This window comes from Astyanax mexicanus, chromosome 15 (genome assembly GCF_023375975.1).
Source record: "Astyanax mexicanus isolate ESR-SI-001 chromosome 15, AstMex3_surface, whole genome shotgun sequence".
NCBI classification, from domain to species: Eukaryota; Metazoa; Chordata; class Actinopteri; order Characiformes; family Acestrorhamphidae; genus Astyanax; species Astyanax mexicanus.
The window spans coordinates 27,969,214-28,113,392 of record NC_064422.1 but is presented as its reverse complement, the minus strand read 5'-3'; the positions used below and the strand labels follow the sequence as shown (position 1 = coordinate 28,113,392).

At 38.3% G+C, this 144,179-nt stretch overlaps 3 protein-coding genes and 2 long non-coding RNA genes across 7 annotated transcripts in view; 1 reads left to right on the top strand and 4 right to left on the bottom strand.

Moving 5' to 3' along the window:
* Positions 1–40,370, bottom strand: part of LOC107197833 (uncharacterized) — a 137,100-nt gene extending 96,730 nt beyond the window's left edge. Inside the window, exons 1-3 of the long non-coding RNA XR_007424548.1 lie at positions 40,083–40,370; positions 39,190–39,242; positions 11,827–11,876 (exon numbers count right to left, since the gene is read on the bottom strand). This is a non-coding gene — a long non-coding RNA (uncharacterized LOC107197833). The remainder of the gene's footprint in view (positions 1–11,826; positions 11,877–39,189; positions 39,243–40,082) is intronic.
* An 8,719-nt stretch (positions 40,371–49,089) lies between these two features.
* LOC111191825 (uncharacterized) lies at positions 49,090–51,502 on the top strand. The gene is made up of 2 exons (XR_002649699.2): positions 49,090–49,449; positions 50,432–51,502. It is a non-coding gene; the product is annotated as an uncharacterized LOC111191825 (long non-coding RNA).
* A 957-nt stretch (positions 51,503–52,459) lies between these two features.
* wfikkn2b (WAP, follistatin/kazal, immunoglobulin, kunitz and netrin domain containing 2b) lies at positions 52,460–56,944 on the bottom strand. The gene is made up of 2 exons (XM_007257241.4): positions 55,893–56,944; positions 52,460–54,558 (listed from the first exon to the last, which is right to left on the bottom strand). The coding sequence occupies exons 1-2, from the start codon at positions 56,079–56,081 to the stop codon at positions 53,062–53,064; spliced, it is 1,686 nt and encodes a 561-aa protein (XP_007257303.3). The 5' UTR covers positions 56,082–56,944; the 3' UTR covers positions 52,460–53,061.
* An 11,978-nt stretch (positions 56,945–68,922) lies between these two features.
* On the bottom strand, positions 68,923–72,573 carry LOC125781314 (uncharacterized). Its single transcript, XM_049465061.1, has 2 exons — positions 71,203–72,573; positions 68,923–71,150 (listed from the first exon to the last, which is right to left on the bottom strand). The coding sequence occupies exons 1-2, from the start codon at positions 72,571–72,573 to the stop codon at positions 69,192–69,194; spliced, it is 3,330 nt and encodes a 1,109-aa protein (XP_049321018.1). The 3' UTR covers positions 68,923–69,191.
* Positions 72,574–73,981: 1,408 nt separating this feature from the next.
* Positions 73,982–143,967, bottom strand: abcc3 (ATP-binding cassette, sub-family C (CFTR/MRP), member 3). 3 transcript variants are annotated; one of them, XM_007257238.4, is made up of 31 exons: positions 143,596–143,963; positions 118,227–118,403; positions 118,022–118,144; positions 116,773–116,907; positions 115,537–115,662; positions 113,354–113,415; positions 111,825–111,956; positions 108,911–109,141; positions 104,733–104,910; positions 101,845–102,006; positions 99,641–99,733; positions 99,062–99,265; positions 97,441–97,587; positions 97,049–97,136; positions 96,743–96,809; positions 95,196–95,322; positions 94,861–95,037; positions 92,870–93,037; positions 90,786–90,969; positions 90,490–90,598; positions 89,965–90,121; positions 87,392–87,602; positions 85,773–86,083; positions 78,830–79,029; positions 78,440–78,566; positions 77,598–77,699; positions 77,343–77,489; positions 76,536–76,694; positions 75,103–75,269; positions 74,780–74,974; positions 73,982–74,479 (listed from the first exon to the last, which is right to left on the bottom strand). In XM_007257238.4, exons 1-31 carry the CDS (start codon positions 143,626–143,628, stop codon positions 74,371–74,373), a joined length of 4,608 nt encoding a protein of 1,535 aa, XP_007257300.3. In that variant the 5' UTR covers positions 143,629–143,963; the 3' UTR covers positions 73,982–74,370. The 3 variants fall into 3 exon arrangements, with proteins under 3 accessions (XP_007257300.3, XP_007257299.3, XP_007257301.3); XM_007257237.4 differs by lacking the exon at positions 85,773–86,083 and adding an exon at positions 83,681–83,994; XM_007257239.4 differs by lacking the exons at positions 73,982–74,479; positions 74,780–74,974; positions 75,103–75,269; ... (3 more) ...; positions 78,440–78,566; positions 85,773–86,083 and having other exon boundaries at positions 78,837–79,029; positions 143,596–143,967.
* Positions 143,968–144,179: the final 212 nt, after the last annotated feature.

Sequence of the window (144,179 nt, the reverse complement as noted above, 5' to 3'; positions counted from 1 at the left end):
CTTCTTTGAGGTATAAGTTTGTTTAATCCACCCATTTGTCTGTTTAAGTCGCGTTTAAAAGTAGAAGTTGTTTTACTTTTTGAGCTGCAATTTGGTAGGGCAACCCAACGCTCCCCCTAAACCTTTACTCGGCAGATTAAGATATCCTAATTAAACACTACACTGAGAAATCTTAATCAAATTTTAAAACTTTGCTATGCATACAGTAGTACACATTAGTTTTTTTCACCTGCCAAAAATACAAGTACAAGCATTTTATCTTGATTTAAATATGAGGAGCTAAAATAAATGATGATAAAGGCTAATTAAAAGTTAACATAAATGAAAAATATTTTTTATTTTTTACAATGGTTTAATCGATTGATGCCACTAATATACAGCTCTGAAAACAATTAAGAGACCACTTTAATTTCTGAATCAGTTTCTCTGATTTTGCTATTTATAGGTATATGTTTGAGTAAAATGAACATTGCTGTTTTATTCTATAAGCTACGGACAATTCCAAATAAAAATATTGTCATTTAGAGCATTTATTTGCAGAAAATGAGAAATGGCTAAAATAACAAAAAAAGATGCAGAGATTTCAGAACTCAAATAATGCAAAGAAAAACAAGTTCATATTCAAAGAGTTCAGAAATCAATATTAGGTGGAATAACCCTGGTTTTTAATCACACATTTCATGCATCATGGCGTGTTCCCCTCCACCAGTCTTACACACTGCTTTTGGATAACTTTATGAAACTTATGAAACATAAGATTCAAGCAGTTCAGCTTGGTTTGATGGCTTGTGATCATCCATCTTCCTCTTGATTATATTCCAGAGGTTTTCAGTTTGGTAAAATCAAAGAAACTCATAATTTTTAAGTGGTCTCTTATTTCTTTTCCAGAGCTGCATATTATACACTTATCATCTCTGGATTGGATGCTGAAAGTATGGCTAAAGGAAGGGCGGCCAAATATCTGTCAACAGCTGTCTTTGAGTTAATCACAAATAAAGACCTGGTTTCCTATGTAGAAATGTTCCAGTCTCAGCATGTTATACAATATTCTTTGCGGGACTTTATGGGGCACAGTACTATATTTTGATGTAATAGGTTTTCCGATGTGTTACAGGCAGTTTTACGTAACTGTGATTATAGCAGGTTATTTTTAATTCTGTGGCGTGATTCCAGGTTTTGGCCTCACAGGAGATTTGCAGTAATATTCGAATGAGTAGTTGGCATTTCTGCTTGTGTATTGCTTTTGCGAGCTGAAAACAATTATTATAGTTCTTCTAAAAGAATAAGAACAAAGGCAAACCAAGCACATGCCTGGGGCTTTGCTTTATATATGCAAAGTTGGTTTATGAACAAACATTTTAGCGTTCTTTTGAAGAGAAGGGAAAGGGAGCGTCAGGACATCCTAGTGCATACTATTTATGCTTTTTTTATTTACCAGTGATACTGAGCCTGTTTGATCCTATATTGGTCAGTAAAAAGAGGACCTAGAGTAGACCTATGGCACTGACCATCTGATCTGGTCATTGAATTTAATACTTGCTTGTAATTTTGAAGCATGTTTTTTCTATTCATTCTAAAAAAAATTGACGTAAAGAATAACTGCCAGATTCACTATAAGATTTTACAAAATTTGACAAAATATTTTCCAGACAGGTATTATGTCTTGTATTATGTCTTGTATGTGTATTATGACAGGTATTATGTCTTGGACTGGACAGTGTTGTGAAGAGAGATTTTCCTTTAGGTTAATTAAAAATACCTTATAATAATATAATTGTTTCAGATTTCATGAATTAATATAAAGGACACAAAATAAACTGGGGTTTTGATTCGATTTAAAATATATATACAAAAAAAAGAAATAAATTATGGTTAAATAGTTATATATAATGGCTTTAACGCCAAAAAATCAGAACAGACAATTAAAAATACATTTAATGAAGCAATATCTGAAAATATAAGAGAAATAATATGGTTAATTGCAAACGGACGACTTCCAGTAAGAAACAATATAAAATGGAATTACAAAATATAAATTCCGACATGCCCTATACCATACTGTACCCAAGTAGAATCCTTGGATTACTTTCTTTTTGATTGCTATAAATCAAAGGACGTATGAAATAAATTACATAAAGTAAACGATACAATAAAAAAATACTTAGAATCTAAAAGTAATTAAAATATCGATTTTTTATCTGCATAGTAAAATATAAACCATTTCTTCATGTTGCATGTGTATGTGTCACAGCCTGTTTAAATAAATGATACATACTGTAAAACCACACAAGCATCATAACTGGACCTGAACGGGAAAAAACTAACATACAAGCTAGGATACAGGCCCTGTAGGATACAGGCCCTTTAAAAACAACACACTAAGCAACCAATACAGTGTGTTTAACTACTTCACACAAACAAAGCCTCCAGGAAACAGCTGTAAAAAATAATCACATAATCCACAAGAGTCATCCATCACACTAACAGTCTGCAATATTTTGGTAATTTCTCTCATTCCAACAATTTCTCTCATCCTCAGACATATTGCAAGTGATGTAATCCCCAGTAATCTTGGCCTGTGCATTATATTATGTATGTACGTCTGCAATAGATGCCCTTTGGCTGTTCAATGAACATCAGAGAAGAAGCAGTTTAAGGGGAGTTTAACATTTTTTTGGCTCTTCTCAGATACTTGAGCTACCTGTCTTTCACAGGCGTTTCTTTCATACAGATGATTCAGAAAAAAAAAAACTTTTTAGACTGTTGAAAGTTTATTCTAGTAATGGAAGCATGAAACATCCCTCAGAGACCTTTTTTCTCACTTGTGGAAACTGATCTGCAGTTCCTCTTAAGAACAGCCCTCGGGCTTTCAGGGGGGTGGAGGTCAGAAGAGTGTAGAGGATTCACAGACAGTCTGAATTTGGATGAATGGTGCAGATCACTGTCATGCTGGAAGAATAAACATGCCCATATTAGCCTCCAGGCTCAGACAGACAGACAGATATTTTTCTAAAATGTCCTGAAGCTTGACAGAGTTTATGATGCCAAGTATGGTTGTCATAATTTCAGAATATCAAATTTAGAACTAACACCAAGCATAGTATCAGCATGCTCTGTTTCACAACAGCAATAGTGAACCGTCTGTTAGTGTCTGTTAGAGCTAGGCCTTCGTTTCAGGTCATAAATGTCAAATCTCCTGGTTAGACTTGTTAGATTTGCACAAAAGCTTATCTGTGCTGCATCTGTTCTGTGGTGAACATGTGATAAAGAGACTGGTATAATTAATGCAAACACTGGGGCAGGATGTGCTTAGTAAGAAAACAAAAAGACAACCACTCGCATTCTCAGTTAATGACATATCTAGGACTTGCAGACAGCACAGAGTGACGTTTTACGGCCTAAACTGGTCCCACCCACTTGAAAGCCGAATAAGATTAGATAATTGCCTGGAACAGGAGCAGTTGATTGTCAGTTCTTAACTGTTTTAGTGGTTTTATTCTGACGCATTACGCCTTCAGTTACCAGCGAGGTCCTAACCAATGAGAGAGCCAATGAGATAATTCAGCTAATCTACCTAGACACCACTGAAAAAACAAAACAAAAAAAAACCAAGCACAACAAAATTGCTTCTACAATTTTCCCTTTTTTCCACAAATTTTACATTTTTGTTGCCAACATACGTAGAAGGAAGGTGGATTTTTTAATGGGTTTCTGAATTTTGTTATTATTTTATGATTTTGATTTTAATATTATTTAAACAAATATTTGTTAAAATGGCAGGCTTGACAGACTCTATTAAGGCTTTTATGAAATAGAACTGTGAGACTTATATTTAGTTGAGGAAAATAAGGCTATTTATTTTTTGAACATTTTGATTTTAGCTTTATAAGGCTACTTTAAATACTGCTAATAACTGACAACTCGGTTTGTAAAGAAGCCTATTTGAAAAGGGTGGATGGGTTTAATGTTTATCCTCTTAGTTATACTGTATGTGATATATATATATATATATATATATATATATATATATATATATATATATATATATATATAGTTTATTTGGTTTTACCAAATTGAAAACCTCTGGAATATAATCAAGAGGAAGATGGATGATCACAAGCCATCAAATCAAGCTGAACTGCTTGAATTTCTGCATCAGGAGTGGCATAAAGTTATTCAAAAGCAGGGTGTAAGACTGTTGGAGGAGAACATCCCAAGATGCATGAAAACCAAAATAAAAAAAAAATAATAAAGAATTTTGATTTATAAACATGAACTTTTTCATATATATATTTTTTTTTTGCATTATTTGAAAGATCTGCATCTTTTTTGTTATTTTAGCCATTTCTCATTTTCTGCAAATAAATGCTCTAAATGACAATACTTGTATTTGGATTTTGGAGAAATTGTGTCAGTAGTTTATAGAATAAAACAACAGTGTTCATTTTACTCAAACATATACCTATAAATAGCAAAATCAGAGAAACTGATTCAGAAACTAAAGTATTCTCATAATGATTTCTAGAGCTGTTTATCCTTACACACCTAACCAACTTACAATATTACATTGTTTACTATACTGTAGAACTGTTTACTACATGTAAGGCATTTCTACCTTTTTCTGGGTTTCCCAGGTTTGTAGTACCAGCACTAGTCTTTCTGATGTGTTCAGGCATGTTTATAGCCAGTGCCTGATTTATGAAGCTTTATTTTTTGTTCTTTAACCTTCCCCATGTTGATAAGTGAGTAATAGAGTCTGGTATGTGTGTCACCTCATATTTATACCCCAGTGAAATAGGAAGTCACATATGAACGCTCAAGAGTTGCACGGACAAAGCGTAATATATACAGTACATGTCAGATAAACTGCTTAGATTGGGTTTTAAATGTCTAGATGTATTATTAACTGTGACAGATTTACTTTACCATTTTTACTTTGATTGAAAGTTAATTTCCCCCAACAATCAGAACATAACCAAGTTAGTTAATAGCCATCTAGTATCTTGACCCTTTTTTTCCTATTATCTGAGGCAAGTTTAAGAGACAGCTGTATCTGTGACGAAGGAAGTCACAGTCCAGTAAGGGCTGACGAATACAAAGGGAAGAGAAGAGAATCAGGCCAGACAGGCGAGGCTGAGAGATGTTCAGTTTAGTTATTGTGTTGACAGAGCTGGACATCAGTTACATGCTTTTGTGCTGCCATAAGAAGTGCTGAGATTTCAGCTTGTTCTAGTCCTGGTTGACAACTTTGCCTTTCATTGCCTCAAATGAAATATTTAGCTTACCTTGAATCCTAGAAATTATTTAATGCATTATTATGAATGCATTATCCTTCTTGCTGGCTTCATATATATGTAAGGGCTCAACCTCCACTGCCGTAGATAGACAAATTCAAGAAAACCACCATACTTTTTAAGGTCACATGCCATTTTTTTCTTAAGGTGTGCTTTGGGGACTCATTCATTTAACACAGTATAATCTCTATCTCTATACCTAAGAAGCACCCAGTTGAGGCTTATAAACAGCCTCCACATTGAGGGGTTAGCTAAGCACAGCGTTAAACTAAGACCTGTTTATCTAAAAAAGACCAAACCAAATCAAACAATACAAGTAAAAAAACGGCCACATATGCATTTAAACCAGATATGAATCCAGTCACTCAAATCACTTCAGGAGGAGGTCTGAGATTCATTTGAGCCACGTTATGGCACTGTGCATCTACGTATCTCTCTACTAGTCCACATTTCCTTTAAATAATATGTATAGAAATACAAGGATATATCTGTTACAAATAATAAAATATATTTTAGTGAATTCAATTTTGCCAGTTTAATCATTATGCCATATTATTTAATATACCAAAGTTAGTGCCGACCCGGCAATGTGATTGGCTGAGAGTGCCGTTCCATGAGCTCCATTATCAGCCGGTAATGCACTGTAACTGAAGCTCTCCATTTATTACTCTGCCACATTCAGGTAAATTATTTTAACTCACAGAGTTGTTTGTAACCAAATAGATCGTATTTTCTTGTTCTCTTTAACTCAAAATCAAAACAGCGATAATGGAACTGTGGTTTAATCGCAATAGAACACTTGAGGTTTGTGCTATAATGTGTATTATTAGCACTCCTGTGCTGATCAATATTACACGTTATAGAACTTCCTCTCGTGTATTTTGGCTGGAAAGTGTATCTGTAGCAAAAATGTTCTATAAAACGGTTCTGAGTGTTGTCAATGAAACCAAGTTTTGGTTCCATAATTAAAGACACTTGAGAAGGAGATTGGAAAGATTGTAAAATGTACAGAATAAAAAAAAGTATTAAATTAGTTAATTAGTTAATTAAGCATTTAAAAGATCATTGTCGCACTCTTCTTTTACAAACATCATTCTTTATGGAACGAGAAACTGGTGGACTGGTGTGCCTGCATGCCGTAAAGTGCCTTTTATAGTGGCAAAGAACGGACAAAGTGCTCTGTTGGCTGCCTTTTTTGTGGGTAAAAAGTGATTCTGTGATTCTAGCATGGCCCATCGTGCACAAAAAGTATCTAGATCATGAAGAATTTGATAATGTGTCTTAATAAGTGCCCATCTACAAGGGCCCTTCTGCTCTTTAAACAGAAAACAGTGCCATTATTAAGTGCCTTCTGTGCCACGCTCTATGAGACACAAAGGGTGCCCCTTCCAGTAAAGAAAATTAACTGGAATACAGATCTGTATAAGGATCTCATACAGGTGAAAAAACATGATAAATTGCTTGGTTAGATAACCATCTTATAGAGAAGAGCTCACCAGTAAAAGGTGTAGTCACACATGCAGAATGAGCTGACTTTAGGATAAACTGCTTTTGGTGGAAAAAAGACAAAGTAAGTTAAAGATGTAAGTGATGAAAAAAAAAGAAAACAAAATGTAGGAATCTTTATCTAGGACAATGTCTATTTTATTATATAAGGCACATCATAGCTTTTACACACTGATTAGACTCCATGTTGTGCAGTATAGGTACCTTTTAATTTTTTTCTCCCCTGCACTCCAAGCAATTAGGACATAACATTAAAGCAGCAGTCCTTAAGATTTCAGTAGTGCTCTTAAGTGGGCTGGGGACAAATATTAAAAGAAATACTATAAATGATTCTGCTACAAGTCCTGAAAAGCCAGATATATTGATTCTAAAAACAGGTTTTTGAGCTATAATAGCTTTTTCTAGGTACCTGAGCAACCCAAGTGCTGCTAAAGGCACTTACACAACAGCTGCTTTGAACATGGAAATATCAGTATGGCAAATTCAGTCTTTATCTGCTCAGCCAGACAATGTTAAATCAAAGAAACACAGATTTAAAACTGAAAAGAGCTGGTGAGAATAAAAAAAACACAATTGAGTCTTCGCTCCAAACAGCCTGAAAATAATTTTTTTTTCTTCTATGGAATCACTCAGAGCTTCTTAACAGGATAGAACTGCACTGAATTAATGGTGTTTACATGAGGTTAACAGTTGTTTAATTTTTTCCCAGTGTTCCAACAACCCCATTCATCTGTTATAATTACCACCAGCAATGGGGCACTTTACTTATACTTAAAGAACTAAATTTCTCATAAACTGTAAGTTGTTTTTTTACATTTTTATTCATAGCAAATATGTGTGAGTTGCTTGTACTGAAATACTAATTCACTTTCCTCAACAGTATGAGCCTACAGGCACTTTTCAGCTTGTGTCAGAATGTCTTGGCCAGAAGGAAAGGTTTTTCTGGCTTTTAGCTTTTTTTCTTTACATTAGTCTTGGTGATTAATCATGTTCAGATTCATGGTGACATGTGCTGCTCTGCTGTTTGGCTCTAATTCAAGTATTGGTGCTGCCCTGACTATCAAGATATGTTCTGTATTCCTTGTTGTTTTCACTGTGCGGAACACTGGACAGAGCCTTAAAACACAATAAGATATGAAAGGAAAAATCCTTACATATTTAAAGCTAATGAGATTTGGATACCAATTTAAACTGTTAGATTCTAAATAACATTATTTTTGGATCATGTTTATTTTATACTCAGTTTATAATAGTGATGATAGTAAGATCAGTTTTTAAAGTCTGTTCATGGGTTGGGTTGAATTGGGTTGAAACCGAGATCTTTTAGTGAGTGTGTGTGTCTGCTGGTTGCCTCCCCCCGTGGTTAGAATGAGAAACACTTGTGTTTTGGGCTGAGTGTTTTTCCTGTACTGCTCCCTGTGTCCCAGGGTGTGTGAGAAAGCTAGCTGAGTACCTGGCAGCGACTCAAGCAGGATGAATTACAGGCTAAGCTGCACTATTCAACACCCTCTTCTTTCCTGTTTGGGTCACGACTGCCTGGCTTCACTGGGGAATCAGAGAATACTAACCATCACCACCATTGCCGTGGTGTAACAATACACACCCCGTGTGACCGGTGATTAAGCAGTCAGGCGCGCTACCAGAGACACCAGGCTTTTTGTGCATGGACTCTGCACATAAGTTAGCACGCTAAAAACTGTCTGCAGGATCCGGGCCATTACAGCGTGGGATCCACTCCAGGCCCAGATTAATGATCACTTTCCCTTAACCACAAGGGCGAGTAGGGCGCATTAGCATTATGTGGGATAGGAAAATACATTAGGGGTGCAAATATGGGGTAGATGCTTAATGGATGCCTGTAGACTCTTAGTAACAGAAGGTTCGGGGATAAGTAGACTTGGTACTAAAATGTTATTTACTCAAACTCAACAGATTTCTGTAGTTTTCACAGCATTACTACTGTCTGATAAATACATTCTTACTATGAAACATCTATAGAGCATGTTACTGCAAAGCATTATGGTCATATGGTCAACACATTTAGTAGTAAATATGATAAAATAAAAATAAATAGCAAATAAATGCTCTAAATGACAATGTTTTTATTTGGAATCTGGGAGAAATGTTGTCCGTAGTTTATAGAATAAACAACAATGTTTATTTTACTCAAACATATACCTATAAATAGCAAAATTAGATAAACTGATTCAGAAACTGAAGTGTATATATTTACAGTTTTATAATAAAAGCATATTATAATAATTACAGTAGTGATTATTACTATAATACAAAGTGCAGCACATTATTTGAATTGTTATTAAATGTACAACATGAATACTATAACATTTACTAGAGCACCTTACTAACTAATTGCTGTACATTACTGTACATTTCACATTGTTCTTTTTACAGTATAATTGGGTAAGGTAAGTATGCCATGAACAAAAATCACCACTTAAAGATCTCATTTTATTGTCTTATCATACTCCACATGTACTCTACAGTTTGCTCCTTGTAAAAAGGTGGCATTTGGCCAGATCAAATTTCTGAGAGGTGTGATGGTGTTAGCATTTTTGGCTTCTTGATAGTGAAATTATAAACCTATAAACACTTAGATCTTGGCAAGTAACAGGTAATTACCATAGAATTACTCAAGTGTATTCTGATTAATACCTCTTTGTAAGGAGATAACATGAATTTATCAGTCAGTATCTGTGTTTAACTGATAGCATGGTTATCAATTGCTGTTGACTAGCAGTACACATATTTCTCAAAACAAGGATTATCCAAAGCCAAAAACTTAGCTCTTTAAGTGATAACGCATTTTTATTCCTTTACGGTTGGAAAATTTCTAATTCTGCATTCAACTGTAATAATGTTGAATGCATAATAATTCTGTCCATTTTTGGAAAACACTTCCAGTGTTGACTCTTGTTAAAAACATTTTTTCTTGTGTTTTCTGGCAGAACAGCATATTTGGATAGGCCCTACCGATACAGGGTGCTAAACAGCTTTGGTTATGTTTTTGGTCAAACTGATGGAGATTAAAATGTACTTCATACAGACATACAAATACACATTGGATCCATTAAAAATGATTCTGTTAGGCACCTGATAAATGTGTGCTCATGCCATTGCTAATATATATCTGTATCATGTTCTATATAATTATAAATTTTAATTAGAAAAAAAAGTAGAAAAAAATCTAATAACCCATATTACATGTTTAAACAAGAGGATAGACAAAGTGCACAAATACTAGTCGTTGTACTTTAATAGTCCTGTCTACTACAGAGGACATCAAGAGGTTATCATCCATCTTACTAATTGTACATGGCTTGTGTTTGTTAGTCTGTTACAGTGAGCAGCATGGTAGACAGTAACAGTGAGAGGTGACCCGGAGGCCTTACGCTAATGCACTGACCAAAGATTGTCATGTCCAATTACAGAACCCCAGCCCTGATCTAATCCCTCCCAAGCTACTAGTGAAGAGTACATCTGAAAGACAGCAGAGTTAAAAGCCCAGAGACTCAGACAGTACTCAAAAGCCTTAATGGAATAAAGCATCTCAGTCATTTTAAACAAATAAAAGCAAATTTCTTCTTATTACATAATTTGATTTGTGCTCTTATACCAACAGTATTAAATAAGTGAATTCCATTCAAACGGTGGAAATGGAAGAGACAAGGTTACTTTGGTTTTATTGATGTCTAGACTTTAAAAGTTTGAGCTTGTGGATAAAAGCAGATGGAAAATATAAGACTGCATTTGACTACCCGTCTAAACATAGGCTTAGATTCCAGGTGATCCTCGTTACAGGGAATCCTGCGGCTCCTTTGAAGTATAATTACCATATCTCCACCTTGTATCTAATTCGGTCAGACATTAATGTGTGTGATCAGGTTTCAGGCAATCAGGATTCAGTCTCATATTGCCTGAGATGACTGCAATGCTGTGAACAGGCAGTGGAACAGCTGCGGATAAGAGCTGAAGAGTCTGGTAGCTTCTGGTAGATTAGTTTCTCTAAAGTGCACACCAGTCACTGTGTATATAATGTAACAACTGTATGGACTATATGAATAAATATAATGTAAAGATTTAAGAAAAAATTGCATATTAATTGAGTATAATCACTTTCTATGTGAGCATACATTTTGTATGAATATATATATATATATATATATATATATATATATATTAATGACTGTATATGTGAGCATAAACAGCATGAATATGTACAGTGTAAAGACTAGATATACAGTATGTGTTATACATTGTACGGCAGACAGGAGTATGTATAATATATGTAAATACAATGTAATAACTGTAGATATGAGTACATAAAGTATATATACAGTGAAGGAAATAATTATTTGATTATTTGATTTTGTCAAAAACATGAACAGTCTATAATTTTAAGGGCAGGTTATAATATAAAAAATAATAATAGAAAATAATATTGTATACATTTATTTGCATTTTGCAGAGAGAAAGTAAGAGTTCTGCCCCAGGACATTAAAAATGGGCCATGGCTGGATCTTCCAGCATGACAATGACCCAAAACTTACAGCAAAGGCAACAAAGGAGTGGCTCAAAAAGAAGCACATTAAGGTCATGGAGTGGCCTAGCCTAGTCTCCAAACCTAAATCCCATAGAAAACATATGGAGGGATATGAAGCTTTAAGTTGCCAAATAACTGCCTTAAATCTTAAAGATCTAAAAAGAGGAGTGGACCAAAATATAAGAGTAAATAATGTAATAATCCTAGACATGAGTGTATATAATTTGACAGTTGCTATAAGTATAAATTGTAATACCTGTAGACATGAGATTATATGACATAATAACTGTGAACAAGTGTATAATGATCAATTGCAATTGTTTTGCAGGCAAGCTAATGTTAGCTGAAGGCAAACAGCTGACAATTATGGATCTGCCTAGCTTTGTTCAGCTACAACAACAACCTAAAGCTTGCCCAAAACCGTGCATTAGAACACTGAGACTATAGAATTAAAAGCTATTGTACTTAGCTGAACCTCCAGCTTGTCCACTGTCCTGTCCAGCCCTTGTAGGTATCTGTGGAGATAAACAAATGGGAATGAAACAATGGGTGGCTTGGTGAAGGCTGATGCTTACAGGCAGAGAGAGAGAAAAGGGCCAGAGAAAAAGGAAGACCTTTTTTCAGCTGCAAACCGAATCAATAAACAATCAGCAGGATGTCATTTCTGAAGGACAGGTGCATCAGCCTGAAAAGCTTATTTTTAGTGAGGACTTGCAATTAAGCTCTTTAATCATTAGGCTAAAAAAACATCTCCATTATGAATGGAGGGCACATAGTGTATGCACTGGAACAAAATGGCATATTTTTAGAGTCTAATTGTTTTGGGTTTGTGGGACACTGCTGTAATAATATGTTTCCAATACAAGTAAATCTTTTCCCTCAGTGGCAGAAAATAAACACAAGCTTTCCTAGCAGGACTTTCCTTTTACTATCTTGTCTTTCCCCCCCCCCCCCACAGTGCATCCTAGTTCTTATCGGTCCATCTGATCGTCACCTGGTCATTGAAGCCGGTGACCCTCTATTGTTCTGCGGTCTAGTTCTGATGCTGCATGCTCTTTGTAGGTGCTTTTGATGGTGGACAGGGTTAGCATAACACTTTGACTGGTCTGTGGCCTATTGGTTAGACCGTATAAGATAGCCTTTTTGATAGATGTTGCTCTTGCACATCTGTGAACCCTGCCTCCAGATCGTGGTTTGTCCACCTTTAGACTAATGTCAGTACGATCATCCCACAAGTTTTCTGTTTTGGCCTGTCCATTTCTCAGCCACTAAGTTAAGTTCTGGTACCATCTAACACATGACCCAGACATTCACATGCAGAGTTGTTATTAGATAGATCCCAAGATAGGTCCCATCCCATTTCACCTATTGGCCCTACCACTTAGCCCTACCCCTTTGTTTTGCACAAGGCATGCCTAAGGTGTCCCTATTCTTGTTAGGCTGGAGGGGTATGGGGGGAAAGTATTAGGGCTATATATCCCTTGAAACATAGATTTTTTAGAGGCACACTCCAAACAGAGGGCTTTTAGAAATCACTGGCAAGATGGACCACCTGCCCCCTTTTTGAAGACATACGATGCCCTAAAGTAGTTAAAACTAGTTAACCAGAAGCTAGGTTGCTAATATAGGATCTACTGATATAGAGGATATAGTGCAGTGCTCCACTGCTATAGCTATATCTGTATCAGGTGCTTGAAGGCTGGTCCCAATTCTTCACCCCTAACTTGTTCCAAGGGGAAGGGTTACACCAGAAAATAAAGGGTAGGGGTACAAAAGAAAAATGGGATTGGGTTATTTTGTAACTATTTTGTGTATTTACACCGAAAGAGAGTCAAAAGATTCGTTTTTCAGGGGCTCCTGGAGTAATTTTCTCTTTTATGGGGGGTTCTCTGTGGTTTTATTACCGTCCGGAACGACCATGTATGTGTTTTTCTCAGACATCCTCTGAGAAAATTACCGGCTGAATTATCTACTGTTTTTCTGTTTTTCTCTGAACTTTCGCTAATTTTATTCCAGTCCGGACCCACATCTCTGAGTCTCCTTTAATAAACGGTGCAGTGAACAAATAGCTATTTTAATAAACTTCACGTTTAATAAAATAGCTATTTGTCCACTGCTACGCACCGTAATTACACTTTGGGCACACGTTTCCACGGAGATCCATGTATACACAACAGCGAGGGGAAATGAAGGAGCTACTGAACGCAATGTCATGTGACCGAGAAAGCCTAAAAACTCACTTGTCCTCCTGTTTTTTTCAATTGCAGTCTGGGTGCAAGAGGTTTATTACTAAGTAGAAGTGTGAAATATTTTTCACAGACGTCCCCCTGAGAAACTAATCCCATCCTGATAGGGCTAAACATGACAAAACAAAGCATAAAATCAGCCTCCAAATACCAAAAAATGTTAAATGCTTTGTGAAAATCCAACCTGAACTTTGAAGTTAGTTTACTCTGGATTGTGTTAACAGAGTGGACGCTGGCCGCAGGCGTCCGGTTTCTTACCTCATCACTGATAGTAACCAGAGAGTGAGATGGAATGTTCCATCCATTCACCCCTTAGTACCCAGTGTACAGCTCAGACAGAGGATGCCCTTACCCACAAAGCTGCTTTACTGGCCATTATAATCCTAGAAGCATGAACTGAACTGGGAAGATATTTCCCCTGAGGAAATGTGATAAATCAGTTGCATGATGTGCAATTATCAATACAGCGATGGAGCATAACAGTTTGTTTTTCAGATGGTGGCTTTTTGTGTGTGTGTGTGTGTGTGTGTGTGTGTTTGTCTCTTTTGCTTTTCTAATTTTTCTAATGAACAGTTGGCGTACACAAGATCGTCTCAGTATGACTAAACTGCTGTAGGATAATTTTAACCACACTGCAGACTTAACACTTCAAACGTTAATTAGATTCATTGCGTTATAGCTTACAGCGATGGGAGGTTATAGATTGTGTCCTGGTTTGTGCCCCCTTTTCTCTCACACCCACACACAATAAATATCAGGCAATCAGGCAATGTAAATAATGGATACTAGGAGTGGGCAATATTATATCGTATACAATATATCGTGACACAGAAATATCATGATATTAAAAATCCATATGGTGATAATAGGGCTGTTCTGCCTTAAAAGTAGTCTATTATTATTTACTGTGAAGCTTTAGGTGTATTTATTGTATAATTGTTTTAGTTTGCAGTTTATATGCATGCACTAAATATTCTGCAATATTATTTGCTGCATTATATTATTTTATGCTGTATTATTTATTTTGCCGCATTATGAATATACTGTTATACTGTTTTCCTATATCGCCAAGTATATCGTTATCGCAAAAATACCCTGAAATATCGTGATATATTTTTAGAGCCATATCGCCCACTCCTAATGGATACGTCAGTACAATGTATGCAGCCATGTTAACACTGTGTTCATATGCTCCTTGGGTGTGTGTGTGTGTGTGTTTTAATGGGGTTATTTATCTGAACAGATGTATACTGTAAAGTTTGGTTCTGTATGTTTACAACCCTAAAAACTTCACATTTTAATTAGCAGGCTAATTGTAAAAAGCTACAAAAAATACAGCTAACTTTAAATAGCAGGCTACTAAAAGTCTCATGTCAACTGACTAACAGGCTAATTAATTAATAATAAAAAGCTACACAGCCAACAGAGAATGTTATAAGAAAGATTGGCAACAGATTAAAAAGGTTCCAAAAAGGTTAGCCTGTAACGTTTAAGAAATAATGTTCCACTAACATTCTGAAAATGTGTGATTTGCATCACAGTGTTAGTAAAACATTTCTCACATTTCCATGTTCCCACTCACTTGTTCCCAGCGAGACAAATATTAATGCTTTATTGGAATGTTAAAAGTAACATTCCCACAACTAAAAATTAAAACAATGATGTTGCAGTGATGTTACTGAAACATTTAAACATAACATTAAATTAAATAAAAAGGCTATAAAAAACATCCAGAAAACTTGACAGATTCAATGTTCTAAGAACATTAACTGTCTAAACTAACACTCTAAAATTATTTTTAAAACACTACCTCAAACTAATTTTATTTTAAATAGAAGTTAAAGAGCTAACATGCTAAAATAAAACAGGTAACATCAACTTTTAAAAGCTAACCTCAAATAACAGGCTTGTAAACACAGCTATTAAATAAATAAGTAAAAACTAATTAAATGCAGTCTGACAAGATTAAAACATGCCTGTGTGATACTGAAGTGCATGTACACCAGCTTAGCTTGTATTTCCAAAAGAAATTACCACAGCATTGCTGTACCTTTGGTAAAACATACAAAGGTACAAAATCCTTTTCGAATTAATTGCTCAGCTATCATGATTAAACATATTTTGTTTTATTTACATTGGTTCAGATTGGCTAGGCACATTGTTAGATAGCAAGCTAAGCTACAACAGATACCCTGGTTCAGAGGTATTAATACATCTTAGCTGGGCTTAACAATAAAATAATGGAAAACTGAAGAAAAAAGGGCCTTTGCTGTTATATGTCTGGCATTTAATTTTACAGTAAAGCTGACATATTGTATACTGTATATTTTGAATTAATTATTACAGTTTTGTAATGATAATATTACAGTAGCTGCAAAGAAAGTCTTTGCTGCAGTTTTAGCTGGATATAAGACATTCATACTATCAAACATATGTCAATGGAAATATCCCACAAAGTCAGGAATACAAATGTGTGTGTGTGTGTGTGTGTATATAGCTCTCAGGAAGGACACTGTACTGAGCCTCTTGAGTCCTTTGCCTGTTCCTGTATGATTTTATACCTAAAAATAACAGGCCGATGTTCTGCTGTCACTGTGATTTTTCATTATCTTGAGCCGCAAACTAATACAGCACCTTTCTTCTCTTCACCTCATGCCCCCTCTGTTTCTCTCTCTCTCTCTCTCGATCCCTCCATCCCTCTTCAACCGGCTCTGTCTCCTCCCCTAGCGCTCGTGCACAGGTTCAGTCGTGCTGCCTGGCCGCCTTTAATTTCCAGCAGTAATGTTCACAGCGCTGTGATTAATTAAAGCAGGCTGCCTCTGTAATAAAGAGATGTTCCACTAACTCCTGTTTGTTTTCCAGGGGAGAGGCCGGGCACGCATACTAAGCAGAGGGCATGCGGCTGAATGCTAAAGTGCAAACATCAGACAGTGCTTTCGGGGTAACAGATGCGGTGCAGCGCTGAATAAAAACACAGCATTAACAGCAGCCGCAGTTTAAAATAACAGAAGCCTGAAAGGAGCACAACAGCCTTTTTTACAATTCCATCCAACAATGCACATTCAAGCACACACACCGTCCACTTTTTACAGGCTTCTACATGGTATCACCACGCTACAACATGCTAATATTATACAAAGAATACTTTAACTTACATTTTTAGAAAAACTGCAATAAATCCACTGACAAAGGCCAAAGGGTTAAAAATAAAATAAAATAAGCAATCTCAAAGTCTCAAAATGAGTGATGTAAGACTTAAATCAAACTTGCATTTGGAACCATAGATCAGTATGACTTGACCAGTAAAGTTTTGTGCTAATTAGGGGTGTGCCATATTATATCGTACGCGATAATATCGCCAAAAACTTTGAATATCGTGAACGATATTATACCCTGAAATAACGTGACATATCACCCACCCCTAATTATCACATTTGGGTGCTACTTTTTGTGCTGTTTTTAACTAAAGAAAAAATCACACTGTTCTCATTTCCTATTATATATCTACTAGAGACAGATTATATCTGTCCAGTATAACTTATTTTACTTTAATCCTGAATATATGGAGACATTTGGAGTGCATTACTAGTATCATGACATTCTGGATAATTGACTTCTGTTACAAATCTGATAAAATAATTAATTTTTAATATCTGAGCCATATCATATTGCATGCAAAAATAAAATTCTAAATATCTTTTCTAATTTAGTGTTTTATCATATCGCCAAAGTATCGTTATCGTAAAAATACCATGAAATATCATGATATTATTTTAGAGCCATATCGCCCACCCCTAGTGCTAATCTTAAGTTCAAGTTATTTAAAATAAGGTTTAAATTCAAAGTAAGACTGATTAATCCTAAATTAATAAAGAAAAATTATCTTACACTTACTCAATGCTTAGTAAGACAAAAAAATTGATTTATTACCTTGAAGTTAGATAATTAGATAATTGCACGTACTTGAGCAAGTCTCATACTTTATATTATACACATATTTATCATACATATTCAGCTCCAGAAAAAAAATTAAAAAACACTTTAGTTTCTGAATCAGTTTCTCCGATTTTGCTATTTATAGGTGTATATTTGAGTAAAATGAACATTATTGTTTTAATTCTATAAACTACGAACAACCTTTCTCCCAAATTCCAAATAAAAATATTGTAATTTAGAGCATTAATTTGCAGAAAATGAGAAATGGCTGAAATAAAAAATACGTTTAAGAGCTTTCAGACCTCAAAAATGCAAAGAAAACAAGTTCATATTCATAAAGTTTAAGAATTCAGAAATTAATTAATATTTGGTGGAATAACCCTGATTTTTATTTACAGATTTACTGATTTTTTCATGTATCTTGGTATGTTCTCCTCCACCAGTCTTACACGCTGCTTTTGGATAACCTTATGTCACTACTGATTATATTCCAGAGGTCAATTTGGTAAAACTCATACTTTTTAAGTGGTCTCTTATTTTTTCCAGAGCTGTATATACATATATATGAATTGAATAATTAAAAAGAGCTCCACCTCACATGCAACTTAATGTCATGATGAGCACAGAATTGCAGACACGTGCAGATACTGATAAAAATATATGTTTATTATAAAAATAAACAGATGTAAGACGTGGTTGATACAGAAAACAGTTAATCACCAGAAACCAGAGCAATGTAGACAAAACCATACCATAAACGAGAGACAGTCCAGAGTTCATACACGAGAGATCCAATGTCAGAGGTAATCCAAGAGGCAGTAGTGAAAACACAGTCCAGGTAATACACAAGTAATCCAATATCAGAGGCAAAGGCAATAATCGGCGTCGAGAAAACAAAGGCAAGGTCATACACAAGATAAACTAAGACAAGAGATAAAGTAACGCTTTGTAATGAGGAGAACCTACAATACGCGGCATGGTAGTCTGTTTGGCGTGCACCTTTATAGTGCCAGTAATCAGTATTCGGGACTTCCTGGAGGAAGCAGGTGAGGTGTCACGTGATCAGGTGAGTGAGTGATGTCAGCGGGTGGTGCATTCTGGGTAGTGTAGTTGTTGACCTGAGAACCTCCGTTAGAGCTTGGTGTGGAAGGGACAGAGGAGCTAACAGCACCAGACGTGACACTTAATAATATAAGAAAAAGATGAAGAAGGCCAACAGCAATAAAAACAACAAGAATTATTATTATTATTATTATTATTATACCATGAAAATCTCATACTGCTGCAATCCTAACTGAAATATAACCAAAATATATGTTACTATAATTAACCATGATGATACGCGAGTCAGGGAGAAAAGCTCAGTACGTTAAAGATTTTTTTTTTTTTCTTCCAATATTAGGCAAGTGAATTCCACGGTTCATTCAAATGTGAGGTTTTGTTGCACTGGGGACTGAAGTGTGTGGGGCCTGTGACCTCTGACCTTTTGTACTGTGAGCACACTCTGTCAGTATTTTGTACTGTCAGTATCACTGCAGTGTTTAAATAAAGAAATAAGAAGTACGTTGACCAAGAGAATAATAAGAAGCCCCTTTGTATACATTTTACTGAATTGATTTTATTAATAAATGCTCAGAAAGGTGAGCACTTTTACTACATATGGCAAAGACAGACCTGGCTATTACAGACTGTGCTTGGTTGGTAACAGATGGGCTATTGTCTCTGATTGTACATCACTACAGAGGACCTACTTGGTAGAAGATTCCAATAAGGTGGACAGTGTGTGTACAAGAGCGAGTTAGGAATGAGAGATGTGAAACGAATGGTGCAGAGCGAGGCTCTGCTGGTTTTCACTGTTGCTGAGTAATGAGGCTTGATCACTGAGCCTTGAGCAATATGTGTGAGCGCTCTGTCCAAATGGGAAACGCTCCAAACCAGAAAAAGGTCATGCTCTTCAACTGCCACAGCAAAGCACAGCTGTGTCAATACTAGCATGAAGCACTTTACTTTAAAGAGCCTTGATATTATTGGTAATGCTATCACGGTTGAAGCGCCCTCTAAAAGGATTTGTCATAGATATGAAAGTGTGTGTCTTTCTGTGTGTGTGTGTGTGTGAAGAGGCCTGAGAGGAGATGGGGGAGATATGAGAGGCGAGTGTTTCTCACATCTCGAATACGTCTGTTCCATTTCGCCCCAGATTATTTTAAGATGCTTCCCCCCTGTGTAGCTCTTTTACCCCCTCTCTCTCTGTCTCACGCTCACAGCCTCGTGTGCAGTGTGTGTGTGTGTGTGTGTGTGTGCTAGAGCTGGCATGAAGGATGCCAGCATGAGTCAGGACACCAGATCCGCACTGGCATTCACACTGCATCCCCAAATTAAGAGATGAGAGAGAAAAACATAGATAGACGACTAAATGGCTAGATGGATAGATCAATGCAAGGATGGAAAGAGGGAGTAGGGAGGGAGGGAGGTGGAAATAGAGTACTTATTCCCAATATACACATCAGCTTCCCTTACAAACCCCACTTTACTGTGATATGTGTATGTGCAGGGGGAGAGGTCTGTGACTAAAAGAAAACACAGGACAGAAATAGATGCAGGCAGCTGTTTGTGAGAGATGTTGCCCAAAAGAGTGAAGCAGGAGGAGCTAAATCATGAGACCTAAGACCTACGAGCTAAATTAGCTTCACCTGGCAAGGTTACTGTATTTTAAACAACAGGCAAGAGAAAAGGGTAATAAAGTTGCCCACAATGAGCATCAGTCTGAGCTCTATAAATATTTAAACTCTATTTATTATTGTGTTTAGACCCACAGAAAACAGTTATGATCTGAACATAGACCTAATCTAATAGAACTGTAGGATTTTTAAGCTATTTCATTTACAGAATCAGTCAGTAAGCACCACTGGTTTACGGAAGTGCAGTGGTAATCCAGGTTTAGGCCTTGGGCTTGACTGAAACTTTCCTTTACAAGGATTTTGTGTCCTTGTCATGCAAAGCCTTGTGTCTACAAATGCCAACTTTACAGGAGAAGAAGAAAAAAACCTTTCAATGAAACCTGGTCATTTTGGTTAATTTCTCTTGGTCTGTTTCTAAGACATTTTAAGAAAAGAACATCTGCCAAATTCAAATGCTGTGAAGAAGTACAATTGGGATTGCTTTTGATCAGATCATGCAGAATGCACATTAATACTGAAAAAAATAATTATTTGACTTGTGACAAAAAATGTTTTTGGTGCTTTAGAAAAACATTTTATAAATATTTGAAGGATCATTTAAACAAATAACAATAAAATACATTAAAGCTTTCAAATGGTCCTTTGAGATGTCATTGTTCTAAAAATAATGCTCTTTCTTAAAACCCTTGGAAAGCTACTTATTAAGAATGTAATCTAGTTTTCTTTCCTTAGTTCACAAGCTACCTTAAGATGTTCATTTGAAAACATAAAAAAATGCTATAATCACACAATCATTTAATTTGCTGTCAAACAAGGCTTTAGATTTACCTTGAAAACAGTTCTACAGATTTTTTCTTGGTATTTCAGGCTTTAACTTGTCCTTTCCAGTTCCTGTTGACCTGTCCTGTATAACCCAGTATCATTATATTTATAATAGAGGTAAAATTATTTGAATAATAGGCTTGTCCTGCTTTGTGCGCATCAATTCTTTCTCATTGTTAGGTGTTAAGCAGCTGCTTTGAGGAGTCCATGAGAGAGACATTTCACAATATACAGTGTTTAATCTACAGTTATAAAGTGTGGTGAGTGAAAAATGTGGTTAAGGAAATTAATAAATGTGGTATAAAATATTTATGAGAATTCTGCAGCACTGTTTAGCAGCGTGGCAGGGTGCCAGACATTTCTTTTTGAACGCCTCTGCTCCCCCTACGTCTCTTTTGTTGCTGCTGCTGAGTGTGTGGAGCTGTGCGTAACCTGGCTTTTCTCATCCTGCTCCCCCAGGGCCCCAAACATGGAAAGAGCTACATCACGAACACATCAGCCGCTATTTATAGAGACAGCCGTTTCCCCAAGGACCAGCATGCCATCCGCGACCCCTTCTTCGGAAAACACGACCCATTGTGCTAGTCCTTAGTGTGTGTGTGTGTATATAAGTATGTCTGAGCATTTGTTTGTATGTGTTAGAGGAAAGGGTTACGCAGTTATTTCCACTGAGGCGAGGAATGAGGAATGACGAGCAGGTGTTGTGCCTGACTGCAGTGGATGTGAGGAACACTCTGCGCAGAGTCAACCCACGAAAAGCTGCAGGACCAGACAACATCCCCGGCAGAGTGCTCAGGGAGTGCGCAGACCAGCTGACAGATGTTCTCACGGACATCTTCAACATCTCCCTGTGCAGCGCCACTGTCCCAACGTGCCTCAAGTCCACCACCATCGTCCCCGTGCCGAAGAAGTCCACAGTGTCCTGCCTCAATGACTACCGTCCCGTTGCACTTACACCCATCATCATGAAGTGCTTCGAGAGGCTAGTCATGAGGAACATCAAGACACAACTGCCCTCTTCACTGGACCCCCTGCAGTTTGCGTATTGTCCCAATCGCTCCACGGACGATGCCATCACCACCACCCTTCATCTCTCCCTCACCCACCTGGAGAAGAAGGACACTTACGTCAGAATGCTGTTTATAGACTTCAGTTCAGCATTCAACACCATCATCCCACAGAACCTCACCAGGAAGCTAAGCTCGCTCGGCCTCAACACCCCCCTCTGCAACTGGATCCTGGACTTTCTGACGGGGAGACCCCAGTCAGTCCGGTTCGGGGGCAGCACCTCAAGCACCATCACACTGAACACGGGGGCCCCCCCAGGGCAGTGTCCTGAGTCCTCTGCTGTTCACCCTGCTGACTCATGACTGTGCTGCAAAACACAGTTCTAACAGCTTTATCAAGTTCGCCGATGATACAACCGTGCTGGGTCTCATCACCAAAGGCGACGAGTCAGCATACAGAGAGGAGGTGCAGCGGCTGACAGACTGGTGTACAGTCAACAACCTTCACCTGAATGTGGACAAGACAAAGGAAATGGTTGTTGACTTCAGGAGAGCACAACACACCCACTCTCCACTCAACATCGACGGGTCCTCTGTGGAGATTGTTAAGAGCACCAAATTCCTTGGTGTCCACTTAGCAGATAACCTCACCTGGACCCTGAACACCAGCTCTACAGCCAAGAAAGCCCAGCAGCGTCTCTACTTCCTCCGGAAGCTGAGAAAGGCCCGTCTCCCTCCACCCATCCTCACACTCTTCTATAGAGGGACCATTGGAGCATCCTGAGCAGCTGCATCACTGCCTGGTTTGGGACCTGCACAGTCTCTGACCGCAAGACCCTCCAGCATATTGTGAGGACAGCTGAGAGGACCATCGGCGTCTCTCTCCCCTCCATCACGGACATTTACACCACCCGCAGCATCCGCAAAGCAACCAGCATTGTGAATGACCCCACTCATCCCTCACACGAACTGTTCTCCCTCCTGCCTTCGGGAAGAAGGTACCGCAGCATCCGGTCCAGCACGACCAGATTCTGAACTGATGGTTTTTCTGTACATGCACACACACTCTTACCCCACTTACCCCAGAAAATGGAAAGCACTAAAAACCCTACTACCTCACTGGACTCTATTGCACACTGTGTAATAGAGTAATTACTACCTCACCTGGTCCTTTTTGCACACTGCAAAATTTGCACACTGTCTTGTTATTTATTATTCTTATAATGATATAATACTGATAGACCACTTAAAAATAATGAGTTTCTTTGATGTTACCAAATTGAAAACCTCTGGAATAAAATCAAGAGGAAGATGAATGATCACAAGACATTAAACAAAGCTGAACTGCTTAAATTTCTGCACCAGGAGTGGCATGAAGTTATTCGAAAGCAGTGTGTAAGACTGGTGGAGTAGAACATGCCAAAATGCATAAACAGGGTTATTCCACCAAATATTGATTTCTGAACTCTTAAAACTTTATTAACATGAACTTGTTTTCTTTGCATTATTTGAGGTTTGAAAGCTCTGCATCTTTTTTTGAAACAACAATGTTCATTTTACTCAAACATATATCTATAAATAGCAAAATCAGAGAAACTGATTTAGAAACTTTTGCAGAGCTGTGTGTACCGGTATATTTTTATGTGTAAAGTTTTTTTCTCTTTAATTTACCTGAATTTAATTAGATTTTTTACATTGTATAAATAGCCTGAGTCTACCACTGGTATAGTGTTATGTAGTCATTTTTATAATTTCCTATAGTTATAACCGCAATTCCAATAAAAGTAAGGACACAGTGTTAAATGTAAATAAATGTTAATTCCAACATAATGCAATTTAGCTAAACATGGCACAAAAAGTAAGAACACTTTCTTTGTTGTAACAATGTTTCTTGACAATCAATCTTATATCATTGGATTATATCACCTGTTTATTTTCTTTTTAAAATGTTGCAACTTTTGCAAGAAACATCTATTTGTGGGATAAGCGTAAGAGCTAATTCTGTGGGTTGCGCTGTTGACTTGTTTGTCTCCTTGGGGGTGTCCTTTTTTTGGAAAGCCCACTTCATTCCCTTCAATTTGGAGATAGTACTGGGGCTCAATCCAAATAATTCTGCCACAACTTAGTTTTGCGGAACACCAGCTTGAAGCCCCCCTATCTGACACACCCCATCCAGATCAGTCAAATGTGACATGTTAATTCTTGGAGCGGACACCTACTGATCACTGTAGCAGAGCCCATGCCCACAGGTGCTGCCAATCAGGTGCCAATCAGCACCCGGGGGTACCAGAAGCTCAAAACATGTGTCAATAGCAACAGCAAAATAAACTGTTAGGCACTGACAGGGAAGATTATACAAATTTTTCACGAGGGCAACCCACATACTCAGCTCTGCTGCTCATGCCACACATGCATGTTTCTTACAAACGTGGCTCCATTTTTTTCAAAAAGTGTTAATTTAACCTTGTCTAATTTACTTGTTAACACATGAGGTCATTTGTTAAGGTTGTACTGTATATGTGTTAATTATAGAAGCCAATGTGCAAGACGCTGAAGATGCTTCTATTGCACTCTAAGTCTATAGTAAGTATAAATCCCATAGCGTTGAGCTGTGGAGCAGTGGAACTGGGATCTCTTGAATTATGGTGCTTTACCATTTTTTTTTTTTGGGATGAGGTGATTTTGGGATCATCCAGCGCTCTGACCTCACTAACACACTTGTGGAGAAAGTTACTCCAACAAAACAGGATTCACTCTTTTTTAAGAAACAGTAAGTGAGCAGGTCACAAAAAGGATTTCCATCCAGCATGTGGTTAACGTGAGGTGGTTGCCAAGTTGACTTTTGCTTAGAAGCCTAGGGCCAGCACTTGTTTGAGTCAATGGGTTTACTGTTCTTTTACTGAGTACAGAAAAACACTTCTCCATTGTTCTCAGATGTGTCAGATTAGGTTAGAAAATGCAAGAAGATTTTTTTAACCCCTAGATTTGTTATTTAGTTATTAATCCTAATGCAGAAAAAAGTCTGAATGATTTGGTGACCCCTTCGGGCCTACACTCTAAGAAATATAAGTACAGATTTGTACTTAAAAGAGTACAAAGCTTGTCGCTGGGGCTGTACCTTATATTGAGGCACAAAAAAGTACCTTTCAGTGAAAGTCCTTTTTTGTACCCATGGTTTTTGTGGCAGTAAAGATCATAAAGATTATAAACATTATCATCAACTGAATATGGCTCAAAAACTTGATGATACAAAATTGTCTGGCTTTCAAATAAAAAATGTGCAATTTAAATATATATTGTTCATTAGTACAGTGATGCAGAATACTGAATGTACCCTTTGGCTGGTTAAATGGTACAAATTTGTACTTATTGCTGTTAGAAATGACTTTGTACTTCAGAGGGAACAAATCTGACCCCGTAAAGACCAATATTGTACCTTTGAGGGTACAATTATAAAGAGTGTACCTTCGAGTACAAAAAAGTACTCATATCGTACCTCTGTTTTTTAGAGTGTATGAAACGGATGGTAAATACAACAGCAGTGTCATTTTAGGTAATGTGGGTTTACATACAGGAGTTAAACCAGTGCAAAACTGCAGCTGAGAGAACCTGGCTTGAGCAAATGTAAAACTACATTACATTAGTTGCATTAGCCAGTTTGAGTCCTAAATCATTTATGAAATGCTGAAACTCTCTGTAGACAAGAGAGTGTTCTCCTTGGAACCTGAGTTATGACTACATTCATTTGCATCTTTTTCCAGAAAAAAAAACAAGCTGATTGATGGATGTCTACGCTACCAGCATGCAGGCTTTTGAAGAGTTTATCATAATGAGCTGCTTCCAGGAAAGGGACGTGTGCAGGAGATATAAAGAGTGGGTTTTGAGTGGAATATGTTGTTTCGTTCTGACAGTGTGAGGTGGATAGGTAAACATCTACATTTCAAGATGCTCTGTAACTGATGTTTGCTCCAACTCAGCACAAATATGTGACGGCAGTGTTTTATGTGCCTTACTTATCAAACCCATTAAATAAAATTCACATTTACCCCTTTCAGAAACACATTTGAATATATAGGAGAATTAAAGTGATAAATAATGTATATTCCTAGAGTGCAGTGAAGTTTCCTCTCGAGCTGAGCCATTATAGTGATGAATAAAGAAGGCATTTCAGGCCTTTGTGAGCTCTACTGAAGCTATTCACTCTCAGCACAGACCTGCGAGCTCCCCGCACACTCCATGTCATAAAGCTATGGCAGTCATAATTTGTGCTTCACATGACATTTCTCTCTGTCTCAAAGCAGGAGAGTGGGGCTTTTATCACTGTCAGGGCAGAAGATGAACAAGAATAAATTATCCATGGTAATAGAATCTGTTCAGTGATGATATATGATTTGTATGTATAAATAAACAAATACATTTTTTAATTAAATTAAAGGAGTATGCTATTTGATTATTTGAGTATTAGATTTTTTTTATATATGATATAAAATTGTATACCAGTAGATAACTGATACCTTTTACCATGTCTGATCAAAGCTTAAGAATGCTGCAGCTCTGGGGAAAAAAAAGAGACCACTTAAAAACCATGAGTTTCTTTGAATTTACCAAATTGAAAACCTCTGGAATATAATTAAGAGGAAGCTAAATGATCAAATCAGTGTGTAAGACTGGTGGAGGAGGTATTAAAAAACAGGGTTATTAGACCAAATTTTGGTTTCTGAACTCTTAAAACTTTATGAATATGAACTTGTTTGCATTATTTGAGGTCTGAAAGCTCTGCATCTTTTTTGTTATGTCAGCCATTTCTCATTTTCTGCAAATAAATGCTCTAAATTACAGTATGTTTATTTGGAATTTGGGAGTAATGTCCATAGTTTATAGAATAAAACAATATTCATTTTACTCAAACACATTCCTATAAATAGCAAAATATGTATAATCCTTAGGTTGTCATCCTCCTTCATTATTGCATCTATTTTGTGCGTTGTACCAGGTTGTAGCACTGTCAGACCTTGATTATACCACCACCATGCTTAACAGTACAGTACAGTGTTTTTTAGGATTAAATGCATCTAGTCATTGTGCCCAATGTGCCAAATTCAATGTCTGTCCCATTTGACCATAAAACGTCTGTCACAAAAGGTTTTAAATGTCCATGCATTTAGCTGCAAGCTTGATTTGAGCCTAAAGGTGTAACTTTTGTATTGCAAGCCAATTTTTCAGTTTCTAATGGTGATGTAAAACTCACTTGTATTACACTGGTGTTGCAGCAGCTTTCAGTTCATGGCAGGCTGGTGGTTTGGCATGTTGCTGCCCATCTGAACCAATTTCCTCTTAGCGAGTGACAGCTTGGGTAATTTTACAAATCTTGGTAAAGTGGTTGCACTGCTTCTATACCAACTAACATATCTTTAGGTAGACTTGTTTGAACAGACAATCTTAAAAACGCATCCAGGAGACATTTCTGATTTGTCTTCACTCTGTCACCTACGCTTAGCAAAAATATGTAGTATATTTATTTATCAAGAGTTTGAGGCATATTTTTTACTTTTTAGTTGTGTTTTTGTAAGTTTCATACTTCATCAGAGCGTTTGTCAATGTCCATTATTCACATCTGTAATAAGGTGCACTTTCTCTGCCCGTTTCCATGCACCATATGTCCGAGTTGCTCTCAGGTCAATGAAAGGTCACAGCCTGCAGGCCGAGGTTAAATAACCTACCCTCCGCCCTCTCTTTTGTCCAGGCTCCATAAATCCTCAGCTTGGGATGCATTACTGGGATTGCCTTATGTAATATCTCCCCACACTGGGTGATAAAGCTCAGAAAGCATGGCCTGTAATGGAGCGGCTTTGACGTGAAATGCCGCCTTGGACGAGAATCCAATCTAAATGCAAAACTGGCTATTAATCACTCCACCTCTCGCGAACCACACGCCAAGCCAGCATCCACAGCACACACACATACGTTTGTCCATACAGACATATTTGTAATGTGCTTTAGTGATATGTCATTGAGGCCTGGCAGGACATGAGAGTTATAGTCATGTAATGTCCAGTTCATATATAGCATATCTTTTTGATTTATATATTGACAGTAAAAAGAGACTGAATCACAGCAGGGAAACCTACAGCAACCATTTCAGCACAACTGAATTTGTTTTTTTTGTTGTAGTTTTTTTTAACCAAAACTCACTTTACAGTAATAAAGTGTACCACAAATAGCTGCCGCTCTGGTTCAGACAGTTGTGATTAAGTGCAGCCGACTTGCATTCCTTGAAACTTGCAATATCACAAAAATTCAATTACGGTACACTGTACGTGGCTTTGTGCAAGATTAATTCTTCTTGCCTGAGCTCAGGAAAAACAGGCCGGTCCCCTCAGGTCTCTCTTTCTGAATCCCAGTTTGAGGAACAGATTGGCTAACAGTCCTACTAGCAGTCCTAGGCAAGCAATAGGATTGCCCGTTTTTCAGAATAGCCCATTGTGCAGCAGGAGAGCACGTCCTGAAACGACCCTCTGAGAAATGAATCCATTACATAATGTTTTTTGTCAGATCTGTACATGCACTCCCTCTGAAAAAAAAACAAAAACTAAACTGGACCGCTCAAGGTTTCCTGCAAGGTCACTAGGGTGGTACCCTCATATTGACCCAGTGAAAGTGTTTTGTGTTCAAATGAGACACTTTGGAAACATTAGGGCCAAAATGAACACTCTGCCATTCTATTTTACAATAAACCATTTAAATCCAACAGTGGCCTCTTTTCTAAAGCTGTGCTGTTCCATGCTGGTGTAAACCCTTTGGATCAGTCATGTTTTCTTTTTTACTGGCTGTGTTGCTAAATCAGGAACAGAAAGCATATATATGGCTTTGCTTAATAATTACACCTACCTCTTCAAAAACTATCTTTTTTTTTCAAGCTAGAAAAGAGTAACATTAGGCAAGCTAACATCCGTTTGTTTTATGAATGGAATGGCACTGCTGAAATAAATGTATGATTAAACTAGTACTGTTGAGGTAAATGTGTTAGGCTTTGTTAGTTTGTCTGCTGGGATATTAAAAAATTAAGTGTTCAATAAATATTTTACATTTCTTTGAAAAGCTAACCATTTAGACTACTAATGTATATATTAGTAAAAAAGTGGCACAAAAAGACTATATGTATCACTCAGTTTGGTTTTGGTCTTAGCCAAAAAAATCTCCTTTCAGTGCATTTCTATTGAAAATCAATCAATCTGGAGCCAATTAAGACCTAATGCAAGTACCTGTAAGTATAATTAGCTATCTAGAAGACAATGATACCAAGAACAATGTCAAAGCAACACAGGAGGGGGTAATCAACAAAAAGCTGAACTTTCTACAAAGAGTGAATCTTAAATAAGAATCTTTAACACTGTTTGAAACCTGAGATCCATCAGATGCTTCATACAGCCAACCTGAACAACCTGGGTACAAATCTGGGTGGAAATCATAATCTCAAAACGTGGTATAAACTTATCCTAACAAACTTGCAGCAAAGAGTGTTTTTTTAAGCCTGAAGGGGTTAACTAGTTATGCCAGAAGATTTTTTGAGTATTTTTTAAGATCTGCTGATGAATAAAGAATAAAAAAAAAAAAACTGTTTTTATTCCAGTTTTAATCTATGAATCTAAATATTTTACATGCAAGCACATTCCTCCCATCTTAAGTAAAAAAAAAATCCAGCACATATTTTGTTCCTCATTATTAAGTAAATTGCTCTCTCATTATTTTGAGATACTAGGTCATTATTTGGAGATGCTAAGTCATTATTTTGAGATACTACTATTTTGATCTAATTGGTTATTTGAAGATGTTTTTGCTGTCTTAAACTTAGTATCTCAGAATCATTTTGTAACTCAAAATAATGTCAGTGTCTTAAAATAACAATTTAGTTGCTCAAGTAGGTTAAAATAATAAGATAGCACCTCAAAACAATGACTTAGTATGTCAAAATAAAGACTTATTATCTCAAAATAACAATTAAGTATCTCAAAATAACAATTTAGTATCTCAAAATAACTACTAAGTATGGTAAAATAATAAGATTGCACCTCAAAATAATGACTTAGTATGTCAAAATAAAGACTTATTATCTCGAAATAACAATTTAGTATCTCAAAATAATGACTTAGCATCATTAAACAATGAGAAAATATAGGCTGGAATGGGCTTAAATAATTTTAAGAGGGTCTAACTCATTAAGAGTATTTCACATACATACACGCACCATGTACTATAGAGCTATAGAGCTGTGCACTGACTTGTAGAATATGCATGTGGGGCCTCCTGCATTAATGTGGGTGTAATTTCTGCCAGTCAATTGTTGAATTGCATAAACAATTTTTGCCGTTAAAATATTACAAATCATTACCACATACTGCGCTGGCCACTGTGGGTGATAATGGCTTCTGTGACACTGTAGATCAAGGAATGTTAAACTTCACAAGATAACACCTCACACATGACTTTTGGCCTGTCACTGTTTATATGTACACATACAGGTAGTACCTACAGGATCATCAGGGTGTTTTCTACTCTACTGTCAGTGTGCTGGAGTAGAGCTGTATAGCTGAAACCTCATTACCTTGATCCTCAATGTTAAAGAGGCTTTGGCATGCGGCACTCCCCCCTCTGCCTCCACTGACATTAGCTTGGGCTGCTCTATTTTCTGCAGGCACATGCACACAGGCCGTATCACGTTCTACTCAATAAACATTGGCTAAGAAAGATAATGCGAGGGGGGGAGGGAGCTTTATCTGCTAAGCTTGGTTAACAATACGATCTAACTTCTACTTATAGTCCAGCAGTGTGCCACAGCGGCGGGCAGCACCCCTGCTCCCTGAAAGGAAAGCCAAAGACGTGTGAAGGTCAGTGGCTAACTGAGTCTGTGAAATTAGCCCTCTCTCTCTCTCTCTCTCTCTCTCTCTCTCTCTTTCACTCGCCTCAGACCTGTTGCCCTCGGGCTAACTGCCAGTCATACAACCATGTGACGTGCCTGAGGAGGAGATAGAAAGGTAGAGAGCCTGTGGGAGAAAGGAGAGCAAGAGTAAGTGTGTGTGTGTGTGTGTGTGTGTGCATGGATGGGGAGGGAGGGAAGAGAGTAATAAAAAAAAAAAAAAAAAAAAAAAAAAAAAAAGGGGGAAAAATCCATGTTTGTTTTTGGTTTCTACAGTTACTTTTTGCCCTCCGAGTTTCGTCACCTCACATTTAATAAAATAGCTATTTGTCCACTGCTACGCACCGTAATTATACTTTGAGTGTGCATTTCTATGGAGTTCCACGTAAACACAACAGCGAGTGGAAATTTAGGAGCTCCTGAACGCGAGGTCATGTGACCGAGAAAGCTAAAAAAAAAAACTCATTGGTCCTCCTGTTTTTAAATTGTTTTCAAGAGTTTTAGCACTGAGTAGAAGTGTGAAATAATTTTTACAGACATCCCCCTAAGAAATTAAGAATCTTTTTTTGAATTTGTTTTGGTATTTAAACACATAAAACAATAATTTAATCTACAACCAGGTAAAAAGACAACCCTCACACCAAAGTCAATTGTACTAAATGTACAAAACGTACTATACATGAAAAGTTAAATATTGATATTAAATGTACGCACATATGCTAGCCCTTATCCTTACAGTGTTATCAGCATTGTGCATGACAGGGAAGAACTCATTAAATAATTTGTACATTTAGAGTAAAAAAAATATTGTTTCACTATGTTTGTTTAAAATTTACACAACTTTGCTGCAACTTTGCAACAAAAGGCATCTTACATTAATTTTGTCTCTTACACAATGTTTCTGTATATGATCCTACATTCTAACTTCTGTGTATGTAAATAAACTCTGCAGATGTGTGTGTGTGTGTGTGTGTGTGTGGGCTGTTAGGGTTGTAGGGGAAGTCAGAGTAAGAGTCAGCACTGTCACTGTAAGTCAATGCGTTAACTGTCTTAAGTTGATTATCTGGACTATCACTTTACTATCAGTTAATTGTGCTCAATTCCTCCGCCCTCCTGCCCGCCAGCACTGCACTGTGATAATGCACTACTTCAGGATTGGTCGGGGCAAGAGACTCTAGATCTCTTTCAAGGTCAGTGAGAGTGTATAAAGTGTCGCCCTGAGCCGTGAGCACTGTCTCGCTAAGATAAGGCCAAAAACTCATGCAAAGTTCAGAGTAACTGCAGGGCTAGAGGCATTAAATGCCAGGCAAACTGTTACTTATCATTTCTGTCGTAAAATCTGGATTCTCTGGAATGATACAAATAGAAAAGATATCTGCAGAATTGAAGTGTGAGATGTAAACAAGGTCATTCAGAGTGGTTTGGTGTGACATTTAGTTGCAGAGGACTTGGATTTCAGTGACAGTGATAGGACCCAGGGGACGCAGTGTCCAACAACACAAATATAGTCATTTTAACTACAGTCCAAACAGACTGCTCAACCTACACCTATATTTTATTTATAGTTGATGGTGCAAAATTGTTTGCATCACTAAAATCCTGAAATACTGATATATTACTCATACTGAGTAATTGTATAAGGACAGAAGCTTAATGTAATGCATTATTAAAGTGAAATTTGTCTAGGTATTTTTATACCTTACTTAGAAATACTTTAACTTCAAAAGCACCAAATTGTTCATGAATTACATAATCTTTTAATTTAATTTAAATTTAATATTTTATATAATGTATAATTTGAAAATCTAACAAAATATGTAGATATACTGGAAATGCAAATCTTATTTACTTAAACTCAGTGTAAAACAATGTCTTAAATCAAATAATTAGTCAGGAATTATAACAAAAAAATACCATGAAAATGAACAGTGGAAATTTTTAATTAATGTAAAACATGAAAATAAAATACAGATTCATAAAGTTTTCATATGAAAGTTATGTAATGCTAAAACATATTTTCACTTCCTTGTTTATCATTTCCCTCATCTTGGACTGATATGCCTTTTGATAAAATGAGAAAAAATATAGAATGCATTTCCATTCGATAAGCTTCTTCTATAAGCCCTGACCTTATATGTCTATTAGAAATGTAGAGGTCCGATTGGAGAGGGTGATATAACTTTCACAACAAATCCATAAATGGAGCTCTGTGATAAGCAGCGCGCTCTCTGGGATCTCCCATCACCCCTGGTGACACTGCAGGCTAAGTGCACTACAGCCCTCCTCCTCCTATCTGTACAGGTAGACTTTAATCAGCTGCTTACATTACTGAGGCTGTTATTGATTAAGCTAAAGTGCATATCCATGTACCACAGCGTACATTTATCTGTTAATAACTTATATATACAATAAATAATCCAGGCTTAAATCAGGAGCCATGCAGCGAATCTCACTGGTTTCCAAAGGAATCACATGACATGTGAGTCACTGCTTCATAATACAAAAAGTAGTTCAGACATGCAGTGTGAATAACGTACAGTTTGGTGGCAGTGGGCAGTTTCCTATATCACGCCAATATGTGACATCACCGCCGCATAAATGTGTGACGTTGAGCCTTTTGTAATGCTAAGAGAAAACTAACCATGCCTTGCTCTGCGCCTCGCTCCTTTTTTGCTGTTTGTTTAAAAGCCTGGAGATAAACTCCAAAAATAGAGGAGTGTGGCAACAGAGGGAGAGTGAGTCATCCATATCAGCTGTACTCTTCCCTGGGTGCATGGTAGCCTAATGCAATCACAGCACACACACACACACACAAAAAGCACACAAACACACAAATTTAGAATGTAACAGAAAGGTTTACAAAAAGGAGTGATAATTGAGGCAGCTTGTGTTTCTTAAAAATAAAATACCAGTAAAATCTAAAAGTGTAGTGAAATAGAACAGTTTAGCCAAGAAAGCTGACCACGCTAACAATAAAGGAACATGTGAACCTAATAACTAGCACAATGCACTTATACAAATTTTCTTCTTTAAAATTCCACTGTTTGCTAACCATGTTAGCATGTTTGGTTAGATTATTCATGGCTTTAGCATTATTTACATTTGATTACAGATGCTGAAGTAATAAAACTGTTGCATTGAGTCACCAATTATATTACCAAAATATTTCTAGTGTAATTTAATTAACCTGAATGCTTTACTAGCTAGCTAGGTCTTTCCCTATGATACACAATGATACTACCCCTGTGAGGATAAAGGCTTGCATATGTGCGTATATTTATACGCAAAAGTGTCGCTGCATTTTAATATCATTGCATAGCTTAACGCCTTTAGAAGAGAGCGCTAAGCGCTAATTCTGTTAGCTACTGGAGGAAACAGTACAGAACGTACATAAAAGTGCACAGTACATCCCTGGTCACTCCCACTGTGACACAGAAAACAGGCTAAAAGCAGTTGAGGACAATTGCTGAACACCACACTCACTGCATAGCAACTCCCAAAGCATAGGACCATACCATAGCAACCATTTAGCAAAAGAGTTAAACCCAAATAGATATTTATGGTAGGGGAATGACATTCAAAAAAACTTTAAAAAACAAAATGCATATTTGGGCAGGGCACAAATTATCAGCACATCACTGAGTTCTGTGAAAAGCCTGTAAATTATGCCGCAATTGTTTTAGGTAATTGTTTAACTTGTAATTGTTTTTTGTTCTTAGGAAGAAGAAAAACATTACTGTGCTCAATCCATACTAAATCCAGAAACATTTGGATTAATAGATTTCTAATAGACATATAAGGTAAAAGACAGAAGCCTGTTTCATGACTTAGAGCCTATATAGATATGTTGATATGATATGCTTTTTTTCTTTTCTTTTTTTTTACTATATATACATGACCACACCAGTCAGTAATGAACAGACCTACATTTTACATTAGTATGATTATTAATGCGATAAAGCCTCTGTCTCCTGCGGATGCCATAGTGGATGATGCATTTGTTGCTTAAGTCTGTCAGCAGAATGAACAGCTCAGCAGCATAAGAAACAGTGAGAGTGAAGGAATGTGACAGACAGCCGGCGGCTTCGTCTGGGGCAAAGTTGAAAAGAGATCCAGCTGCTATTTGGGAGGGGATGATACATACACAGTCGTGACTATCTGAACCTCAACTTCTTATACATAGAACACCAATTATCTACCTGTAACGGTGATGAGAAGTGTTAAACTGTACATCTCCAGAGATGGGCAGAGTAGACTAAACCCATATAGTTTGTTTAACTGAATTACTTCAATCTATATACGTCTCAACATGAATAAAAATCAGCTTCCGATAACCAACTTAAGCACAAGTACAAAAGTTGGAAAAGTTTAAAAGAGAATGACTAAAAGAACTGCAAGTGAATCTAACTATATTGAGCAGCTGTCAGCACTGAAGGTGAAGTTTGTTGGACTCTGTTCTTCCCTTTCCTGGGTGTTTTTGGATTAGAATAAAATGACAAAATGAAAAGAGGTGTAAAAAAAAAAGCAGGACAGATATTAAGCAGATCAATCTAATACAGTAAATTAATTAGTAACTTAATGTGAATAGCTTAAATGCAAGTGAGTACGAAGTAGATTTATTTCCAGACAAATATGCTTTAGTAAAATTTAAACTATTATTTGAATATATGAAAAAAACTAAAATAAAAATATATTAAGCAATGCATCACTAGAACATCCAATTTATATTTTTCCTATTATTTTTACTGACATTCTTCCATTTTCAGATTGATCTAACTGTTTTATTATTTTGTTTGACTGTAATGTTTCCACATAACAATGGATTTTTTTTTACACAACTGCCTTTCAGTAAAAATAAATTGGGTGCTTCATGTAGCATAGTAGCTACCACCAAGAATCACATTAGCAACACCATAGCGCCCACCTAGCAACACCTTAAAAACCACCTGAAACACCACACTAACTACGTAGCAACTTCCTGAGTACCATACCATAACAACCACTTAGCAAAATTAGCACAATTACCCCCAAAGAGGACAGTTTATCAAAGATTATTATAATATGGCAATAATACAAAAAGGGGGTGCTATAACATGATAACCCTGGCAGTGGGGTCAAAGATCTGTATAACAGTGCCAATATCTCACTTTACAGCACAAACCTTGAGTGTATTGCGATTATACAACAGCTTTGTTATTATTATTTGATGCAGACAAAAAAATATATAAACAGCAAAAAATATTTCCACCTATTTTTGCTTGTAAGCACCGGATCTGTTTCAAGAGTCTGTGTATATGTGGCGGAGTGATACTCGAAGAGCTTTAGTCTGAGTACTATTAGTACTGCTAGCACTGGCCTGTAGTAGGCAGGACAGCACTTTACACACTGTACTGAAGACTTCACTCCCCACCAGCAGTACTGTAGTCCTGTACTGTTCCTGTAGTTCTCATCCAGTGGAGCCACATGGTTGAGTAGGGCAGAGCAGAGTTCAGCGCCAAACTGCTAATGGCTTCACAGCCTTTTGTGTTGTGACTGTAGGCTGCAGACAGTGGCTGCAGTAGCTGGTGAGTCTGTGGGAGTTGAGGTGAGCTCCAGTGTGTCCTGCTCTCTGACAGCTGAGCTGCATGCTCTTTGTATCCTGCTGAAGGCCTGGATTGTACACAATGTACTAAGGCACATTTTTCCTGGCCTGGGTTCAGCTGCACTGTTTGCTGCAGTGGATCAGGGCAACACGACTCATGTTCCAGCCTTTCAGCTTTTTAGAACTGCAGTCTCTCTCTCTCTCTCTCTGCCACTTTTTCTCTCTCTCTCTCTCTCTCTCTCTCTCTCTCTCTCTCTCTCATCTGAATCTGTTTCATTGATTTATTGCAATATTCTGCATTATAATTAGCAGCTGACACAATGCTATTGTTATTATGTAATTGTTATTGCAAATACTTATCATGGATATGAAATATCACAACAAGTACAAATATTAAAACAGTCAGGTATTTATTGTATTTTTTCAACATGTCGAATGTCCAAACGTTAGGTCAATCTGTGCTTAAATAGTTAAACTAGATAGTTTGCTGCTGGGGCCCAAATCAAACAAATCTATGTGCTGGTTGCTGGCATTGAGGAGAAGATTACATTTATTGTATTGGTTATTTATTTTTACAAGGAAATATATATGTTTTAACTTTTAAAGGCTTCTGTGATTAGGGACAGGTTGGTGCACAGACTGAAGGAAAAATAACCAACTAGAGCTCAGCACCTCTAGGAATTCCTTTAAGACAGTTGGAGAATCATTTCAGGTTCTAGCTCATAAAGCCGACTGGGATAATAATGCCAATAGTTAGCAAAATTGTCATCAAAGCAAAAGGTGCTGCTTTAATTTAGAAGAATCTAAAGTATAAACACATTTTGGTTTGTTTAACACTTTTTGTTTACTTTATAATCACATGTGTTCTTTCATAGTTTTGATGTCTTCAAATGTAAAGAAACACTAAATGGTACTGTAAATATATGTGCAAAGTCCTGACCCTGTATTGAATACATATATATTATGCAATAAATGAATACAGTATGTGAGTGAAATTAAGAGAAAGCTAAAACATTTTGAGTTTGTTGAAGGTTTTTTTTTTAACAGTATCTGACAAACTGCCTATTAACCACAACTCCATTCAGTGTTGTTGATGTTTAGCTGGGCCTGCGACCTTGTCTTATGAAATTCTGATGTTCTAAACAGCAGTTTGAAATGGGTATGTGAAACTTCATTGATGTTTTATGCTGAAACCACCACAGAGATCCGAGTTTTACCTCTGATGAGTCAATCAGCTCTGTTCAAAAGGCAAAGTGAGCCCAGCAGAATGCCAATAGCAGCAGAATGCCATTATGTCTGCCACACCATCAACAGACGGTGTCCTTGGCACAAAGGGCATTCTGCTCGCATTACAGCATTTGCAACATGAGTAATGCTTTAGACACATCCATCTTTCTTTTGAGCACAGCTGAACAATGTGTGCATGAGGATCATTTTCATTTACAAGATCAAATAAATGGAATTTGTGAAACTAGGATGTCTAAGACAGCTACCACAGCCTGGGCTACTCACAAACATCCACTGACAGTGTGAGACAGCACGTCTACATTGCTTCCCCATCAAAGTTTGCCTTTTCCACCTTCCAAATGTGCTCATGAGGAGCCATAACTTCAAAGCAATTTTGTGAAGAAGCACCTCCCCTGCAGCTGCTGCCAGTTGCCTCCCCTGGGCCTGAGGCAGGAAGACATGGGCCATCTCCAGTGTGTCAGTGGATGAACAGGGGAAATCAGGGTTTAACAGGCTTTGCCATGCTGTAAATGAGTAATTTATTTCTTCAAGCTAGCAAACAATGGAGTGAGACAAATGATTGCTCAGCAAAGATCCTCTCCAAGTAGCATTAACCAGCAACTCAAAAAGCTGAGGTTGGGGCTGGTAACAGAAACTAAGCTGACTGTACCATTTCTTAGAAATGAAATGATAAACATGCATGTTGTTTTATGTCATTGTTGTGTGTTTTTATTATTTCCTGTGTGACTGTAGCTAAATGTTGCTGAGCTAGTATAAAAAAGACACTATCTATGTAGCATGTAATAGTAGTGCGTTTCAGAAAGCTTATTAAACTTGGGCTAGTTAAAGAGGCTAAGCTAATAGTGTTCCTGATAGAAAACTTACTCTGGTCCTAATTTGGCCCAGGAAAGTCACAACATCTGTAACAAATCTGGCAGACGAATTTGCCTTATTTTTGCACAACAGGCCCAAACCGGCACAGATGTGTTTTGCACATCTGATTTGAATTTGGGCCAAAACTGGCACAGCTCTACACTGAATTTCATTACATTTGGCCCAGCTTTGGCTCAGATCTATGACTTATTTTTATATCTGATCCAAATACAGCACAGACTCCTTTACAGGTAGACCAACACTGACTCAGCTGTATCTTGTGTGACACCCTCACTTGTTGGGGGAATGTCAATAAAAACATGCTAATTTTACAGTCTGCAGAATGCAGACTATTTTTAATTGTTTACTCTTATCCACAAATATATATATATATATTGTCGCTGTCCAAAGAAAAACAAGTATCTTCAAAACAACTTTGCAGGAGAGAGAAAAATCGACAAAAATTGAGATACTTGTTTTTCATTGGACAGCGACGGTATGTACCTGTTACAGATTATTATACTAAATAAAAAATAACACTTACCTAATGCACATACTTTGGTCTTTGTTTGCTGTAATTGTAGATATAGTTGATCTCTGTTGGCAACAGAAAAACACAAGTAAATGAAAGAGCATTTTCCCAGTGCGTTTGTGTTTTTCCCCACCAAAACCACTTGAACATACATGGTGCTATGTTCGCAAACAAAATACACTCTTGAAGCCTGTAGCAGTGTTATCAGCTGAGGCTTTGGCTAGCTGGGAGCTAGACCAGCTGTTCTATTTTAATGGATATGAAATAATCTATACACAGGTTGCTTTCCTGTCTTTGTCGCTATGTTGGTTATTTTCTTCTACGTCACTAAATGCTACTGTGATAGCAAAAAAAATAATAATACACTGTCCATGTAGCATATAACAGCAGTGCTTTTAGAAAGCTAACGAAGACTTGGGCTAGTTAAGGGCCCAGCTAACTGTGTTATTTTATTGGAAATTAGCTATAATACTTACACAAATATATTTTTCCCATGGCCCCTAAATATGTTGTGCTTGTAGGGAAAAACAAATTCTGTGTAGCATGTAACAGTGGTCTATTAAAAAGTAAACAAGTTGTGGCTTGGGTTGTTAATGGGCTTAGGTTACTGTGCTATTTTTATTGGAACACACAATGTACACAAACATGTTCCTTGCCTGTCTTTGAATTGTGCTTTTTGCTGTCTCCTGTGTGACTATAGCTAGTTAAAAGATGCTGGGCTAGTATAATAAATACACAATGTAGCTTAGCATGCAGCTGCAGTGACATTAAAAATATTTAAAACAGCCTTAAGCTGATGTAAGTTAGAGTCCTTTACACAGAATTAGACTAAAAAGACTGAATAACTGGAGAGCAGAGTATTGTAAGAACATCAAACACATATCATATCAAACAGCAGAACTTACCATATCTAACCAGCACAGTGACGCCCTACTGATATCAAACACCAGTGATTAATTCAGCTCGGAAATAGTTAGCATCCAAGCTAACAAGCTCCAATCCTGCTGAGTTCTGCTGTTACCTAGCATTAAGCCGCTAGCTGCATTCCGTGTTCTGAGGTCAATAACTAAATATAAGACTGGAGTAAATTAAAGCAATAATCCACATATTATATAAAACCAGAGAACGTCTTAATCGTTCACATAGCCGTCCAGCTGTTATCAAACAGCAGCCATTAATTTAGCTCGAAAAAAAAAACAGCTAGCCTCGCTAGTTAGCCGTTAGCAACGCCAGTTAGCCGTTAGCATTGCAAGTTAGCCGTTAGCATCGCCAGTTAGCTGTTAGGCTAATTGGCCACTTTTTGTTTCATAATAAAAGCCTCAGGGCAGAAAATATAAATAAAAAGATAAAAATAATAAAGGACATCTATTTTTATTTTATCTGGACTATTTTTGGCTGGTATATTATATTATTATAAAGCAACATATTTCTTAATATTTCTATTAATGTAAAAAAAATGTCTGAGAGTGTAGTTACTCCTAAAAGACATATTTGAGTAGCATCGTCTATAATTGTTTAGTAATTTTTAGGTGAATAAAGGTAAAGCTTTAATTAATCCTAAATGTGACAATGAATAAAATAATTTGCCAAAACATTAAATGGATTTCATAGGGCCCTACTGATGCTGCTTTCAATTTGAACTGGGAGTTCATGTTTTCTAGGAGGACATTTAACTGGATTCTGAAAGAGATTCTGGAAATTGTATTAAAATTTAAAATACCTCCATCATATTAAATTAAAAACTGAATTTGTACTTGTATATCAATGTCAAAAATGCAGCTTTGGGTATGTGGCAATACCAATATCAAACAGATACCATTTTTTCTCTTTAAAGTAAGCTTTTAATAATATAAATACATTTGTCTAAATGCATTTGTTTAACATCGCCATCTAAATCATATCATGCTCAAACACTGAAACTAATACTCTGCTTTTTTATGAAGCATAGAATACTGGTATGTAGGCTTGGGTTAAGCATTTATGTGACAGTGCCGGGCTAATGGATCATATCAGATTATACTTTATTTTCGTACTATTTTGATCCAATCATTTTGGTCAGTATTGAATTACTACTGATAATGTGTTTCAAAATAACACACCACTAATTGTTGCACCCTAGCATTTCAACATGTTGAAAGGTTTCATAATGTTTTTAGTGCCAATAATTCATTATTATTAAAGCACTTCTTGTCAATATCCTCAGTGTATGAGACGCAAATCAAAGGCAGTTTCTCTAAGGTAAAAGCATGTAAGGCTTTCCTTTTAACATGTACGGCAAAGCAAAAGATTCATGCAGCGAAACTGTGTGTTCAACATTAAGCCAAAGAGCTTTTGAATAATCTCCCCAGCTAAAGATGTGGTAGCCATAAATCCGATGTTTGAGAAGCATAGCCATTAAAGCATGCTGAGGTATCACAGAGGACACTCTCTCCGCCTAGCTGCAAGACTGCTCCAAATTTAGCTCCTGATCATCCACCACAGTACACGAGACATCTACGAACAGCAGTTTCCTCGTTCCTCTGCAACACGCTCCCAAAATTATTTACAGACGTCATTCGAAAAAGCTGCTGAATAAAACATTACAGAAAGAAGTGGAGAGATAGTTCTAGAAGATAGACTTGGTAGTGGGTTGAGATCAAAACAGTGCTACAAATGTAACTGTGGTGCGAGAAAATAACATCTCATTGAATGTGATGGTTAAATACAGTATATAGGACTGTGCTAGTAAATAATACAGAACAGCTGCAAAGGAAATCAATAAAACTGCCAACAGAAGACTGAAAAACCTAAAAGAGTTTTGTTACTTAAATTTTAAGAATGACTTGAAAACAGAAAATTGTCTATTCTGTGTTTTGCTGAGTTGTGCTACCTTGCAAGAAATTGCTACCATAGTGTATATTTATAGGTAAAGCTGCCTAAATAAAATAGTAGGTAGGATATTTCAGAAAATGCTCCTAGCAGAATTTAAGCAGGATATTTGGACCAGTCTATATAAGCCTAGGCTATATAATAATGCACTTTAGGAAAACATTCAAACTTGTTTTTTACATGTGTAGAGCTTCTAAGTAGCACATATAATCTGGCAAAAACTCAAATCATTTAGCTTTCTACAGTTGAATATTTATGGACATCTACAGTAACTCTAATATATATGTTTGATGTTCATGTTTTGAAGTTATTTTATTTTAAAAAGGAAATAGTACAAAGTCACAGACGTCTTGTCTCTCCCACGAATCTCGGGATTCACCCACAAATTGATAGTGGCTCCCTGATGCTTGGGACGTCCTTCTAAATCGTCAGAGAAGATCAAATAATTTATACATGTATAATTTTAAGTTAAAGGTATATAAAGGTAAGTATCTATAAAGCATATAAAGTGTACTATCCCAATAAAATGTTACCAAATACATAAAACCAATACACACAATAACTGCCTCGTGTGTGTAAGCTAAAAGATAAAACTGCTTTAATATTTAATTATAAAAAAAACATTTAATATATGATATTTGAATTAAAGTGATTCAGTGCAGCACTCATTATAAATCATTATAAAATCATTATTATCATCATTATAAAAAAAAATCCACACTGAAAATAGTATTAGACTTATACTGGTTTCCCATTGGACTATATTTATTATCGTTACGGTGTGATGTCAACTCGATCTGTCTCCAGCTCAAGTGCGTAAACCTCAAAGCTGATTGCATAAACTCCAGAACAGGGGCAGTGGATATTTGGAGCACCTTTGCTGCTGCCACAGTGTGTCCCTTTACACACAGAGAGAGGAATTACATAAGACTCCAGCAGAGACGAATTCAGGTCGAGGCAGAGTTGCAGCCAAAGAGAAAAGAAAGGACGGGTGTGAGAGTGTGGGGGGGTGAGTCTGTGTGTGTGTTCCTGTGTTTGCATGTGTGCGTGTGTGATAACATGAGCTAGACACAAACAGAGGGTCTCCTTCACTACTCCGGCCCTTGCCGTGGAGTAGTGAAGGATTAACCTCGGCCTGCCCCCACTTCAGCACTGTTACACAAGTAAAGCCACCGTTGCGTTCTGACCCACTCTATTCCTGACCACTGTGTGCACTAATCTAAAAATAAGACACAGTAGAAGGGTTCACACAACACACTCTGAATACGCAGTATTTGGTTGACGTCAAGGTAATAACCCCCTCTGCCTAAAGATAATGGCTTTGTGGGGCCTAAATGAAGAGAACACCAGCTCCACTCACTGGTGGAAGGAAGATAAATATTGTGCACTGCTAAAAAGCTTCCAGTACACCTATAAAGTCATGAGTTGGACAAAAATGTTGGACATTTTCTTTCCTCTTTATAAAACAGGGCTTTCCAATAGTTCTTAACTGAAGGTCCTGGTCCTGGTCCTGGTCCTGGTCCTAAAGGCCCACTGCCCTGCCCCTGCACCTTTTTAGTGTTTTCCTCACTCCCAACAAACCTGATTTACCTAATCAGCTCATTAACAACTTACTATTTATTGAAGTGTGTTCAATGTTAAAGCAGGAAAAGTGCTAAAATCTACACTCAAATTCAATGACAACTTAATAGCCCTTTAGATCTGAGGTAGGAACAGTTTTCTGATATCCCTGATTTAACAGACTTACTAAATCTGTAATCTTAAGCAGAAGAAGCACACATATTTTGCAGTCATTTAGTTTAGCAAATTTTAATGAAAGGCTGTTTACTTAATTAAACATACTGGAAACAATGAACATAAAATGTGACATACATAAAATTTAGAATTTTGATGTATTGTTACTATATTAATTTATTATTACTTTATTTATTAAAACCTCCTAGCTTCCTGTAAAGAATTTGTTTACTTATTTACAGTGTAAACGAAACATGTCCATATGAAACCATAGGTCGCAGTGCCACTTACCATCCACAAAGGAGGTCAACTAAAAAAATTCAACTTAAAACACTGTCAAAGACTAAAAAGAATTAAAAAGAACAGTGGGATTAGGGAATATATTTTATTTTAGCAAATTTACAAAATGCAGCTTTCCATTATATGGGGCCTGTAATTTCTTAAATTATAAGATCCACTGGTCTTCTTCGCAAAATGTAAAATTTTCCGACCTTTAAAGTTTATAGTATACACACATAATCCAATGAACTATGCCGGTGGCTTGCTATAGAGTTACTTAACAGCACTTAAGTACGCTTTGACCTCAAACTTAATTTGATACTTTATTATGCATATTTAAGCTGCTTTAATTATTTTCTTTTCTTTTTAGTATTTTGTCATATACTACATACCTGCAGTAAGGTATCTCAAATAATTTTGTATTAGATATCTTCCTTATATTCAAAATGATGTAATTTGTTATTTTAAATATCTAAGAAGCAGTTTATTGTATGACACGAGCCACTATTGTTTGTATGTCAGATAAAAGACTGATCTTTTACTGGATGACATGCGTGTTATTATGTGCCATTATGCAATAAAAACAAGCCTTAATGACTAAAGTTCTCACCTTTATACCAGTAGTTCTGTTTTACAGTGGTCAAAGCTCACTAAAGCCTTTTAAGAATGCCTTTACGAGCACTAAAGATGGAGAGATAATTCTTTTTTCATTTTTCTTTAAGCATATAAACAATAAAACATAAATATCATGTTGTTCAATACTTTCATTACCATTATAAGTCACATGCCAGAGGGATTGTGTTTTGAAGGGGTCTATGTGGTGAGTTAGTAGACTGCTGATCATAGGACCTCAGCTCACTGTTTACACAATGCTACCACCTTGTGGCCGAATCACTGTTATTGCTACTGTCTCTCAAAGCTGGACAGCTCATACGTGGGACTGCTACTGCCCTTCATCAAATCAAAGATTGCTGTAATCTACATGCTATAAAAATGCCTTCTTTAAAGGCTGTGTTTAGGGTTGTCACCTTTCAGAAATGAAAATAAAGGATGCCCACTAAGTGTGTGTCTATATATACATATATATATATGGACAGTTATGGAAATAAAGAAAAAATTGCTTTGCATATTGGTTCAACAAAAGACGCAACATTTAATTGTATTTTACAGGATGGGTGGCAGCAGCAAAACACACTGGATTCAAAACACTTTTGGAGGCGTTTTCAAATGTTATTTGTACAGATATGTCTCAGTTTCGGTGTGTTTTTCACTAAACAATTAACCAATAGAAAATTAGGCTGTTAGGAAGTGACTTCTATGCCACCCTTACTAGACAGTTCCCTACAATCTATTATATTCTAGAATATAAGATGTCTTAACAAATCTGAACTGTAGCCCTGAAATCCTTTGTTTGTCATGAGAAACAAAAACAAAATCAAATCAGTAGGGTTGCCACCTTTCAGAAATGAAAATAAGGTGCGCCTACCTTATATATATGCATATTTTGGATGGAATATTTAATTGGCAAATAAAGGACGTTCTGTATTTTACAGGACGGGTGGCTACCCTTTCATTGAACAGAAAAGCATAGCTAGTTCAGAGGCCTCATATATTATATCATATATTTCAATTAGAGTTACATACATCATGCTATAGTAGAAAATTGCCTGTTATGGAAAACTTTAATCTGTAACTAATGCTGACATTTAGTGACATACTAAATTACACCATTTACACAATGTAATTGTGAGCCTATACTGAGCCTAGCCTCTTCAGGGCTCTACAGACAAAACTTGACTTGACACAAAAAAGCACCATCCTGTCATGTCTGTTTGGGGACATATAACCAAAGGGGCAATTTAGTATATAGAGGAAATCAGAGCACCCAGAGATCACATGTTCTTATGTTCTTATGTTCTTTAGAACCCTATAATAGCCTAAAAAGTGCAATAATTAAAGAGCTAAAAATAAATGTCAGCAACTGATGGTGACCAGGTGGTCACTATGATCTCAGGATCGCTGATTTAAATCCAGGATCATGCTCCTTGACTTGACTAGCAGCCAGATTCTGAAACTTAACAATTGACTATGCTTTCTCAGGGTGGGTAGATGGCACTATCTCCCCACATGATGGTCAGTGCAGGCACTTATTAGGTGTTGTATCAGAGCTGAGTTGCTGTGCTTTCCTCCAACGTGCTGGTTAACCAGTAATGAATCAGCAACAGTGGCCGTGGCTGGCTTCACATGTATAGAAGGAGGCGTGTGCTTGTTTTTACCCTCCTAATATTGGGGGCATTACTAGTGGAAGGAGGAGTTCATAAGAAAAAGGATTGGGTAATTAATATTTAAAAAAAAAATAGTTAGGGTAAAATTAGAAACACAATTTAAAATGGAAGAAATTGTTCTTGGCATTGGCTGCCTGGAAAGAACAAGTGTTCTCTTATATCTATCTTGATCATTAGCTGGATAAGTATAAAGCCAAACAGCATTAGGCTATGGAGCAGTGGGTCCAAGATTTCTTTGAAGTTCTAAAGCTGTATTTTATTTCTGTATTTTATTAGCCTCATTAACACATTTTGTAAAAAAAAAAATCCAATTGTAAATAGATATGAGCACCTAAAAACTAAAGATTCAGGGTTTGTTAGGAAGCTGATCCTGCAAAAAAGACGTAATTGGAGAAGCAGAGAAAGGCATGGCACAAGTTCACAGTAAAAACAGTGGCAAAGATAAAGACACAAATTAAACACTAGGTTGTTCTGAACGTAATTATTATAAATAAATTCATTAAGAATGTTTCAAGTGATCTGTGCTCTATATTTGTGTGAACTTACAATTTGTTAAGTATTACTAGAAATGTTTAATTTTAGTTTGTACTCCTGCCTTGAAATGTTACTTGGTACTATGTAATTTGCTCAAGTTTTATAGAATATGGTTCCAATATTTGGTTCTAATATAATAGTTCTAGTATATTTGAAACTTTATTGTGCACCTACATTTTGGAGTTTTGCACAATGACCTGTGTGGTAGTTTATAATACAAACAAGCCTTTCATTAATGAAAGTGCTGAACATATTTTTGGTAAATAAAAAAAGGAAAATGTTGTTAAAACACAATGCTATATATGGCGGAATAAATTATATAAAGAGCCACTGTAATTGTGTTTTACTGTAACTGTCTTTTTCCTTTAAAAATCCTTTGAAAGGAAATGTTTAAGCTTTGCAACTAGTGAATGTTTAGCACTGAAGAAATGTACTAACTTGTACCTCTACTTATTTTTTGTTTGCAGATAACATTGTGTTTGTACCTTTTTATTTATTTGAAATGCAGTGTCCCAATAGATGACTTCAGGGTCTTTCATGCCCCTATGGAGCTCACAATAGGAGATCACAAAATTCAAGATTTACTGATCTTTATTTCTCAAGTCATTTTTTTTTTACATTTATATAATATTCATTAGAACAATACTCAAACATGTCTATTTATTGTATACCAAATCTACCTCTTTACAACACAACTGATGCTCTTAAACTCATTAAGAGGGCAAGAAATACAAGTAATTAACTCTTGATAAGGCACAGCTGTTAACTGAAAACCATTCCAGGAGACCCCCTCATAAAGTTGGCTGAGAAAATCCAGTCAAGATGTGCAAAGCTGTCATCTAAGCAAAATGTAAAATATTTTAAATATTTGTTTATTAAATAATTCCATATGTTTTCATGGTTTGGATGACTGTAGTACTAATCTACAATACACAAAAATATTGTATATCTCATGTGAATCAGAGTACAGTCCTTTTTAGGCCGGATTTATTTTTCAACAGTTTTTAAACAATAATCTACCTTTGCTAATAGTACATTTTCCATTATTTCCAACTCTGTTTTATTATCATGCAGACATGTGACCAACTTTATATTCTCTGTATTTTAAACACAGAAAGCTACAGCAGGTTAGAGTATATGCAGCTGATAGGCAGCCAGTCGTTTAGCTTAGCAGACATATACTTGCTAACATTAAACAAAGCTTTGTAACTGTGAAGAGGTGGTAACTGATTTAACAGTTTTTTGAGTATTTTAATAAACATTAATATGCAATTTATTGGCTCCCTGTTGCCATTGGTAACTGCTCTGCTAGCTAGCTAGCTAGCTAACTGACTACATAGCTAACGCTAGCTATACTGCACTGAGAGAGAAAAACATTGGAGAGGCTCACTTTTCTCAGCCGATAAATATAATATCATTACCAAAAACAGTTTATAAATAATGTTTTAATCTATTTTGTTATCTGGCAGCATTTACTTTAGTTAAGGAGCAACATTTCTGGAAGAAAATTGTGTGTGCCCATGTATATCACTGAACTAGCTAACTAGCTAAGCTAACCTAGCTAGTGTTAGCTCCATTTGGTATTTAACCTAACACATGCCTTTTTCTCTTGTCGTCTTTCATAATTTAATAAAAATAATAAAATGTTTCTGTTCATGATTTTCTTTTATATGCTCAGAGCAGCAGTGTTTTTGTTTAAAAAATATAAAAGGTTTATGAAATGAAACCACAAAATAAAATACATTTAGGAACTAATATTTTTAATGTGATAAAAATACTGCCTTTATTTTAAAGTACCTTATTTTTCACAATGGTGCGCCTTAAAAGTTACTAGACAGGTTGTAAAAAGCAGCAAAGCCACTTCATTAGCCTCAGTGCTAGCTCTTTCGCCGTTCAGAGGTGAGTATATCGGACTGCAGTGTGCATGTTTACCGTATTAAAACAAGCTACATGGGACGAACCGCTACCCAAATAAACTAATTTTTTTAGACTTAACTTTTGAAGGGAAACACTGCACACCCTTGTTTCTTACAATTGTACCTTATAATGCGCCTTATAATGCGATGCACCTCATGTATGAAAATAGACCAGAAAATAGACGTTCACTCATAGTGCGCCTTATAATAAAGCATGCCTTATAGTCTGTAAAATAGTCCAACAATATACAGTAATTTTACTGTTCATAATTTTTAAATGTTAAGATAAGATAATCCTTTATTAGTCCCACAGCAAAGAGGTTTATAGTGTTACAAGTGCAAAGTGATAGCAAAGCACACAGAAGCAGAGAAAAGTATTAACAAATAATATATAAACAAAAAATAAATCTGGAGAATATTTACATTACTTGCACATGAAAAAACCTGTACAACACATTAGAGGTGTGTGTGTGTGTGTCTGTGTGTGTGAGTGTGTGTGTGTGTGTGTCTGTGTGTGTGGTCTACTAGGAGCAGCGCTGGTTATGAAGTTTGACAAGCGGCAGGAAGGAAGGACTTGTGATGCCTGTCCTTCAGACACTTTGGATTAAGCAGTGACTGAAGGAGCTCTCCAGTGGTGTCAGAGTGTCCTTCATGGGGTTCGTGTTATTGTCAATCATGGATGACAGTTTAGCCATCATCCTCTTCTCTACTACCACCTCTACTGTGTGCAGCATGCGGCGTGGTATATTAAAGAAGTCTAAATATACAGCAGCCTGTTACTGTGATAACATCTACATCACTGTGATTATAACTAAAATAAATACAGTATTTCATAGGTTTACAACTTACTAGGTAAGTACTGCCAGCAACTTACTGCACATTTCACAGTGTTCTTTTTACAGTATTTATCTGCAACAAAGATGGCCAAACTAGAAACAAATTCTGACCATTATCCCTCACAGGTCACAGGTAGCATTCAGGCAAGTAGCTACCACTTCCCTACTATCTTTTACATTTAGATTAATCCGTCAGGCTGAAAGAGAGGGATAGTAAAGTAAGCTCTGACTAATCACTTCAGGGAACACTTTTCTCTGCTTTAGTGTAAGGTGCGTTTGGTAATATTGGGCTTGTTTGTAGCTGTCCAGCCATGCTCAGATGTTTATACATCAAAAGTCACTGATCAATTCAGTATAACCGATTCTATTGCCAACGTCTGTCTATTGAGACTGCATACATCTATGATGTAATATGTAGCTGTTAACAAAAGGTGTAGCTGAATAAATATGCCATAGAATATAATGCTTGTAAACCACTTATAAACCAGGAAAGTGCACTTAAAATGTAAAAGATGAGCAAGAAAGCCAATCAAAGAACAACACACTATTCTAAAAGAGATACTGTTCAGATATCCCATGTGTTCCTATACCATGAAGTGCACAGTTAAAGTTGAGGCAACTAAAAATGTTGCATATGTTTTCATTTTTAATAAAACATTGCCTGATATGACTGTAAGAAAATGCATAATTTGAGATGTTAAATGATGAAACATTTTTGTTTAAGCATATTCTAGTCTCAGACTGGAAATCTTACTTCTTGATTTATGTGATTTTGTATTCTCTCTCTGTTACTCACTCGCAGCTCACCGGGTTTATTCTTTCATGTGAGTGAGGGGTCCCAGCTCCAGACTCCCTGCATTGCCCTGCGTCTGTGTGGCCTAGATGGGAGGACCAGAAACTGCTGAACAGGAACTGCCAAGCTAAATCCATAGAACAAGGTTTACATAACCTTACATGCACTCGGCAGATCATAAGAGGAGTACTTGAGGCCCTCATAAAGCAGAGTTGGAAAGGCACACAAATGGCAATAAATTTTCTTTTATGATGCCAGGAGGATTTGTTGGTATAATGAAGCATTGCAGCTGTACGATATTTAGGATTGGAGAATTTCAAATAGAGCAGGAAGCCAACATGTTTTCTTTCGTTGGATGGAGGTATTCCCTGATCCCTCTTTATTCCATTACAGACACAGCCTGGGATAGACATGAGAAAATATCATCCCTCTTTTTGCCAGGCGGCTAGATGGAATATGAGTAACACTGTTGCTGTAGCAGACTGAAGAATTATTTCCCAGTACTTTTCCATTGTTCAGTCTGCTAAGAATTGAGTAAAAGAATGAAGGTCGTACTTTGCTGTGTTTTTTCTCTCTGCCACTCCCTGCCTCTAAGGTCACGGATTCGCTTTCCACCACCTGCAGTAGCTGTCTTTTGAAGCCCACCCTGGAAAACTATACGGAAAGCAGCTGGTGGGTCGTTCGATCTCCGGCTGTGGAAGTCCCAAATGTTCAAACCTCATATCCAAACATGCTTCTGCTTCCAGCTCCCCCCTCCTCAACACTCCCCTACCCAGCCTACCCAGCATGACCCCGTGTTTGAGGTGTGTGTGTTTGAATGTGGTCTGCAGAAATAAGACAAGGGGCCCCACTCTGGCCTTGGACCATTCTCTGGAGAGATGTCTAAGACTCTATCAACTAAAGTCAAGTTCTCCTTTTTAGACTTTGCCTTTGGTGGTCAGGAAAAGGTCAGGGTGCTACTATGGAAGGGGTCACTTGAAGCTAGTAGTTTAAGGTGAGGACCTATACAGCATTATTTCACAATATGAGGAATAAATCCGATTAAATCTCTATAAATAAATCTAATTGAGAATAATTGCCTGAGGATGTACAAAATTAATGCATTGTAAAGCAATGATCTAAAAGTGAAAATTATTAAATATTTTCAAATGGTTTCAAGAAATTATATATTTTTATTCAACCCAATAAAATAAATACTTAAGGAAGCATTTAATTTAAAGTGTTTACTGACTCAAATATATATGACAACTATATACAATTATGATTGGAGTAAATAAAAAAAAATAAATGTGCTATTTTTAGCCAAAATAAATACTTGAATGCTTGAATCATTTACACAATAGTTAATAACTGAGTATGATTAAATCACTATACAATAAAATGTCATGAGGACATAAATTGTCCTCTACCATTTATATATGGTGGGAATAAGAATAATGGTGGAAACAAATAAGAATATCATTGCTCCCCAAAATGTGAGATTTTCCAAGTAATTGTGGAGCATTCCTATTGGAGTGTTCATTCTGAACTGTCTACATTTTGTACAGAGCACATGCAGGATTGAAATGATGATGAACAGCATAAGCAAGAGGCAGACAAAATAAATAACAATAGTGACAACATGTTTTTAAACTTTTATTTTGTCAGTGACACTTTGTGTAATCTTGACAAATATAAAACATAAAAAATGAAAATATGCAAGTGCTTACAGAAAAGGATAACATTAGTGTTTTATACTTGGGGACAAAATACAGTAAAATAAATAGAGGAAAAAACTATGAAGATTGTCTTTGCTTTGCTACCTGTACAATCAATTATCACCTTAACAGAAAAGGTGCAATTTATAGGACAAAATCAATGTATTTGCTTTCAAAAGCTGCAACAGACTTCACACTGAATATAATACAACTTATCCAAGTGCACAGAACAAACCTAACTCTACAGTATATTACAACAGTTTTACTGTGACACAACATAAAACATTAAAAAAAGTTTATTTTTTATCAAAGACAAAGAAAAAAATGCAGAGCAGCAGATGAGAAGTAACTCACTGGATTCCTCAGATGACTCTGAGCTTGCGAAAGCACGAACAAAATGTATTTCCAGTAAGAACCTACTTGAATTTATAGGGCAGGCATGGGGTTCCTTTTGAAGCAGAGGGAGCGGGAGCGTTGGGGATTTGGCCTACCACATGGATTTGATTAATGCTTCCTATGTCCACAAATGTGTTCTTTCGCTTTAACCTGAGAGATACTTTAACATGTTTCTTGTGTAAACTTCATAAGTTGATGTTGTCCAACCGGTGGACATTATCTAACAAGCTGCAGAAACAGAGCTGCGTCTCATGCTGGATGTTCTACCTTATCAAAGCAAACATTTAACTGGAATGGAATTTCAGAGATATTACAGGAGCACTGTATATAAGAAGCAAAGGACAAACAGAACTTTGGAGCAACAGCTTTTAGTAAAGGTACAGGCAGGAAATGGAGAAGCAGGTGAAATACAGGTAGACTGAAAACAAACTGAGAACAAGAAAAAATGAATGTCAGCTCCTCAGAATGATAGATGACATTGGACATCTTCCCAAAGGAATTTATTAAAGGAATAACAGTCAGTTGTGAGCTCAATAGGGCAGTGCCCTATTGGACAAACTCTTTCAGAATGTCACAAGTGTTCTTGTTAATGACCTCACGTAATCTGCGAACTCGCCGGTCACTGAACGGGCTCACAAAGCTGTCTGGCTGCAGGACAGCCATGCCATTGTGCACGTCACCCATGACTATGATTTGGCCATCTGAAGTGGTGATGTTAGGACATGGGCAGTTCCAGTCCATGTTCTGCAGCGTCACCTCCAGGGGTTCTTTCTGGAAGAACTTCAGCCCCATCTTCTCATCTTTCAGGATCTCTTCCACAGTGATCTGTGCCCGACCCGAATCTTCCTCCTCTGTTAGCTCTGTCACACGGCCCAGGATCACAAAGTCACTCTTGCAGAAGCTGGCCACCATCTTAAACCGCGGCTTACATGGCTTGCAGCGATGGTTCTTGCGAAACGGACATGAGTCCTCGCACGTTTCCCTGGTCTCAAAGTTGTTCTCGTTCCCCTCACAGCCACCATATATGAAGGGCTGGCACTGGCCCAGGGTAATGCGGTAGGACCAGCGTGGCTCATATGCCTTGCAGGGACCCTGCAGGCTGGGAAGACTGCAAGGTACAGCCAGCTCACCCTGGCAGGACAGCAAGCACGACTCAAAAGTATCAAAGTGGTTTCGGTTCCCATCACAGTTGCCATAGGTGAAGGGGAAGCAGCTGTTCCTTTTGCTGTCGTAGTACCAACTTAGCTTCGCACCTCCGCAGTCTCCACTGTCAGGTACCTTCAGGCACTCCTCGGCAGGGAAGCGGGTGGAGTTCTTCAGCTTCTCTCTTTCAACTTCAACTTCTTTCTGGACCACAAAAAGGGTGAAGTTTGCTTGAATTGAACCACCTGAGTTTGTGGCAGTGCAAGTGTAATCACCTGCATCTTCCAGCTGGGCATTGTAAACCACCAGCTGTCCAATATTAGTTACCACTACATTCCCCAACACATGATTGGGCTTTAGAATGACATTCTCTTTTTTCTCCAGTTGCTTCTGCCAGGTTATCTCAGGCTTCGGCCAGCCAGACACTTCACACAGGAAGCTGGCTGTCTCATCCACAAAAACAGACTGTTGCATCTGGCTTCCCGCTATGACAGGGGCTTGCACGTCCAAGGGGGTGGTGTGCAGCAAGGTGGTTGTCGGTAAGGCTGTGGTCCCTGGAGGCAAAGGGCTGGTGTTTGTAGAATGGGACCTGCAGGTCACTACAGACAATGAAATACCCTTTGTGCAAGCTTCTGCATCCATGTAGCACTTGTTGTAGTACGTCATACCATCAGAGGCACAGGTGAAGTGGGGCTCTTTCTCGCAGCGATCCCGGCACTTGCACACTGGCTGCCCGTTCCACATGTGGCACTCGGAGCCCTGCTGAGTGCACACATACTTGTCGCAGGTTGCCTCCATGGCCATAGGACCCTTTTTCCCTGTTGCATCTATGTAGCGGGCGGCCACACAGCTTTGGCTCCCGCAGACGTTTGAGCAGCACTTTTCTGAGGCTTCACATTCCTAAACAACAGAGACAATAATGCAAACATTTGCTCAGACACATTTAACCTCCCAAACATTCTATAACAAAAAAAAGCTTATCATCTCTACAGTAAGGAACATATTCTCCGTTTTTCTCTTATAAGCTATTTTTATGCCCTTGATCCACTTTCCCATTTAGTTTTTTTTAATCCATCTATACATTTAGTTCATCCACCTTCCCATTTACACTCACTTTATTCTTTCAGATTTCCCATTTACTTTCTTCAGTCCCTCATTCATTCCATCGCTTGTTTCATTCACTTAAATCACTTTCTCATTCACGCTTGCTTTATCCTTCATCCACTTTCCTACTCACTTTATTTAATTTCCCAATTAACAGTTTATCCCTCCATCCATTGTCTTCCTTTAACTGTCTTGCCATTTAAACACACTTTTTTCCTTTGTCCAATTTTCCACAAACTTTATTTAACTTCTCCTAAATACATCCCTAATTCAGTTCACTTTATTAATATTTTGATTCATAATCACTTAATCCATTCACCCACTTTTCAATTTACTTTATCTTTCACCTCATTTTATTCATGCTCCCTTTGTCTTACACACTTTACCCACCTTTACATCCACTTTCATACAATTTTTTCCCTTTTTCTTTAATTTCATCCACATTCCCATTTACTTTATCCAATTTTTAAACTTTCCACCTCACTTTATTTTATATGTTTCTTCTAATGCTCTTGTCCATATGCCCTCCTTTGCCTTATCATTTCTTTCTTGGACACCTGACTACCCCACATTATTCATTTTTTATTGTGTACTTTTATTACTTTCATTCCATTTGCATTCGCTCACTTTTCCCACCATTCCATTCACAACTACTTCATACTTTCATTCAATGTTCACCTTACTTTATCAGTCTTTCCATTTACATTTATGGTATCCCTCCATCCACTTCATCCATCTTACACACTTCACCCACCTTCCCACTCAAATATGCTTATCCTTTCATCCACTTTTCACATCACTTTATTCTCTTTATTTCCCATTCATTTTCCTTCATCCCTCCATCCACTGTCTTACTCAATTCACCCACCTTCTCATTCACAATTCTGCACCTTATACCTGTATCTATTATCCCCACATTTTGGATCACCAAGTTCTTGATACATATTCAGATGATGATAATATTTATAATGTTTATAATCTTTACTGGTAAAAAAAAACATGGGTACAAAAAAAGGACTTTCACTGAAAGGTACTTTTTTACCTCAGTATTTACGAAAATAAATTAACGTAAAAATCTTTACTTATTTTTCTTAGTGTGTATGCACGCGGGTTAAGGTCAGAAGTCTTACCTGGTCAGTCTGGCACTCCCGCGTGCAGGTGCTCATAGCGTCCACCCAGAGGTTGGGGTTGACCTCGTTGGGGCAGAGCCCTGAGTGAGCGCGCGCCGCGCCATGCAGAGACATGCCTTTTACGCAGCTGTGCGCGCAGAGAATCAGCAGCTGCCCGGCGAGGAGCCACATCCAGCGAGGCGAGAGCATCTTATGGCGGGAGTTCCTAAACTGCTGTACTGAAGCGCGAGCTGCTCTGTGCGGTTTGGAGAGCGCGCGGAGGGACAGGGCGCGCGTAACGCTGTGCCACCTGGTCTCGGTCTCTGCGCAGTGAGCTCAGTGATGAAGCTGCAGTCAGTCCGGTGCGCGTGAGTGAAGTTGCTGCTGCAGGAGTAAGATAAGGTGCTGTATTTATACCCGAGTCCTTTAACCGGGCTACCGGTTCCTGACCACAGGGCTCGCTCTCACGCGCTCATGACATTAATGGATTGCTGTGGAGTTCATGACTGACTGCGGCTTAAAAAGCAGCTGGGCTACCTGCCCCGCTCCAGCACCAGCAGCCCGCCTTAACCCTTCAGCTGCCGGGAGCACAGAGTCAATGACACAGTGGGAGGTGAGAGGAGGAATAATACTGTGCCAAAAAGAGCAGTGAACAGCGAATGCAATGGAGAACCAAACACATATATTATTTAATCTAATAAATACTTTTAGTTTGATTAAAATATAACAATCATATAAATATTTATTAAAAATAGTATATACAGCTCTGTAAAAAATAAGAGACCAATTAAAAATGATGAGTTTCTTTAATTTTTTACAAACTTCTGGAATATAATTAAGGGGTAGATGGTTGATCACGAGCCATCAAACAAAGCTGAACTGCTTGTTATTTTTGCACCATAAAGTTATTCAAAAGCAGTGTGTAAGACTGGTGAAGGAGAACATGCCAAGATGCATAAAAATGTGATTAAAAACCAGGATTATTCCAACAAATATTGATTTCTGAACTCTTACAACTTTATGAATATTAACTTGCTTTCTTTGCATTATTTGAGGTCTGAAAGCTCTGCATTTGTTTTGTTATATCAGCCATTTCTCATTTTCTGCAAATAAATGTTCTAAATGACAATATTTTTATTTGGAATTTGGGAGAAATGTTGTCAGTAGTTAATAAAATAAAACAACAATGTGCATTTTACTCAAACAAATACCTATAAATAGAAAATCAGAGAAACTGATTCAGAAACTGAAGTGGTCTCTTATTTTTTTCTAGAGCTAAATAAAATGTAGCTTATTGCAAAAAAGTTTTGAACAATCTATCAACATTTGCATGCATTACTGACTTTATATCCAGTGGTGAACCCAAACCCAAAAAGTACCCAAACCATGTACTTACTTGATTTAACGAAAAGATACCCAAGATAATTTTATAAAAAGTCTTACTTTCATTCAAATGTACTTAAGCATCAAATAAAAAAATCCATCATTTATTATGAGGCTATAATGTCCTTATTATTATTTATGTAAATGACTTTTGCTTAATCCTCTCATTTTAGATTAAAAGACTCATATCACTCTTGCTACACGACCCAATAACACTCTTAATAGAATATAATTAATTGTGCTCTCCCACTGAATAACCATATATCAACCATATGTCCTCCTTTTGGGAGAAATCAGTTATGTTTTCTTTATTTCAGTCTTTCTTTTTTTCTCTAGTTGGACAGCTTTTTTTAGATAAAAAAAAAAAATTAAGACTTAATATTGTTATATTTTTAAATGAATGGATTCACCTAAAATAAATTAAATTACAATAGTAAAGATTTTTTTTTTCCAACAGACCGAAATAAGACACTGATGTCTATAAAAATGATCATAAATACAAAACACTAAAGCCAAACAATTTCCATTAGATAGAACAGAGTTTGTTTAAACATGACAAGTTTATGCCTGCTTTATCAGAATATTCTACATCTTCCATAATTTATTTATGCTTAAGCACTCCGACAGTTTTGCACGTGAGCCGTATACTTGTACTGAATAGCTCCTGTATGTTCAAAAAGTTCATGCTGTATCCTGACTGGTAAGGGATTTTTTTAGATTTCGCGTGATGTTTGAGAATAAAAAGTAAGATTTTAAACTTTGTAATGTAGTGGAGTTAAAGGTCTCTTAAAATGTATATACTTTAGCACAGACACATAAACAAAACTACCCAAATACAGTGATAAATAATATTTACTGTCCTCTAATGGGTTTCATAAAAGCAACATAAAAGCAAACAAACAAATCTATTCTGAACCGGGAAATACATCAGTTAAAAATGTACATTATAAATGAAATAGGTTATTGTGCACGTAGCAAATACAGTTCAAGGTCAATTTCAATGTAAAAATGCTCAAATACATGTTTTAAGGTCTACTATGTATTGCTGATAAGGGTTTTATATCTTGTTAAGAGGTGCTGGAATTTTATAATATGTGCATAGTTGAAAAAAACAAAGAGAAAACATTTTTCCGTTGACAGAAAACTGACAACAAAAAGGGCATTCTAATGCTTATAAATCAATAGAAGCTCTTGGTTTCAGAATAAGATATAATGGTAGTTCATAGTGGTAACCTCAGTAATAAATCTGCAATAAAACTGCCTGAGTAATCATGTCCTGACTTTGCAGATGTCATTAAAAGATCTGTATCCCACATTTTTTCTTGTTCTAAACAGTCGTTATTCAGCCTGTATCTCTGTATCTCTTCCTGTGCCTTTAAGGCTGATTTATGTAATTGATTTATTGAACTTTCGTGTGGATGGATCAGACTGAATCGCTGTAGGCTAAACAAGAGGATATATGTAAATACGTTGGATTTCATGACACACAATCAGAAAAATACACTTTTAACTATATTACAATAGTGTTCATATAGTGCTTCTAACTCAGGAGTAATTATATCTGCAGAGGGCAAGCGTGGATTCAGGTTTTAAATACATACAACAGAAGCCCATGTCATCAGTTGTTTTGAGACCAGTTGATTATACAAGTGGAAAACTGCAACCCCACTTGCCCTTTGCAGAGAAGAGCGGATTCCCCGGTTCTGTTTGTTTTACTTAAAAAGTCAAAAACAAAATCACTTTTTTCACAATATAAAACAATTTAACACAATAGTATGTAGTATTTAAAATAACACTACACTGATGGGTAATGAGGAGTCAGTGGATGTGCGGAAACACAGGAAATGCCTTGTTCCCTATGCTGTCTCAATGGGAAGGCAGTGCATTGATAATGGTCTCTGTATCCGTATAAAAAGCGAACAACATGTCCTCACCAAGCTATAGACAGTTCATTGCTACATATGAGTATGTAGCTGTGGTGTCATTTGCAGAAGAAGACTAAGAGAAGACTAGATTACTGTTAAACTTTGAGTTAGACATTATTGGGTGCCTTCCTGCCTTAGAATCCTGTCTACATCTCTTCTGGAAACTTTGGTGGCACTTGCTCCACAGGATGCATAAAACATGTTTTTTTGCATTAAACACAAGTTTTTCCTTTAAGTTTAAACCTTAAAGCAACCTAATGCCAGGTTCACACTACATGATTTTAGCCCAGTTTTTCAGAGGCAAATCAGGAATTACTTGACACTCGCAGAGTCGCGTAGTGTGAACTACCGAAAGACGCTCGCAGGGCCGTTGCCAAAGAGTCGCAGACATCTGGCAAATATTTGACATGCTAAAGAGAAAACCACAGATTCAAAATACATCCCCTGCATTACCAGAATCTTCTCTATAGAAATTCTCTGGCATGGCATTGCTAGTTTTTGTGAGTTCAGGTGTGTTCTCATGATAAAACATGTTTCTGGAGTGCAGCCAGGTGAGTTGGCGATTTCCCACACAGAAAAAATTGTGTAATTTGTGACTCTGTGTCGCCGATCAGTCATGTAGTATGAAAGTCTCAACAACTGATGGTTTCGCAATTACAGCACAACCAGCCATGTAGTGTGAACACCACAATGCCTGACAACTCAAAAAGTTGTGGGGTGTGGCGCCGAGTGGTCTAAAGCGCTGCCACTATGAGCAGGAGATCGCAGGTTCGAACCCCAACTCATGCAGCTTTGCCATCAAGCTGCCGGCGCTCAGAGGTAGCAAAATTGGCCCTGCTCCCTCTGGGTGGGTAGATGGTGCTCTCTCTCCCCACATCACTCCTACAGTGATATCTGCAGCACTGGGCGTCTGTGAGCTGATGTATCGGAACCGAGCTTCTGCGCTTTCCTTCGAGCGCGCCGGCTGCTCGGCAATGCAACATCAGCAGCTGTTCGAAAAGAAGCGGTGGCTGACTTCACATGTATCGGATGAAGCGTGTGTTAGTCTTCACTCTCCTGGTGTGTTGGGGCATTGCTAGTGATAGGGGGAGTCCTAATGAGTGTGTTGGGTAATTGGCCGTGTAAATTGGGGAGAAAATGGGAAAAAAAAAAAAAAAGTTGTGTGGTGTGAACCTGACATAAGGGAATTTCTTAAACTCGACACTTTACTTTGGTAAAAATAAACCTGCTGTTAAGTTACATTTAGAGTTTTTACAGAACATATTATTTATATATATTATTTTACTTATTTTCTCATTTTTATTGTCTCTATAAATACCCACACTCATGTAAAACTGGCAGTACTGAAGTGCCACTAACAGTTTAAGGAGAACACTAACGGCAAGTTTCATCAACTAACAGACACTAGCACTAGCTAGCATCAAACATAAGTAATGGAGAGAGAACAAGGCCATTTATGCTTTCTGAGGCTTACCTATTGTATGGAGATTTACATTTACAAGATTTGCATTAAGACAAATGGTTTAGTTTAGATTAGTATTTAATCTGAGAGCAGCACATAAACACAGTTAATCACTTTCACAGGACTGAAGCCTAATTAACATCGTGAGAGGCCGTGTACAAGAACACCTTCATGTATGATGAAATACACATTCCTGGAATGTCATTTTTCTTACATTAGCCTTTCTAATGAACTCCAGGAAACCGGTTCATTCTTGTGGGGTTTCACTTGATGTTCCCCCTCCTCAACACAGTATAGCTCTGATTCTCCAGTGCCTGTTTTTGTGCCATGGATTAACTTTCCAGTTAATGAATCGAGGAGGAGATTTATATAATTCTTGGAAACTCTTTGTCCTCACATACCCTCTCAGAGAAAAACAACTCGCCGTCTACACATCTGTCAACAGTGTCAAATGAGGACAAGGAACGGTTCTAGATTACTCCAAATCGTAAGCTCATTATATCGCCTGTTTTCGAGCAAAGTACTTGACATTCATATTGATTGTAAATTCTTCTCATTGACTGCTCTGGAACAGACTATTATACGCATGCAAGTAAAGAAGGAAGCAGCTTATTAAGGAACAAGATTAAAAGATCAGACGTTAGCACACAAACAGATATTTAACTTCTAACTTTAAAGTTCTTTGCTAATTTAATATTTTGTAATGAAATAACAGAACTCATATAAATAAATAAATTCTCAATTCTCCTTTGACCAGCTGGTAGCATCTTTTATTTTTTATATATATATATACAGTCATATGAAAAAGTTTGGGCACCCCTATTAATCTTAATCATTTTTAGTTCTAAATATTTGGGTGTTCTCAACAGCCATTTCAGTTTGATATCTCTAAAAAACTGATGGACACAGTAATATTTCAGGATTGAAATGAGGTTTATTGTACTAACAGAAAATGTGCAATATGCATTAAACCAGAATCTGACCAGTGCAAAAGTATGGGCACCCTTATCATTTTATAAACTGTTTACTGTTAAAAATCAGTTTAACATGAAGTTAGATAATGCTTGTAAACTAGTGGTTACTGTGTACTCAAATCAAATGATCTACTACAAAAAGGCTCAGTAGAAAACTAGAAACCAAGTTGGCAGAACTAATAGCTGATACCCCGCTTTTAAATGCATATAAAATTCTTCAAGATGTGTAAAATTAAAGTTTCAGGACTTGTTCCAAGCAGCTTGTGGGCATTCTCCCTTTTTTTCTACAAGACAACCACCCAGCATTAAATCCCAGGGGCCTCCTCAGATGACTGAAGGAGCTGTAGTTAGCCTTCATGAGCTTTAATCATCTCCTGAATATCATAACATGACTTTTGCCTCTGCCACCAACCACTTTAACGCTCCAACAGCCAATCAGTGTCTACTCTGAGAGACTTCAGACAAAGCTGGATGTTTGCAGTCAACCCTTTTAGGCTGGAGAGGGTCCAAGTTGAGGACAGCACAGCTCCAGGCAGGGATAAAACTCCTTAATGGGTTTGCATCTAACTGTTGGCACACTGAGAACATACTGAAGCACCAAGCGAGACAGTTCAGATCATGATTGATTACTTAAGGCGTAGCTTTGCACATTGCATTCTTTCATATCTGTTACTCAGGAGACAGATCACCTCATTTGCCCTTTCAACGTTCAAGCTATTTGTTGAATGAGATGTTTTATTTGGAAGCAAAATTAATAAACTGTTGTCAATCTGTTGGCTTGTAGTGAAGACTGATGCAACCTAAGGCTATGAATGGGGCAGACAAGAATCGGCCTATTATTTCTGGAAGTTTAAAAAAGGTTTTATAAACAGGCCTCAAATAGTGAGGTGACTTAAAATAGTTCAAAGCCATTATCATAAACAGATGTACATACATTAATGTTAAGCTTTATCATCTTTTTAATGTCAAATCACTTTATGCTTGGTTGATTGTGTATTTTTTTTTAGTTTTGCTATGAATGCTAATTGTTTTTCAGTCAGGTTTCAAATGCCAAATGAAACATTATGCTGAAGTGTTTCAGAAAGATGGAACTGACTGAAATATAACTCTCATGTTTCACTGTAACATCTACTTCTCGGTTCATGGCGATGTAAATCTCACTTCTGCATTCCAAAGCCTAGGCTGCAGCTGAGACAGACTGCTTTTCCTGGATGCTACTTCATATAATAGAAGGCTGTACCAAAATTAAGAACCTTTTATATGCTGCCTAATCTGAGCCCCATAATTAAGACTTGATTAATTAAGACCCCCCACAAAAGGAATAAAAACATTAAATTGTTAAATATTACAGTAACTGTACAGTTTCTATGCCTTAAAGAATCTTGTCATTTGATTTTAAACACCCTTATAAAATGGAACATAGCATTTCATGTTAGTAACCTTTCCCTTTGCCTGCCTGCCTCAATTATTGGTCAAGTGGCTAGTGTCTTCATTAAGGTAGCACCTGCACAAGCCAAGGCACTATGTGTAAGTAGCTGCTATCTAGTGTTCTTACATACGCTCACATGAAGATGATGGATTGTTTAGATTTACCATTCCACCTTAAATGCTGCTAATTTGCCATTCCTGTGCTGTAAAGATGTTTTTTTAGGCACTTTTAAGGTGGAATGGTAAACTAAATTTTACCATTCCACCTTAACTGCTGCTGTGGTGAAGCTTTAAGCTAAAGAGTCTTTTTAGGCAAGAGTCTTTTTTGAAGTAACACCATCAGCTTTTAAGGGGGGGAACAGCACTTCCTCAGAAGTTCTGTTCCAGATATAGTTTTATTTGGACTAACATAAGCAGAAAAATCCATTAAGTATTTAACATCTATTACAGACTCAATGTTTCTTTTTAAGGTGCAAGGAAAAATATTAACATGAAACTAAAAGCTTTGGACATGAAACGAAACTAAAAGCTTCATACTTTGATGGCTGTAGTAATGAGGAATGAATAGCTTATATGAGTAGTTTTACAGTAAGCTATTACTTTTCTTAAATATACTTTATTGCCTTCATTACATCACTCATATCAAGAAGTAAGATTGTTCAAATTTACCATTCCACCTTAACTGCTGCTGTGGTGATACTTCAGGCTAAAGAGTCTTTTAGGCACTTTGAAGGCAAAATCTTTAGTTTTTCAGGTGGAACCGAACTTTTTTAGTTAGAATCCAGATTTAGTTTTATGTGGACTAACATAAGAACTCATAAAGCACAAAAAATTACATCTATTACAGGTACAATGTTTCTTTCTTTTAAGGTGAAAGGGAATATGTTTTAAGGTAGAAGGGAAGTAGTGATTTAGTGGATGACGTTAGCTCAGAACCTTAAAGATATAGCTCTGGTTAATGGTAACTGAGTTTACACTGAATGTGAATATATGCTGCTGTAAAGTAATACATTTGACTTAAGATTTGAGTTTAAGATTAGGTACTGTTATCTAATCTACTACTTCTACTACTACTATTAGCTACTAGTTAAGTAACTGAGACTGCCACCATTACAGAATATGTACCATTTATGTTTTTAAAAGCAGAATTGTGAGGCCTGCCTTGAATGCACTTAACCATTTCACAAGTATTTGTTTAGTATCTGTATAGTATCTGTTTATTATATAGGATCACTTTGTAGTTCTGCAATTACAGACTATATTCCTACTGCTTTTAGTTCCCTTTACACTGGACTGCTGTGTCTGAGCATTGGTTTCTTAATGAAGTTGTGTGGAGTGTTCTCTAGTCTTCAGAAATACTGACTAAACAGTGACTGCGCCCTTTAGACAGTTGTCTTTATAAGTGCAAGAGATAGGGGCATATATTTGTCCATGCAAAAAAAAAACACTTTTTTTTATCACCATTAAGAAGCTTACATTAGTTGCTTCACACTTCATTGGGAGAATTCCGAGGGCCCTGACATTTAAAACGAGGCACTGAGAACTTTAAAGTGCACAGGTAGCTTATTATAAAAGACTAAGATTAAAAATGAATGCATGAATTCCAGCTGTTGCTGAAAATATCTCTATTAATAATCATGCATTAGACTTTTTGCAGTCTGTTCCCCTATCGTACAGCTTCATATCTTGACTTATTTGTAGGCTTGTTAATGGTATAAAAACAGTAATTTATCGCTAGCATGATAAGCCTGTTGGGAGCATTGTCTAAAACAGCTGTATTTCGGAATGCTGGGGGTGAATGGAGGTGGGCTATTCGACTAAAGTTCACACTCATTATCATGTTTCACTACACCTGAGTCAATTTCACACCAGATTTCTTCTTTAAGGTCTGAACAATCCTCCGTTTAGAACTGGGTGTAGGTGAAAGGAGTTCAGACAGATGCTCTGTATGTGTGTTTTTATAAGAGTATGTTTCAATCTGCTTGTACACTGTTTTCAGATTTCATCATGGCCGACGGATAAATACTGCCTGCAAGCTACTGCCTTTCCAGTGTTGCATTATCTGAAACGGCCCCAAATGTCAGAGTATCGACACCTACGCAGACGTCCTGGAGGGGGTTTCAGGCTTTTGCCTGTTTTGTTGCACAGAAAATGTGGCTGTATGCCAGGTTTCATTCAGCCCTGTTATGGAAACTCTACTTTCCACAGACATCTATATTGGGAAATGTTCTGACAGTGCAAAGAAAAATTAAGCTCTAATAACAAACATCATCTTTGTTCTGTTCCGGGAGAAATCTTGCTCCGTCACCACTTTCCCTACCTTACCCAGCATCCCCCTTCCACTGGCAGCTGCGTGGTGCTGCAGTGATCTGAGAGGGAGGAAAGGAAGGTAGCAGCCAAACCCATCCATATTTCATGTGGTTTGGCCTGGGGTAAGATGTTCATACAATTTGGGCCCATTCATCCTCTCGGGTCCATCAACTGTCAGAGGCACGGTGGGGCGGCACAGGAGTCTTTAATAAAGTAACACCGAGGCTAATTAAGAGAAAGAGAATAAAGCAAACCGCAGCTTCCCTCCCTCTTAACTCAGCACTCGACCGCAGAGCATGAGCCGTCTTGTCAGTGGACCTACAGGGATAAACTGCTCTTCCATTATTTCATCAGTATCACTGCCAATGTTTGGGACTCGCTAGGAACCACATGGCTCAAAGTGGAGCTTAGAAATTCCTCGGATTCATCATCCAGAGCTGGAAGAAGCTGCTTCATGACTAAGCTTGATTTGATGGGTAAAAATAGCAGGGAAGTACTTGTCAGGAATGTTGTGGTCCTTGCCATTCAATTGGGCAATTTAGATAATGAAATGTTTGACACATGAAATGAATGTTTTCTCAAAATGAATTCTACAAATGATGGAACACGGAACTCCACTTATGGGCATATTATGAAAGAATTCCAACACGTATCCTTCGTCTCTCCACACACTGCTTGTTTTCATCCAGGAGGAACACCTATGACCTCAACGCTCTGAAGACCAAATGCTTTTTCCCCAAAAAAAAAAAAAAAAAATATCATATTATCTTATTTTGAATGATAGTTTTACCTTGATTACACAATGCACCGTATTTTATATCATGGCCTTTATTTTCTGCCGTAGGGCCTCAAAAGGTATTTGAGGTGACTGAGGCTAAGAATGCTGAGCAGCTAAGACAGCTGCGTCCACACTGCGTTTGGAATGGCTCCCGTCGGGCTGCAACTCCCTCCGTGTTTTATCTATCTCTATATGATCCATAGCTTCCTATATCGCTCCTCCTTTGAACGTTTCTTGGTTTTCAGGTCCAGACAGAATGCTGACAGCTTTAAAATCCAACGAGGTTCTTTTAAAGACATGCTCATCTCATAAATGCACTGACTGCCCACTAAATCACTGACACAACAGTAAATGTTAAAGTTAGAGCCGTTTATCTTCCAGGATGCGTTCTGTCTGGTAGGCCACGGCATGGGAAAAGGGTGAGCCAGTGAAATGTGTCAAACTTAAATGTTGTTTACAGACAGATTGGTTATTTTGGTAATGTTAAAATGCTTATTTCTTTTAAAAGGGTTAATCTTGTATTTAAACAAGATCATTTTACCTACCTAAAGAATAAATAAATAAATAAAAAATTGCATCCGATTGGAATTTCTAAATGGTGATATGTGCCGAGTCCCGCCTTCTCACCCCACGATTGATTGTTTTCCCTTTATCTGCTCAAACCACAGATATTTCCTTTCCCCATTTCTGCCACACACAAAGAAAGAAAACACAGAGGTTTAATCCCAAATTACACACAACCTCCTATTTAGTCAACTGTGCAAATCACAACATTTCAGATTCTAAATTTATAATAGTACAATATTTGCATGTGTTGAATTATAAAATGTGGTCCTACCTGTTTTTTTATGACTTGTAGTGACTATGTAGTTCACAGTATAGGAAGTATTTTCACATCTCACCTCATAATCTCCGACATCAGCATCTAAACAGTAATGCAGTTCACGTTCTTCCATCTCTCAAACAAAATAATCACTCTAGAACATTACAGACAGTACTCTGTTCTATTGCTTAACTGCACATTTTAGCACAAAACTACAGATTCTATGCATCCCCTGTACACAGAGGTGCATTCTTTTAATAATTCTATTAATATTAGTACACTATACATATGCGTATGATACATATAAACTTTATATGGATACTTAAATCTCCTTTAACTGCTATTGCAGTATTGCACAGTATTGTCTTTTGCACTTTTATCATAACTTTTATTTATACAATGTAACTTGACATTTTGAACTTGCCTTAGCTACAATGAACATTGACTGTTTAGTATAAGCAAATATTTTGTGTATTTTATGTCCTATATATATGCACATTATCAATAAATGTCTATTTTCTGTTCTATTTTCATACATAAGGCTCACTGTATCATAAGGTGCATATTAAGCAAAACTAGTAAGAAACCATATTTCCCTTTTAATTTAGCAGGTTTCAACGCTGGGACACCTAAGTAAACAAACCTGTAATACTTTACACATACATTAAATTTTCTGCAATACATTTTCTTTCATACTTAAACAAGCGCTGAATGTTAATCTACACATATTTCTCTCCTGAAAACTGTTGATTTGGGTGAGTAAAGCACTTCTGTTTATTTACAGTAAGCTTAGATTTCCAGTATTTTAGCATGGTTAGCAGCTGCGGTTAGCAAGTGTTTAGCACTAGTAAATGCTGCCTAACAGGCTACACTGAGGAACGCTAGTTACGAATGTAACTGTGGTTCTATGAATGCTGGATGACCGCCAGAGGGCGGCTTAGCCTAGTGGATATTCCCTTGGGCACAGCAATGGACCGAGCAATTATACCAAAAAAAGCATGTGACCTACCCCTACAAGGGGCCGTCACACCCACCTATCTTCCTCGGAACAACTTCTCGCGCAACCCGCGGACTGACCGAGTGACGACAGACTCTGGCGGTCATCCAGCATTCATAGAACCACAGTTACATTCGTAACTAGCGTTCTATTTCATGCCTCCTGACCGCCAGAGGGCGGCTTAGCCTAGTGGATGACGCATACCAACTTTGTCACGAGGGCAGCACATCCAATGGCAGATTCTTGGCTGAGAGCACGGATGAGGCCAGATCCATTTGCGCAGCCACATTCAGCCGGTAGAACCTCGAAAAAGTGCAAGGAGACGACCAGGTCGCGGCTGAGCACACCTCTGACAGGGGAACACCCCGAAGTACCGCCCAGGATGTGGAAACTGCACGAGTGGAGTGGCATGTCACAGATGCAGGTAATGTGATACCAGCTGCATCATACGCCATCCTGATGACTCTTACCACCCAGTGTGAGAGACCCTGTTTAGAGAGCGGCCCACCCACTGTGCGGCCACCAAAACACACAAAAAGTTGATCAGTGGAACGAAGAGGTTCCGTCGCTGAAACATATTGCCTGAGTGCACGAACAGGGCACAGAACTGAAGGCTGATCCACAAGCTCGTCCTGAAACGCAGACAGAGCAATAGACTGGTTAACAAAAGATGATTCCAGAACCTTTGGCAGAAACACAGGATTAGGCCACAATGTGACACCGGAACAATCAGGCCACCAACGTAAACAAGCAGCACTAACTGAAAGTGCATGCAGCTCACTGACACGTCTTGCTGAGGCAACAGCTAAGAGAAAGGCAGTTTTGAGTGAAATCCATTTAACACCCGCTTGTGATAGAGGTTCAAAGGGAGCACACTTTAAGAGGCTTAAAACACAAAGTAAATCCCACTGAGGGCAGCGCGGGGTCCTGACAGGCCTGAGGCGCCTAGCACCCTTAAGAAAGCCACAGATCAGTTTGTGAGAACCTAAGGATGATCCATTAATGTCCACATGACGGGCCGATATGGCAGCGACATAAACTTTCAATGTGGAAGGTGCCCTACCCGCATCAAACAGATGCTGGAGGAAATCCAGCACTACAGGAATATCACAGTGCACAGGAGAAACCCTGAACTTAGTGCACCAATCAGAAAACAGCTTCCAACGGTTACCATATAAGAGACGGGTAGACTGAGCTCTGGCATTCTCCACAGTGTATTTCACAGAGGCAGAACAAGCCATTAAAACATCAGGGGGCCCAGAGGCCACACCCAGAGCTGGAGGCGTTCCGGACACGGGTGCCACAGTCGCCCCCCCATCTGTGAGAGAAGGTCCCTCCTCACAGGAAGTGGCCAGGGCTCGCTGCTGAGTAGGCAGTGAAGCAGAGGAAACCAGGGTCTGGCAGGCCACTGTGGAGCTACCAGCAGGACACTGTGTCTGCACTGTTGAATTCGGAGCAGGACGCTCAAAAGAAGCGGAATTGGGGGAAAGGCATATAAAAGGCAGCGTGGCCATTCGTGTGCCAACGCGTCTGTCCCCATCGCTCTCTCTTCGTCCATGCGAGAGAACCATCGCGGGCAGTGTGTGGTGGTCGCACTCGCAAAAAGATCGACCGCAGCCATGGCATAACGATCCCATATTTGACGCACCACATCCGGGTGTAAGCACCACTCGCCCGGGTCCAACCTCTGCCTTGAGAGAAAATCCGCAGTCAGATTGAGGGTCCCAGCAAGATGAATCGCCCGCAGCGATGCCAGCCTGTGATTTGCCCAGGTGAGGATGCTGCGTGCCAGACGCAGAGCAGGCAGGGAACGAGTACAACCTTGGTGGTTTATGTTGTAAACAACTGTCATATTGTCTGAACGAACAAGAACATGACGACCCTGGAGTTGTGGCAGAAAATGCTGGAGTGCCAAATAAACCGCTCTCAGCTCGAGGAGGTTTATGTGGTCCTGGGCTCGGTGAAAACTCCAAGAACCCTGCACAGCGCTGCGTTGCCATACAGCACCCCAACCCGTGAGAGATGCGTCGGTGGTGATTATCTCCCGACGTGATGCCACGACCCCCAGCGGTACCCCCGCCATGAGAAAAGAGCGGCGCCTCCACGGGACGAGAGCCTCCTCGCACCCCTGATCGATCAGCACCAGCCTGTGTTTGTGACGGATCGGATCGAGCCCCAAATGATTCATCCAGATCTGAAACGGTCGCAGTTCCAGCAAACCGAGCGGCAAAATGCACACAGCCGCTGTGAACATTCCCAGCAGACGTAACAGGTGACTGTAGCGGACGCAGCGGCCCACGTGAACTCTGGAGAGTAATCCCAGAATACTCACCACACGCTGTGTCGTCAGAGATGCTTTCATTGCTCGCGAGTCTAAGTTCATGCCTATGAACTGAACCGACTGACTCGGGCAGAGGGAGCTTTTCTCCAGGTTGATGGAAAGCCCCAGCCCTGCTACGTGAGATCGCAACACTTTGAGATCTGCCATCGCTCGCTCCCGCGAGAGTGAACAGATCAGCCAGTCGTCCAGGTACGGCAAGATCTTCATTCCAGCGCGAGTCAGCGGAGATAACGCCGCCGCCATGCATCTGGTAAAGACCCTCGGAGCTAGCGAAAGCCCGGACGGAAGAACCCGGTACTGATAAGTTCGGTTCTGAAAGGCAAAGCGGAGAAAACGCCTGTGTACAGCTGCTATGGGAATGTGGAAATATGCGTCCTTTAAATCCAGAGTGGTGAACCACTCGTTTGGCTGAATCACCTGGAGCACATCCACGGGACGAATCATTTTGAAAGTGAATCGTTTGAGGTGTCGGTTCAACCCCCTCAAATCCAGAATCGGGCGGAAGCCGCCGTCTTTTTTCGGCACTAGAAAATATTTGGAGCAGTGTCCCTGAAAAAACACGGGACATTTCACCTCCTCTATGGCACGTTTTGCAATAAGAGCACATATTTCCTCCTGAAGAGTGTTTACATGAACTGAACTTTTTACACGTGTCTGAATCAAACGTGCGACTCGCGGGGGTCGACTCCTGAACTGGAGCCGATACCCGTAACTCAGGGTCGAAAGAACCCAGCGATCCGTGGAAGCTACGGACCACGCAGCCAGCTGAGAGTCCGTGAAAACACCCACTGGCTGCCCCTGCTTGTCAGCGCGAAGCGCGCGGTCCTTTCGTTCCAGCGGGGGGGCGCCGAGGGGGAGCTGGAGGGCGGCGAAAGTGTCCAGAGATCCGAGGGGGAGATCGCCTATTCGCCTGAGTTGGCATACGCCTGATCTGATCAGAGCGAGCCTGTGGAAGAACTGAACGCGGGCGTGTAAACACACGCTCAGAGCGGTGTGATTTCGGCTGCTGCTGTCGCGTCTCGGTCATACGAGCTCGGCGCTCCAAAGCCTCTGTGGCCGCCGGTCCGAATAACTGGCCGGGCATTAACGGGAGATCCCGGAGCGCGGTTCTGCACGCATCAGACAACGGCGCTTGAGAAAGCCACAAATGACGGCGTAATCTCACAAGGCTAGCCATAAGACTGCCAAACTCCTGTGTCAGGAATCCCATTCCATGTAGAACAGTCTGCAGAGCACCTCTAAAGGCAGAAGGCATATCTACCAGCTGAGGTGAAGACTCCATTTCCAAAAGGAGATGAGAAATAGTATTATCCAGCCGGCCAATGCGCGCTGCGTGATTGTATGCTTTAGCGATACCTTCATCAGTGCGTCTGCATGCCTTGCTTGGGCATCGGACATCAAAACGCAGCGCTTCGTCAGGAGAAACAACCAGGGAGGCGACCGAAGGCTCCAATGGAGGGATACGATCCAGTCCGTACTGAGCCGCGTCGGACATGTTCCAAAACGACCGAGCCAGGGAAGAAGGTCGAGATCGCGAAGCTGTAGCCAAAAAGGCTGACTGGAGCTCTCCCACAAATGCGCTGCAAGGAGGAATGAGAGCGGGGCTATCCGCCGCGGTTAGCTTAAAGTAAGCACTGGAGCTGGGAGTAGGCTGTGCTGGAGCGGAGCCAAGCCGAGCCAGAGTAGCGCGAACCATAGTTGGGAGGGGAGAAGTGTCCTCCAACGCACTTCCATCATCCACAACCGAGCCGGAGCCGAGAGGAGAGCCCGCTGCAGAGAGGGGCGATCGTGGGAGGGAAACAGCCCGTACAGTGTAGTCAGCAGCATTGCCTGAAGTAAAGAGGCTATCCGTGGCTGCAGTGGAGAGTAAATCATCATCATCCTCCACGGGCTCGGAGTCGGCGGTCTCAGCGCCGAGCTGGAGGGCAGCGGGCAGCTGGTGACTCTGAAGCTGAGTAACAAGAGCTTCCAAGCGGTCCAGGCGTGAACGTAGAGCACCTGCCTTCCTTTTTGGTGCTGGCTCGTCCGCAGGTCGCGAAGAAGAGCGCTTAGTTCCTGCTTTCACCATCGAGGAACCCGAGGAGGAGAGCATGGCGTCGTCGTTAATAAGGACGGACGCAAGCCGGTGTTGGCGTGAGGCGAAGGGAATTGTCGCACAATGCACGCAAGGGTCAGACAGAGCTTCACGGAGGTGAGAGACCCCGAGGCAGGAGGGGCACAGGGTGTGCGGGTCGTCTGGCTGCAGCGGCGCGAAGCACGCTCGACAGGCAATAGGCTCCATAGCAGGCGGTGCACACAGAGGATCCACGGCGGACGGGAGTAATACGCACGCGGTTATTGGACCAGCGATGCAGTAGGCCGTGGCGAGCGAGTGCAGGTAAGGTGCACTAACACTCAGCGAACCCGGGCAAGCGGGGTCACCGCAATACTCACCGCCCGGGCCACGCTAGTTCTCAGGAGTGAAAACGAGTAAATCCGAAATCCAGTAGAATCCAGTAAATCCAATAACGAAACAGCTCGTGAGGGCAGAAATTCTGCAGCTCCGTGAGCTGTGAACGGTCCAAGCGCGAGAGGAAAAAGAGGAAGATAGGTGGGTGTGACGGCCCCTTGTAGGGGTAGGTCACATGCTTTTTTTGGTATAATTGCTCGGTCCATTGCTGTGCCCAAGGGAATATCCACTAGGCTAAGCCGCCCTCTGGCGGTCAGGAGGCATGAAATAGAACCCTGAGTGTTTCAGTAAGCCAGGGCGCTATCAGCTAGCGGTTTCTCCCACGTAGCTTGTTTTAACACGGTAAACACACAGACTGCAGTCCAATATACTCACCTCTGAATAGCGGCTAATGCTAATACTGCTTCATCCTGGAGAAACTTCACTGAAACTTCTGTATAACCCTGTACTTCAACAGTGGCTTTACTGCTCCATACAACCTGACTAAAAGAATACATACATAAGGCTCACAGGATTATAAGGCACACTGTATATTTTTGGGACAGTTACTTAGTACACATAGTTTACATATAATTTTTAGTATTTGTAGTCTGGGGAAAGCTGTACAATGCAAATACTTGTTTCTCTGTACTAATGACAATAAACTATTAAATCTTGATTTTTGATGTTTAAAAAAATATCAGTGCCCAAAAAAGGAATTTTTGATGTTAAAGCACTAGAGTGGACCAAATATTCTTAAAGAAATAATAGCTTTTATTATAGTTTTAAATTAATAATTAAATATAACACAACAAGATGACCAGAACAGTGCTTAATGAAAAATAAATTTTATATGGCAACTGGATTATTTTTTTTAAATTTGTTTTAATAATTTCACTTGTTCACAGGAGTTCGAATAATATTATATTTTTGGCCACACCAAATTTTTACTAGTCTCGGTAAATAAGAATTTTTTTAGCTATTAAATGTTAATTAAATAAATACAGTCCCTTCCCCATCAAATCAAATTTATTCTGGATCTTAATGAGTATTAATATATCTTTTTTTATTTACAGGAAATAGAAAGAGGCTCCAAGTATAAAAGCACTGTGAACGCTAAGAAAACTAAAACACGCCAGTTTAATTGTGATTGTCAGGCAAAGATTTTTTGGTCACAAAATTAATGTAATATTTGCACTGTAGTAAAATGTAAGACCAAATAAAAAAGCTTCAACTAGTAATAAACTAGGAGTCCAACAAATGTGGTGTACAAAAAGGAATCAGACATTTATTTCAGCAGTAATCTTCCCTATTGAACAGCCTCAAAAATGTGACTTAAATAATACAGTACAAAAATAGACAGGTTCATTGTGAAAATCGAAGTAACAGTGGCAATGTAGTTTATAGAAAAAACAAACAATAATGCAAAAGACAATGACAGCTCCTGAAAACAGCTTGCAGCTGAGTAAAAAAAAACATAGGATACATTCACTGGCTCTATATCTCTTAATGCAGTGGTCCTCAGGGACCTTCAGAAGGTCCACATTTTTGCTCCATTCCCATACGCTGGGAGAAGGGCTTAGAGCAATAATGTGGGGACCCTGAGGACCGTGTATAAAGGCACTGTTGAATTTACACAGCGTTGGAGGCTCACGCTAATCCCGCATCTTTTGCCATACTGTAGAATATTCCTTTTTGTGCAATAAGGTTCACTGGTGTGTCGAATTCTGCTATCTGTCCCTTGTCCAACACAAGAATTCTGTAAACAACAAAAGAGAACTGGATTAAAATTGTGCAATCAATAATAAGGTTTACAGATTTTTTTCTTTTTTCCAAAATGTAAATAGATTTTTCAGTCAATAAAAATGGTCCAAATGTCCTTTTAATTAAAAAAAAATCACATTTAAGCATGAATTTCTGAAGTTTTTGTTAAAATACATCCGGATCAAGCATCTGGTGATCTGGCAAATAAACTGAAATCAGCTGTGAACATATTAAACATTTTTTATTCACAACATGCTTCACTTTGCTAATAATATAAATGGAAGTCTTTCTATACCTTGTGTAGTCCATGATGGTGTTGAGTCTGTGAGCTATGGTGAAAACTGTGCAGTCCTCAAACTGTGTTCGGATGGTTGACTGGATGAGATCGTCTGTTTCCAGGTCAATAGCGGCTGTAGCTTCATCGAGGATGAGGATTCTGGTCTTCCTCAGCAAGGCTCGAGCTAAACAGATGAGCTGTCTCTGTCCCACGCTGTACAGACATGCAGAAAAACTCTCAGCTCACAGAAAGAAGCTGCTGTGTAAATAATATTTTCTAAAGCAGAATTAAAATGATTTAATTCATGGAAAGTTTGATGTATTTTTTTATGTTTTGTATACCTCAGATTTTCTCCTCCTTCTGAACATTCCAAGGCGAGTTTAGCTGGCTGGTTGCTGACGAACTTGTGCAGGTGAGACAATGTCAGAGCATTCCACATGTCGTCATCACTGTATTTCTCGAAGGGGTCAAGGTTCATCCGCAAAGTTCCTGAGAACAGCACTGGTTCCTATGAAACGTAGACCATACATTTCATATTTGCATGTGCTACATGAACAATGTATAAATAAATATGATGGAAATTCCGGTTAGGAAATTAAATTCTTGAGTGCATTTAACTGCAAGGATCCCAGTCTTTCCAGTTTTGCAACTAAATGTTTTGCTGCAATGCAATTTTCAATGATATTTAGGTCTGTGGACATGAAGACCATGGCAGTTAAAATTTTTCTTGGGCCGTATCATATTATTCACATTATATCATGACAGTAATATCTTGATTTTAAAAAGCCCAGGCGCGATAATAGCTATATTTGTCTGTAAAGCAGTCTATTGTTGAAGCAGTATACTCTTGAATTAACAAAATATTTCAATGATTTTTTTAGGCCTAGTTTCTCAAAAGCATCTTAACATTAGGAACACCTTAACATAGAAAGAGAGAGAGAGAGAGAGAGAGAGATAGAGATAGAGAGAGAGCTCAATGTGAAGCTCACTGGACCATCTAAGAACCATCTTTTTAGAATAAATAAAGCAAATGTGATGACTGTCTTATTTTTGACAGTTTTCTTAGGAGTATGGAAAACAAAAGTGATGAAAGTTGAAACAGTAGTTAAAACATATTTTTGACAATAAATTATGGATGTATTTAGAGACAAAATACAGCTTTTGGTCATTTTTATATGATCTGGAATTCATAAAACCAGCCATATCCACCCACAGGAACACATAACTAGAGTTCACAATACTTTAAAGTTGCAGAAAACAGAAAGTTTTGCAGCAGCTTTTAAACCTTGTTACCTAATGTTTTCAATGCTGAGATCTCCAGTGAGGGGCAAATGAGGCTAAACGATATTTCCTCAATGTTAGAAGTAAATTAGCAAAAAAATAAAAAAGGTGTTAAAAAGTGAATTAGGGTCACAGTCAACAACAGGAATTTCTGGAGAAAACAAAAGACGAACCAAAAATGTTAACAATCTGGATGCAAGCTCACAACAAATTAACCACAGTTGTGTTTGGAATCAAGCAAGCTAATTAGCCCCTGAAGAACAAGCTGTTTCAAGCTGTTTTGTGGGCGTAAAGGTGCTTTGGCCTCCTTCACTCCCTTAGAAAAACACACTTAATTCCATCAACTGCTTTATTGCATTTAACATGAATTCCATTTTTTGCTTACACAGTAAAGCCAAGATGAGAGAAATATTAATATGCGTTCTGAGACGAGCTTAAATTAAAACAGATTGCACAGCAAGGGTAAATATGGAGACGGGAAAACACTTCAGACCTGGGGGATGATGGTGAGTTTGGATCTCAGGTCATGAAGTCCAATTTCTTTAATCTTCACTCCATCAATGGTGATTTCTCCTCCTGCAGCCTCCAGCAGGCGGAACAGGCACAGGGTCATTGAGGACTTTCCTGCTCCAGTTCTACCCACAATTCCAATCTATGGAAAAACACAAGTTTAGATGTAAGAGTGGGAGGTATGCAAGCACTAAAGTGAATATTGGTGTGGCTTTGTAACTCCTTATTGATTTTACAATGGCTGCCTGCTACGTGTGGGAGTGAAATGGCATATTTTATTTGTATTGTGTATTATAACAAAGACAGCTGCTTCAAATATACCCTGCTTTTGCATTTGTGTTTCAGGCTTTTTACTTTATACACATGCAATTAGTAGCTGCACATTAAGTTTGCCACAACTATTGGTATTTTGTCAGTTTATTTCCATTGGCTGTCCATTTGTCCATGTAGATGCAGTTCAGTAGAGAGGGGTTCAATGTAATTACAGGATTAAAATCCTTGGTAAAGGTCATGAAGTTCACATTTTATTTATTCAAGAATTTACTTTAAAGTAGCCTTTAACTGAGTCATTGGTAGTGCAAATGATCATTTTTTTTGATAAATGCACATATTTAAAAAATTATAGCACACGTAAATGTACCATTACATTTATTAGATAGAAATAAGTAGCATCAATTATTGAAAACTTGCGAAAAATATGCACTGCTTGTCTATGTTATAAGTCCCAACACTAGATATGAAAACTGGACCAGTCTTAAAAAAACACTCCCGTTGTGGTGATCCTCCTCACCTTCTCTCCCCCTTTAACCCTGAGGGAAATGTTTCTGAGCACCAGGTCGAGTCCCTCTCGATACCTCACACTGTAGTCTGCAAACTCCACATTTCCCTCTGAAGGCCAGTCAGTGGGGGGCTTCTTATCCTCCACCTCCCATGGTGCCTACACACAAGCACCAATAACATCCCATCGGTGTCACATCACTTTTTGTACATTTACATTTGATGCATTTGTCTTTTTTAATAATATAGGTAAAAGATGAGTCTGTACCTCAGGCGGTGTCTCTGAATATTCCTTCACTCTCTCCACTGCAACAATGTTGCTCTCCAGGTCTGAAGTCATTCTCACCATCCAGTTCAGAGACATGGTGACCTGTCCAAAGAGGAGATTGTAAGTCTTCTCTTCCATGCAGTGGCTTTTAATAACACATGGAGTAGAATTATAGATGGGTTTCCAAGACTGTGACATTAGAAATCAATGTGAATTTTACACTTTGTGTAAAAGAAAAAATCAGAAAAAATTTGGAATATTTTGTTGACATTATGAATTTTGCAGATTTTCCCTGGTTCTGATGAGTCTGTCTACCCCCTTGTTATTTGATCATTTAAGGAGCATGGTAATAATAATAGTAGTGCAAGCAAAATTAATACAATAATCTTAAGATTAAAAGACTGAAAATATTAGTCCAGTTAAACAGTATGAAAATGTTTCAAAAGAGTGAATAATTCATAAAACAGACATAGGTTTTATAGAAGATAACATGCCAGATGTTATTTTCAGGAGATCCTTAGCTACTTAAGTATGTCTTAATTTGAGATGCAAAAGAATTTAGATATATAGTAAAATCCCCCCCAAAAAACAAAAACATGTCTTTTATTATTTGTTTATTATTTATCTTTTTTTCAATATTACAATATGGCCTAAGGACTAATGAATCTTATTATGAAGACACAATGCTAACTGCTGGACTGGCAATGCTAACTGTTTTTCTAAGCTGGATTAACTGCTGATTGTTGATGACAGATTGATGGCAGTTCTGCCGTTTGATATATGTGAATTATGTCCAAAGTTTACTCTGCTCCTTTGTTATGTAGCTCAGAATAGAGACTTACCTGCAAGGCATAAGACACGGACAGGCCCACCAGACCTGGGCTTAGGTTCTCCTTTTCGAGCACCGCAAACACAGCAGCAAACAGCACAATGCAGTTTCCAATAAACTCAATCCGGATCCCCAGCCACCTGAATACCCAGCAAAACCCAACAGGGTCACAGCAGATAAAAACACAACAGCTTTAAACACATTAACGCCTTCTTTCCTCCATATCAGTGAAGGGCTATCCAAAGACCACTGGTGGTACTGAGTTAGACATTATAATTACTGCAGTGTTGTTTTTTTGGTAAGGAACATTAGGGAACAGTAAAGAAAGAGAGAACATGTGGAGAGACTGAGGCAGACATCTGCAGACAATCATGCACCCAAGAGGGAGTGAGGCCAGACCTACCTGTTGGAAACAATACCAGGGTAGTAACTCTTTTGGTTTTCATCCACTTTCATATCACTCATGAGTACAAAGGCACTGTTACGCCCGTACGCGCGGATCACGCTAGTGCCAGTGATGGTCTCCGAAAAATGAGAGTATATGGGAGACCTACTGACCGACTCCAGTCTCTTTAACTGCCGTGAGGTGGCTACATAAAATCTCTACAGAGGAAATCAGGGGGAGAGAGACAAACAGAACATTTAACTGCTATGGCAAAAAAAAAATACAGTACAGAAATTACAAATACAAAAAACGGCAAGGTGAAGACCCTAAAAACACCGACAGATTAAAACTGGTATATAAGTGCTATAGACTTTTATAGACTATAGAGATTTTTTTCGTGGCTTTCAAAAAGAATAAAATTTAGAAATATTTAGTTAAAGGCATCTCCTGAGTGGCACAACAGTCTAAGAGCCTTATCTTACATCATGTGCAAGGTGTGTCATGATGCTCATTGCTATACTAAACTCGCAGATCAGTCTATTTTCACGCCTATTTTTTGTCATTTAAATAGCAAAGATGCTTATAAATATACCCCAATGGGCGTGGTGGTCTGAAAAAGAGGTGTGTTCTTTTAAGTTAATTAAGTTAAGTTAATCACTGCCGTATTGCTTTCTCAGCAACTGAAAACACAGGTGAACCACTGACTAATTTGAACCTCTGACAACAATCAACATCCAGAAATTCATTGCTTTCTTGGCAATGCAGGATGGCACACACTCGACACACGTACTAACTTTTACATTAACAATAAACAGAACAAAATAAAATAACACTGCTGTTTCTATAAATGACCTGTTCGTGTACCTTCACAGCATAAATGAGGTCAGTGCACCTGGCTCTTAAAGGGAATGGCAAGTGACACCCTGATTGGTTTATTTCATGTTATACCCAAAACACACCCATTATTAATTAAGAGAATTACTACAAGGCTCGCCTATATATATCTTAAAGGGCCAAAAGTGTTCGTTCTTGGACAAACACTACATGGCTAAAGGCTTTGGTTAAAAATGGACTAGGAGGCAACACAGTATAATTTACCTCACTCTCTTTGGGTGGGAAGATACTAGTTAAGGTAGGCATCTGTTAAGTGTACTCCTTCCAGCATGTTGAATGGATATACTGATATTTGCAGTAGTAAAAAGATGCAACAATGCTTCACATACTAGCTTTTACTCACAGCTTGGTAACATTATGTGAAATGGGGAGACCCAAGGCTGTGTTCTTACTGTTAGCCCAAGTGTTTTTTATGGCATATTTACATTGCATCCATATTTGATTTTAGCTTGAATATGTACATGCACAAATGTTAGTGTCTTCTGCATCATGTGTAACACAAAAACAACAACAGGTCCACAAAAGATTGTAGATCAAACAACATGGATACCAAGTTACCTAGTTACTGACACCTACATAGTTACTACAGGTTTATGATGCCTGGACACACAAATCTGATCAGATTACAAACAAATAATATGTTTCTTTTTTTTAATGGAAATTTCCTTTTTTTTTCTTTTTTTTACTAATCTTTAATTGAGCAAAATGTTACTTCTAAGAGAAACGTTTATAATCCGAAATAGGTTTCAGTGTAATCTGCCGATAGTTTCTAGGATCCTCACCATCACCATTTTAAACAGCAAACATTACATAAATACATTTTACAAATTTACACAAACTGTCTAAATCATCAGAATAAATGTGCAAAAAAATGGATTTACATGAGTTTCACATTAAACTGAAACATTAATTTAAATATAATCAAAAGCTATCATAAAGTTGTAGTGAAAGACATTTCTCAGCATTATCATTAATGATAAAAACATGGTAAACATCAAAGTATCTCAGTGTTTTAAAACATGCAACTTTTAAACCATTCAAAGAACAGTACATTAACCCAAAACAAAAATATAAATGAGAGAGGCTGGAGGATTTTAACGCCATGCGAAGCTGAAGCCAAATTAAAGGCGATATGCGTGAAAGAAAGGAATCGTAAAGGATGCTGGAGTGAGTTGTGTGAGTGTAGTGTGAGATGGCTGGTTGCTACAGAATCCCAGATCTTCAGAACAGAGATTTTTTTTAACTATATAAGAGCGTTTCCGAAAAAACTTATCCAAAGCATGAAGAAAGTCTACAAGAAGGAGGCTCACACCGTACTACCCTACCCTGCATTAGCAAGAATGTTACAAATGCTGGTCAATTAAAATTTGATTTAGTAGGACTGCACAGATTGTATGCTTTAAATGCTAAGATTAAATTCAGTTAAGCAAACCTTTACAGTAAAATGTTAGGATTTAGATCAGAAAGGTCTAAGATGAGCTTCTATGCGTTGTCTGATGCAAAGTATAAAATGTTTGCTGAGTTTGCCCACAAATAACCCCTCAAGCCACTAAGAGTGCTGCTGTTTTACAACTGAAATAACAGGTAAAGGGAAAAGTCCACCTAAACTACTGTCTGTTAATTTATATTATGTTAATTGATATTAGTAAGACTAGCGGCTAAAGCCCAGCGTTAAGTATGGAACAACATAAGGCTAGTTATAAATGGAAAAAATGAGAACATTAGGCTGATAAAATAAACTGAAACAAAAAGACAAATGGAACAAAAAGATAAATAAATAAATAAACCTGAAAATGAACAAACAAACGACAAATGAATGATCTTCTATGCCTACATATTCTAAGCTAACTGCACACTACACCTTCAAACAGCTGTTCTTTATACACATCAGTTATAAAACTGAAATCTGAGAATTAGAGGCATACAGATACTCATGGCCAGACATACGTATGTATATGCAATTATACATACTGTTCAAAATCAGTCCTTAAAAAGCACAGTGAAATAGTCATCAACAGGCTCAGGATAAGAGAAGGTGAATTAATCCAAAGTAAATATGAATGAATTTTCAGTTTTAGGGAACTCCTAAATACAGTACCAGTTAAAAGTTTGGACACCTTTTTATTCAATGTTTTTACTATTGTGTTTATGTTTTTTCCCTACACTGTAAAGGAATTATCTTATATGAGGTGCTGTTAACTTACGGTTTCTGAGGCTGGTAACTCTGATGAACTTATCCAGTGCAACAGAGGTAATTTTGGGGTGGTCCTTATGAGAGCCAGTTTCATCAAAACATTTTCGATGGTCTTTAAGACTGCACTTGAGTCCTTGATCTTTTTCTTAAAGTATTTTTCTTTACTTAGTTGAGTAGTTCTTGAAATGATATGGATTAGAACATTATTCAAATAGGGCTATACACTGTATACCAACTCTACCTCTTCACAACTTTACAACAATGCTCTAAAATACATTAAGAGGCAGAAGATTCAAGTAATTAACTCTTGATAAGGCACAGCTGTTACCTGAAAGCCATTCCAGGTGACTCTACATCATAAAGCTGACTGAGAAAATCTAGCCAAGATGTGCAAAGCTGTCATCTAAGCAAGAGGTGCTACTTTAAAAAGTTTCAAACATAAAACATATTCTGGTTTGTTTAACACTTTTTGTTTATTAAATAATTCTATTGTTTAATGTTTTCCTTCAAAGTTTGGATGATTTTTTTAAAATAATCTACAATGCAGAACATTTTTAATAAAAACACTGAATATAAGGTGTGTATAAACTTTTGACTGGTACTGTGTGTCAGCCTTTATTCTCTCAGTATTGTGAAAATACAACAATCATTCACTATTATTGGTTCTAGTGAAATTAATACTATAGATCACTTAATCATCTGAATGGAAATCAAAATGCTTTGTGGGTATTTTGTTACTGCGCAACAGACTCTCTCATCACTTCTCTGCAGTCACATTTCAAAAATGTCAACCTTAGGAAGTAAAAACCTTCCTATCTTTCAATGGTAAATATTCTTTCGTTATGTCTACAAGACCCGCGCCTCCCAGTAACACACTGAAACTCACTGAAGACTGAGCAATAACAGCAGTCTTACACTTTTGCTATGATGCAATATGACTAAAAAAATACTTTTTGCCTGAAAGAAACACACTAAAACAAGAATAAAGAAAGAAGATTTGAAGTTATGTATAACCAAGGAAAGAGGCCAACATGGAATGCCCATTTTCCAAAGTGAACTTGAGGTCAGTGGGCTGGGAAGTTTTCTGTCTGTTGCGTAGTAGCAAGCTCTGCCCAGCCAAAGCAGGTCACTGTAAATGTTATTCTATGCTGCTCCCTATTGGTTGTTTTTAGAGTTGAGCTGTAGCAGATGTAGTTTTTGGTTGCATGGAAAATGCACATAATCAGCTGCTGTGGAGGATAAAACACATGAAATGTCCAGAGATGCCCAATTTACTATTTGTGCTTGTCTGAGACAGCATTATCTTAAAGAAAAATGTGGAAGGTGCAAAAACGGGCCTGTCAAAATATGTAATCACCACCAATCCTCAAACACATATACAAATGCATATGTCTGAAGGTAGGATATGGGTACAATACAAAAATGCTTTTTTATTCAACTATTTACACCTGAAACCTGGTGCTTAAAGCTTAGTATATCCGGCCCTCAGTTTCTAAATAATTTCTAGACCTCAGTAATTATTTACGGCACAATGAGGTTGAAATACTTTAAGCTTTAATTTGTATAAAGAACAACTGTTTAAAAAAAAGAAAAGTCCAGGATGTGGAGTCTCACCCTGAGAACAATACAACCCTGACCACCAAACCACATATGGTCTAAACTACCACACTACTAATACAGTGGCAATGCAGCTATAGACAAAACATCCAAAAAGAAAAATAATAAAACAATGACACGTTAGCATGCTGTATTAATGAGTTAGCAGACTTGTTCCTATTTACCTGGACCCACCAATAGAACATCATTAACGGCACTATGACTATGAGGAACATAGGGGTGAGGGCAGAGCATACGAGCAGCACATTGACTGTGTACCAGAAAGTGCGCATCCAGATATCAATATTGTCTGGAATGAGAGAGTCTATTGTGTCCACGTCTTTGCTGAAGCGGTTCAACAAGCGCCCTGACGGGGTGGCCTCAAAAAAGGCCTGCGGCGCCCTCAGAACGGCATGGAGCATGGTGAGGTGGGTGGCGTGGGCAGCCTTCAGCATGCTGTAGGCCCGGCACAGTAAACAGTTGGCCAGAATCAGCACACCTGTGAGGAGGAGGGGAGGGGCAGCACAGGCGAAAGACAATGAGGAAGAGGTGTGTTAATCCTTGCACTCGCACACACACTCTCGTTCTCATGTCTGGAAGCACCGACTGATAAACATGGACAGGCATGGGACCCATCACCAGCACCTACTGGTAGTCACACACTTATAGAGTAAGCAGCAAGTCTGTGCTGCTGATAAAAGAAAGCTTTCTGTACTCTGCATTTCTTAAGATTCTTACACTTAGCATGGCATGTTGCTAATGGCTCACAAACTAAGAACAAACTTTTCATGTCAAGACCCAACCGTTATCCACTTTTATTCAGTATGTTTGTATTCTGTATCTGTAATCCACTTAGCTCCATCTAAACATATATGTGTTCTCAGCTACAGGACTAAGGTTTTCCTCACAGCACAAATAAAACTCTCTCCACCATTTAAGATAATCTTTAAAAAAGCTTTTAGGAAATAGTGCTGAAGTCAGTTGACTGCTCTATCTCTCATCATCCTTACTGTCTTTGTTACTGTGTTCCTGAAAAATGGTGAAAAGGGGGGGATTGAGCTTAGACATGCATTTTGGAAGTGCAGCAAACTGGGTGACGCTTATGAAATCTGGTTCTGCATTATATTCATCAATTCCCTATAAAATACACGTATCGTGTGTTTTGTTATATCACAGTCTGTATTGTCATAGCCGTAACTGGTTTTGTTCCATGAATACATTTCTTCTTCAGTTTCCCTAGCAGGGTTGAGCTACAAATCATGCTGGTTTGGGCTGGCACCTTTTCCATGTGTAGGATGGGGAGACTGTTTTGCAGTGGAGTTTTGCACGTAGAATACACAAACCATGACATCTCTTTTGTGATAATATGGTGTGAACTGCTGCATACTGCTGCATGCCCCTTCTACAAACCTACAGGACCTAGTAGTTCATTATAAAAAATAATAATAGGGACAAAGTCTGCAAAAAAGAAAAAGGCACTTATATTACCAAATGAGAAAGTGCTGAGAAAGTTATACATAATGAAGTATGACTATCAGTTCTAATGTTGTAATACTGTTGGCTCGCTGTATCGTTGTTTCATCTGCAATGAAAGCTCTACTCTACAGGTAAAGTTAATTAAAACAACCAGATGGGCAAGACTGCTAATATGAGCGATGAAATGAACGATTCTTCCAAACATTTATATAAAGAATTTCTTCCACAGTATTCCTAAAATACTGACAGGTATCTGATGTAAATACATCCACAAGGGGTCAGTAAGACATTAGATATCTGCACAGCCCTACCAAAACTTTCAGGTTCTGGCTGGACAGGCTTTGGCTGTAGAGACACCAAGTCTGAAGCTGAGATAAGGCCTTAAATCCAGTGTATTTGTAAATGTGTGTGTATGTGTGTGTGTGTATATGTGTGTGTGTATGTGTGCAAGAAAATCTAAAAGCAAACAGGCAGAGCAGGAAGTAGGTGGCTAGGCCGCTGTTGGAGAGAGAGAGGAAATGAATACTTGGTTAGGGAGGGGAGGAGGAAAAAAACAGAGCACAGCACAAGAGGGAGAGAAAAGGGGAGAGAAAGAAAGAAAGAGAGAGAGAGAACGAGAGAGAGAGAGAATACATGCAGGAGAACAGAAAGATGCAAAAGTGAGAGAGAGAGATTGTCTGCTTTGCCGGAGCCGGAAGCATTAAAGCTCCAACCTCGAACAGGAGGAGGGGGGAGAGAACTGAATCATTATTCCGAGCTGCTTCAGTATTTACGCTTTAATTCTGGAAAGATCCACAATACCTGCACAAAGAAGTAAACCAAAGCCAATGGCACAATGACCACGGCAAAGATGGGTGTGCTGGAAACGATAACGATCATGGTGGCCACGGAGGCAAAAAAGGTGCCCAGGAACATGAGGATAGTGGAAGGTAGAGCCTCGTCGATCACGTAAATGTCTTTGGAGAAGCGGTTGATGATACGCCCTAGGGGGGTAGTGTCAAAGAAAGCTTGGGGGGTGTGAAATTTGTTGTCCAGCAGGCCCTGGTGCAGCTTACGGGCGGCCTGTATTTTCCCCATGGCAAGAGTAAAGGAAGAGAACATGACCAGGATGCCTGCCGTAGAGAGAGCAGAATAGGGGGAAGAGAAAGAGGGTCACTATACTACGGTGGCATGATGGGAATATGGGGAGGAGGGCATGGATATGATGGAGAAGAAGGAACACAGGAAAACAGTGATGGCACAAACACAAGACAGTTCTACTCATAGTATGTGTGTTATATGTTATGTTGTTTCCAGGCTAGAAGAAATATGGATACTGTCATTCATTCACAAGGTGATCAAGCTATTGGCAGTTTGTAGGGGTGGAAGGCTTAGGGTAGGGTTACTACTTCTACCCTCGCTTCTACACTCTGCTGCCACTTATACTGAAATACTGATACAACTTGTCTGTTTAACACATATGCCAGAGCACCATACATTACGAGCCATACATTCCAAACTTCCTCCATTTCTCTCAAATCTCCTTTATTACTAAGGTGCTGATGACTAAATAAGACTGAATAACCAGACTGAGGGATGGCTACAGACTTAAACTAGTAGTGTTAGACTGAGGAGATCCAACTACTGAAAAAGCTGGGGGTTACTCTTTTTCGCATTGTAGCCATTGATAGTCATTTTCTAATTGTCCCACTTTATTTATGTATCTATTTTTTACAGAGCTTTATCCCGTATCTCTGTCTGGCATATTGTATCAACACTGTCAGAGCTTCTCATTGGCTGAGACAAATGTTTTACAACCAGTGAGAAGTGTTATTGTGTTTGGGTAGTGGAACATAACATGTCCGGGTGACTGAAGGAGAGCAGCAGCAGAGTTTACCTTATATAAAATATGGAACACAAAATTGGTTTCCAATTACGGGAACGTAATTCCATATTTAACAGAACAGTTGGCAACCCTAGTGTAAAGGTACATAAGTAAATATTAATATTATAATGCATGATATAATACCAATAATATAGATTTAACACAGCATGGATACAGTGAGAAGTCAAAGCATGTTAAACAGTAAAAACAGATAGGACCTCAGAAAGCTACGATAATTATAATAATAGAAATAATCACCATGATAAATAAAGTAATAATAATAATAATAATACCTAGAGGAAAGAAAAATAGGTGAAGAAGAGGATAAGAACAAAAGGAAAACAAGTAGAGGATTTTTTTGTCAAATACTGCAATACTATTATTGTTGTATTGTGATCATAGTGTGATATATTTGAGAAAATATTTTGAAAATAAACAAATGTATGACTTCTGTTCACCTCCTCTTATAATCGCAACTCAAACCCACCCTTCATGCACATTCCACACACCACCAAAACAACACAGTAACACTTCATTGAGGGGACCTGTGCCATACCTTGTGTGATGCCCAGCGATGCGTACACCCCCACTCTCATATGAACTTTCTCCTGCGCAGTAACGCTGTCCCTGGAGTCATTAGTCCACTGGCTCAGCCAGATGTTTGCTCCGATAGCAGCTGCACTCTGACTGGCGTACAGGAAACAGATGAAGAGGGACAGTATAGGCCCCACCGCTTTAGCATACTCCCAGTAAACCTTGAACTTCACCTAAACATTTGAAGCAGAGAGTAAATACAGTGTTAATATGCCGAACAGAAATATTAAATCTTTAAATACAACAGTCATAATTTACTCTGTGGAAAAAGGATATAACTTCAATATAACTAGGGCTGCAAAATTCTGTCAATATAATCGACAATGTTTATATTTATATGTTGACTAATCGATAATTTGTAACAGTACCGCATTACACAAAGTGCTGGGGACAGAAGTGCAATAGGAGATGGGTGCCCAAACACAACAGATAAACAGTACTTTTCATGTTTAAGCAACATGTTTGTTGACTAATCAAAAAAATAATCATCGGATTAGTCGACTACCAAAATATTAATCATTAGTTGCAGCCCTAAATATAACTGGGTCTCAGTACTCTTGCTGGAAAGAGTTTGGATCAGTGTAAGCAAACTACGCCTCAATACTTTGGGATTGGGATGCTATAGCATGCCAGTTATCGTTAAAATACCATGAAATATTGTGATATTATTTTGAGGCCATATCGCTCACCCACAGTTACATATAAAAAGCAGTGACTAATGGCTGCCTTCAAAAAAAAAAAAAAGCAGTATTCACTTTTTTTATTATTAGTTTACATGTAAAGACTGTTTTCAGACAGTGATTTATGTTGTGTTGTGTTTAACCCTGACTGCTATATAGCAGTATTGTACTGTCCATTTTTTTTTTTTTATTTTATGTGGATTTTTATGTGTATATGAACATAGTGCTGGACAGTAAGGCAAAAATCTATATCACAGCATATTTTTGAATTTTAGTTGATATGAACAGTATGAAAACAACCACCTGTGGTGTACATAATGACACATTGATAGAGCTGTGTGATATGGAAAAAAAATATATATATAATTAATATTGAGTGCTTTGTGTACTTTGCTTAACATCTAAACATCATCATGCTCAAAAACTGCTTTCCTATGTAGCCCAGAATACTAGCATGAAGGCATAAATACATGCAGGCTTGGGTTATTTAATTCAGTGAATCTGCCCATTATAGGCCAGGCATACTGTACCTCTAAGGTTCTTGCTTCCTGAATCCTCGTAACACAGGGGTCTCAAACTACTCAAACATAATGTAGCTCATTATGCTAGCTATGAAAGAAACACACTTGTCATTTAGCTTTGCTGAAATCTATTCCTGCAGCAGAACTATTCTCAAAACGAGAAAGTTCTGCAGCAGTTGAGGCAGGTATGTGGTCAGTGAGCTCATCGTGAAAGCAGGGCAGCCGTTTACAGAGGAACAGTTTCTGAAAGACTGCTGCTCATATCCTGCACCCAGAAAAAATTAGCTAATTTAGAAACTGAGCACGAAAACGGTTGCTGAGAGGATCTGAGTTAACTGATGACATTTATAATCAGCTGTGCACTGAAGTGCTGGATTCAAGTGCTTGTTGTCGGATGTTTTTTGTGCCTTTTTATTTTTTTTATGCTTATTAACCTATGTTGTTATAGGTGGCTAAAATAGGTTTACTAAAATTAATTAATTTACTAAAAATTAACTTACAAAAGCACATGCTTAGTGACGTTGGAAAGTGCTTAAATCACAACGCAGTCAGTTTGTGCACTGCACTGAACATCTCACTGTGCCTGGCTTGAGGATCCCACTTCTTTTTAGTGTTAAGAGTTTAGAAATCAATATTTGTTGGAATAACCCTGGTTTTTAATTACAGTTTTCATGCATCTTGGCATGTTCTCCTCCACCAGTCTTACACGCTGCTTTTGGATAACTTTATGCCACTCCTAGTGCAAAAAGTCAAGCAGTTCAGCTTGGTTTGATGGCTTGTGATCATCCATCTTCCTCTTGATTATATTCCAAAGGTTTTCAATTTGGTAAAATCAAAGAAACTCATCATTTTTAAGTGGTCTTAAATTTTTTTCCAGAGCTGTGTATAGGTAATTATATTATTATGTACAGCACAATATGGCACACCCTTAACATGGGCACATTTCTCCTATATTAGGCATGATCAGTGACATCCTTCTAACCTTCAAATATTTCCATTGACGTGTTCTGACCATGATCTTGAGTTCTTGCTAGCTTGCTATATGGTTTTGTTAAACTTGTAATATTTAAAAAAATGAAATACAAAAAAAAATCAGCAAACAAATAACTGCAGTCCATGAAAGCATGAAACCCCCTGAGACTCCAACACCTAAAGTGCCCTCATTCCATGTGGTACAAACCCTCAAGCTTGAATTTGGAATAATAAATTCAAATGAATCATCTGAACGTATACCAGAAATGAAGCTTCATGTAAAGTCTCTGCTTAGACACAACCTCATATCTGCAGTGAAAAGCCCACCTCTATCCAGATGAGGGCAGCAGTGAGCTACTCACCCGGCCCGTCTCCGCAGTCTCAGCCTGGATGAGCTTCTCCACTTTGGGCTCCTTCTTCTCCTGCGGCGGCTCCCCGGGCCTCCTCTCGCTGCAGCGGCGCTTGCGGATGGACTTTGTCTTTGGGTTTTCCAAATCGTTGGACATGATGCTGATCTGCCTGCAAAAGAATATGCATAAAAAAGCTCAGTGGCACACATGCTACCACATGGACTGTGACCGGACATTCCAACAATTTTTATGTGGTGGTTTAAGATTGCTTTCAGCAGCAGAAACATCTGTCTTTTAGAATAAGCATCTCCTCAAAAACACCACTAAAAGACTGTAGATTACTCTACAGCAATGCAGCAGATTGTACCAGGAACAGCTGGCCAGGAACACCGTGAAGTCATTCCTGCAGAGCCACAAGCTGTGAGCTTTTGTGAAAACTGAATTCGAGCAAACGAGAAGGCTGAAAGACTGAACGGCTGAAAGGTGATGCAGCTATAAAAACACTTATAAAAGACATACACAGTATACACCCTCTACCTCATGAACTGCCTCCGGGCCTCGTTGACTGCCGGCTCATTGTCCACCATATCTGTGTGATTACTGAGAGCATCATCAGGGAACGACTCCTCCTCATCAATCAGCACCTCTGATGGACCCGCAAGTGTCCAAATGACAAAAAAAAACACACAGAGAGAGAAGGGGACAAAAATGGAGAAACAGTGTGAGTACTGCTGTCTAAACATGCCCCTCTAGGCATTCAGAAAGAACTATTTTCATGGCCATGACCTCTTTTTATCTTTTAATTTAGCTTCAAAGTGCTTTCTCTTGTGTACCTGTCACTTCGTCCTCCTCTATGATGTCCTCCAAAGAGTAATTCCTCAGAAACTCAGCAAAAGCCCCGTTCTGCTTCAGCAAGTCCTGATAGGAGCCCATCTCCGACACCATGCCCTCCACCAGCACCAAAATGTTATCCACCTGGGGCAGGAAGCTGATGCCGTGAGTCACCAAGATCCTTGTCTGCAAAACCAAACAAAAACAAAAAACATCATACATCAATTACAGGACATTACAGCAACATTATACATTTTTTTTTTAATTAGGGATGAGCATAATTCTTCCAATATGTGGATACTTAAAATTATCAGAACAGGAATGCAAAAACAGTACATTTATTTAGATAATTTTTATTTAAATTATTTTAGCTCTTTTTCCAAACGAAGTCAATTAACCCTTTCAGGCAGGCACAGAGGCGTCTGTCATTTTTGCTGATTTTTACTGAAAACAGATTCTGGGTAGTAATTTTTAGGTGGAAGGATCGAGGGTCAGGCTTCTCTGAGTAAACTCTAGCATTAATTATAATTCTTTGCATTTTTCTTGGTTGGGTGCCATACATGTTCATGTATGTGCTTAAAAAATGTATAAATATACACAATATGTATAAAGTATGTTAAGAAAAAAATCTTAGTCAGCAGGACCAGACCAAAAGTGTCTTAATCTGCTCAGCCACACGGAGCCCTAAAAATTGTGTAGTGTTTTTGTCATTATTGATCATTATTTAAAGCTGAGAGTGATACTGTTTCTCACATTAAAACAAATGGTGATGTCCCAGTGAAAGAAACAATAAAAAAGAAAACAAATTACAAATTTGCATTAATAACACAGTACAATTCCTTACAGTTAGTTAATTACTCACAAACACATAAAAATCAACAGTTAGGAATGGATCACATATTGAGCATGTATTTTTAATTTTATAGTCATAGCAATATTAACTAACTTCTGTCAAAATGATTTAATGCTGGTTAATGAAGCATTATAGCCCGGATAAGCATCTTGTTCCTGAGAGAGCTCTGATATCACCAGATAAGAGGCATCATTTGACTGAAGTCCTCTATCCTCATGTGGATACCTGATCCACGATCCGGGTTTCGAGGGTGTGAGCATTGCTCATTTAAATATAGGATAGGAAATGAAAAGGAACCTGATGAATATAAAATGCAGTTCTTCACAGCCTTGCAGAAACTATAACCCCACTGTCAGCTCAAAACCTTTAAAACTGTAACAAGTATATTATAACATAGAGCTTATGCCTATATATCTGTGGACACCCTTTCAAATAATACATTCAGCTAATATAAGTGCTGACACAATATATACAGCTCTGGAAAAAAAACTAAGAGACCACTTAAAAATGATGTTTTTTTTTTTTTAATTTACCAAAATAAAAACCTCTGGAATATAATCAAGAGGAAGATGGACGATTACAACCATCAAATCAAGCTGAACTGCCTACATTTTGATTATCCAAAAGCAGTGTGTAAGACTGGTGGAGGACAACATGTCAGGATGCATGAAAACTGAGATAAAAAAACAGGGTTATTCCACCAAATATTGATTTCTGAACTCTTAAAACTTTATGAATATGAACTTGTTTACTTTGCATTTTTAAGGTCTGAAAGATCTGCATCTTTTTATTTATTTCAGCCATTTCTCTTTTTCTGCAAATAAATGCTCTAAATGAAACAAAAAAAATATTTGGAATTTGGGAGAAATGTCTGTAGTTTATAGAATAAAACAATATTGTTTGTTTTACTCAAACATAAACCTATAAATAGCAAAATCAGAGAAACTGACTCAGAAACTGAAGTGGTCTCATTTTTTTCAGAGCTGTATATGTGGAGAAATGTACTGTCAAAAGAGTAAGGACTCACAATGCCTACTGGCAGGTGTTTATAGAAAGATATAACTCCCCCCATCATTGAGCTGTTGTGTAGTGTAGAATGAGGTGGGATGGGGTTGGGATTATCAAAAATCATGACCTTACTATCTTTTAATATCCGTAATTTCAGAAGAAAATAAATTAACAGGTGTCCCAATACTTTTGAAACTGAATAAAACAAACACATTCATTTACTACCTTTCCACGGAGGGCTCCCTCTGGCCCGATTACATGGTCAAAGATGTGCTTGGCCACATGAGCGTCCACCGCAGACAGAGGGTCATCCATTAGGTAGACGTCTGCCTCACTGTACAGAGCTCTGGCTAGGCTCACCCTCTGCCTCTGGCCACCAGACAGGTTAATACCCTGCAAAAACACAAAAATTTAGCAGCTGTTTTCCAAAACAGGAGAGCAAAAAAAAAAAAAAAAAAAAAAAAAACATGATACAGAAGCAGTGGAACACAGGAGGGGGCTTTCCAAATACCAGCTGCAGTGGTCTGATAACACACACTCCACTCCACTGTTTTTATTATTACTGTTATTCACGTTCAGAATTTTACCTAATTTAAATCAAAGTGCTTATTGTAGCAACTGGTGGCCAGAAGAATGATATGGTGGACAATCAGACTGTGTGCTTAAAACCACTTGTTTTAACGTTCAACAAAACATGTGATTGATGCACTGTAAAAAGAGAGCAATTAATAATTTGTAAAACTAACTAAAAAAAATAAAAATAATCTTAAATCTTTTTTTTTTCTCAACACTTCACGTCTCTCCCTCTGTCCATGTCAACCTTGTGAACTACACTACCCAGGATTCTACACATCACTTTGACATAAGCCCTATCCGGACAGGATTAGTTTCTCAGGGGGTCCTGGGCTAATTTTCTTTTTTATGGGGGGTCTTCTTTGATTTTATTCCTGTTCGGAACGACCATGTACGTGTTTTTCTCAGACGTCCTCTGAGAAAATTACAGGCTGAATTACCTACTGTTTTTCACTGAACTCCGTGGTCATTTGGTAATTTTAGTCCCGTCTGGACACACAAGTTTCAGCACTTTGCGTTAAAAAAAGCTATCTATCCACTGCTACACACACCATAATTACACTTTGGGTGCGTATTTCCACGGAGATTTATGTAAACACAAAAGCGAGTGGAAATGGAGGAGCTACTGAACACGATGTCATGTGACAGAGAAAGCCAAAAAACTGAGTATTTTTATCACTGAGTAGAAGTGTGAAATATTTTTCACAGACGCCCCCCTGAGAAACTAATCCCGCCCGGATCGGGCTATAGGTCAAACGCTCCTCGTCGGATATTTATGGACAATTCTAAAGTATTTTTGTTATGTTTTTTTTATTTTAACCCTTTTTTTGTTCTTTTTTTTGCCTGTTTTTCTCCAGTCCATGTGGTTTGTTCTGCTCATGGTACTGACCTGGGCTGGCTCCTGTACTTGTGATTTCAACATTTTTTTTTTTTACAGCTGTTAGCATCTGGTTCATCTCAGCACTGTGACACAGAGGGTGTAATGTCTGCTTCTATGATTTGCTGGCATTTAAATGAATAATTCTTCACTCCACCACTGTGGCCAAAAATCTCTATTTAAACGTCCACAGGTCTTGTTTAGATGTTCCTTAGAAGGTTTTTCGATAAATGACTCGTACATAAAAATAATATTTTCAGAACAGTACTGAATTTGCTATGGGTGTTTTGGAGTAAAATATGGGGTTTTAATTTGATTTAAAAGTTTTTTTGTCTTGACCTCCATGTTTACTGCCCATTCCTTGATTACCTTAAAAACAAAAGAAAAGTCCATCCTAAACCCCCTTCTTCCAGTAATTTGTTGGCATCAATTATTTTATTTTTCTGAGTGATAGGAAGCTTTAAAGAAAGCTTAAAGCTTACACGTTTCCATCATCTAACATTTTATAACAACAGCTATAATTAATACGCAGATATAAGTAACATTAAAGTCTACATTTTCTGGGGTGTCCAAACTCAGCAATTTATCACTCTAAAATATACTAAACAAAAATAATGCTCTAGTCTTGCTTAAAATTTTAATAAGAATATTTTGTTTTATGTTTGCATTTGAACACAGTAACAGAAACATAGCTTATGAATGTCTAAACGTTTGCATTATGCCATTTTGCCACTTTACACAACTAAAACGAACGCTGCTTTGGTACCTTCTCTCCAATCTCTGTTAGGTCACCTCCAGGAAGCACTTCCAGGTCAGGCGTGAGTGCACATGCCTCCAGCACACAGCGGTACTTCTGCTCCACATATGGCCTGCCAAACAGGATGTTGTCTCTCAGAGTGGCATTCTGGATCCACGCTTGCTGGGGCACGTAAGCCACAGAACCCTGAGATTAGAGAAAAAGAATATCCCACAGTGAACCACACTACCTCAGACACCTCAGGCCCTTTCAAATACAAAAAGTTCAGCAAATTTACACTACAAAGCAATTAAAATTCCAGAGGATAGAGTAAAAGTAAAACAAAAAGGTGAAAGTTCACTGACTCTTATGGAAATGTGCCCTTCCAACTTTTCCATCTCCCCCAGCAGAGCGGCCACCAGAGATGACTTCCCACAGCCCACATGACCGACCACTGCCAGGAGCGAGCCCTGAGGTACCATTACGTTAATGCTGCAAACACACAGATAAACCAACTTAGAGGCCAGATTACTAAAAGTGTCTTAAAAAGACTGTAAAAAAACAACAACAACTAAAAAGTAATTAACAACTAAAAAAAGTCTGAGCAACAATACATTTTAGGTTGAGTCAGCAAGATAACATTTGGGGAACTGTGGTACCAAGTTTTTTGTTGCGCAAGCTAAGAATGATTTACACTAAAGAAATTCTTCTTAGATCGGCATTGTTCCCTAACTTCCTATTTAATATAGTACACTTTATTACACTGTTTTGTTTTTAATTTTAATTTAAATTTTACAATAAAATCTATATAAATGAGCCTCGAAACAAACAGTTTACATAGTTAAATTTCTAGATTTAATATCTAAAATAGAGGAGCTTATCCTTAAAGTACTGTTAGTGTTTACATGCATACTTGTTTTCCCTTTATTTTGCACAGATTTAACTAAATAACAAAAAAATGTAAAAAATACGAAACACAACGAAAAAAGTATCTTAATCTTAGAAAACACAATAAGGGCCCTATTATAGTGATCTATAGGTGAGGTGTGAACCGTTCATAATGCAGCTGGATTTAGAGCATGTAGGGTTTGTCTTTGGTATCGTGAGGACTCGACATGCACAAAATGCATGTACTAAATCTCTTAATTAATCCATGTTGTGTTTTGGGCGTAATTTGAAATAAACCAATGAGTGTTTTACTTGCCATTCACTTTAAGAGTCAGATGTGCTCTGACTTTGGCACGTTGATATCTTAACAGCGCAGCACTTTGCGCATCTCAGAAGAGGAAACTGACCCGCACATTCATGCTGTGAAGGTGCGCAAGCAGGTCATTTACGGGAACAGCAATGTTATTTTATTCTTTATTCTGTTTATTGTTGATGTAAAAACACACACGTGTGTCTGCTTAGCTAAGATGGGTATGAACGGGTGACTGTTGACTGTGTTTTCCACGGCCAAGATAGACACATGCCAGAAATGTACCTGAATACATCTCATTTCCAGACCACCACGCCCATCGGGGTAGATATATACCTAAACTTCTCATTTCTTAGATGCAATTTGAATGGCACAAGGCATGAAAACAGACTGTCATAGTGCTCATTTCAAGAATATTTATATGTGGCCTCTAATTGTCGCTGTTCTACTAAAAGAAAGAATCTTGCAATTAAAATAATTTGATGTAATGTTTTGATGCACATTGGGTGTTACTTTAATTACATTAATTAATTAATGTTTTATTCTGGGTTAGCTACTTTGGCTCAAACATTATAGACATGTATTGATTTATTATTTGCATAAATTTATCAGACTTTAACTGTAACTTTTCTGTTACAGTTCAGCCCATAGTTAAAGCAATCTGACAGTATTTAACAGATTATTATTATTTTTTGCAGTTGTGATGATGCTTACTGTTGAAGAGCAGGTGGGTCTTTTTTAGCCCATGAGAATTTCCCATTCACAACAGTCACAGCGTGATCTGGAAGTGTAAGTAAGTATCATGTCAGTGACTCATCATTAACACATACACAAAACTTGGCAGCTGACAAACTGCTAAGTCATTATAGAACTTTTACATGGCCAGAAAAACTAGAGCAGTAACCATGAGGCTGCAGATCTGCTCAGAACGGAAGGGCTGATCAAGACAGGTCTGGGTAGTTCTTGAGGATCTACAGAAATACAGACCTAACAAACAGCTTTCCTGCTTTGCTGTCTTACCAGAGGGTGCAGGTTTTTTGTCCACATTGTCTGGGTCCAGCTCATCATGACTCAGGAATGCCTGGATTCGCTTGAGAGATACACTGGCCTGCATACCAGCACGAGAAGTGGAAAGGAAAAGAAAAGCATGTGACGTTAGGGGGGAGAAGTGGCATTGAAAAATCTCTTTCAGAGTAGCAAGTATTCTGGACACTGTCCAGCTGAAGTCAGCAGTAAACACTCACTTTTAAAACACTGAACCATCAAAGCCATGTTTAGACTGAAGAAATGTGCTGTTTAAATTTTGAAGAGTAATGATAACCCTGCCTCTGAACTGAAATTACTTCTGCTATGTAAGAAAAACAGTGTGTTGTGTAGAAATCTGCGTGCAGGAAAGGGAAGAGATCACTCACTTGCACAAGGCTGCTGATGACCTGCGGAAGCATGTTGAGGGGAAATCTCAAGATGTTGAAAAGCGACAGGGAGACGAAAGCCTTATCTGCGTCTAAAACGTTGTTTTTGTCCACGCTCACGTAAACAGCAAACGTTGTCAAGGCAACCTGAGGGAATATTTCAAGAGGAATATCCATTAGGTGACTTTTAGCACCTCTGACACTGATATATCATTCCATTAGCACACGCCGATGAGCACAAAGCATGCTGGGTCTACTGAGAATCATGTCAACACAAAACGAGGGTCACCCACACATTGTCTTTTACATAAGGATGTGTCATGCCTGCTCGTCTGTGCAGGATTTGCTGGATTGCTAAAAATCCACATTTTTTTGTTACTTAGCAATAAACTAGTAGTGTCAATCAATTAGAAAATTCTATCAGGGGATTCTGAGTGGTCCAGCAGGCTAAGCGCTGACACTATGATTAGGAGATTGCTGGTTCAAATCCTGTTCATGTAGCTTGCCATCAGCTACCAAGATCCCCAAGAGAGCACAATTAAAATTACTCTCTCTGGGTGGGTAAATGGCGCTCTCTCCTCACATCACTCCAAAGGGTCATGTCGATCACCACAAGGCATCTGTGAGCTGATTTATCAGAAGCGAGTTGCTGCGTTTTCCTCCGAGTGCCCTGGGATGCTACTGTGCAATGCTGCATCAGCAGCAGCTCGAAAAAAAGAGGCGGTGGTTAACTTCACATGTATCGGAGGAGGCATGTGCTAGTCTTCACCCTCCTGGTGTTAGGGCATCACTACTGATAGGGGGAGTCCTAATGAGTGGGTTGGGTAATTCAGGGAAAAATAGGGAACATTTTTTTTTTATGAAATTATATCTAAAATAAAAATAAGAAGAATACAAAGAAATCCAATCAGATTAATTACAACATTGTTTAGTAATATATCATGGTTAATCACATGTTAAAATAGTTTACCAAACTTGGTAAAATAATTTGTTTGAATAAATAAGCATTAATACCTTAATGTTGACAGGACTACAATAAATCAACATTAACGAATGCAATGCAGCGAACCAAAATAGCTGTTGGCTTTGGAGGAAAGCACCAGATTCAAAGCTCTGATCCATCAGCCAACAGATACCTGTGCCAGCCAGGATCACAATAGGAGTAGTGAAGGAAGGAAAGCAGAAAGTCTGCTGATGGAGAGTCCGCATGACTCAAGATTCTCAGATTCTGGAGATTTCTCAGTCTGCTTATGCATGAAAACAGACCATGGTACTAAAAATAAGCAAGAAGTGTTTAATACAGCATCCGCAAGATGGAGAGAAAACGCTTTGGGAGTGACGCTGAAACTGAAGGATTTAAATAATCTTAATCTTTATGCTGATGCACGTTTATAATGCTGCTTGATATGTTAAAAAACGAGTTTGGGTTTTACGTTTTATTCTGTGAATTTATTGGCTGACATGATGAACAGATTACTAATATAAACTTATTGATGCACTATTAGGCAGAGATAGAGTTTACAGAAAAGCAAAAAGTGCAGAAAGTGAGTTTCATTAAAAATGATCTGCAGTTCAGTCTGACAAAGCTCAGTCTGATGTTAAGGAATGCAAAGAATTTTACCAGAAAAGGGGCGCTGGTCCAGGCCATGGTGGAGAGTGCGCTGAGGTAGGCAGTTTTGCGCAGCACATTGAGCTCTTTCTGCCGAATCTGAAGAACTTTCTCCTTAAAGGAGACCTCCCAGGCATAGAGCTTCAGTACCTTTATTCCATTCAGTATTTCATTCATCAGCTTGATGCGGGCGTCTTTATACTGCATCTGCTCCACCTGCAGACCACAGAACAATGAAGAAAATTAGATAAAGGCCTGGAGCAGGTGTGTGCTGAGCTGTTAAACCCTCTGTATTAGCAGAGCAGTGGTAGTAAGCAGAGCTTGAATTTGCTGTACAACTGCAAAACACACCATCTGTAATAATTCATCTGTGTGTGTAAATTGTTGGCTACACACTCTATAGACTCTGATTTAGATATTCTGTTATTATAAGACAGAAAAGGCAGTGAGCTAAAGCTTTACCCCAGAACATATAAATAAAAGGAATTATGAGGTGACATTGTTTCCTCTAATCAAACACCTTCTATTCTCTTTGTTATTACACAAACAGACAGACAGACAGACAGACAGACAGACAGACAGATGAAAGACCTGGTAAGCTCTGGTTTTCATGGCGATGACAGCATTGAAGGGAATCAGCAGGACCATAACAGCCACTCCAGCCAGGACTGAGGGTCCCAGAGTCTACAAGAGAAAATAGAAGTAGAAAGAAATGATACAATGCAGTCTGAAAAACAGACAATAATGATGCTGCCTACCCGTGTGCTTCTACAGCAATCCTAAAGGTAATCTAGTCTTCCTGAGAGACAACAGCAGTCATTCTGTTGTAGGTAATTACTTTTCTGTTTCTGCCTCAAGATGTGATATTTTGGATAAAACAGAGGCTGCAGTTGAAGCTGCATCAGACTGACACTTTATAAATTCCCATCTAGCATTCTTGAACTTAAAATACATACAATTCAATATATATAAAAATACATCTATTAAAATACAGCTCTGGGAAAAAAAGAGACAACTTCAGTTTCTGAATCAGTTTCTCTGATTTTGCTATTTATGGGTATATGTTTGAGTAAAAATGAACATTGATGTTTTATTCTACAAACTACAAAAAAACATTTCTCACAAATTGCAAGCATTTATTCGAGAAATGGCTGAAATAACAAAAAAGATGCAGAGCTTTCAGACGTCAAATAATGCAAAGAAAACATATTCATAAAGTCTTACACACTGCTTTTGGATAACTATATCCTGGGCCAAAATACAAGCAGGTCAGCTTGGTTTGATGGTTTGTGATCACCCATCTTCCTCTCAAATGCAATTTATGGTTTTTTAGAGTTATGATGAACTGAGTTTTCTATTGCATGTTTGTGCCCGATTCTTTGGCTCGACGAAGAAAAAGTTTAACTGGAAGGTTGCACTTAAAATCAATTCACACTTACACAATAAAGTAACCTTTAGAATTTGTGAGGGTCTACTGGACCACCACCAATTACAGATAAGTGGCAGATGATAGATATGGAGAGAGATAGAATATGAGTTTCTGAATTGTGCAGTATGATCACATGTTGGTATACTAGTGGCATCAGGTAGTAGCTGCTCTGGACCTAAGAGACGTTATTAATACAAATTTTTTCCCCTTCATTTTCTTGTTTTCTTTACTATTTGCTGTTTAGTCTTTAACCACTTTCCCTCATTAGTTTTATCTGACTTAGGCATGCAGTTTTACTTGTATTACAACTTTTTAAATACCACCACACCAGAATGGAGAACACCAGAGAGAAAGAGAGAGAGAGAGAGAGAGAGAGAGAGAGAGAGAGAGGAAGAAAGAGAGAGACAGCAAGAAAGAGAGAGAGAGAAAATTAAAGAGAGAGAGAGAGAGAGAGTAGGAGCTTTACCTATACTAGCAAGCACAATAAGACAATGCACAGATTATTATTATTATTATTATTATTATTTGTTAATAATGATAGATTTATTTTTTATTATATAGTTTTTTTACTTACTTTAATTGTACAGTATGTTTTGTATTTGTTATATAATTGCAGTTTATATGTATGCACTAAATATTCTGCACTAGTGTTGTGGCCGATTATTTTGTTACATTATTACAAATCTATACAAATCTACACAAAGTCTTAGTAAGTTACTAATAGACAAACGTTTACTGATGATTTTGTTTATAGTGAATTTTGCCATTCTATAGCCCTATCCGGACAGGATTTGTTTCTCAGGGGGTCCTGGGGTAATTTTCTCTTTTATGGGGGGGTCCTCTGTGATTTTATTCTCATCCGGAACGACCATGTATGTGTTTTTCTCAGACGTCCTCTGAGAAAATTACAGGCTAAATTACCTACTGTTTTTCTCTGAACTCTGTGGTCGTCCGGTAATTTTAGTTCTGTCCGGACTCAAATCTCAAGTATCGTCACTTAATGTGACAGAGAAAACTAAAAACTCACTGGTCCTCCTGTTTTTTAAATTGTAGTCCGGATGCGAGAGTTTTATCACTGAATATAAGTGTGAAATATTTTTCACAGACATCCCTATGAGAAACTAATCCTGTATGTATAGGGTGTTAGCTATAATTTTCTACTATAGAAATAAAGTTACATCAATTATGTTACATCTTACACTATGTAAAACAGTAATAATATATTCAAAAAAATTAATTGACAGGCCATATCACCCTATATGGCCATATTATCATATTAACACATCAACACATTGGTCAACTCCAAAGAGTTAATAAACACTTTTTGTATACTTAACTACATGTGATACAGCACTGAAATACTGACCTGCCAGAGGAAGAAGAGGGCCAGTATGATCTGCAGAGGTGCAGACCACAGCATGTTGAGGAATGTAGTGAGATCCATGAAGCGCTGAGCATCCACAGACATCAAGTTAACCACCTCGCCCACAGTGGAGGAACGCTTCGCTTCATTTGTAATAACCAGTGACTGCACAAAAAGCAGAAGACAACATCTCAATCAGCCCCTGTGCCATTTAGCTAATGGATTCTGATGTTCAGTCTCTCATACAGTTCATCAGACCATTATCATGCAGCACTGGGGGCTAATTTGGGCAGCAGATTAGGTGCCATTGTGTACAGAAGGCAGTGACGCAATCATGACTCACTGGCCTGTGGAACAGAACAATAATATTCAGAGCGGCGATGTATGAAGCCACAGAAAGCCTTTGGCAGGATTGTTAGTGATAACAATAGTCGCATATATGTAAGTGCAGCAGGAGAAAGTAATGGATTGTTTACACTGAAAAAAAAATATTTTTAAGGATTCATATTTTTTAAATTATTAACTCCTTTATCTTAAAGAGCAAGCTGGGGGCTCTGAGTGGTTCAGTGTATAAAGGCATGTTCATGCAGCTCGTCATTGGCGACAGTTGGCCTTGCTAACAATTGGTGGGTAGATGGCACAATTTTAGCAATTTTGTGCTAAATGGCAAAACGTGAACAAGTTAGTTTATGCTTAGCTGCTCATTATTTAAAAGTATGTACATCTCCATCATCTGCTCACTTGCCACAGACAGTAGTTACAGATCCCTCCCTCAGAGGAAGTCTGCTGGCTAATCCTGCTGCGTATTCTCTTGAGGTTCTTCAACTTATCTAACGCGTTGGGCCGTTGTGCTCATAGGAGACAGTGATTGAGGGAATGACAGAAAAGGTTAATGACTAACCAAAAACTTCCAAAAGTTGCAGCCCTAAGGTTAAAAAAAACATGATAAAAAATGTGCTTTCTGAAAATGTGCTTTGAGTTTTTAGTCGTTTCATGCAATGTTTCTATAGAAACTTTGTGACCAGACTAGACATGCTCTAGACGAGTTGCTGTGGAATGTGTCCGATTCTGTAAGCCTGTCCCTGTGAACACTGTTCAGTATACTCTTCCTCTAATATACTCCTGCATAACTAGTTTTACTTCTCTGAAAATAGATGGCTCAGTAGGGCTGCGGCACTTCCCTTATAATCCATCTTCCTACTCCTTTGTAAACATTCGTGAATCAGACAGGAGTGGCCTGGCCTCACTCAAACAATTACATACCACTGGGTAAAAGTGCACTAGAGTAGAGTACAACAAAAAATGCACACCCCTCTGCTCACTCACTCACTCACACACAGGACAGCTCCTTTTTCTTTACCTACTCATTTATCAAAGCCATGACACAAAGAAAAAAGCCTGTTACTACACAGGCCAAGTCACTCAAGCACGTTCTGAAGCTTATGAATGCATTCTGACTCAGCAGCGCAGCACAATGCGTGCCTCCACTAAAGGAGCCCGTATCAACTGCAGCAACACAATGACATTACTAGCCTTTCTCACACAGACAAAATCTGGGCTAGAGGGCAATGTACCTGCATGTGTTTAATGAGGCTAGTGTTGGCTATTGACTTATAGGGATGCAACTAATGATTATTTTGGTAGTTGACTAATCTTCTGATTATTTCTCTGATCAGTCGATTAGTCAACGATTATTTCTGCCATTCCCTCCAATGGCAATGCTTGCTGTGGGTATGCCTCCTGTTTCTAGATTTCTCTATCAGTTCAAAAAGATTGAAAGAGATTTAATTGAGATTTGAATGCGTAGAAATGTCCAGAACATTTAAATGCCATTTTGTGCTGCTATTTTATGAGGAAATGTGTAATCTGCTGTGAGATTGAGACCATTACCCTACTCCCATTGTGTTTCTGTCCACGTTCATTTATGTAGTGCTACACTACAAATTAACGATTAGTCGAAAATGAACATTTGGTGTCGACAAATTGTTATAATTGACTTAAATTATATTGACCAATCGTTGCAGCCCTAGTCATTTATGGTTTCAGAATGTATACTCAAACTGATATAAGTACACTAATATGCCAAAAATATTCAGGTTTTCCAAATCACTGCCATGGCCACAGCTGTATGAAACCAAGCACCTATAGACATGTAGACATTTGTGAAATAATGGGTCGATCTCAGGAACTAAATCCCAGCATTGGAGGATGCCATCTGTGCAAATTTCTCAATACTAAATATTCTGTCAGTGATATTAAAACACAGTGGAAGTGATTGGAAACAACAGGAACCTGTACAATAACAGTGCAGGTCAGCACATCCTGAAGCACATTGTGTGTCATGAACTACAGACCTCCAAACCTCATGTGTCCTTCAGATTAGCAGAAGAACAGTGAGTATAGCAAGCTCCATAATATGGGAACCTGCATCACCAAGCGCAGTGCATTGAGTCAGATGCAGTGGTGTAAAGCACGCCATCACTAGACTCTAGAGCAGTGGGGGCTTGTTCTCTGGAGTTTTATAATCACACTTCTCCGTTTAGCAATCTGATAATGGAATCTGGGTTTGGCAGTTGCCAGGAGAACAGTTTTTGTTTGACGGCATTGTCCCAATGTATAAAGTTTGGAGGAGAGGGGATTATGGTCTGGGGTTGTTTTTTCGGAGTTGGGCTAGGTCCCTTTCAATGCATTTTGGACACTGTCATTCTCCCAACTTTGTGGAAACAGTTTTGGAATTTTTCCAAATGGTCCACAAAAACATGACAGAGCCAGTCTTAACTTGACAAAACTGACTATTTATAAAGTGAACCAATAGTTTCAGATTAACAAATCTATCAAGTTTGTAATCTGGACTGTATCTAATATCTACATCTAGCTGTGTGTGTGTTTACCTTCCGGTAGATGGCTCCTATGATAGCCGTGCGCAGCCTCATGCCCGTGACAAAGCAGTACTGAAAGTGTTGGTGCAGGATGAGTGTCTGTAGCAGGGCGCATCCGAACATCATGAAGGCCAGAGCGAAGCCCCACCATGACGGGACTCCCGTCTCTTTGGTGAATTCAATCAGCATTCTAAAACAGAGAGACAGAAGAGAGAAAATCAGTGAACATAACAGTGAACCATAAATTCCTGTAAAATAATTAACATATAAATAAAATATTCAAAACAAATGACAGTTAATGTGAAAGATCAACAAGTGCTAAGTAGCAATACTTTTTTGTGCACAGTTATTAAATACACACAATACATTATAACCACATCATTTAAAGGTTTGTAAAGCTGCTTATCTTTACTGTGATGCGTTTTTAATAAAAATCACATCAAACAGAAACAAATCAAAAGAAAACGCATCGACTACAAAAATTATTAAATTAACCCCCGTGGAAGTTTTCCTCTTTTTTAGTGAATTTATGTTTAAAATAATAGTACTGTCACAGAATCTATGTGGATGGTTCTAGGATAGTTTTACTCTAATCTCCTTTGAAAACTACTCAAGCTCTTTAAATGGAAGTCATTGGAAAAATATTTTATTCCAAGCCATTATGGAGCATTTTTATTGGTCCATTCATCAAAAACAACTGTCAGATTCCCATTATGTTAATCTCAGATGATGGTAGTACAGTATTTACAATCTAATACTCATTTTATTAATACAAAATTGCCCTTCAGGTGGTAAAAGAATGATCAAGTGACCTCTAGTGTGTCCAGTTTTTCAATTACTCATGATCATGTGCCCCAAAATGACTTGTTTTTTCTTTAATGAATGCCGTTCTATGTGTGCCCTTCCAGCTGAAAAGGTGCTATTATTACATTACATAACATTACATTTGGCAGACAAATGCGACTTAAAATAACGATGTACATTATCAACTGCCCTACTTGTGTAGGGGTTTCGTGCCTCAGGCGGTGTCTTCGTCAATAGAGAAAATGAGATGCAGTGCTGTAAGGGGTACTCCAATAAATGAGAAACAATGAAGCCATGCCCAGTTGGAGGCATATCATTAGCCAATGGCTTTACAGTGGTTAAAATTTTCCATCTGTAAACTAACTTGCATCTAACATCTAACATCTTGCTGAATCTATGGCACAACGAGGGCACACAGCCTGCCAAAATAAAAGTGTGAGTAAAGGGGCTGTTCGCCATTTGTGTGCAATTAGGCAACAGCTTGTGATTGGATGTTTTAAGAATCTGTAAAGGTTTGCATGGACAGAACACTGCAGATGTGCACAGGCAAAAACATGTTATGAATTTTTGGGATCATGACCCTCTTGTTTGGTGAGCACTGGAGTGTCTCCACTGGTCAAAACATATCAAACCAAATAAAAAGTTTATTAACTCTGCATTTGCCTCTACAAGGCAGATGAACAGCAATTTTTAACTTGGAAAAAATCTTACTTCGTACAAATATTTGCCTTAGTAGAACCATGATGGCCTACAGAGTCCATGTCTCATAGCATATCCTAGTCTAGCACTGCAATCATGGCATGGCCTGGCTTCTAGCCCAAAAGCTAACTAGACTATAGCCAGGTTAGCTTAGCTTTTAGTCTAACAGCTTCCTAGTCCTGCTCACTTTACTGGCGTTTCTTTACTTTCCGTAAACAGGTCGTAACAGAATCCTCATGGCGCACAGAAGTTACATATCATAGTATATGGTATCTTAGCATTGGCGTTTTGGCCTGGGCTGAATTGTAGTTGAATTGGTAAAGAGACTGTAGACAGTCAGCTGGATTAGCTTAGCTTTTAGCTTACTACCCTCCTAGCATCTGCTTGCTTCATAGGTTGCTTTCCTATAGCCTGTTTTGTGGTCTGTGTACTTGCATGGCAATGTTAGCAGTAGTTTGTGATTTGATATTTTCAGGTGTCTGTAAAGAGTAAAATGATAAAAGGCAGATCTGGAAAAAGCAAAATATTATTTTCTCAGACCATGGCTCTCTTGTTAGGTTTGCAATGGAGTATGCATGGAACTTCCACAAATAAAAACAGGACAAACTACATAAAAAGTAAAAAAAAAAAAAACTCCAAATCTGCCTCTACTGGGCAGAGCTAATTGCTTTGCAGCATAGCATATCCTAGGTTAGCACAGTCATCTTGAAGATCTCGTTTGGAAGTAAGTCAAGCCCCAGCAGTATTTGTTTGACTGTGGCCCACATGTTTGTTGTATGAACTAGAGTATGAATGTAGTGTTCCCACCAGTAAAAACAGACTAAGCCAAATACAATGTTTAATAAGTCAACATAAAACAAAACAGATGTAAAGCAGTATTATTTTAGTCTTGGTATACAGCTCAGGCAAAATTAAATGCTCAAGAAAATAAATAAAGTTTAGTTCAGCTATTCCAATGAAACCATAGACTGGCTGAGAAATGTTTGGATAGATTTGTACCCATAGATTTCCAACACAAACTAGTACCCCCGATCACACGTTCACATACACACTGCACTGGAAACAAATTTGCATATTGCATTTGCTTTGCAAATAACTGAAAACCCTCTCAAACGCCGCCAGAGGCCTAAACGCAAAGCAGCACGACAAGCTAGCATTGTTCACATGCTCACCATCTAATCAGCATACACAGCTCATATTTACTTCAGTCGGCCCGAACAAACATGATAAAGGTTCCTAGTAAAATATATATGTGTGCATATTTATTTATTTTATATGCTCTGAGGCTTTTTTTGAAAGCCAAGGTTATATAGGACAAAGTCTGCGCTAGCAACCATGACGGCTATTGTGTCCACCACAATAGAAGACCATTGAAAAGGACTCGTACAATGGATTTTATAGAAGCAAACAGTACAGTGACATCTGTTCACTACCTAGGCTCCTTTCCGTGCCACTTGATTAGGCCTCGCTGGTGCTCGTCTAATGTCTTTTTAAGTACAAGATAGCGGCATTGCAGGAAACCCAGCAACGGAAAAGTCGATGACAACGGCTCATAAACGCACCAAACCCTAAGATAAGACTGATCAAACATCATTTATCACCTCACGTCATCTTTCCTGCAACTATTCACCATGACTATGTGTCATCATATGCCACTTACTTCCCCATTGTAAATTTCTAGCGACTCTTAACTGCCGGATACCAGGCATCTCTTGTCTGCTGGAGCCGGATAGAAATGCTCCCTCAATATACACATTTCCTTCTGGATAAATCTCTCTTTTGTACTGTATAAATTGTATTTTCAATTTTTGTAATATTGCATCCAACAATCCTAGTATGTACCGGATATACAGTATGGCAGTTACTGTTGCATGTATAATATTTAGAAAAAAACTAATGGTAAATTGATAAAATAAATTTATCAAATGAATGACAATGTTTTTTTTATTAATCATGATTAATTGTGATTAATCAAAGTTAAAATGCTTGTACTTTATTTACTTCCAGAAAATAAAACAAATAGATGTACTAGATGTAATAGATAGATACTTGGCTATAGTAAAAATACAGTATATTATAACATTTCTGTGTAGTTTTGATTATGTTTAAAAAAGAAATCCAGTGTGAAATGGTATTAGGGTATAGTGAAACATGATGACAAGTGCAAACTTTTGTCAAACAGCTCATGTTTCACACAGGATTTGCAAAGGTTTTAGGGAGAGCATTAGGACATAAAAGCCCTAATATCTCAAACAGCAAAACTACTTATAAATACTACTTTTACCAGATAAAGGAGGAGATCAAGCAGGTAGAAGAGGAAACATGGCAAACTTACGCTTCACAGGAGAGAGTGAGAGAAAGAGAGAAAGAAAGTGAGAGAGGGACAGAGAAGTAGAAGAACTTATTTCAAAATTAATAAGAAGTAATCTACCATTTTAACTTAACAGTAGTGATGCCAGAACAGAGTCAATTGACTCTGTAAAAATGTAAAATTATGAGAGGAAATATGGGCCAAAATGGATTCATTTGCGCAAAAAATGTAACATTTAATCACACGCATTAACGTGTTAGCAATGACTCTAAGCAGTAATAAGAAGCAAACAAATGCCAGAAAATAACTCAAAACAAAGAAAAAAAAGTACGTGGGCCCTTTAAGGCGTGTTATGTAAGCTGCCACTAGCCTTCACCTGAGCAGCTGTGGATTGATGAAGGTGATGAGATCCTGCAGCAGTTTGAAGGCTGAGCCAATGAGAAAGTAGGGGCCGAAAGCCTTGAGCAGAGAGCGCAGAAACGAAGGCTGAGGAGTGTCTTTCTTGCTGGACAGCAGCACCTCCACCTCCTCAGGGTTGACTTCCACATGGTTGGTCTCAGCCCCAGCTTTAGAGTACACTGCCTGTCCGTTCACGTCCTGCTCAATGCTGTGGGGGAGAAGAGGAGATTCTGGTTAGAGCATGTTTTATAAGAGACTGTTCTTTCATGCTGTCAGCATGTCAGCATCCATTTTTATTAGAATTACAGGTTTCTGTTTTTGTATGAGTGCTGAGTATTGTGAGTATTCCACAGCAGAAAATGAGCTAATCACAATATTGATTCTCCATCATGTTGGGGATAGGCAGATGTTTTTACAATTGCTCACTTGCAAATTTAATTTTAATAAATTCTTTTCATTTGAATTGTACATTTTACCACAGGAATGCATATATTGAGTATTTTATGTTATCGTACTATAAGGCGCACAGTATAATAAAGCGCACTATCAATGAAAGTCTTTTTTTATACATAAGGCGACACTAGTAAGCAACATGGGTGTTGTGATGTTTTCCTTCTAATTCAACAGAAGCTGTAAAGCTAAGCTAAGTAAACAAAACTGTAATTATTAAAAAAAAAAACATTATTTTAAAGTCAGTCAAGTGCTGGACGTTTATCAACAAAGATTTCTCTGCTGGAAATTGTTTATTTGGGTGAGAAAAAAACTTCTGTTTATTTACAGTAATCTTAGATTTCAAGATTTCCTGAGCACAGCAGCATTAGCATTAGCGGCTAACCATCAAACAGCGCTACACTGAGGAACACTGAATGTTCCAATAAGCCAGGGAGATATTAGCTAGCGGTTCCACATAGCTTGTTTTAACAGGGTAAATGCACAGACAACAGTCCGATATATTCACCTCTAAATGAAAAAATAGCTAACGCTTAGCTGCTAATGCTAATGCTGCTCCAGCAAAGCTAGCTAGGGTTAGCAGCAGACTACAGCTCAATATACTAGCCTCTGAATGGCAAAAAAGTTAGTGCTTAGCTAGGTTAGCGGCTAGTTCTAATACTGCTCCAGCCTCTGTGCTGAAGAAACTAAGCGGAAACTCCTTTATAACGCTGTACTTCATTGGAGTGGCTTTACTGCTGCTTACAACCTGACTGATAAAATTTATACATAAGGCTCACCTGTTTATAAGGCGCACTGACTATTTTTGGTAAAATTAAAGGATTTTAAGTGCACCTTATAGTGAAAATTACAGTTTAAATGTATAAATAGTAAGTATTAAGTATGCAACTTTAGCTTTGGTGATAAATGCTCAGATTTGGTTTTACAAGCCTATTTACAACTATGTTATAGACCACTGAAGTCAAACGTTATTCTCTAGTCCTCATTATTACTCCAATTACCCCTCCATACGTAACCCTGATTCTCAATGATAAAAAATATATATAATTTTTTTTTCTTTTCAAAAACAAGCCTTGGTCATATTCTGTGGTAAAGATAGCAGTATTCTGACTTTAAGATTTCAGTTTGTATTGGTTTGTTTTAAAGTATGCGTGTGTCAGCCCACAGTAGCCACATAGCATAGCATATTTTAGCTTAGCACAGTCATCTTGGCATGGGCTGCATTCTAGCTAAATACACTGTAAACAGCTGGCTGGATTAGCTTAGCCTTTAGAGTCTTTCTTCTTCTCCCTTCTCCAGCCAGCCAAATTCATGTTAGCTTTTAGCGTTTTAGCTGCACTCCCTGATAAACCGTTGAAACAAAACAGGTTGAGGACTTCGGAGTGGGCAGGGTTTGCTGTTCTATTTTGGCTATGCCAAATTTACCTTTCAAAGAAGAAAAGAAAGCCAAGATAAATACAGTTTTCCCTTCCAGGGCACCTTTTAAGTGATTAAAGCTGTTAATGAGTAGTACAGGGGCTCAGAAGATAAAGTTGGTTTAGAGGAGAAATGAATGGAGAACTTAACTGAGGAACTGAATGTAGTAGTTCATTCTAAAAAATGATTTCCCCACTGAATAAGTAATATATCATAAATTTGCTAATGTCTGCTAAACTTGGAAGTGTTTGCAAAGAGACAACTTGACAATGTTGAGCTAAGAACAGACACTCCTAAGTGCCAAACACAGCAAATTAACTTTTAAACGTGAACGAGCATTTGCACAACGGATTTCTAAACAGGACACAAGGGACTTTTCTTAACACCACAGATGAATGTCAAAAGCCACACAAATGCCAAGAATCAAAGTAGACAGAAAGACCTTCTTTGATTTTGTTTGTGCGTAACTAGAACTACAAAAGAAATGAAAGTCTCTCTGACCTGACTTGAGAGAACATTACAATTTTTGCTTTCTGTTTTCTTCTCTGAGTCATAAATGAAGGTGATACACTTATAGTGAAGTAATAACTGCAGTCAACCTACTGTCACCCAATCTACTTGCCAAAATTAAACACGTTTAAATACACATTTCTTTTGAAATAATCACAAATATATGTACAAATTATGGTACATCTAGATGATGTAGCGCTCTAGGATACCATTTAGGTACATATAAAGTGACTTGTTCCAAATCTCAGGCTGTTGCCTCTTGCCTCCTTTTCTTTATTTGTATGAACAACTCAGACTCTATTAATCAATAATTTGTGATGCAATATAGTTATTTATATGTTTGTGTCTGTCTGTTATTGTATTAATAATTTGTTTTGATATTGTATTTTTCCTTGTTTGTGCGAGTGTGTATGTAAGTACTATGGCTGCATATACAGTTCAGCTGCAAGTTTCATTTTCAAAGGAAATAACACAGAATCACAAAACTGTCACTTGTGTCCAGCACTGATCCACACCTCTGTGCTTTAGACTTTTCCCCTTCCCATTCCCTGAGGAGCTTAGGCACCACCAACTCGGAGCTGTCCTGCTTGTTTAGGGACCACAGGTCTTTCGTCTCCAATGGGGATTTGTAGCCTTTTATAGCCATGCTGAAAAACAAAAAAAGAGAAACAAGAATCAGTCTCACACACTTAAACACAGTATGGTAGAGCCCTATGAGGTCTGATTTTTTTTTTTTTTTTTTTACATAATATGTTTTTTCTAAAGTCCGCTTTTTCGTATATATTTTTAATACAGAATTTATTTTTTTAAGTTAATTGTAAGCCTTACATTTAATTCTGCAATTCTGCCTGTGTTTTCTGCACTGCACAAATCATACAGCCCTGGTACTGTACTGTATATCTGGAGTCAAACCTCACTGTTAGGAGTTGCTGCACAAAATAAAAGCCTATAATTCCTTTTTCGGATAAATAATAGCATATTAATATGATTACGTTTGTTTTCTGAACACTTCACCATTGTTTCCTAGATACAGCTTTTTGGTTAGAATCTCTAAACTGTACATATAGACAATTCTAGCCAGACGCCACTATTACTGATCATCACCACCCACTGCACTGTCCACTGTGGGAGATAATGCCTTCTATGACATGTTTTCAGTGCACAGGTGACACCTTGGTTCTAGGAATTTTAAATGCCAGCACAACTTCAGAAATGGTGAATACTATCAGGTCTCACTCAAACTGTCACCTTGCCATGAGCACACTGGACAGTGTTCATCCTCACTCACATGAGAACACCTCATAACATATACAGGCATTGGCATATATATATATATATATATTTACACAACTATAGAGACCAAATTTAATTTGAACATTATGAAATTCCATTTCCAGAGCAATCATTAATCATTTTTAATGAAAACTTTTTCATTTTTTTGGTGTTTTGCTAATAGACTTTTCTCTCCTGCAGCTCCTGGCTCACACAGCCTGCTTGGAAGCAGCCAAATAACTGGGTATTATTAGCACCATCAATTTACATGCAGCTTCACTGCTGAATTACATGGGAAATGTGGTGATTTAGTCTCAACTGAGAGATAAAAAAGTGAGAAAGCGGGATGTAGAGGACAGCTGATGCTGATGATGAGAATGTGAATGTATATGACAACATACGGGTTATATTTTTTAACTCTAGGTTATGTAAGGGGTTAAATTGTTAGTCTTGGCAAGCTTCTGAAATACTATATGTACTCATGTATTCAAATGAAGACATACCACTTTCTAGTTCGTGCATCAGCAGTTTCCAGGAAATCTGTAAACATTCGCACTTCACCTTGGCATGACATACCGTAATATGTACCATCATCCATTAAACATTAACTTGAAACTGTGGTATATTACATACTGTCCTAAACTAAAGAGTGTATGCAGAAAACATGTCTTAAAAACACATTTGTGGATCAATAAAAAAAATAGCAGCTAAAGAACACTGGAGCAAAACCTGTGCCCTGAAAATGTATTACAAAACACAGTATGATGTATACCTGGTAAACCACCAAAACGTCATTCTTGAAAGGAAGCCAGCTGTAGATTCTGGACAGGGATTCTAGAAAACCAAATGAAATAGTATTAAAAAAAATCATAAAAGTATAATATCATGTAACAATTTGATCACTGAGCATAACATATAACATACTGTATATTATGCACTCTGTATAAAAGTGCATACTGTTTATAAACTATAGTAATGTACAGCAGCATGGCAAATTAGAGCACTCCTGGTAAGCAAGATTAGCATATTATTTTGTCTTGTAAAATTTGAAAATTAGGAAAAAAGAACAGGAGCACCACGCAAAAACAACTTTTACTTGTGTCTTACAGTTTAGGTCCAATCCACACGTATTCAGATGTTAAAAAGAAACATTTTAAACCCTCCCATCATTTAAAAAAACTTTTCTGTCTGTCCACACAAAGGCAAAATGCCTGCATAAGCATGCTAGCCCTGTATGGGGAAGATAATATCTGTATATCGTAAAAAGAAAAACTAAAACAGCATGAATAAGGAAGTAAACACAAAATCCCCCCTCAAAATAAAACTAATTTACACAGTACCCCTAAATAGTGTACTAGTGTAGTGCAGGTCACTAAATTACAGATTCTAAATCCAAACAGAAAATGTAATGTTTGTAATATAACAGTATCTCCTTTTGTTCACATGTTAATATGTAGTTCACTATACAGCGAGCATGGGTATTTTCAACGACCGAAAATTCTGTTTTTGTGTGGATGAGTATTCAATCAAAACCCTTCATTTTTATCCCCAAATTTCCTCCCCAAATTACAAGGCCAATAACCTAACCCACTTATTAGGACTCCCATCACTAACAATGCCCCAACACCAGGAGGATGAAGACATAGTAGTAGCATAGTAGCCAGCATGTTCGGAGGAAAGCGCAGCGAAAACATCAGCTTACAGACACCTTGTGCTGATTAACATCACCCTTTGGAGTAATGTTGGCAGAGATCGCCATCTACCCACCCAAAAAGAGCAAAAAAGTGAATTGTGCTCTCTCAGGACGGCAGCAGCTGATGGCAAGCTACATGAACGGGATTCGAAACAGAAATCTCCTGATCATAGTGGCAGCGCTTAGCCCGCTGGATCACTCGGAGACCCAAAAACCTTAGTTTTTAGTTAGAAAAATATTCAAATATGTGTGGATGTGGTCTGTTCAGTCACTGTAAGGAAGCTTCAGTAAGGAAACTCCTCAAAACTTGCCCAACAATCAGCAGCTATTGTCTCCTCTAATCTCTAATAATTAAAATAACTGATGCTCACTAAAGCAAGAGAAGTTTCGGATTCATTCTGGAAACCTGTCCTGTGGATTTATGAAGCTAAAACAGAACTCTTTGGGCACAACAAGCTAACGTATATCTGGAAAAAACGTACAGAATTCCAGCAAAAGTACACCTCTCAAATTATTAACCACAGGGGTTGATCAGTATAGGGATGAGCGAATTTAACTGAACAAGACTTCAGACTTCTGCATGACACTGTATATAAAGTATAACCAGCTTTAAACATTTTTGTACATCCATCATTAAACATCAACACTTGTTAGAAACTAAAAATAATCCACTGGAGCACACCACATATGAGCACTATATTGTTCTATAATTACTAATTGTAATCCTGCTGATTTTTTGCATCCTTTATCATCCTTCTTTTAACCCTATTCTTCAAACAGTCAGGACCCCACAGAACCAACACAGAGCAGCTGTTATTTGTGTGGTGGGTCATTCTCTGCACTGCAGTGACACTGCCATTGTGTTTGTGTGTTAATGTGTGCTGTGCTGGTATGAGAGAATATAGAATGAGAGTTATAGCAGTGTTGCTGGAGTTTTTTTTAACATTGTGCACATTCACTGCAGCGACCCTGAGGTGTTTAAAACCTCCAGCAGCCCTGCTGTATCTAATCCACTCGTAATGAGCCACCACCTCAATAATAGCTGCTCTGTGATGGTCCAGTGAGTTCCTGATCATTGAAGAACAGGCTGAAAGGAGGATGTTAAAGAATGCAGATAAAACAGAAGGACTACAGTCTGTAACTATAGAACTACAAAGTGCTCCTATATGCTTAGTGAAGCAAACACACACACACACACACACACACACACACACACACACACACACACACACACACACACACACACAAACACACACACTTACAGGATCTGTGACCACGCTGGAGAAGAGTGGGGGCTTTTCATTGAAGCAGCACATGATGAGCTCCACCAATATGAGACCAAAATACATGTAGAAGGTTGTGAAACGCAGCTTGTCCACATTCTCTCCCTGCAAACACAGGAACAAGCTCAAAAATACAAACATCCCTCTAACCTACTTTTCATCCTCCCCTCGTTTCACCTTTTTATACAAATCATAGACCTCGTATTGCTTTTGTTCACATTCAAGGAAACGTTATGCATAAATGGCCGACATTTATGCAGCCTCCAGCTTGGAGGCCTTTTCGTTAGATAAGCAAGTTAGTAGCAGAACTTAAAAACAACAGCACTCCTTTCTCTTCTCTCTCTCTCCATCTCTTTTTCTATTCCTCTCGGCGGCAGCAGCAGCAGCAGCCGATCTGTCCTCATCTGAACTCTACACAGACCTGAGCGCCCGACTCGGAGCGTGGGAGGGAGAGGGAAAGGAGGATGACAGCCAGACATGAAAATGGGAAAAACACAAAAAATAAGAGCGAGAGAGAGAGAGAGAGAGAGAGAAGTAGGGGAGAAGAGATAGGAGATGAAGGCAAGCTGTGAACACGAAAGTCAGGAAAGGTTAACAGATGTGAAAGCCACTGGCAAAAAAAGTCCTGATATAAATGAGACAGAAAAAGGTGTGAAAAGGCTCAGAACACACACAACAGGACAGCTAACAATCACATCTGCCCACCGGAAGCTCTATGAACACATGAACAAATATAAAAATATGATTTGTCTCTTAATGCAGTCTATGAGTCTGCTCAGCATACACCCTGTTTGTCTTTTGGATTTAGAAAAAGAAATGCTAGGCTAATGTTGTGCTAACAAATCCTGGACTTGAATTAGACTGTAATCAGTGTTATCTTTACAAATGCAAGCCAAAATCGTATTTTTTAATTTGCTTCAGAAATCTAAAATCTAAAAGCTACATCAACATTAAGAAAAAAGCGATGTGTGGAACAATACCACATACTGTGCTGTGATAAAAGAGGTTCAATTAAATCAAAATTACTGCCCCGCCATTCAGCTACAGTATGTGGTTAATTTCTCTATTCATAGACTAAAGTGCACTGCATTGTTTTCTAACCTACGTTTATTTAAAAACAAAAGAAGATCTGAATGTATATCAAATTTATCAGGTTAATAAAGTGGTAAAACATGATGATCAGATGACACATTTGGTATAAGATTTCATACAAACCTTGTTGGCATGGAGGATCTTGGAGCGAAAAGGCACGATGGCACACAGCACAGACAGCATCCAAAATATGAAAAGCACCCCGGAGGACTGCACTCCTCTCAGCCGCTCAAACTGGATAATGAAGGTAGCCAACAGCTGACGGGAAGAGATGCAGAAAACTGTAGAGCAAATTCAAAACTCGCCTTCCAGTTTATTAGTGCTACAGTGTCTGTTATAGAAATTGCAATGTCAGTTTTGTTTAACTGAAGCCGTACCTTTGATGCAACAGCCGTAATTTAGTGATTGTGATACACATTATACAGTACTTTTCAGATTAAACAACACTGAGTGCCTTTTGTTTTCATGACAGGGTGTGTAATTCTTTCTGTTTAATTGGATGAAGTGCTGCAAATTACAAAAGCAAGGAGCTAGGGTAGTTGGTGTTTTAAGAATCTGCAGCTACTTTTGTTTTTGGTCTAAAATGTTGCAACAAAAAGGTCTTTAAATATCGTAATACAAGATTTTTAATTGTATCACCTTACATTTACTAGTAAATAATAAAAGGAAAACCAGAAGAAGTAACAGAAGAAAATATTAGAATTTCATTAAAAAATATTTAGAATTTATTACCAATATTTAACAAAAGGCATTCTAAGCGGTCAAAGTCCCAAACTGGGTTATTCTAGTTTCCACTTCTTGTTTGCTAAAACTGTAAAATTCAAATGATATAGATCTATCAGTTTGGATTTCTTCTCCTTCTTGTTTTTTGTTGTATTGTTAAACAGTCTTTGTATGAAATAAAAACAACAAGGCCGAATAGGGGTGGGCGATATGGCCATAAAATAATATCACAATAATTATTATCGTATTTTCGCAGTAACGATACTCTTGGCGATATGACAAAACACTGAATAAAAAAAAGAAAACACTACTGCAACATAATGGAAATTTAATATTATTATTGCACATAATATGATATGGCACACCTCTAACTGAGATATATGACTCTATATATTCAGGCCTGAAGTAAAATAAATGACACTGGATAGATATAATCTGTCTCTAGTAGATATATAATGGGAAATGAGAACAGTGTGAAGTTTTTTGCTAAAAACAGCAAAAAAATAATATCCTGATGTGATAATTAGGGGTGGGTGATATGGCACGATATTTCAGGGTACAATATCGTTTACGATATTCAAAAATTCTGAGGACTTAAAAGGTGTTATATTGATATTGTGCATGTACATGTTAATGCTTCTATACATACCATGGTCATGCCAACTATTAATGGAGTAATAAAGTATATTGGAGGTACGTCCTTCTCTTTTATCTCATGGAACGAGGCAAAAAGATCTGTCCAGCACACGATCCATAAAATAAAGCCAAACACCTGCACAGAGACAGAGATGGAGAAATGAATGAGAAAACTTCAGTGATCCTGTAAAAACCACAAGTTCTCTAAAAGCCCGTACCGTTTTGACTCTGTTTAATATAGACATCATGATGTAGCCTCTGTTGTTCCTCTTGAGGTAAAAGAGGTAAAGGGGGGAGACGAGCCACAGGTAGAAGCAGGGGATCCATGCCAGCACAGACAGCTGAAAGCACTCGGGCAGGTCGGGGATTTCTGTGGAGAGGGTCAGATTGGGTTTCTGTGGAGAGAAGAGACAGCTCATTATAGCCTCAGCATTAGCCTGCAGACGCGATACCTACAGCACACACTGACCGATATGTGTGTGTAAGAGCTATTATCTGGGACTTGACCTGACGAGACCTAAAACCGGCCGACTCCAGGTCCGGCAGGGTGCAACTGAGGCTGCTGACCAGATGCAGCAGGGTTGCTGGCTCTAATCCTGGCTGGACACTTCAGGAGTCTGGCCACGGTCCAAAAGACTGCAGCAATGAATACGGTACTACTGGGCAGTAAGAACGTGTTCAAAATATCAATATTGAATCAGATTATCAATAAACTTCTGGCAGTACCCAAAAGGATACAGTGTATGGTGCATCAATATTTCAAAAGGTTTTTTATATAAAATAAATAATGTTTAAAAAGGTCACTAAGTCTGGAAGACCAAGAAAGCTTTCAGAGAGAACTGCTGGTAGGTTTGCTAGAAAGAAAAAAAAAACAGTTTCACTGCCAAGAACCTTCAGGAATATTAAACACAAATATTAAAGACTCTGTAGAGGTGGTGCACTATTCTACTGTGCAGAAACACCTGCAAAAATATGACCTTCCCCAAAGAATAAGTGAAAGAATAATAGAAAAGGGTACATAATCAAAATTCACAATTACATAGATAAAAATGTAATTTTGATCAAAATATTTTGTTCAACAAATGTGTCATCTTTAACTGAATTACACATCTGTTACTCATTTACTCAGCTTTACACAGTAACAGGAATTTTGAGCAGCTGATCACGTCATGCCACAGTAGTTTTAATGCAAAGAGGTACGGATTAAAATAGGGTTTTTATTGGTCCACTCACCACACTATGGAATTTTCTTACAAAGTTTTTCAAACTGATTTTTTTCTATGTAACCATTGTGTAATGTTACACAGCACACATATGTTTATGTTCAATGTGATTTTGATATTAATAGGGATGCACAGAATATTTGGCAACCAAATATATATATATAGCATCAGTAAAAGGCTTGGACATCCCTTTTTTGTTTTCTTTTTTTTTCCCTTTACTTTAAATTAATACTAAAAGTCATCCAGACTATGAAGCAACACATAAGGAATCATGAAGTAAAATATGTGTTAAACAAACCTTAAAAGAATATATATATATATATATATATATATATATATATATATATATATATATATATATATATATATATATATATATTAAATGTATCCTGTACAATAGAGGTAACTCTTGGTATTCCTTTCCTGGGGTGGTCCTGATGAGAGCCAGTTTAATCATGACATTTTGGATGGTTTTTGAAAATGCACCTGAGGATAATTTACAATTTTTTGGGGGGGACTGACTGATCTACATTTATTATAGTTTTTCTTTTCTTTACTTACTTTAATTCTTGCCATATTATGGATTTGACATTACTCAAATAGATCTATTCACTGTATACCAATTCTACCTTTCTACAACACAACTGATGCTCTCAAACACATTAAAAGGGCAAGAAATTCAAGTAATTAACTCTTGACAAGTTCAGCACAGCTGTTAACTGAAAGCCATTCCAATAAAGCTGACAGAGTATATTTTTTAAATAATACAAAACTGCTATTATACACTATCCTAATCCTGACCTTTTTTAGTGCTTGTTAAATTCAATCAAATCTTCACTGCTCAAAAAAGGAACAGAAAGCACAGACGTTTACTCAAACAAAAAATTACTTTTGTCCATATAATGTATTAATGTCTCTTTTAGTCATACACAGAGAAAACATCAAACTGTTTAGCTGGGAATGGTAGAGTAGATAGTTACTGTAAATTACTGTAAACACTGGCTGATCGTATCTCCCTCATCTGTAATATTGTAAATCTGCTGCTATTCAAAGATATAGTGTATTATACTGTGACACCTCTATTATTATATGCATTGTTTTAAATATGAATACACTACCAATACCAAGCCAGAACAAATAAGCAATATTCTCTAACCTCTGATCTCCTACAACAGCAATGGTTGCTAGGTTGTTAACGCAGGACAGTGAGTCTTACTTTAACCAGCGTCACTGATGTAAGCTCTGTGCGCTGGTATCTGACTGCTGTCATGGTGAGAGAGAGAGAGAGAGAGAGAGAGAGAGAGGGAGAGAGATACATGTAAGAGAAGAGCTATTCTCCTGGCTATCAACTGCACACAGCAGAGCTTAGCGATGGAGATTCCCGTGAGAACTGCTCTCTATCTTTTCCTTTTCATACTGGGGGTTTATTGGAGGCTTATTACATATTTCATAGTCTTTTGGTGCAAGCTGCAGTCAAATCATACAAACCCCAGTCATCCTGAGCACATATATGAATATCCATATTTATGCTGATAGGTGATACAGTCCATATTTCTGTACTCTTATGAACAGTTAGTGGTGCTCTATAATACCACAGAGATATGGGTCTCATTCACGAGAGAAAGCAGAGTAAAGTAGAGTGCAGAAGATTCGGGCAGTGACTGTAGTTAGGTACTAGTGCTGGATAGGGTTTTTTCAGTACAAAGTAACAGAACTGGTTCATATCATAGAGTGTATATTGGGCACAATACAATTACATTATTGATTAATTCATTATTTTTACTGACTAAATATTTGTAATAATTAATAATTAAAAGTTCATTGTTATTTTTACTTCTAGATTGTCACATGCTTTTATCCTTTATTTTTTGTTTTACCATTTTATTGTATGTTGTGTGTGTGTGTGTGTGTATATATATATATATATATATATATATATATATATATATATATATATTTGTTGAAAATGGATGACTCCTGTACAAGTATTTTGACTGTATGCTGCTTTTTCATTGATGTTGAGTCATCAATAAAAATCATTTGTGAAAATTTTGCTATTTAAAAGGGGGCATTATATTTTTTCATGATATCAATGGCATAACACAGACAATATATATTGTTACAAAAAAAGTTCTTATTAAAGGTCCAACTGTATATAACAGTTGACGTGCATCTCTGTTCATTCCCAGTGCAATATTCCAAAAGCCAAAAGACGCCATAAGGCGGCAAAATTGGAAGTTGCTATCTTGTTTGCACAATTTTAACAGAACAAGCACAATAGACACAGGACCGCCCAAACCCCGCCCATATTTACTCGATCTTTACTTTTATTAGAAATGAGGGAGTGTGATTACCACACAATGACTTTAGCTAGCCCTTTATGTGGTAAAAGTACCTCATTAAGAGAAAAATCAACAAACCACAAGGCAGATGGAAAACACAGAGGTTCACCTCAAATTACACACTGTGCTCTAAGAAGTGTATTTACAGATTCTAACTCTCAGAATTCTAAATCAGTGCCTTATAAATTTGTAATAGAAAAGTATTCATGTTTATTTATATGCTGAATTCTGAAATTGTAGTTTTATGACTTGCATGATGCAATAAGGATACTTGGATTCGTACAGTGCATATCACCTGATTTATTAAAAATGCGATACTGAATTATATCAATACCACCTAATACAAAAAGAAATAAAGTGAAAAAGAGAATACTAATATTATTGCTCATATCCAAAGCATAGCAGCAGCAGCATCAACCAGTTTTTAAGCACCGGCTACCGGCATTGCATTTCACCCCTTCCCCCATTCCACCTCACTGGATATCAGTCAGGAATTTAAAAGGACACAATGCACACACAACAGGCATTTCAACACCTCATGCACCACTGGAACACACCCATGTGCTATGAAAGTCACTGCCATGCCCTCTGTTTCAACTTTATAAACACTTTCCAAATGACTCAAGTCATTCATGTAAATGTGTAAATGTGCAATATAGGAGTTTTATTACTGTCCTCATATTACCAATCCATTCTAATGCTGTCACACATGTTAAACACCACATTTCAAACCCAAAATAACATCTTAAACATCTTATTTTTTTGGCACCAGGAGTGGCATAAAGTTATCCAAAAGCAGTGTGTAAGACTGGTGGAGGAGAACATACCAAGATGCATGAAAACTGCACCAAAAATTGATTTCTGAACTCTTAAAACTTCAGGAATATGAACTTGTTTTCTTTACATTATTTGAAGTCTGAAAGCTCTGCATCTGTTTTAATATTTTAGTCATTTCCTATTTTCTGCAATTAAATGCTCTAAATTACAATATTTATATATGAAATTTGGGAAGTGTTGTCTGTAGTTTATAGAATAAAACAGCAATCCTCATTTTACTCATATACCTATAAATAGCAAAATCAGAGAAACTGATTCAAAAACTGAAGTGGTCTCTTATTTTTTTTCCAGAGCTGTATATAAAACATTAAAAAGACAGAACAGAACACATGACACCCCAAGGATTACTATAAAAGCAGTGCAAATCTGTGCAAACTGGCTAAGATGTTTATAAATCATAACAGTAAGGGAAAAAAGGCTGGAACCAGCAGATGGGTAAAGAATTAGTTAAGAAAACAAGAAGATATGCACAGTCATCGTTAAAACTGCCAACTAATCATGGTGACTTATTAAAAAGTTCCATTTGAACCAGTAATTCATCTAGTAATGTAGCTCTCAAGCAGTCACAGTGGCCATATTTGTGTAGTACCTCTGCAGATTAACTAATGGACACAGTGTTAATGTTAGCTGTAGGTGAAAGAGGTCTGAGGAAATACGGCCTCTCTTTAGGAAACGCCCATCGTAAGATAAACACAGCTGCCTGACGGCCCTCTCTCGGGCTGACAGCATGGCCCTGAGTGTGAACATGTGTGCCTGTGTGTAACAGAAGGGAGAACACACACATTAACTACCAAAGCATACTCGTCTATCTGTTTATAAAAGCCACAGCTAGTAAAAGGCATTTATATTAGGGTTCTTTATTGAAGATATTGCAAAATATTGAGGTTTTAATCAGAATTTAGGAAAAAGACACACCATCACTGTTACAAGCAGGAGGCATCACTGTTACAAGCAGGGGAGGTTGACTTGTAGTTGGTGATGGTCTGGATGCCCTGCCACATGCGCCGAGTGTCAGTAGTGTCCTGGAAGTGGGCGTGGATTTTCTTTGCGTAGGTGCGCTTTGCCTCTCTGATCCCCCGGGAGAGCTTGGCTCTAGCTGTTCGGAGGCCAGCCCTGTCCCCTGACTTAAAGGCCTCGTCTCGGGATCTCAGCAGCACACGCACCTCTGCAGTCATCCACGGCTTCTGGTTGGGGCGGGTTGTGATGGTTTTGGAGACAGTAACATCCTCAATGCACTTGCTGATGTAGCCTGTCACTGAGTCTGTGTACTCCTCCAGGTTGATGGAGTCATCAGAGGTAGCAGCTTCTCTGAACATGTCCCAGTCAGTGTGCTCAAAACAGTCCTGAAGAGCAGAGATGGCTCCTGGAGGCCAGGTTGTAACTTGCTTCTTCTCTGATTTGGCACGTCTGATGAGCTGTCTGTATGCTGGGATGAGCATGACAGAAATATGATCAGAGAAGCCGTAGTGGGGGCGGGGCTCTGTTCTGTACGAACCGGGAATGTTAGTATACACACAATCGAGCAGGTTAGCTCCACGGGTTGGAAAATCCACATGTTGGTGAAAGCTGAGCAGCAGAGCCTTCAGATTACTGTGATTGAAATCACCAGCAACAATAAACAGTCCGTCGGGGTGTGAGTTCTGGAGTTTGGAGATAACAGTGTACAGTTCTTGCAGAGCGTTAGCATTAGCACTGGGTGCTACATACACTGCTATTATGTAGACGCTGCTAAGCTCTCTGGGCAGGTAGAATGGCCTGGCTCTGACTACAGCAAACTCCACCAGCGGCGAGCAGTAGCTGGAGATCAGCGCAGCGTTGTTACACCATGCTGTGTTGATGTAAATACACACCCCACCTCCACGTACTTTGCCCGAGAGGCCGGCGTCGCGGTCCGCGCGGTAGCTTAGCATGCCGCTCACCTCAATCGCGGAGTCCGGGATGGAGTCCGTTAACCACGTCTCCGTGAAAACGAACACACAGCAGTCTCTGAACTCGCGCTGGGATGTCCGCTGGAGCCGGAGATAGTCAATCTTGTTCGGCAGGGAGCAAACGTTGGAGAGAAGGAGAGATGGAACCGCTGGCCGGCTGGAGTTAGCCATTAGCTTAGCGCGGACTCCGGCTCTCTTACCGCGCTTTCGGCTCCTCGCGCAACGCTTGCGGAGAGACCTCTTCCGTCTAGCAGGCTCAGGAAACGCCGCGGATCTTAGCAGGCCTAGCGCGCGTAGCTCCGCTCGTAGACCGTCTGTAAGTACAGATTTTTGTTGATTTTGCAGGTCTAGCAGGGTCTGTCGGTCGTAAGTTGTTCCCATAGCGAACTTTTGCATGATTGCGAGTTCAGATCGGATTATTTACACAGAAAAACAAACAAAAGCACCGTGTTTTGCTTCCGGAGTGGCCGCTGCGACTGCTCGCGCCGCCGACAGGACTTATGAGAGAAGAAGTTGAGTTTACATCAGAAAGAAATTTCATCACACTGTTTATTCAAGACGCAACAATTTATACGCAACAGTAAACATTTACCCAGAAGGCAAAATATTTGAGGAAGAGTTTGTAAAGCCTGGGGCTGCATCTACCCACTCTTTGACTAGTCAGAGCTACAAAGAACTCAGAGGCATCCATAAAGCCCAAGCCAACTGCTGCTGCTACTACTACTATACCCACACTAAATACACAGTGGATAAAATGCAGACTCCTGGGGGGCAGTGTCTCAAAAGGGTTTAGCTGGTGTTTATCTAAAGTGATTATCGATTTCTACGTGCTAAACCCCATCTGTCCTCAGCACCACCTTTCAGACATGGTCTAAGCAGGCAGCCAGCTGGGCCGTTAACTCTTCCCAAGGCTGGGTGAAGGACGGACTCTATAGGTCATTGTCGACGTACGTACGTGCCGTATTTCATCTCAACTATCTTAACTTCATCTTTATCAGAGGAACAAACTCTGCAAAGCCCCACAGCAGGCTTTATACACTGAATGCCTGATTTCAAGCACATAAAGCGAACATACAGAAGGCTAATATTTACTCTAGATTTACTCTACGGTAATTATTAAAGGGCAAATGTAAAGGCTGCTGTTAGAAATGATTTATGAAAGTTATATGACTTGCAATTTGCCAGTAACTTGAAATCATGCAACTCTTATGCCCCTGCAAGGGAATAAAAATAGCATTAGTCTACTCAGCTGAACATTCTTCTTATACAGCCTTCCGGAATATATGAGGGCTAAAAAAAAAAAAGAAAAGCGTGGATTATTATGGATAATACTGGCTGGAATGCCTATTAAACTGGAGGGAGGTTTAGGGCCAGACGGACATGTAATATATTTGCCTTTCTAGGAACAACTTTTGAAAACTTGGGAATTGCAACACACACGTGCACACTCACACACATAAACACACTGCAATACACACCTAGTCTGAGTGTGCTACATATGAGTTCCTGCTACATATATTTAGCAAAGTTACAGATGCTGCTGCTTTTTTGGAACACATCATAATATGTCAATTACAAAAATGTTAGAACAGTTTTAACACAACAAACAAATGGAAATGGAAAGTTGGCTTAGCAAATGTTACTATTCTAGTCCTGCACAACCTGAAAACAGCCAGTTTGTGAAAAAGGAGTAAACCAAATTAACTGACATCAAGTGTGATGATGGACGCTCCATTTAATTTATACAAGTAGAGAAGTAAAAATGAATGTGAAACTGGCATTTATCATCTTCCCTTGTTCGTATTCCGATTGGTAGAGCTATACAGTATTTACAGCATCTCTTACTGACTGATGTTTATTACAAGGAGCTTTTAAATCAATGCCAGTTATTCATTCATTCCTCCCTTCATTAATGAATTTCTTCCTCAGATAAAATTCAACTGATTTGTACAGTTAAAAAAATATACTGATGAATACAATCAATTTAGGTTAATTAATCACAGAGCTTGTAATTAATTTGAAGTTTTTTTTAATCACCTGTACTAATAGTAATAATAACCAGATTATTCGAGTACCAAAATAATCAATTGTTGCAGCTCAAAGCAGTGAAAATGCTGGCCAGACCCACAATATGTTTTTTAAATTAGAAATATGTGAAACATGTTAAAATTTGTGAGAAATAATTAGTAATGTAGCCATGTCCATGTGACACAAACAACAATTTTATTCTTTTATGAAGGGATGCGAGCCATATGGTATTGTACGCAATAATAACCGCAACATTTTTTAATATTATGAACAATATTAGAGTACAACCTGAAATATCATGCAATATCACCCATCCTGAATTATCATATTAGGGTACTACTTTTTTTGTTGCTGTTTTTAGCAAAAGAAAATTTCACACTGTTCTCATTTCCCATAATATATCTACTAGAGACAGATTATATCTGTCCAGTACCATTCATTTTACTTCAGTCCTGGATATATGGAGATAAATGGAGTGCATTACTAGTATCAGTAGACATAGTGGATTACTGACTTTTGTTACAAATCTGATCAAATTCTTGTATTTTTTTATATCTCAGTTAGGGGTGTGCCATATCATATCTTATGCAATAATGAAAAAAAATTTTTTTCATTTTTTTTTTAATTCAGTGTTTTGCCATATCGCAACATTGTTATCACATAAATACCATGAAATAAAATATATATATACATATATATATATATATATATATATATATATGTATATATATATATATATATATATATATATATATTATTATTATTTTTTTTTTTTTTGGCCTACTGTCATGTTGTCAGGTACCATCTTATGCAAACTTTAGCTAAAGCTAGATAGCTCTGGATAACAATAACAGTTAACACCTGTAAAAAAAAAAGATTTTACTATTAAAGTATGTAGATGGTTATTACTCCCAAGAAACCTACTAGAACAATCTGTTTTTAGAATGAATATATTAGAGGTTGCCGGGAAGCTCAGGCCAGGACACTGATGCAGTTAATTCAAATATTTTGTCCCTTCTTAACTTAGCAATACCACTATTTTTAATAAGGGGCTGCTGCTTTAATGCAATAAAATAGCAATCACACAGCACACCTCAACAGCTCTCCTATTCTGTTCTTGTGTTTTATAAGAGTTTGTTTTTGCAAGGAAACTTGTCAAGAATATTCTTGCCAAATAATCAGCTTTATTCTTCATATTCTTTTTAATACTCATCATGTTTTAAAATACACAGAATGAGATTACAGGAAAGGCACTATTTGCTCAGCAAATGCTACTCCCCTTCATCTATAATACTATTTACAGCAGTTCAATTTTAAGACAGGATGACTGTATAAAGAAAAATGGTTGATACCATCCAAAAATTCCAAAATTACGACATACTGTCGATACTGTAGTATTACAGTAATGTTTGGCCTTTAGCACAGTAGCATAATTCTCCACAACATTCTTATTGAGGAATTAAAACCCATTTACTATTGTGTCACATGTAAATGATTGGCAGAAAAGTAAAGTAGTTTTATTATTGACAAACAATTATAACAACACTGGCTTCACAATTACATCATGCCTCCTTCCTGGAATCATAACCAGTGGTAGTAAAATCATTGTAACTGGTATACTGATGGTACGTGTAAACTGAATACGTGTAGAAGTGCAGGGCGGTGTGTAGTAGTGCAGGGCAGCAGGCCAAGTGTGGTGATCACTGGCAATCACATGAGGATAAAGCCAGCACTGAATACAGTGCACAGTTACTGTATTACTCGTATCATTTCGTAAAAAAAAAAAGCCTTTAAATATTGTGATATAATTTTTTGCCATATCACCCAGCTCTTCTCTGGGTTGATATTTAAGTTTCATGTAACTGAGTGAGTGCCTTCTATTGTTTTAAAGAAATATAGTCAGTTGACCTGAAGTGCTAGCCTTCCCTGACATCTTCTAGAATCATGAATAGTGTTTTACTAGTTTTGTTCTTTCCATTTTGTTCTTTGCTGTTGCTGACTGTAGAAGTGATTCTCTACTACACTGCTCTGAATTAAACTAGCACTGGAAGGTTAATTCAATTACTGTTAATGCGATTTTCAAATTGGGGTAATTGAGATTGTACATATTTACATATAGAAGCTGCCAGAGGGATCTAAGAACTTGTGTTTCTGTCAGAAACCTGTAAATAACTTTTTTTTCATTTCATATTTTGCATTTTCCCTTACCTAAAAAGTTTTATTGTGCCTGCACAGTGTGAACTCTTGACAATAAACGTCATTTTTTGGCACATCTGGCACACTATTTTGGCACATCTGGCACACTTTTTTGTTGTTATATTATGAACATATTTTTTTAAATCACAATTGTGAATCACACCTATGTTTTAAAAATATTGAGATTTGATTTTTTTTTACATTACTGCTTAGCCCATAACTCGTGCTACTTCTACTTTCTCTAGATGAACAACACAAACATATTAAGCTAAATATGAAGCATAAGAACAATCAAACCAATTAAATTAATATTTTTACTCAATTACTTGCTTATCACCCATGTCCCGGATTATGAAATATGGAAATTAAAAATCAATGTGACAATAAAAATGTATTTCTGAAAGCTGTATTTCTGTAAGTTTTAGCATTTAGGGTTCTCTTTGGTGAGAATGGGTAATTGCACAGAGCACGCGGAAGAAGCATTTTAAACTGGGCGGGTGTGATGCCGTCTCCTTTCAAAGCGGATGAATCTGATTCTAGTCAGATTATGGTCAGTCAGAGAGAGAGAGAGATTGATCAGTCAGAAATTTCATTCCTACGTTTCTTTGTTTTTACTATGAGTGAATGAACTACTGTGCTCTAAGTTTCCCCTTCTGAAGTCTCCATTGCTCCACCAGCCGCTCGTGTTCAGTAAAACTGAACTGGATCCTCTTTCAGGCGCTGTATGTGTGATGTAAGTATGCGTGACGTGAACAGAAGTACTCCAACAGTAAAAATGACCCAATACCCCAGTTTTAAAAATGAATTTATTAGGCTTAGCAGGGATGGTCATCCAGCACATTGGTAGCATTCAGCACAGCACAGTTGTCCCTTTTACATTTAGAAATGCTTTTGTTTTCAGTTTAGAAGCAAAATAATATGGACTGACACTTGAGCTACTGTGGACAATTAAACAAATCTATACTGAGTTTCATTTGTTTAGTATGTAAGTTAAAATATTAAATTTGAGGTGTTATCTTGTGAGGTTAAAACTGGCTAGCATGCTCATGGCAAGGTGACGTGAACCATCAAGAGTTGGAGCGAGGCCTGATAGTGGGTGCCAGTCCATTTCTGAAATTATGCAGACATTAATATCCCCTGAAACACAGTCTCACATGTGTATCAGGAATGACTCCGTGGACAGCGCAGTGGGTGGTAATGATTGTGACTGGCATTGTCTGGCTAGGAATGTCCGCGCAAACAAACAAGCAACTCCAGGAAAACACACACATATCACACAGGTCAGTTCTGGGTTCATAAGCTTATATGGGGACATAGCATATCAGGGTTTGCAATAACCTGTTTTATGGCATCTAGCATGTCTTCTTTTTTTCTTTATCTCTAAGCAAAAACAAGTAATGTTCATCAGGTAGCTGGATAAGCTCACAAAAGCATGTACATATCTGTGATCTCTCAGATTGGGCTAAATCCTTAAAAAAGGAAGACACAAAAGTGCTGACTCATTTCAGATCATCAGTAGCTCTAACATTCAAATTGAGCTGCCCACCAACACAGTGTTTGAAAAATCCTCCCTGACAATCACAAACTGTTCCTGCTGAGGAACCTTAATGCTAGCCAGACTCTCAGCGGGTTTTGTGTGTGCTTGTGTGTGTGAGTGTGTGTGTATGTGTGTGTGTGTGTGTGTGAATGAGTAGTACACTGCTGTGCCCCTGTGTAATGAGATCCAGATGAACATGAGGCAGGCGAGGCAGGCATGACAGACAAGAAAATCTAAGGCCCAATCCCATTTCACCACTTGCCCCTACCACTTAGCCCTTCCCCTCCATTTTGCGTGTTATCGCCTAGAGGTTGGGTGTCCTGATTCACCGCTCATCAGTTAGGAGGTGGGAGGCAGTGAGCGGCAGAGCGGCGGAGGGGCGTCGCAGTGCTCCTAGCCAATCAGAGGAGAGATATTTGCATGCTGTTTGCATGTATGAATATTCATGAGCAAAGCTGGAATCCGGTCATTTTGGACACACCCCTAAAACAGTCCATTAAAAAAGAGCTATACAGAGACACCTGAGCACTTTTTTTTTTTTACAAAAACGGCTCACATGTCATTCATTCATACTAGAGACCACAACTAGACATTTTAAAATGAAAGAAAAAACGACGGAAGGTGAGCTTTAAGAACCATCTTAATGAGCTAATTGGCAAGCTATCCAAATATTTAACAAGTATGGTCCTTAGTCTCAAGGCTGTGTGTGTTGCCATGGTAACAAGCCAGCGGTTGTTTGGCTGTGAGAGACGGCTGTCAGTCTCAAATGTTCCTTAGAATAGTATGACCACACCCACATTGTTATCAGAGAGGTCTAAAAAGTGCATTTTGGTAACTTTTGAGAAAAGTTTTATTATATTTCTAACTTGTCTTATCAATTTAAACTTTGCCTTTGTGTTCCCAAAGGCTTTTAACACATTAATATATTGAGTCCCAAGTTTTTTGCCAAGTACTTGCCAATAAACAGCCCTACAAACAAGGTAGACATAAAAGCACCTCTGCATGTTTCCCTCGGCAAGTGTGCAAGTTTGAGCTGATCAAAATATCTTCCTGTGGGCTTCTTTTATTTTGCATAGCACATTTCAATATTCCTAGCTTTCCTCTAAAGCAGCCCGGGGCCAAGTTACAGTGCGCAATGCAAAGGAAGAGCAGTGGTGAATAAATTAAACTAAACCTTGCAGCTCAATATTTTACACTAGCCGGACAAATTACCATATACGGTATTGTGCAAATGTTTTAGGCACCTGTGGAAATTTCAATAAAGAATAAGTGTCTTATCTGTAACGTAAGTGTTTATTAGCATTAGAATAAATACAAACATCAAATTCACAAAAAGCAGAGCTTTTACAGCACTGTTTTACTTAAAACATCTCCTAATCTCTCCTCATCTGAGTTTAATAGAGTTATTTCTAGTTCTCATCATATCAATACCTGGTATGGAAAATTGGTTAATTTGGTAAATCAGGTAAGCTGCTGACAGAACTGAACATAATATACACATGCTGGCTGAGGGCATCCAGGAGAAATCTGGAACTACACTTTGTTCTTCAGCTTGGCTCACAGGATATTACATACTTAGTTAAAAATGAGAATTCCATGTTGCGTTTTACTGTATGTATGTTTATTTGCATCTGTTTAAATCATATTGTTTTTTTTTTCAGGTAAAAACACTTATATTGCTGAGATAAATGGATTAGTGTAATTTGCTTTGGTGCCAAAAACCTTTGCACAGTACTGTACACTAGATGTCCAAAGCTTGTCCTGTTCCTGTAGATGTTTTGCCTATAGAGAATAAAACTCTCTGGTACAGATAAAAATGCTGTCAACAAGTTCATGTTTAATACCAGGCATAGGAAAAAGAGAAATATAGGCCTCAGCACTGAACTATGTGTTCTCCAGACTGATGGTGCTACATAAGGTGAGTTGGGAATGAGGTGGGCTGGTCATCAACCAAAATCTTTACTTCACTAATGCATTTATTACTGAATGCAATCAAATCCTCACAACAGTGCTCCAAAATCTAGAAGAAAGTCTTGAAAGCCTGGAGAGCAAAGGCAGCATAAAGGGTTGGTTAAGAGGTTAAGAGGTTGGTTTAATGTGGTGAAAGTAAGCACCATACACACAAGTCCAGTTCATGTTACAGGGCCATATCAATACTCAGCAGTTTCATATCAATATTATTTCAATATTTCCCACTGCGAGTGATGAAATAATACTTTATCATGCTGTGTGACCCAGTGACATTCCCCGTGTTTGCACAAGCTACACAGGCCATCATGAGACCGGCTCTTTCAGTCCATATGCTCTCCCAGGAACTACCCGGCAACTGCAGGAAAAAAGGGTCTACTCCATGACAATGCACACACACATAAAATATAAATACAGTATGTGCTCCGGCTACAGAGGCCTGCTCTAATATGGCCTTGCTGTCTGATCTTGGTGAATACAGTATGTATTGTTTTCACAGACCTCAAGCCACACTGAACCAAAAATGGGGAATTATGACAGAACCGGCGTGTATTATCAAGACATTTTATAACACATTTTAATAGTGACCTACTTTATAGCCTACACCAAATTACAAAAAGGCCACTCAGCTGCAAAAATAAAAAAGATAAGATTAAAACTTTAATAAGATTCCAACAGAGATATAGGATCTTGTAACACTCCTAGTAAATTCAATTAAAGTCCAGTGTCTACAAAATTCAGCTTATCAAGTTTTCAAATGAACATCTAAACAAGAAAAGTGCAGTTTAGTAACAAGTACTCTGGACCAATGAAGCTAAAATGTGATATTGGCCTCAATAATTAAAGATTTGTGAGAAAAAAGGCTTCAGCATTTCAAGACAAGAACACCTCTCCAACTGTTAAGCATGGTGGTAGATGCATCATGCATTGGGTTTGTAATCTTATTTTTCTCCTCTAAACTTCTTTCCGCTATTCCATCCCTGGTATCCTATTTCAACAGTTATAGTTTTCAATGGGCTAATATCTTTCTATTTTTTTAAAATGTTTTTAAAACATTATTCTGCAGAGTCCAAAGCCCAGTTTAGCAGAGAGCAAAAGTGGAATGCAGATGTAATATGCTTTGTGAGGAAACATGTTCTGCACTTTTACTGTGACAACATTACAGCTATGCTAATAACTCAATGAAGGTTAGGCCTGGAAGAAGGAGTGGGTCTAATAAATGAGTAGACAGGTCAGGTCTGAGTAAGGTATCTCCATATATGAACTAAACGAATGTTCAGCCAGGCTTGAAAGTCACTCACCTCAAGGTAAGTTTTACTTTCCTTACACTCCGTTCCTCGTTTCCTTTCTGATTTCTTACGACACAGTACTGAGGGTGCTGATGATCATATGAGGAGGTGCTCAAGCAGAAGTGAAACCCAAAGTGTTTAATGTGGGAATTTCACTGATATTCTGAGCTTGTCTGAAGAAAAAATAACAATGGTTTGTATTTAACAGAGATGACTAATAAGCCTCACTCTGCCCTTCTAAACGACAGCTTAATCTTGTCTATATTTGAAAAGTCAGCTCTATAATACAGTTCAGTTTTTAAAATGACTCAGACAGGATGTTGAGTTTCTTAGTGGAGGGCTAGTCCAGACATGACAGAATCCTTCTATAAGGTGAAGTTTTCTCATGACAGTATTTCACTGTAGACAGTATGAACCCAAGATATTTCATGTTTTACAGAATTAATTTGAACACTTTTCAAAACAAGGGCCTCACATTAGCTACGTCCAGAAGCAGTGTCGTCAGTGTCTGAGCAAAGTATAAACATATTTTCTGGTCAGACAAGTTAGTATACCAGATATTTAATGCTTTGGACCAAAGACAAAAAAAAATCCTATAGACTGTTATCAGTAACAAGTCCAAATGAGTTCGTGTTGGTGCGCTGCTGTGGTGCCACATGAATGCATAAAAGTAAATTATGATCTTAAATTATCATATGCTGCCTTAAACACAAATTTTCTATTCATTATTCAACAAGACAATGCGAAACCACATGCTGCAGTGGTCTGCACGCTGTCGTGATTATCTCTAATACAGAATGTGTGGAGAATTTGAAACATTTTAAAAATTAAAAATCCAAGATGTGTCTGTGGGAAAAAAACTAAAATAACTTAATTGTTTAATATCCTCAGCGCCAACATATATTTTATTTGCTGTAAGGAAACAATGCAATTGTGAATACATTTCTGTAATGTCTAAACTCTTTTTAAATGTAAAATGTGTTGCAGGTCTAAAATGTGCAAACTGATGTACAGGTGCTGGTCAACGAATTAGAATAATTTGAAATAGTGCAACCATGAAATTCTTTGAATGCATTTTTTGTGCAGAAAGCAAATCAGGTGTTCACCGCACCTGTCCTACTCGTTAGACTAATCACAGAACTCGTTACCTGGAAAAAAATTTGCTCAGCTGAGCTTTCCAAAAGGCCCATTTAGGCCATTTAACTGTGACACTGTTGTTTTATTGAATTAGAATAATGGAGAAACCATTTCATTGAATTAGAATAAATGCTCGAATTTTTGTTTTCTGTGAAGAGTGTTCACTGTGCAGTATAAAGTTAGGGTTGAGTAGAATTTCTAAGTTGTAAAATCAATCATGGGTAAGCAGCGCGACCTCTCAACCGGAATAGTGGCTCAAATTCAAGCCCTTCGCCAACAAGGCTTGACCCAAACTAAAATTGCTGAGCAGCTCGGCATCAGCCAGTCTTCCGTCTGCAAAGCTCTCAAGAAAAACTGCAGCAAGCGCACCAACTGTTCCGGCGTCCGAAAAACTTCTGCTCGCGACAACAAGCAGCTGAGAAAGATCGCAGTCAGCAACCGGTTCAAGTCCACTTCCGAGCTCACCGACTTGTGGAACAAGCAGACTGGCGCTGACGTCTCCAGATCAACCACTTACCGTCGTCTGCGCGAACTCGGCTTCAAATTTCGCGTTCCAGCAGTAAAACCGATGCTGAACAAGAAACAAATGGAGAAACGGCTGAAGTGGGCCAAAGAACACGGCGATTGGACTGCTGAAGACTGGCAGAAAGTGGTCTTCAGTGACGAATCACGCTTCTGCATCTCCTTCGGTGACCAAGGTCCTCGTGTCTGGCGTCGTGGTGGCGAAACCTACAACCACGAGTGCATGAAAAGATCCGTCAAGTTTCCCCAGAGCGTTATGGTCTGGGGATGCATGTCCGCTCGAGGTGTAGGGAAACTCTGCTTCCTCAAGAAGACTGTCAATGCTGCCGTATATCAAGATGTTCTGGAAACGTTCCTGATTCCGACTGTTGAGGAACAGTTCGGCGAAGAAGACTTCATATTTCAACAGGATCTTGCACCGGCTCATGCGGCAAAGTCGACCAAAGATGGGTTCACTAAAAAACAGCTTGAAGTTTTGGCATGGCCGGCCAACTCGCCTGTCATTGAAAACCTTTGGGCCATCGTCAAGCGGAAAATTCGCGACAGAAAGCCTACTACGCTGGACCAACTGAAGCAGAACATCGCCACTGCCTGGGAAGCTGTGAGTGTGGAAACTTGCGACAAGCTGGTCAAATCGATGCCGCGGAGACTTCAGGCAGTCATACAAGCCAGGGGGGCAGCCACAAAATACTGAGAAAGTGATGATTGTAATTATAATAAAAATTATTCTAATTCAATGAAACGGTTTCTCCATTATTCTAATTCAATAAAACAACAGTGTCACAGTTAAATGGCCTAAATGGGCCTTTTGGAAAGCTCAGCTGAGCAAATTGTTTTCCAGGTAACGAGTTCTGTGATTAGTCTAACGAGTAGGACAGGTGCGGTGAACACCTGATTTGCTTTCTGCACAAAAAATGCATTCAAAGAATTTCATGATTGCACTATTTCAAATTATTCTAATTCGTTGACCAGCACCTGTACATGGAGAAAGGTCAACATCATATTTTGTTTGTTTGTGTGTTTCTTTGAATTTGCCTTAATGCCCCAAAATTTCTGATCTGGGGTTGTATAAGCAAACACTAGAGAGCCTATTAAACAGGCTTAAATGTCTGTAAGAGCTTTGTCTTTTTCGTAGAATACTATTTTCAGGAACAGATGATCTAACCTCTTCAGCATCAAGTTCGGTATTGTGTAACTGGGGGAATATACAATTGACAATGTCTTCAAGGATAAAAAGTGAATTGAAAAAGTAAGCTACAAAAGCCAATTAGCCAAGTGTTAGAGCTATAATGTTTAGAGTAGCACATAGAGTTTCACGACTGTGGCTGAGAGAGAGCAGCGTTGGGGGATTATGTGAAGGAATCAGTTCAGATTTACTGTTCACCTGAAATGACCGAAGCTCTAATAGAGAGCATTCCCTTACAAGCCTAGAAAGCAAGTAATGTCGCTGCTGGTCATGAGACAGTCAAAACAGCAGAAGTTGTTGGACGGTGGTGATGATATCTTAAAGATGAAGGGAAAAAAAACAGTAAGGGCTGAATTAGGGGCTGAAAGAAACCAGTGAGCCAAAACTGGGCAAACAGGGTTGATACTGCAAACATAAGAAAAGGCTTCTTTTATCAGAACTGGATCTGGATGGTTACCTTATGGGACATTTGATGGCTGTGACTAATTGTTTTATTTCTAGTTACTGTAATGTTTGCTGTGGAAGACTGTGTGAAAATCCCTTCCAGCTTAAGTAGCTAAACCCACTTGCACTCATTTGAAATTAGGGCATGACATCGCTACAACTAATTCCTACTGATCTCAGTGTAAGAATGATGCCTGTCGCAGTGCAGGCCATTGGCCGGGCCTGACCTATTTGCCTAGAAGTCTATAAGTGAAGGCTCACCTTAACGTGAGGCACAGAGTATAGATAATATTGAACACCACCCCACATGACTTGTGCAGTTATCCTTTTAGCGTGCACAAATGTCTGCAAATGAAATTAGGTCACATACATGGATTAGGCTTTAATTGTGTTTTACAGCTTAGACTGAGCACTGCTAATGTTTTCTAAATAACACTTTATGATGGAAAAACCTTGCAATTGCAAGCCCCGGAACTACACACCACTGCTTTACAACAGTGAACAATTGACATACATGGCCAGATTTCTGTTGCATAACAGCTATTTTTCATCCAAATTCATTTTTTTCATTTTTTTGTCAATTTAAACAGGCAATTTTTTATCTTTTCGTAGAGAGAAATCCCCAAACCTTTGTATTCTATATATTTAAAAAAAGACTGAAGAGTGCAGAGACTGACTGTTCCATCACCACTGAGAGAGCCAGTTACATCTGAGGACACAGGCAGACCGTGGTGTATAGAGGCTGAGCTTAGGAGCAAGAGTGTATGAGAGAATAAGAAAAAGATGGAGAGCGAGAGAGAAAATGACAGAGATGAGGTATAAAAATAAGGTATTCCACTGTATCTGGAGTGCATCAAGCTGCTTTTGTGGAGAGTGGTGACAGTGAGAGCTGTGTGAAAGAAACCTCCGCCAACAATCGCCTAGAACTGTCTAGCCGTTACCTTACATGCCCCGTAGCTCTGAGCGAGCTAATCTGAATGGGAGTGAGGAGACTGAAATGAGCTTGCTCAGAGTTGAATCCGGCCAGACAGCTGCGTCTGAGCCTTTTCACTCCCAAGCCAGGAGCAAAGGCTTCAAACATCTCCTGCAACATGAGAAAAATAAGCGTGTTTGTCTAAAAATCCCAGCCACACGGCCATCCACCAAAACAAGTGATGAAATGGACAGAAATGGACAAAAATACATTGCATATATGCAGGTCTGAATTTTACAGATAAGCTTACTCAGTTTTGTGACACAGTGACACCATTCAAATTCAAACCAGATAGACAAACATTAGCACCTACTGCCTATTACTTAGTAGGGACCCCTTGTCCTACCACAACTGATCTGGACCATCCATGGCATGATGGCATCCACAAATCCTCTAAAGGCCTCCGGTAGAACTTGGCATCAAACCATGGTTAGCAGCAGATCCTTTAAGTGCTGAATGAAATTTTGTGAGGTGAAAAAAGTTGTGAGGTGGAGGGGAAGCCTCTGTATATCACATCAATGAATCCTGAGGTGGCCATAGCCCAGTTACTGATTCACTGGTTGTTCTTTTTCTGTACTACTATTGTCTAATGCTCAAACATCCGACAAACCTATGTTTTAAAGAAGTTCTCATCCAGTCATTTAGCTATCCCACTTTGACATTTTTCAAAGTCTCACAGATTCTTATCCTGCTTTCAACAGTTAAGTTCAGGTCAACTTTAAGAACTGACTGTTCACTTGCTGCCTAATATGTATGTAGACACCTTAAAGGGTGCTGTTGCAGATCAAGATGGAAAATGTTTTATTTGTGTATGCTTCCATTACTCATTAGTTACATTAGCCTTGTACACCCAGTGCACCAATAAACAAGTTCACACATAAGCTGAGATTTATTGCAGACTAGGGCTGGTGTATATTAATGATATAAAATAATACCTTGGTTAATGCATTTTAAGTCTAGATTGACGGTAGCTGGTTAAATTCATTATTGAAGTATATTGTGTACATGTGTAAATAGTTAAAAAGATCACCAGCGACATGTTTACAGTGACATGCCAAAAGTCATGGTATAGCATGTATGTAAATTGATCGTAAAGTGTTAACTTAGATGGCGGCATGGAAAATGCCCATACCTTTATAAGTTGTGAGGTGTTATCGTGAGGTGTTATTGATTTCTGAGACTGTAATACTGAATTTTCGGAGTTTGACTAAGGTCTTATAGTGGGTGCCATATTGATGCAACATTCCATAACAGTCGATATAATCAACAATGTCGATTATAAAAGTTTGTTGACTCCAAATGTTCATTGTCGAGTAATCATTAAGTTGCAGCACTACACAAAGTACTGGGGAAACTCACACAGTTTACACTCAACTTGTCCTCCAAAAGGTCTCCAAAAATGCCCAAATACAACAGATTACACATTTCCTCACTAAATATCGGCACTTTCCACATTAAAAGGGCAATGTTCTGGACATTTAAGAGATATTTATATCCTTTGTATAGTTGTTTCTATTGGTGTAAAGAGAAGACAGAGAAAGCTAGAAACAGCAGCCGTACCAACAGCAAGCAGAAGTGGAGGAAATGGCAGAAATAATCGTTGACTAATCGAACAAATAATCGCCAGATTAGTCGACTACCAAAATAATCATTAGTTGCAGTCCTAATTGCAAAATCAACACACGTCAATAATCCAACATGTCATGATATTATTATTGCACTCTGTGTATCCAAAATTGGGATTCAATTATTGATATTGGCTGGATGATAGCATAATAAAAAAAATCTGCCTATAGTACATATGGCAGGAAAATGAGAACAGAGCTAATTTTGTATAATGAGATGTGTCTATTGCATGTACTCAATGTGCTCATGTGTGAGATTCCCTCTATGTGTTCTATTGGGCTTTTGTGGATCATGGTTGGTTTGGGAACACACAGCAACTCTAAACCAAGTCAATGTTTCTCCTGAACTGGTGCTGGGAACTCTAGCAACCATCGCTGAGTAAAATATGAAATATACTGTATGTTTCAGAATTACACACTGTACGTTAAAAACTGTGGCTTTAATTAAAGTTCAGGAAGTGTGGCTTTCTGACTAAGGCCAGCATGAGAAACAAGCACTATTCACTTCCTCATCAATTCAGTACTGGGCTGCTTTTCTCATGTGCCACTGTGAATAAGGATAGAGATGAAAAGATACTTTTAAACTTTGAGGGTCACATTTTTACCAGTGTCACCATCTTTACAACGATACAAAAGGCTTTTTATCATTTTGATACTTTCTGTATTTTCATAAAAAAGCTCATTATTTTATCTGCATTATTGAACAGCTAGAAGGAGCGAAGCGAAGCGAAGGTGAATACAGGTCAGCAGTACTGAGTGTATGTGGGATTTTTGCTCACCACCTTCCTGTATTCAGCCTGCTGATTTACTGCTCGGGTTTGCATATCTTGGCATACAGCAGGAGGTTCACAAAACATTCCAGATACAAAGTATAATGACATGAGATTTGTGGGATGTGAGGGAAAGCAGTTTTTAGGAGTAGTGTGAACTGCAGTCATGCCTTAAAAATAAACAGTTCACCACCTAAATCAAATATTCTAGTTACGAGAGGGGTTTATGTGGTCAGTGCTCCATTGCTGAACCACAGAGACAGCCTCTGGCTGTTGTATATTGATTATTAACATGTCTCTGGTTCTTGAAATCACTAAATAGGCTGCTGCTGAGATTTCAACTTTCAAAAAAGCGGTAATGCACAACTTTGTTTTTGAAACATATGATTAAAAAAAACTCACTGTAACTGTAATTTAATTTACTTCTTAATAAAACACTGGTATTTTCAGATAAGCCAATACATAAAAAACACCCTGTCACCATTTTCCACTGTGTTACTAAAAGCCAGTGCATTCTGTTGGAACAACACACAAGACCTGTCTGACGCTTTGAAGATGCTTTGACCAAGTTGTCTAGCCGTTACAATGTTGCGCTTATCAAAGTGGGTCAAAGCCTCAAGCCTGTCCATTTTTAAACCCCTAACACATCCTAAACTGGTAGAACTGACTGTTCACAAATAGTACAGTGGCTTATTGGTGCATGCGTGTGTATATAGTGTGTATAAATAGAGGGATGAGCCAGAGTGAAAAGTTTCATCTGAAACCAAAACTGAAGGTCAAATACTAAAAACATTTTTTGCAGGTATGCATTAATTTAAATTATTATATAACTGTGTATTTGCACTTTCTGTATGGCTGACATCAGTTATCCTCACTTTATGCACATCAACTGGTTTTCACTGTCTATTGTGTTCAAATGCACTACCTCCATTCTCCATTACACACACACTAAAGACTGTACATTTATACTTTTCATTTTATTTTTTATTTTATTGTATTTATATGTATCGTTATATTTTATCTTTTTGTAACTTTGTGTATTATACCTTCTGATGGATGTCTGAATGTCCCCTCTGGGATCAATAAAGTATCTATCTATCTATTAATCTATGTATGTATCTATGTATGTATCTATGTATGTATCTATGTATGTATCTATCTGTCTGTCTATCTATCTATCTATCTATCTATTTTACTACTCTTTTTCATACCGCAAAAATGAAAAATTGTATAGCCTTAACGTATTGTTGTTGTGATTTTGCTTCAAAGAAAAATATTTAGTATACATAGAAGAACACATTTTGAACACTGAATGTAAGTCTAACTTCCCTGCAGGTATACCAATAAAGCACAACCTCAATTAGCCATTGTTAGGTACAAATGATTTGGCTTTTTCAATTATACACTCAAATAAGTGTCATTATCATCTTTAATTGCTAACATGATATAAAATCAGGTCAAAAGTGTGAAACAGCGCTCCAGGTGGTCCAGCAGACTAAGGCGCTGCGACCGCGATCAGGAGATCACTCTCTTGAAGCTGAAGCCCTGAGAGAGAACAATTGGCTTTGCTCTCTCTGGGTGGGTAGATGGCGCTCTTAACCCACATCATTCCAAAGGATGATGTCGATCAGCACAAGGCATCTGTAAGCTAATGTATTGGAGCCGGTAATGCTACATCAGCAGCAGTTGGAAAAGAGGCAGTGGCGGACTTCACATGTATCGGAGAAGGCATGTGCTAGTTTTCATCCTCCTGGTGTTGGGGCATTACTAGTGATAGGGGTCCTAATGAGTGGGTTTGGTAATGGGTCTTGTAAATTGGGGAGAAAATTGGATAAACAAAAAACATACTGCCACTATGATCAGGAGATCGCCGGTTCAAATCCTATTCATGTAGCTTGCCATCAACTACCAGAGCCCTGAGAGAGCACAATTGGCCTTGCTCTCTCTGGGTGGGTATTCTCCCCACATCACTCCAAAGGGTGACGTCCGCAGCACAAGGCGTCTGTGAGCTGATGTATTGGAACCGAGTCACTTTCCTCCGAGTGCACTGTGATGCTACTAGGCTACTAGGCAGTTCGAATAGAGGCGGTGGCTGACTTTACATGTGTTGGAGGAGGCATGTCCTAGTCTTCAATTCCCTGGTGTTGGGGCATCACTATTGATAGAAAAAGTCATACTGAGCTGGGTGGGTAATTGGCCATGTAAATTGGGGAGAAAATGGGATAAAAATGAGAAATAAATTTATATAAAAAAGTGTGAAACAGCAAAAACGGAGATTCAAGTTTTTTTTGATCAAGGTAAACGTGTATGTATGTGTGTATACAGTATATACTATTAAAACAAGTATTTATTTTGCTTAAAATTTGGAATTGTAAGAACACAGCTCTGGGCTACTTTGTAAACTGAATTGTGCAAAAACACTTCAGCGTGTGTGTATGTGTGTGTGTGTGTATGTGTGTGTGTGTGTGTCTGTACAGTAGGCCAAAGCATATTGGTCACTTGTGATGTTGGCTCTTTGAGGACTCCAGCGACCACGAGGATAATAAGCTTGCTGTGTCGGTTGCGAGAACTAGGCCATGGCCAAGGATGGCATTACCTTAAATAACCTGGTAAATAACTGAAATTCCTCTCAGAAACCGGCGGGGACAGTCAAGTCTGGGTTCAGCTCGGCTCACCTCGCTGCAGCTCACCAACTTAATCGATAAAGGCTTTGCCACCGTGTGGCGAACCTGAACAACAACGAACCTGAGAAACCTGAGAAACCTGAGAAACGGGAGGGGGTGGTCGCGAGACATCCATCCGTGCGTGGACTTAAAGCACATTTAAACAGTTTTCTTCCCTCCCTCCCTCCCACACACACACACACACACAGAAAACTAAAAACAAAAAACTAAAAACACCTAAAAACAATAAAGTTATTCACCGAAACGGCAGCGATAGCTACTGAACTCCGCAGAGGATGAAGCTAGGCTAGCAGAGCCAGCACGACAAGTTCACAAAAGCTAACTACTTCTGGAGCAGCTGCACCACCATCTCAAAGAACAAAGTTAACGCTAGTTACAGTGTGTTAAAACGTTAGTTAACTAGCTAACTAACTAATTAAGGACAGACTATTAGGGACAGATAACCAAACAACCAGTTAGCTAACTAGATAAGCTAGAATTACAGCAATATGAGTCGTGTATGCAGGTCTAACAGCTTCTCCTACTATAAGCTATCTTCTTTATCAACGTTTTGTGTGTGTGTATGGGTAGAAAACTAGCCGGCTAACAACGTTACCGGCAGAAGAACAGCGGATCCCCACTGTTTTCCAGATCAGAACCGAGGTACAAACTTCACGTAAACGAAGGTTTAAAACTGTCTGGTATCGTATTAATTAAGTAGCTAACTAGTCAACTAACTAGCTAACCTAGTTAGCCACACACTCACACACGGCAAGAGAGAGAGGAAAAAAAGAGATATGCTTCTCTCGTTTCACGCCAGCAACGGTTAACGTTAGTTATCTACCTAGCAACCTACTTATGTAGTTAGCTAACTAGGTAGTTAACCTAGCTAGTTAGATGCTGGAGGTGTTGGACTCACCCAGAACGGTTTGGGTCCACATAACTGCTCCATTGGGGCTCCTGTGTGTGTGTGTGTTTTCTCCTCCTTCTCCTTCTTCTCTAGTTCTTCTTGTGTTCCCCTGCGCCTCACTGGATATCCTCCGCTTCTTCTCCTTCTTCTTCTCCCTCACGGAGAAAGGATGTGGCTTCGTGTCTCCTTCTTCTCAGCTCTCTCGCTCGCGCAGCCAGCACAGACGCGCACACACGCACACGCATACGCATACGGACACTCACACACATGCAGCAGCAGGAGGAGCGCAGGTAAAACTCGCAGCCCTGCCGGCGCACTGACAGCGCTGAGAAGGGGACCGTGTTTACCCCCTGTTGTTGTGCTGAAGGGGAGAAGTCACTTGGAGGTTGTCATGACACGCAGACAGGCCACGCCCACCGCTCCGCCTTTACATACGAGAACACCCGCGCGCGCACACGCACGCGTTTGAACTTCTGTGTTTGGAGTCTTTTCATTCTACAATCATGTGTTGCTGGAGCTGCTACACAGACAACACAACTAGGTTAGTAGCTATAGTGTGTGTGGTAAAAGGCAAGATATATAGGTATTTACAG

Bases quoted from the DNA above. Each gene is read 5' to 3' on its own strand.
- wfikkn2b (XM_007257241.4), bottom strand. From the start codon at position 56,081: ATGCTCTCGCCTCGCTGGATGTGGCTCCTCGCCGGGCAGCTGCTGATT. The intron at 54,559-55,892 runs GTAAGACTTCTG...TCTGTTGTTTAG, and splicing joins GGGAGTGCCAGACTGACCAG to GAATGTGAAGCCTCAGAAAA.
- LOC125781314 (XM_049465061.1), bottom strand. From the start codon at position 72,573: ATGGAGCCTATTGCCTGTCGAGCGTGCTTCGCGCCGCTGCAGCCAGAC. The intron at 71,151-71,202 runs GCGAATAGGCGA...GCCGCCCTCCAG, and splicing joins TCAGGCGTATGCCAACTCAG to CTCCCCCTCGGCGCCCCCCC.
- abcc3 (XM_007257237.4), bottom strand. From the start codon at position 143,628: ATGGAGCAGTTATGTGGACCCAAACCGTTCTGG. The intron at 104,911-108,910 runs GTGAAGGCTAGT...TCTCTGTTTTAG, and splicing joins ATCAATCCACAGCTGCTCAG to AATGCTGATTGAATTCACCA. The intron at 102,007-104,732 runs GTAAACACACAC...CTTTTTGTGCAG, and splicing joins TAGGAGCCATCTACCGGAAG to TCACTGGTTATTACAAATGA.